The sequence below is a fragment of the Solanum lycopersicum genome, chromosome 5, assembly GCF_036512215.1.
Source record: "Solanum lycopersicum chromosome 5, SLM_r2.1".
Taxonomy (NCBI): domain Eukaryota; kingdom Viridiplantae; phylum Streptophyta; class Magnoliopsida; order Solanales; family Solanaceae; genus Solanum; species Solanum lycopersicum.
In genome coordinates, this window is record NC_090804.1 from 48547066 (window position 1) to 48691244 (window position 144179).

At 35.5% G+C, this 144179-nt stretch overlaps 3 protein-coding genes and 1 long non-coding RNA gene across 8 annotated transcripts; 1 reads left to right on the top strand and 3 right to left on the bottom strand.

Moving 5' to 3' along the window:
- Positions 1–15645: 15645 nt before the first annotated feature.
- LOC112941462 (uncharacterized) lies at positions 15646–16128 on the bottom strand. Its single transcript, XM_026030951.2, has 2 exons — positions 15903–16128; positions 15646–15797 (listed from the first exon to the last, which is right to left on the bottom strand). The coding sequence occupies exons 1-2, from the start codon at positions 16126–16128 to the stop codon at positions 15646–15648; spliced, it is 378 nt and encodes a 125-aa protein (XP_025886736.2).
- Positions 16129–16826: 698 nt separating this feature from the next.
- On the bottom strand, positions 16827–17549 carry LOC138348861 (uncharacterized). Its single transcript, XM_069298455.1, has one exon. It carries the CDS (start codon positions 17547–17549, stop codon positions 16827–16829), a length of 723 nt encoding a protein of 240 aa, XP_069154556.1.
- Positions 17550–36893: 19344 nt separating this feature from the next.
- On the top strand, positions 36894–110615 carry LOC101251091 (probable 3-hydroxyisobutyryl-CoA hydrolase 3). 4 transcript variants are annotated; one of them, XR_003246946.2, is made up of 15 exons: positions 36894–37046; positions 37145–37187; positions 64692–64772; positions 64945–65013; positions 74897–74960; positions 80761–80840; positions 80918–81001; positions 81082–81166; positions 81244–81329; positions 108716–108858; positions 109051–109111; positions 109736–109794; positions 109908–110012; positions 110098–110139; positions 110286–110615. XR_003246946.2 is itself a non-coding variant. In XM_010322971.4 (15 exons), exons 2-15 carry the CDS (start codon positions 37164–37166, stop codon positions 110412–110414), a joined length of 1152 nt encoding a protein of 383 aa, XP_010321273.2. In that variant the 5' UTR covers positions 36894–37046; positions 37145–37163; the 3' UTR covers positions 110415–110615. The 4 variants fall into 4 exon arrangements, 3 of the variants coding, with proteins under 3 accessions (XP_010321273.2, XP_025886979.2, XP_025886980.2); XM_010322971.4 differs by having other exon boundaries at positions 109736–109834; XM_026031194.2 differs by lacking the exon at positions 109736–109794.
- On the bottom strand, positions 66169–69779 carry LOC104647544 (uncharacterized). 2 transcript variants are annotated; one of them, XR_003246947.2, is made up of 2 exons: positions 69206–69779; positions 66169–66496 (listed from the first exon to the last, which is right to left on the bottom strand). It is a non-coding gene; the product is annotated as an uncharacterized lncRNA (long non-coding RNA). The 2 variants fall into 2 exon arrangements; XR_011221347.1 differs by having other exon boundaries at positions 66169–66839.
- Positions 110616–144179: the final 33564 nt, after the last annotated feature.

A 144179-nucleotide genomic window follows, 5' to 3' on the forward strand; every position in this document is an offset into this window, starting at 1 on the left:
ATGGTTAAGGAATATCATGGTCTTTTATGCATTTTTGGTCTCCTTCTCAAGTAGATATACATTGCACTCTATTCTCCTTCTAAAGTAGAGCTACAACCAATAACATATTTACTCGGTGCTAACCTTTATTCTCATAGAGTAAGTTTATTAAGAAGGGGCATATGAAAAGTTACAATATAGAAAGTTAACCTTCTTTCTATATAGAAAGTTCCACTTATTAGTCATGCTTAGAAGATCACCATCTTAGGTCTACCGATCCTAGACATTCATTCAATATTCATCTTCATATCACATATTCAATAGTGTTCAGATATCATATAGGAATAACAAAGTCAACCTATGAAGATATAGTAGTAACACAACTAGAGACATCACCATTGTATATCATGATCACATATAGTCGATTTGAAGAGTTCAATCTCATACACACACACACCTATCAAATAGTCCTTCACATTTCTCATATTTAAGTCTTAACATGATAATATCACCATTCATAAAATAGTGTCGTAAAGGTCATGTTCAATATAATTCATAAAGTATTGATGACGAGGCCACATCATCTCAAGTATAACACATAAGTAGTGCCACCATAAGTGGACCATATACAAGACCTACATTACATAAAATAAAGAGAATTAGGGCAGCGTACCACCAATCCATTCTCACCTCTTCAATCCATAACTAAATCATCCAATACAACCCATGGACATGATCATCAAAACAATACAAAAATCATAATACTCAATGAATCTAAATAAATTCAATGCATATTTATCAATCTAAGACACCCTATTCATCAATCACATACAATTCTTACATCATTCTATAGCCCAAAAAAAACTACACTAGAATTCATAAGCATTGAGACATGATCACTTAACCTATAAAATAGTAAAAACTAAGATTGCATGGTTTTGATGGGTTCATAGAGTTTTTAGGTTAAAATCATCAAATTAACATTAGTTCAATCATGATAAAAAAATTGTCTTATGCAAGAACCCGTGGCTAGATCACAAAATTAGAGAATTCATCTTTTTGGTGATCTTTGAAAAATCATTGGAATTGACTCCTTGAAGAAAATAGATTCAAGGGTGACAAACCATAAATTATTATAGAAGATTAACCCACGAAATTGATGGAGAAAAGAGTCTTCTTCCTTGGAGCTTCAAAGCTTCGAGAATGGAGTTTTGGAGACAAGAATGGAGAGCTTTTATTTTGAGTTGAGGGTTCTTTATTTGATTGGTGACTTTAGGGGTATAAAAAATCTCAATAACCATCAATAACTCATCCCCAAATTATCCATCTCTGCACTTATTAGACATTTTAACCAACTAAAATTTCACTTAAAAAAGATGTGAGTTTAGTGCACATCACGGAGGCATTTTCAAATCTTGTTTCAGGAAAATTTCAAAACATAATGGATAGTAACCTCCCCGCATCATAGGTTAAAAATTTTGCCCATTTTTGGGCCATCTGCACGACGCGCAGACACTTCTAGATTCTAGCTAGTGCGGCAGCTTGCTTGGACAACTTAGGGTCGTCCTCGGAGACCCTTAGGCAGGTCCCCGAGGCATCATTCTCATATGTTTCGACCATTTACATGTTATTTTACTCGTAGGAACCATCGGTACTCAATTTTACCCCAAACTATCCCCCAAAACTTCACTACAAAACATTACGACACACTAGTTAAGCTTCGACTATTTTCCGGACTAAATTTACATGATTAAATTTAATCATATGATACCTTTTTTTGGAGGTTGAAATTTTTAATTATTTTTTTTCTTTTTTCTAATGTTATAAAAATGTGTCATTACTTCTTTCTAATTCTTTGAAGTAATATATGAAAGAATATATAATATATAATGCATAAAAGAATAATATACAAACGTAAAATATTTTTATTAAATTTATTATATAATAATAATAATAATAATAATATGATAATGAAATTTAACCAAATTTATGAAATATGAAAATTTTTAATTAATTTGAAATATAGTACTAAATATGTATGTATGAAATGATAATTTAGTCTTTGTGAAAACAACTTTTTGCTTAGACTTTTCTCTAAAAACATCTCTTAAATAAAGTGTGCTATCCGTCAAATTTAGCATTTTGGACTCAATAAAATTATCAAAACTTTTATATGAGGTCATTTCAATGAAAAGTCAGTCTCAAACGTAAGTTCAATTTTTGGCCAAATTCTACAATAAGGCTTAAAATTAGACCGAAAGACTAGGAAACCGCATGAAAGGTCATTCTAAATCAAATTTGACATTTTGGAGTGAGCTAACCCCACTAAAAAAAATTCATCAAGCATGTTAACCAAAAATATAGACTAAAGTCAAACCTTGTCTTAAGTTTTCAAGTTAAAATATCTAATGATATAAACTCACACAAGTCTTGGAGCCTGGACCAACCATGTCCCTAGCATGAAATGGCCCTTCCGGAGTTATTGAAACAATTAAAATTGCATTCTGGGGCCATCTTCATGAACGTTTGACTGAAGTCAACTTTTCAAGTTTCAAAGGCTCCAAAATACAAAAATTTGCACCAAATTCAAATGAATGACCCGATGACTGAATAGTCAATCAGAGGAAGTCATAATTGACTTGGGTAGCTACAGAAAACTCAACTATTAAAAAATTGAAAAACAAAGAAAATGACTTGAAGCGTCATTACACATATACATGAAATCAATAAGATGAATATTCTTATTTTGGGCATTTCATTTTTTCTATATTAAATAGGTTAAAAACAAAATTTGATGAAAATGTGTGTCTATATATATATATATATATATATATATATATATATATATATATATATATATATATATATATATATATATATATATATATATATATATATATATATATATATATATATATATTATAATAATAATAATAATAATAATAATTAGGGGTGTAGCTACACTAGGTTGAGGGTGTACAATTGTCTACCTTCATCGACAAATTATATTATATATTTAAGTAAAATTATATTTTAAATGCTTAAAGTAGATGTTTTAGACATCCTTGAAGCAATAACTTTTCAATTTCCTTTGGCTGCACTTTGTTTTACATTTTCAATAGAACTCCTAATTAAGATCTTAATGGTATTTAATAAATAGTATATTATTTTTTAAAATAAGTCAAAAAGATTAACTTAAATCTATCATATTGGGTCAAAATAGGTAATTTTGATATAAACTATTGGACTATTGTCCATCTAGTATATAATCACATGTAATGACCCAAAAGCTCCTTTTTAGAATTTTGAATATTTGTTTAACTTAAGTTAATTAATCGATAGTTTATGGGCTAAAGTGATAATTTATTTAAGATCCTATACCCTTTAGCCTATATTTAATAAAATATGTGGGTAAAATCTATCACTTTTAGTACTTAATTAATTCAGAAAAAAAAGGGAACAAGAAGAAAGGGCGAAGGTTTTTGACACCTGCGGCTTACGAACTGCTACGAGTAAGTTTGTTTTGCCTTTAGGTTTCTGCACACATATGTATGTATATAGCAATAATATAGGCAAGTTTGTGCATATTGACTCATTACTATTATTATTATGATGATGATGATTATTATATTATAATTAAATGTGAAACGTGTTGATTGTAAATTAACTTCTGCCACTTTATGTACATATGTTTGGAAAAGGAATAAATCAGTGACAAATCATTATGTAATGATGGCCACGTGATTGCTAATTAATTAAGATAATCAATTGATGGTTTTGGGTTTTGAATTTTATGTCGTATGTTGTATTAAAGGTTAGAGTTTATGACTAATTTTTGGTTTAACAATTTTCTTATAGTATATGTTAACCATAGTATTGTAGTGTTTGGAGAAATTATGACTTAACCCCACATTTGATATTTAGGAAATATGAGATTTAACCTTAGCCTTGAAACTTGAAAAATATGATAGTTGAAATGTTAATTGACATCAAGAATTACAAACTTGATTAAAAATTTGGGGTGAATTCTTAGGTCAAGGTTAAACACGTAAAAGTGTGAGGGTTGTTAGTTCTGAAACCTTATTGTGAATATATACTTGAATAGATTCCATTGGTTTGAAACCTCAACGGAAAGGGAAGGCTCAAGTCCAAAAGTAATTATCCGATTGGCTAAGGCAAGTGCATTTCTAAACTCTTGTTACGCGTATGAAATTCGTGTATTTTCTTGTGCGATGTTGAGAATGATTTTGAGACTTGTTGCTTATTTGTTGGTGTTGTATTCCTTGTTGTAAATTGCGCTTTGTTTATCTCCTCATTTTCATTTGAGCATGTCATTTGCATTGTATCTGAGACATGATTGTGGTAAAAGGATATACCATTTCAAAGGTCGAATCGCGCGTCGCGATGGATATTATATTTCGAGGAACGTATCGCGTGCCGCGAAAGTTACTATTATCGAGGGTCATGTTATGCGCCGCGACAGATGCATAGATAGATATGTCCCCCATGGGTCCCGGACTGAGAGACAGCGGGTGTGTATCGTTAAGAAAGACATGCATCACTGTATTTGACGTTGCATCTCATGGCATTTGTCACGATCCAAAATGAGTCGTGAATGGCACCAACACTTACCTCCTTAAGTGGGCGAACCAACACATCTAAACCCCAACATATACCAATAGTTCAACTATAAATAATATCAATAATGCGGAAGCTTCAAAAGATACTAAGCAACCAATTTAAATAAGTTTCTAAAGTTTAATACTTATCATCCCAAAATCTGATAGTCATCACATCAAGGACATCTAATCTCCAATACTAAGTCTAAGAATATCAAATACACAAAAATAAAGAATAAAATGGTATGTGTCCGAAAGTATAGGACATCATGTCATAACCGAGAGAATCCAACACGAGCTTGAAGGATAGCTCACCCTGTAACTTGATATGCGGGAGGCTGGCTAGAGCTGAGGGAAATCAGAATACATAGGTACAATCGCTGCATTTCATAAAAGGAAAACAAAGAAGAAAACAAGTAGGGCTCAGTACGAGGCAACATGTACTGAGTAAGTATTATCGGTCAACCAAAAATAGTAACTAATATACAATAAATAATAGTATGAACTCAACTATAGCACTTAACATGTGATAAACAACAAACAACATGAACAAGTATCAACAACATTAAAGTAAACTCATAATAAGTCAATGATATCAAGATCACACATGAGGACTCATGCCTCCAAACCAAACCATTTTGGGAGTTGAGTTCTTTGAGATTGAGTACCTTCCATTAATTCAACATGTTTTTCCTTTAATATTATCGTGTCAGAACGTGACACTCCGATCCAAGAATACCGTGTCGGAACGTGACACTCCGATCCAAGAATACCGTGTCGGAATGTGACACTCCGATCCAAGAATACCGTGTCGGAACTTGACACTCCGATCCAAGAATACCGTGTCGGAATGTGACACTCCGATCCAAGAATACCGTGTCGGAACGTGACACTCCGATCCAAGAATACCGTGTCGGAACGTGACACTTTGATTCAAGAATACCGTGTCGGAACGTGATACTCCGATCTAAGAATACCGTGTCGGAACGTGACACTCCGATCCAATTATACTTTTAATTTATCCTTTATTATCACCGCTTTCAATTCATTGTTATATTATTTTCATCAAGCCTTCTTTATCCAAGGCATCACTTCGATAGAGAGGGTTAGAGAATATAAATTCTACGGTCTCAGGATTTCAGACCAATTACAAACCACACAACCAAATCACACAATCACACAGCCAAGTACATAGAGAACTTCACAATATCATTCAAGGCATATCAATGACTATTAAGAGTTTACTATCAAATAGCATAAACCATAACCTACCTCCCACCCAAGAATCGAAGTCAAGTAAGCAACTTCTTCAATGCTTTTTCTTTCCTCAATGACTCTGAATATTCCCAATCTATAAAGTATATGATATTTGTAAGTAGACACACTCAATTGTATATCAAGTTTCAACATTGATTTCAATTAATAGGTCAAATTCTATATATCTTGAATTTAAAACTAAGCTTAAGTCTCAATTTCTTTAATATTATAAATGTAATAAAACACACATTAGGTTTAATTACCCATCTCAATATATCATAATTCCATTCATAATGTGATATACAAATCCATAATATTGTTAAAATAAATTCCACTGGTTACGGACCAGCGACAACTAACACCTTAATTAATCATTAATCCAAAGTCAATTCATTAACTAACCAATCATTATTCTTCACTATTTATCCACCAATTCTTATCTTTTCCAAGTCCAAGAACGTTAACAACATTTACCATTTGCAATTTAACTCACCACTCCATTCTCTTCTTTCCATTCACAAACTAATTCAATGTAATAATAATAATTATATAATCTCTACATGCATGACACTCCAACTCCACCAATGGCCTTAACGATAGCCATACAACATCACATTTAATAGACTAATAATAATTTTCCTTAATTATCAAACCAACATCTACGTTGCCAAGAAAACTTTTTCATTCAACCTATTTTCAACCAAACACACTAAATATAATAATATTATCCATCAACTAAAAATTAATAACATTATTATATTATTACTAAGCAACACCAACAATTATGTCTATATATTCTCTCATATAGTTACTTAATAATTTATATTCTTCTTTTCAATCATCAACCTAAATTCTTTTCCAAATTTCAAGGCACTTTAGTGGGTATTAAATCCACTCAAATTACACACACTAATATTAACAATTTACCTTGTCAAATCAATATTTACCTATGTATACAAGTATTAAAATATGATTAAAATCTCTATACCCGAAGTCGTCCGTCAAACTTGTCGGCAGTGCCAAGAACCGAGAGAATGGGCGCATGATATCTGTCCTTTGATAACTAAACAATAAAACCCTTCTTTCTTTTATTTAATTAATTTATATATGGGTATAAATTATGGATTAATAAAATATTATATCCTATTAATTTTAGTATTATCTTCTTTAACCATCAACTAATTTAATTATTAAAGCTACCCTATTAATTTTATAATTATAATTATGAATAGTCCAAAACACCCACTTAAATCTATCAAAAAGTATTTTCTAACATAATAATTTCTAGTGCCCAAACCGACTACACAGGTTGTTACAGCATTGCACATTTTATAATTGATGAACTTGAACACGTGTTTTGCTGATCTTGTGAGTGTTTCTCTGTGAAGCTTGTGACTGTTGAATATTGAGTGGTTATTGAGAATGTGTAAACTGATAGAGTGTGGTTATTGAGTTGTGTGTTTGGTAAACTGTAAACTGTTAGGTTGTAGCGTGGAGGTTTAGATAGAGTGTAAAGAGTACTCGGATTTTGTTCAGTTAACTTGTGTTTAGAGGTATGCTTGTTGGTTACCGCGTGGTTTGGTACTCACCCCTTGCTTCTATAAATTTTAGTAGGTTACGAGCCCGGTTTTTTGTGATACCTTCCATTCTCTTCGTTTCCGAGGCATCTTGTGGAGGATTGGGAGGTAGCTGCTTGTCATCTCAGCGAACTTTGCTACTCTAGTTTATGACATTGTTTTTACATGGAAGACAACTTCATTTTAGACTTCTGTTTTATTTCAATTCTAATATTTACAGAGGCTTGTGCACGTGACAACCTAGTTTTGGGGATTGAATTAATTTGACTTTGTTTCATAATAGAAATTGTTGTTGGATTGTCATTTACTTCGACACTTTGTTAGATATTAGGTTTTAGGCTGACTTGTCTTGGTGGTATAAGACGAGTGCCATCACACCCATTTTTGGATCGTGACAAAATGGTATCAGAGCCCCAGGTTCATAGGTCTCACGTGTATACAAGCCGAGTTTACGTAGAGTCTCAAGGATCAATACAGAGACATCTGTACTTATCTCTGAGAGGCTATAAGTATTACTATGAAACTTCCTTTTATTCATTCTTTCTCATCGTGCGTAGTCACATTCTTTGATACCGAGTTTTTGTATACTCTTTTGATAGATGACGAGGATTAAAACTAATGTTACTGGTGGTAGAGGGGAGGCACTTCCCAAGGCAGTTGTTGAGGACCCAAATAGGGGTAGGGGTAGATCTCGAGCTAGAGGTCGTGCTAGTAGTACGACAATAACTAGAGGTTGTGGACATGGAGCAGCACCAGTGAGAGGTCATGCTAGAGAGGTCTCTATAGAACCTTAGATTGATGGCAGAGAGGACCAGGTTCCTCCAGATCCTGTAGTCACACCTTTGCTTCAGGATACACTATAGAGGGTGTTAAGTGTGCTAGAGGGCTTTTCTCAGGGTGGTGGATACCACACCACATGACTTTTGTACTAGAGAGGGGGCTCAGACCCAAGAGCAGCAACAAGCTCCAGTTGTTCAGGATGCGGTAGGGCAACTACCAGTAGATCCCGCTGTTCAGAATGATGTTGCACCAGCAGTTGGGGGTCAAGTTGCACTGGTGGTTATTCTGATAGAGGATGAGCAGCGTAGGTATGAGAGATTTTGAAAGATGGACCCACCTCAGTTTCAGGGTGGGACGAGTCAGGATGCTCATGAGTTAGTAACTACCTGTCGAGAGTTACTAGAGGTGGTTGGATTAGCTGAGTCACATGGGGTTCGATATGCTATACTCCAGCTTTGTGGACCAGCGAGAGACTGGTGGAGGACTTATTCGGGAGTTTTGCCAGTTTGATCTCCTCCAGTGTCTTGGGAGCAGTTAGCTAGTGCATTCCAAGATTGTTTTATCCCATGGAGCGTGAGAGAGGAGAGTCGCTTGAGGTTTGAGAGTCTGAGACAGCATGATTTATCGGTTATAGAGGCGTGTTTTTGCCAATTGTCTAGGCATGTGTTGTCCATTATTCCGAATGAGACAGAGAGGATCCGCAGATTTTTGAGGGGATTGACTTTCTCTATCAGGTCAATTGTGTTTCAGACATCTAGGGAGGGGGCTTCTTTCAAGTCCATTGTGAGCGCCGCAAAAGAGGCGGAATTGATGGAGAGAGAGGAGTTTGGGTACCCTAAAAGGGCCCGTATATCAGGTCAGTTTCATGGTGCCTCATCTGGAGGTAGGGGATCACAGAGAGTGAGTGGTTCTTTTCAGCAGTGGGAACCTATTCATGCATCTATGCCGACATTTGAGGGTGTCCAGAGATCTAGGGGTTCTTATAGCCCGGGTCAGGGCTCCTACTCTTCACAACAGCGACCTATAGGGTGAGGCAATTGTAGTGGGTTTTTAGGGTCTACACAGAAGGTTCCAGGTCAGAGATTTTATTTTACTTGTGGAGATCCCGATCACTTAATGCGACAATGTACTTTTCAAAGGGTTGTTTTATCAAAAAAAAAAAAAGGAAAAACTTTTTTTTGTAAGAGTTTTCGACTTTTTAGAGAGTTGCCACTTAATTTTTAAGAAAATTAAGAAAACTTGTTTTCAAAAAGACTTAAACAGGAAAAATCTTTTTTAAAACTCTAAGGTGTTCGGGAATTCCTATTAACGTCTTAGAAAGGTTTTGAAAGCACCTAAGACGTTTCGCTTAATTACGGCTATCCGACAACTAACTTTATATTTGGCTAAGACTTACAATTGCGATAAATATACTCTTTAGAGTTATTTCTAAATGAATGCAAAATCGGTTAAGATTGTTTTGAAAGTTAAAAATTATTCATCTAAGTGAATTTTAATTTGTAAAATCTTTTAAGTCATTTACTTGATTTGATCGAGTCGTTAAAACTAAAGTGATGTTTTGCGGGGAATCGGATTCTCTAACCTTTATAACTAACGGCGAGTAGGCAACTAAAGAGAAAGAGGGAGAGAGATTTGGGTCTAAATCCGGGTTTCTGTTTGCCTTGACTGATATTTGGACCCACCTGTCGTTGGGTTTTTGACCCATTTTCTTTTTTTGGATTTCTACTCCATTTTGTACCTGTCCTAAACTAAACAAATAATTACACAAAATAAATGCGGTAAAGTAAAAGACGACAAAAGCTTATGCCCAAAAATAAATACAATCCAAAATGCAAAAAATAAAATGGGTCTTCTAGTCTATCTTCTCCGACTATCTTTAATTCTTCGGATCTGTACGTTGGTTTGGAACTGCTTAGACTCGATGAAATGAATAAGTTAGGCCTCCATGTCCTAAGGAAATTGAGAGGGTGGATTCCACAGGATTCGGACCAATTTTACATGCAAATGAAGAGAGTTAAAATTAGTATTTGATAGTAATTAGATCTTTCAAACTTGAACTCTAACGATAACATGATTCATCCATTACGAAAAATAATGCATTCAAGGGGCTTATGCACAAACATTATTTCAACTAAAACAGTACGAATAAATTAAAGTCGAATAACATGGCTATCGATTGATAGAGAATTAATTATGAGGACACAATATATTTTTTTTAACTTAAGAAGGAAACAAGGGATCAGTTACAGCATACACCCTATTATTATTCCATTATACGAGATGGTTAAAAGACTATGTCTATCGATTATTAAAAATAAATCTAACTAACAAACTGATAGATACATGCACACATATATGTCCATTTCCAGAATGTCCTCAACCTCAGTTTTAAAAAAAAAGGAAAAAAAAAAGAAAAAAAAAGATAGACAAATCTTGCCATGTTCTATATAATCTCAAAACATACTAGTACCAAATAATTAGAAGTGATAAGAGTTGAACATTTCCTGCCAAAGAGAAGGTAGCAACAGTGGAATAAATATTTAGCGATATCTTATAACTTTTTATAGTTCGAAACGGAGGAACTCACAAAAAAAAAGAGGCAATTAAGACCATTTATAACAACACACTATCGAAAGATCGGTTTATCTATCCATTTTACTTGCTCCAAACAAACCAAACCAAATCCCGACAAGGCATGATTAATGACCATCCTTTGACTTTATGCTAAAAAAATATATACCCAGTAATCAATGCCAAATAAAATTCATGCTTCAAGCATTTTAAAGAAAAATAAGGCTTAAACATTAGCGAGGCACGAATACGAAATGTATGATAAGAATTTTAATTTGTGCATTAACTCGATCTAGTAGGCAATAAATCTACAAATGTCAATTGTTAAACTAAGAAAACGGAAAGGGCATCATCCCTCAGGCAACAAAAGACAAACTCCAAAACAACAGAAAAGGGGGAAATGAAATAACCTCGATATTATTCTCGACCATGAGTTAAACACATACATTAAACCCATTTTAAGCATGCTTCCCGATAAAATAGAATGAAATGAAAAAAAATGTAACAAAACATCAATGAAATGATATTAACAGAAGTATTAGGCAGGTGAAACCCACCATAAAGTACTGGACATAAAGAAAGTGAAGGAATAAAAGCTAACCGACCATCGAGTGAAGGGCGAAATGGCATACAAATTTGCTATTAAGTTTGAACACATTTCTCCTACCTTTAAGGGTGCATCGAAATGAAACTCAGACGAGAAGATATGGGCGACTTTCACCAACGACGAGAACTTCGAACGTAAATAAGAATGCAAACTTTGATAACAGCTTATGCCAAACAGAAGAGCTATAAAAAAAAATCTTTCGGAATATTTTTCTATGTTAAAACAATGTTCTCCCTCAAGCTTTCTTTGTGCTTTTCATGCTGAAATAATGAATGACTAAATTTCTTAACAAATTTTTTTTCCTAATTTTCTCTGTAACTCTTTCTATTTTGCTCTGAAAATTTTCAAAAGAAAAAAAAACCTCCTCCTTTTGCAGTGAATCAAAAGATTATATAGAGGTCCAGAATGAGGGCCATGAATTTAGGGGGGGAGGGCAAACTCGGGATCAAGGATCTTCCGAAATTCAAAAACACCACAAAAAACTTTCACCAAAACGGATAGACAACCTTTTCCTAAAGTTTCAACTCCATTACGAAAAAGTAAAGAGGCATCGACGCTCAAGATCGAATTACCCCTCCTTGTAAGGCGACGTGGAGTCCTCTCGTCGGAAGGACGATGCTCGCGTTCCTTGCTCGACTGCAGGTTCGTACGAACGGAAAGAGACGTTGAGAAAGCCGACAAAATCGTAACACTCTTTTTCACTTGCTACTTTCGCATAAAGGAGAAGGAGGGAAATTGGGTCGGGTCAGGAAGGGAATTGGGTTGGCTGAAGTATGGAGTGAGCCATTGGAAACGAGTAAAAGGGCCCAAATTTTGGTCTTTCGATTGAAGGAAATGGCCTGTCCAAAAGAATTCAAGGTAAAAGACCCAAATGGCTTCACAGTGGGTAGCAAGAAAATAATATTTTGAATTAAGGATTTGTCCAATAGATTGCAGTTTTTGCCAAATGAATTTTAAAAATTAACCAAATTGAGTTGACTAGCAATTTCGATTAAACTTTAAATAGATAAAATTGACGTTTATTAATTTACGAGCCTCTTAATTCTACACAAAATAACATAATTATTCTAACTATAAACTAAGGGATCGAAATATAGGATATTAATTGGACAAAATGAAATTAAAAGAGCGTTAAGTAAAACTAAATAAACAAATATTTTTTATAAAAATAAACTAAATATATAAAAATACATAAAAGTATATATCACTTAAAAATTATAAAAATTGACTAAAACTACTTTAAAAGGACTTGAAAAACGTTTGGAATTTTATAAAGTCAACTATTTAAAACTTGTTGGAATTTGAGAAGCTCGCGGATTAATTTATCGGAGAGAGTCAAAATTGGTTGTCAACAACTGTCCCTCATTTTACTAGGATTGATGCAAGAAATTCGAGGAAAATGAAATATGACCAATCCAATTTTGTCCGAGCACAAATTCATCTTTTCAACAAGATTTGGTACGGAATTTAGGAATTATGGTAGAATCTCGAAAATGAATTTTCTAGATATCTCAGGCTATATGAGAATTTAGGCCACTTGTAGTTCGATAATCTTGATTTAACTCATGATTTTGAAAAAATTCAAAGTCATCTCAATACCAGATCATGAAGGTACCAAAATTCTCGAGAAAAAGATTCAAGAGCGAATGTTGGAATACAGCCGAGTTTCAACATTGGGCCCGCCTACATATACTTGCACTTAGAAATCAGACTGCTTCTGATTCGGCTCGATTGATTGAAAAGGAAATCTATTATGCTAGATGACCTTTGGTTGGGGATGAGTAACAAATTAAGTCGAATATGAAAAAGAGACTTGTAACCTCTTAGTTATGAATGTGGTGAACTTCACACCTATAATTAAGAACTCACACAGTCGTAATTTCCAAAACTCTTGTTGCACTGTCACTCAGATTGGAAACCTGCTTCCGGATGATATCAAAATTTTTGGATGCGAGACCGAAACTGATAAAAACCAAAGAAAAACCCACATTCCTTCTAATAGGGATGCGGTTTGATTGTGGTGGAAGTCGCTCCTCTGCTCGCGTCCTAAGAGTTTGACAATCCTCTTTGGACTATGTCCCAGTTCGCTGCCAAGAAAAATTTCCACGTTGTGTCGTATCCCTTTTGACGTCGCCCGCCCCTGTGTTTTTTGGAGAATTCATTCTTTTGGATGCTCTCGACAAAGACTGAGATAAAAACTCATCAGCTTAAAAATGCAATTAGGATGGGAGACAGTGTCTTTTACCATGTCGACACTCTGTTGTTCTCCTCGATATTCGACGTCAATTCGATCGGTCTGACGTAAAGCAAATAAAGCTTATGCCTGGTGTTTGCAATGTAATCTTCAATGCACTCTTCACTTAATATCGAAACAAATAAATGCTGATGCGATGCTTATATTTGTTTTGATGTCAACGTACTTTTCATGTTGTTTACTTTAATCAGAATGTGGTTGATGCCAACGGATAAATATTTCCTGTGGTGCGTAAATTTCTGCGAGGTATGAAATCTTCTCGTGATGCATATTTTCTTACATGACATGAATATCTTCTTGTGATGCGTAAATTTTTGCGAGGTATGAAATCTTCTCGCTATGCATAATTTCAGTGAGTTATGAAATCTTCTCACGATGCATGATTTCTGCGAGGTATAATATTTTCTCACAATGCATGATTTTTGCGAGGTATGAAATCTTCCCGTGATGCATAATTTCTATGAAGTATGAAATCTTCTCACGATGCATAATTTCTGTGAGGTATGAAGTCTTCCCGCGACGCATAATTTTCTACGGGGTATGAAATCTTCCCACGACGCATAATATTGACTCGCGATGCATGGTTTTCTGCAATTCACGAGTATTGACTCACGATGCATGAATATTGACTCGCGATGCATGCTTATTCATATCGTCTCCGATGATGATAACGATAAAACGTCCTCCAGATATTACATTGTCTTAATCGACAATAAAATAACTATCCCCTCTGGGTAATGCATCGTCTTGATTGATAATAAAATAAATGACCTCTCCGGGTAACGACACTGTCATGTTTGATAATGTGATGCAGATAGCGTCCTTCACGAAAACCATAAACTCTCCCTTGAGATTTTTGCTTGATTCACCTTTGAATTAGCCAGACGTTTCTTTATAAATCTCATGTCGTTGGAAATGGATTGAAATAAACAATTAATATTACCAAGTATTCGACATAAGTAATGTAAAATGCTTCTTGTTTCTAGGAAAAACTATTGATTTTGGGATAGTTTTCTCCTCTTTTGACTTCTCCATATTCATCCATCGGAAGAATTTGTTGATTTCAAAGCAAACTATAAACCTGCGTCCATAGAAACATTGTTAGTTTTATAAACGGGCTGATCTGTGTCGATTTCTTCAATTGTTTGCTCTTTGTCTTTCTATCTCCGGTTGATTTCCCGACCTTCCCACTCTTGATGGATAAGACAATATTTTATGTCAAAAGAAATGAAAAATAAAAGGGAAAATTTATGAGAAATAAATTTTCGAGAAATAGTATCTAAAGAGGGTCTCTGCCAAGTCATGTCATATCAGGCTTAACAAACTTCTTTGAGTCTAATGCTCGAAGGCCTATCTGATCATTCGCTGGGGAGTTTTTCAGAGTTGCCCAGGACTTGCAGATAAATCTGTGTTGAAATTTTGAGGTCATCCTCAAAATTTCTGTCCCAGTTAACATCTTGCTTATTTTTCCATTGTAACTGAGCAGATCGCGGAATTTTTGAGATCTTCTCAAAAATTATGTCCCAGTTGCAAATCTCAAAATATCTTCTGTCTTGACTTGCTGAGGAAGAATTTTCTTCTCGAGAATTTTTTAGTCCCTCTCAAAAATTTTATCCCAATTGTAAAGAGGGGTAGAAATCTTACGGAGGGTATGACCGAACCCTTGTGGCGCCTACGTATCCTGTTGATGCAGGAATCAGGTCAAACGTAGTTCTCATAAAATTTTAACATGAATAAAAATTACAAAGAAACCAACCGAGACCGACATAGGCCGCCTAAGTATCTCGTTCTTGAGAATTCAGGTCGAACATAGTTCTAAATACAAAGAAATAATTACAGGGTATAAAAGGGGGTGACCGAAGCCGACATAGGCCGCCTACGTATCTCATCCTTGATAAATCAGGTAAGACGTAGTTCATTACAAGAAGGGTAGAATTTAAGCAAGACAAATACAAACAAACAAAATGATTACAAGTAAACAATAAAATGCAAACCGAAGCTTCACATGTAGTATCTCTTGACAACATCTAAGTTTATAGTTTTAGGCCATACAGTGCCATCCATCTCCGATAGGACCAAAGCACCTCCAGATAATACTTTGGGAACCATGTAAGGTCCTTGCCAGTTTGGTGCGAACTTTCCTTTGTACTCGTCTTGATGAGGAAAAATACGCTTAATAACCAACTGACCAACTTCAAAATTTCAGGCTCTTACTCTCTTGTGAAAGGCACGAACCATTCTTTGCCTATATAATTGACCATGACAGATGGCCACCATTCTCTTCTCATCAATCAAAGTTAGTTGGTCAATCCGCTTGCTAACCCATTTAGCGTTACTCAACTCAGCTTCTTGGATGATTCTCAAAGACAGCATCTTGACTTCAACAGGTATAATTGCTTTTGTTCCATATACTAACAAATATGGAGTGGCTCCAATTGATGTCCTGACAGTCGTGCGGTATCCCAATAAAGCATATGGTAACATCTCATTCCAACCTCGATGCTAGTCGATCATTTTCCTCAAAATCATTTTGATATTCTTATTGGCGGCCTCTACAGCTCCGTTCATTGGGGACGATAACTAGTTGAATTTCAATTAGTAATCTTAAATTGCTCACATATCTCTCTCATCAAGTGACTGTTGAGATTTGCCCCATTATCAGTAATGATGGATTCTGGCACTCCAAATCTACATATCAGATTGTTGCGAACAAAATCAGCCACCACTTTCTTGGTTATTGACTTGTAAGAAGCTGCTTCCACCCACTTAGTGAAATAATCAACGGCGACCAAAATGAATCTGTGTCCATTAGAAGTGGCTGGCTCTATCAGACCGATGTCATACATGCCCCAAGCTACAAATGGCCAAGGTGAACTCATAGCATTAAGCTCGTGAGGTGGCACTCGGATCAAGTCACCGTGCACCTGACATTTATGACATTTTCTGCACAAACATGCAACAATCATTCTCCATAGTCATCAAGAAATATCTGGATTGTAGGATCATTCTTTCCAAAGTGAGTCCATTCATATGCGTGCACAAACTCTGGCATGTATCTGTTCAATAAGCTTCACAGCTTCAACAGCATCCACACATCTAAGAAGACCTAAGTCTGGAGTCCTCCTATACAGGACTTCTCTACTTAGAAAGAAATTGAGAGTCATACGGTGTATCGACTTCTTCTAATTGGACATAGCATCTTTGGGATAAGTTCCAGACTCAAAATACTTCTTTATATCAAAATACCAAGGCAAACCGTCTGGTTCTGCTTCAACATGGGAACAATGGATTGGATGTTCTTTCAACTCTATATCCAGAGAATCAATATAATTTGTATCCGGATGTTTAATCATCGAAGCAATGGTGGTAAGAGCATCGGCCAATTCATTATGTATTTTGGGAGTATGTCTGAACACGATTTTACAGAATCTTTTGCACAATTTCTGCACATACTGTACGTAAGGTATAATCTTCGGGTTCTTCACAGCAAATTCTCCTTGAACTTGATGAATCAAAAGATCTGAGTTTCCAATAACCAATAACTCATAAACATTCATGTAGATGGCAATTTTCAAACCAAGAATACAAGCTTCGTATTCAGCCATGTTGTTTGTGCAAATAAATCGAAGCTTAGCCGCCATGGGATAGTGCTGACCAGATTCTGACACTAAGACTGCTCCAATACGTTTACCTTGATGATTCGCCGCTCCATCAAAGAATAATCTCCAACCTGGATATGCCTCAGAAATATCTTCACCCACAAACGACACTTTTTCATCGTGAAAATAAGTCTTAACTGGTTCATACTCTTCATCAATGGGATTTTCTGCAAGATGATCAGCCAAAGCCTGTCCCTTTATCGCTTTCTGAGTCACATACACAATGTCAAATTCACTCAACAACATTTTCCATTTATCTAACTATCCGGTCGGCATCGCTTTCTGGAAAATATATTTCAATGGATCCATTCTGGAAATGAGGTATGTAGTATTTGAAGACAAATAGTGTCTCAACTTTTGGGCAAGTGATGTCAATGCACAACACGTTCTTTCCAACAAAGTGTAACAATACTCGTATGGAGTAAACTTCTTGCTTATATAATAATAGCCCTTTCCTTCTTTCCTGTCTCGTCGTGTTGACCAAGTACGCATCCAAATGCACTATCTGAGGCAGACAAATACAGCAACAAAGGACTCCCTTCTCACGGAGGAACCAATATTGGCGGATTGGACAAATAGTTCTTGATAGCATCAAAAGTAGTCTGACACTCTTCAGTCCACTTTGTCGTGGCGTCTTTCTTTAGCAGCTTGAAAAGAGGCTCGCATACCACAGTTGATTGAGTTATAAATCGACTGATGTACTTTAACCTCCCTAAGAAAATCGTCACCTCTTTTCTCATCTTCGGCGGAGGTAACTCTTGAATTGCTTTAATTTTAGAGGGGTCGAGTTCAATACCCCTTCTGCTGACTATAAATCCCAACAACTTCCCCGCTGGAACTCCAAAAGCGCATTTGGCGGGATTTAACTTCAAGTTGTACCGACGCAAACGATCAAAAAATTTCCTTAGATGTGTCAAGTGATTCGAACACTCACGATATTTGATTATGACATTGTCCACGTACACTTCAATCTCCTTATGAATCATGTCGTGAAAAATAATTGTCATGGCTCTCATGTAGGCGGCACCGGCGTTCTTGAGGCCGAACGGCATCACCCTGTAGTGATTTACACCCCAAGGTCTAATGAAAGTCATTTTTTCCGCATCTTCTTCATCCATCATAATTTGGTGATAACCTGCGTAATAGTCCACAAATGACTATATCTCATATTTGGCTCAGTTGTCATTCAAAATATGAATATTCGGCAACGGAAAATTATCCTTCAGACTAGCTTTGTTGAGATCTCTATAGTCAACACAAATCCTTATTTTCCAGTCTTTATTGGCGACAGAAAGAACGTTGGCCAGCCAGGTTGGATATTGTGTTACTTCCACCAATTGGGAATCTATTTGCTTGGTGATCTCTTCTTTAATATTCAAACTTAGTTCAGGCTTGAATTTTTGAGTTTTTTGCTTCACCAGATCGAACCCTGGGTTGATCAGTAGCTTATGAGATACGACATCGGTACTCAACCCTTGCATGTCACCAACTTCCCAAACAAACACATCACTATATTCGAAAAGCAAATGAACTAGTACCTCCTTCTGAACCTCATTTAGGTGGATGCTGATCTTAACCTCTTTAAGACATTCCGAATCTCCAAAATTCACTGTTTTCGTTTCCTCTAGATTTGGTTTATGCTGATTCTCGAACTGCCGGAATTCCTCGACGGCATAGTCTGGTTCCTCACTTTCTTCTCAAGAATTGTCAACCCCGTTGTCACCTACCTCATTTTATTCATTTAGCTCGTGACATGACATGACATTGGCGGGTCTATAACTTATGTTACTGAAATCATAAACAGACAAAATTAGGAAAGTAAGGCATAACAAACAACTAAATAAATAAGGTTAAAACAAAGAGGCTTTCATTTAAAAACAAAGCAAACTTTGGCCATGGCATGGGGACATGTTTCCTTTTTGAACATCACAATGAAAATTAAAAATTTGAACAACTAAGAAATTGCAAAATGGTGGGTCTCGGGCCTTTTCCGAACTACCACCGATTTTAATGTGCATGAAATGACGCCTTTCTACCGAAGAGTTCGGGGTATCAGGATCAGCTTGGAGTTTCAATTTTGCAGCACGTCCCCTTTTTCAGCATCGCGAATACCAGCTAGATCGACCTTCTCTTCGGCAACAACATCGATATCCTCGAAGAGGTCACAGATTCCTTCCCTAACGTATTCATGCTCGGCATACTCCCGTATTGCAAATAATTGATACAGATGTGGAATTGGCTTATTCAAAGCTTGATCATTTTTCTTCTTCACCTTCATGTCATCATCTGTGGGGATGTAAGCAAAGCCATATCTTGATCCCTTAACAAGGACCGGAACAGGCTCAATAATTCCTTGGGAATATCTTCCCAATCCGAACCCTGGCTCGAAACCATTTTGCAGCATTAAAGTGTCTATCATTTTGTATACAGCATGCATGGGGGTCTGCGGGGCCAAGCCGTCACCGGTGGCATTCACTAGCTCCACCATATAAAAGTCTGTACCTCGCGGTATCTCATCAATGATCGGCACCTGCCTTCCAAGGTGACTCCCCTCGCCGTGAATAACCAACTCTTCATTCTTTCACACAAGCTTCATCATTTGATGGAGAGAAGAAGGGACGACTCCAGCCATATGGATGAACAACCTTCCCAAAAGAAGGTTGTAAGTGGTATCTATATCTAATACTTGAAATTGCGCGCTAAACTCTGCGGGTCCCATTTGAAGGGTCCAATTCACTACCCCCAATGTGTCTCTTTGAACACCATCAAAAGCTCTCACGTTGACCTGATTTTGCTCCAGTTTCCCAAGGTCAAACCTTAGCTGCCTCAACGTCTACAATGGGCAGATATTCAAAGCGGACCCGTCATGTAATAAGATGTGGTTGACAACCTTTTCACGCATATCATGGTAATGTGCAACTCTTTGATATGTGATCTTGCTTCGAGTGGCAGCTCATCGTCACAAAAGTTGATCCGGTGCCCTCGAGTAACCTGATGAATCATGGTAGCCACGTTATCACTACTTGTACCAGAGGGTATGTATGTATCATCGAGAGCTTTCATTAAGGTCTGCCTATGGGACTTAGAGCTCATCAGCAGGGCCCATACAGAGATTTGAGCCATAGTCTTCTCTAAATGTTTGACGATGGAATAATCCTTTGGTTGCATCCTTCTCCAGAACTCTTTCGCTTCTCCTTCATTTATCGGTCTCTTAGCCTTGTCCTTCTTCTGTCCTCCGAGAGCAAGCTCATCAGGAGCGTAACACCTTCCAGACCAGGTCATGCGTTGAGTTGCCGCATTTTTAATGACAAATTTAGGATTGGCGAGAGTTTCTGACGGCACCAAGGCAACAGCCTTTATAGGTGTCAAAATAACAAACTCTCTCTTTTCTTTGATGCTTAAAAAAGCGATAGCCCTCTCCAAATCGCCGTGAATGATCGGGGTAATCATCTTCGTTCCACAGCAGTCTTCATCCGTTTCGATCATATTAACATTGCCACCTCCATTATTCGGCAACGGGTTTGTGTTGACATTTAGCACCTCCGGTTGGAGACAGACTAGATCCTAATCGACCAGATCCTGAATTTTGTGCTTGAGGTTGATACAATGTTCCGTATCATGTCCAACATTGTTGTAATGATAAGCACATCTCTGATCGGGCTTGTATAACTTTGAATTAACATCCACTGGCTTGGGCCTCACAGGGTGGATGTATCCAGCCGCAGCCAGTCTCTCATACAGTTTGGTCCGGCTTTCAGCAACTGCAGTAAAGTTCCTTGAAGGACTCTTTTCAAATCTGGATCTGGAAGGGTCATAACCGCTTTGTTGAGGGGGAGGCACCTGCTCATTATTTTGGGTATTCGGACGGGGAGCTTGGTTTCTAAGGTATGGGTTTGTTTGGTAATTTGGCAATGGAGCTTGGTAATTCGAAAGGGGATTTTTGTATAATGGATCCTGGACTTGATAAATGGGCGGGGGTGCTCGGTAGCTCGACTGTACATTGGCACAGTTTGAAGCAATATTCTAATAGGGAGATGGAATTTTGTAAGATTGAGGGTAATTTGGGTACATGGGAGAAAATTTTTGAAGATTAAGGGGTGGACTCTGGTACAACAGAACTTGGGCATTCGGATAAGTGGGGGTAGTATTATGATTGTTGGGATGACTGGATTGCGGGTAGTAAGCTTGGTGGGACTTTGGGGAAGGACTATAACGACCTTGGGAATACGACGAGCTTCTGGGGTTTTTTCTTCCCCCATACGAGACAGCGACAACTTCTTCACTTTTCTTCTTGAGCTATCCTGAAGATCCAGGTAACACGGATACACGACTATCTTCCCCGATTTCAAAGCGTCTTCGATAGTCTCACCAATTTTTACTATCTCGGCAAATTTTGCTCCAACGAGCAACATGATTCTGTCGTAGTATTCTGGCTCTTGCACCGGCACAAATACTTCGACGATCTCTTTCTCAGTTATGGGCGGCCTTACTCTTGTTGCTTCCTTCCTCCACCTATAGGCGAACTCCGTATAGCTTTAAGTTGGCTTTTGCTTTATCTTCTCTAGAGAATATCGATCGGGAACTATTTCGACATTATAGGCAACTCGGTCGATGAAGTCTTTGGCCAACGCATTCCAACTGGGCCACTGCCTGGTTTCATGTGAAGTAAACCATTAAAGGGCCTCCCCGCACAGGCTTCGGCTAAAAAGCCGCATCAACAAGGCCTCATCCCTGCCAACTTCCATGAGCTGGTCACAATAGGCTCTCAAATGATCCATGGGGTTGCCCACTCCTCCAAAGGTGTCAAACTTCTGAATCTTGAACCCTTTGGGAAGGTTCAAATCTGGGTGGATGCACAAATCCTCGTAACTGAGTCCAGTAATGTCTGGGATGCACTGTATCTCTTTCATGGCCTTTTTTATTTACCCTTTTATATCGATCTTTGCGTCCTCCTTTTCCCTCCATTCCTTTTCCTGTTCTTTATATTGGTCCAACTCAGAACCGTGCACCTCATGCTCGGTAGGAACGGGAAATTGGAAGGTGGCTCTCTTTGGTAGGGGTGGAGCTATGAAGGGACTTGGAACATTTTGGGCGGTTTAGTGATTTTGTGGGTAGGCCTGAGGAGTAGTGTTCTGATTTAAGTGGTTGTGGGGTGTTTGGGGATTGAAAGCATTTAGGTTTTGATCTTTGTTTTGGTTTTGGTTTTGTGGGGGTGGAGCGGTCTAATGGTGAGTATTTTGGGGATGGGGTGACATTTGAGGATGGTTGTTTTGAAGAGGAGATTGAGTTTGGTAGGATGCTGAAGCATATTGGGGATTTTTGGTAATTAGATCTATAATTGACGGATTATGAACAGGTGTAGAAGGCTGGTTCTGAGTTGGATCCATATTTGAGAAAGGGAAGTATATTGGAGGCCTCCCATCAATAGCGTTAGAAGAAAATCCAGGTTGAGGCAGATCCTGTCTCCGTTGCATTTGCACTCTCATCTCTACAATCTGTTGCATCAGCTGCATAATCAGCTCATTCATTTTTGCTACGGTGGGCTGAGCCGCCACAACGTCAATAAGACTCACTTCTTCATTGTTATCTCCCATGAATGCCTTTCCTCTGTCTGAGCTTTGTCTAGGGAAGGAATCTGTGGGACCTTTTGATCTTGTGAAATAAGGATGATTTTCCAGCTTTTGATCGACACAGATCAGTTTCAAAGTACCTGAGAAGGAAAACATCTCAAAAGCAGATTTGTCAGTGCAGATTGAGAGTACAAAAATGCATAATATCACACAGAGAGCAGATAAACACACAAGTTTCTTTGTTTGAGGATATCTTCAACCCACGAGTGAGGACAGAAACACACACATTTTTATAACAAGCAGGAGTTTGCTTGTTTTAGCTTTGACACAGTCTCGGGAAGGCTAAATCACGTTGAGCTGCGGTCTTCTTGCAGCTGCTTTTGGACGTCTGTTGATCCAGTCTTCGTATCTTCTCGTAACATGGAGGAGGGGGATGAAAATTTTTAAAGATAGGGTTCGGGCCTAGGGAAGCTGCCTACGTATCTCACAAGGAGAATTCAGGACCAACGTAGTTCGAGTACAAGGTAAAACATTTTCATTCATCCATTCATTATGATTACAAGAAAATTGAAATGAAACAGTAGAGTCTCCTTTTTTTAAAAGATGAAAGGATGGTGACACGTTAGTCATTTCTCTTCTTGTTACAACATTAGTCTCCTCCTTTCAGACGACCTAGGAATGGAGGCTTATAGACACTTTCCTCGTCGTCGTCTTCCTCAGTCGCTTCAGGGTGAGCGTTGTAGGGACCATTATTGGCTCCTTGCTAATAGGCGGGGTATTTTTCGTCCATTTTCCAAAGTTTAGCTAACAGAGTGTATGTCTCCAATTCTATCCTCGCTTCTCTTTCTTGCACTTTCAATCAAAGCATGTCCAACCTTTCTCGCAAATCCTCTGTCTCCATCTCAACATCTTTCTTTCTTTACATCTGTGATGCTAGATCTTCATCCAACGTCACGGTTGCAGCTTTGTAGATTACGGTGGCCATGTCGACTCTGAGCCCCTAATCCGTGGCTTCTTGAATTTCCTGAGTGATCCGTTCAATCTTTCGTTGTAGTTCTACTTCAGTATGCTCCATCTGGATGTTCTTACCTTTGTCCATAGCATTGATTTTGCCTTTCCTAAGACGGTAGAGTAATGTTTTAGGATTTGTGGTATAGGAGGTAGTCTTTTGAGTGAGAAACTTGAGACTTGGGAATTTTTGTCAGACATTTTATAATAGTGGCTTCTATATATTCTTTAGAAATTTCTGGATAGGAGTGGGTTTACGATATCCTCATCCATAGCAACATAACACTTAAGTAGTTAAACATACGTATATTGCGTCCTAAAACATACAGGGGGACCCTTTTGCTCAAAGGGTAGGCCTAGCGCATTTGAATGATGTACGTGTGAATTTGAACGAAATAAACAATTCCCCCAAAATAAAATTTACTATTGAATAATAATGTTCACAAAGGGGAAATAAGTATTAAAAACAAACCCACGCAGGGGCCATTTGAAAGTGCAATAAAGGCAGGCCCACGCGGGGGCTAAAACAATGTAAATACATATAAAAACCCACGTAGGGGTGAGGTCCACTATGTCGCTCCAGATGATCATGCTCCGTCACCGTCCCTCTGAGCCTTGTGTTGCTGAAACATATATCTTAGAATCAACAAGAAACCTTCACCAAGGCATCCTTTGTGTTCCAAGCTTTCGTATCGCATCCTCTCGATTTTCTCCTTGATCCAGTTATCAAAATCATCATAACCACGCCTCATTCTTTCAACCTCTTGAGTCACCCTCTCAAGAGTATATTGGTTCTCGACAATCTTAGCGTACACCTTGTTGGCCTCTTCCTTTCCCCCTTGTAGCTCGGCCACTGCTTTGGCTTCTCTGTCCGTTACGCTGTGAAAGCTACGCGGGGTTTGAAAGGAGATATTTTGTATGTCCTTCTTCAGCCATTCTTTGTAACCCTTTTCGTACCCAACATTGAATCGGTCAAGGGCGATGGTGTCTTTATCCATACGCTTGGCGCTTTTCCATTCTCTAAACATTTCAGACGCGTTGTGCACTCTATCATCTCCAATATCGTATACGTAAGTGCCATAGTACGCTTCTTTGGGTACAGTTTGTCTCCTCCCGAACTGTCGCAAGACTCAAAATGGTGCATAAGGTCAAATTTCCTGAATGCCTGGTAGAGGAAGCACAACTGTCTACGGCTCTCCACGATGAATTCTTTGGTGATAAAATGGTCGAGCATCCATTGGAGGTCTTCTTCTCTTAATTCGGAGAAAATTTGAGTCCATCTCCCCCGTGTTATCTGATTATTCATATTTTCCCAGTACAACAGGTCATTCAAATCCTTGAGGGTATTCTTGTTGTCAAGAGTATGCAGCTTCCGAGTCCCAACACCCTTTGCTAAATTGCTGAGGATCCACCACTGAAGGAGTAGGTTGCATCCTTGGAACTATCGATGTCCCTCTTTACACATTCCCAAGGCTCGATACATGTCGGACAGGATGACCGGAGCTATAGGGTGGTATTTTGTTGTCCATTGGTTCTCATACCCTTTGAACAAGGTGTGCACGAGTGTTATAACTATGGTATTGATACTCAAACTTTGACCATGAGGGATGACCATTGTTCCCAATAATGTAAGAGATCTTGAACTCTCGGTTGTAAGTGACGTAGAAGCTTGCATGTCCAAATCGGATATAAAGGTCCCTGAATGCTACATGGGATTCTTGGCACAAGTAGGCAAAGTCCTTTCCCAACCCAAACCAGTCTGCAATATCCTCTACGGAAGGCTTATTTAGGATGAAGATGTCTTCTTGTTTTCTTGCTCTCCTTTCTATCCCAGTTCCTACACTGTCTATACAGTCTCTTATTTCCTCCAAAGTCAGGGTAATTTTGGTGGTTTTGAATCGAAACATCATCCTCTGGCTATCCCAATATCCCATAAGTACCTCAACCAGTTCTTGTCAACCGTTCATGTTGATCAGTTCTTTTAATGCACCCACGTATTTTTTGAGGTTTCTTCTATGATTCTCATCCAAATTATCATACCACATCGTGAGTTGAGGTGGCGTTGAGACAACCATGTTGAACTTTGGGAAACGGTCCATATCTGCAAAACAGAAACTACTTAGATTTTTCCCTACCCCCAAATTGGTTTTCACATGCACATCATTCAAATGTCAAATAATATGATGTATCGTGGGGTTTTTATTTCGCTCTATCTTAGGTTTACTAGAATAGTTTTCAAGTTGACGGTTATCCGAGTCGGACAAACATCGGGGTGAAGCTACCAAACAACGTCGGATGACCGCATTCCAACTATTTGTTTGATACTTTCAAATGAATTCTTGTGTATTTTTGAAAAAAGCCATGGAAAGTCACGTAACTTTCGTTTTTCCTAATGGATACTATTTACCGTTTGGCAGAAGAATGCCATGGAAATGCAACAAATTTAAAACTAAGGTAAACTAAACAAATAAATAATTTATCACAAATAGCCAAATAACGTTAGTTTTAACGTTAGAATCCTCCTGCTCTCCAGCAGAGTGGCCATTTCTGTTTTATAAAAAAAAAGGAAAAATGTTTTTTTTGTAAGAGTTTTCCACTTTTTAGAGAGTCGCCACTTAATTTTTAAGAAAATTAAGAAAACTTGTTTTCAAAAATACTTAAACAGGAAAAATCTTTTTTGAAACTCTAAGGGGTTCGAGAATTCCTATTAACATCTTAGAATGATTTTGAAAGCACCTAAGACGTTCCGCTTAATTACGGCTATTCGACAACTAACTTTATATTTGGCTAAGACTTGCAACTGTGATAAAAATACTTTTTAGAGATATTTGTAAATGAATGCAAAATCAGTTAAGATTGTTTTAAAAGTGAAAAATTATTCATCTAAGTGAATTTTAATTTGTAAAATCTTGTAAGTCATTTACTTGATTTGATTGAGTCGTTAAAACTAAAGTGGCGTTTTGCGGGGAATCGGATTCTCTAACCTTTAGAACTAACGATGATAAAAATAGATAAGTAATAAAAGGCAACTAAAGAGAGAGGGAGAGAGATTTGGGTCCAAATTTGGGTTTTCTGTTCGCCTTGACCAATATTTAGACCCACCTGTCTTTGGGTTTTTGACCCATTTTTTTTTTGGATTTCGACTCCATTTTGTACCTGTCCTAAACTAAAAAAGTAATTGCACAAAATAAATATGGTAAAGTAAAAGACGACAAGGGCTTCTGCCCAAAAATAAATACAATATGAAATGCAAAAAATAAAATGGGTCTTCTAGTCTATCTTCTCCGATTATCTTTAATTCTTCGGATCTGTATGTCGGTTTGGAACTGCCTAGACTCGAAGAAATGAATAAGTTAGGCTTCCATGTCCGAAAGAAATTGAGAGGGTGGATTCCATAGCATTCGAACCGATTTTACATGCAAATGAAGAGAGTTAAAATTAGTATTTGATAGTAATTAGATCTTTCAAACCTGAACTCTGACGATGACATGATTCATCAATTACGAAAAATAATGCATCCAAGGGGCTCATGCACAAACATTATTTCAACTAAAACAGTACGAATAAATTAAAGTCGAATAGCATGGCTATCAATTGATAGAGAATTAATTACGAGGATACAAATTTTTATTTTTATTTTACTTAAGAAGGAAACAAGGGAGAAATTATACCATACACCCTATTATTATTCCATTATACGGATGGTTAAAAGACTATGTCTATCCATAATTAAAAATAAATCTAACTAACAAACTCATAGATGCATTCACACATATATTTCCATTTGCAGAATGTCCTCAACCTCAGTTTTAAAAAAAAACAGGAAAAAAAAAGATATACAAATCTTGTCATGTGTTATATAATCTCAAAACATACTAGTACCAAATAATTAGAAGTGATAAGAGTTGAACATTTCCAGCCAAAGAGATTGTAGCAACAGTGGAATAGATATTTAGCGATATCTTATAAGTTTTTATAGTTCCAGACGGAGGAACTCACAAAAAAAATGAGGCAATAAAGATCATTTATAACAACACACTATCGAAAGATCCGTTTATCTATTCATTTTACTTTCTCCAAACAAACCAAACCAAATCCCGACAATGCATGATTAAGTACCATCCTTTGACCTTATGCTAAAAAAAATATATACCCAGTAATCAATGCCAAATAAAATTCATGCTTCAAGTATTTTAAAGAAAATAAGGCTTAAACATTAGCGAGGCACGAATATGAAATGTATGATAAGAATATTAATTTGTGCATTAACTCGATCTAACAGACAATAAATCTACAAATATCAATTGTTAAATCAAGAAAACGGAAAGGGCATCATCCCTTAGGAAACAAACGACAAACTCCAAAACAACGAAAATGAGGGAAATGAAATAACCTCGGTATTATTCTCGACCATGACTTAAACACATACATTAAACCCATTTTTATCATGCTTCCCGGTAAAATAGAATGAAATGAAAAAACATGTAGCAAAAAATCAATGAAAACGATATTAACACAAGTATTAGGCAGGTGAAACCCACCATAAGGTACTGGACATAAAAAAATGAAGGAATAAAAGCTTACCGACTATCGAGTAAAAGGCGAAACGACATACAAATTTACTATTAGGTTTGAACATGTTTCTCCTACCTTTAAGGGTGCAGCGAAATGAAACTCAGACGAGCAGATATGGGTGACTTTCACCGACGACGAGAACTTCAAACCTAAATAAGAATGGAAACTTTGACAACAGCTTATCCCAAACAAAAGAGCTATCAAAAAAAATCTTTTGGAATATTTTTCTATATTAAAACAATGTTCTCCCTCAAGCTTTCTTTGTACTTTTCATGCTGAAATAATGAATGACTAAATTTCTTAACAAAATTTTTTTTCCTAATTTTCTCTGTAACTTTCTATTTTGCTCTAAAAATTTTCAAAAGAAAAAAAACCCTCCTCCTTTTGCAGTGAATCAAAAGATTATATAGAGGTCCAGAATGAGGGCCATGAATTTGGGGGGGGGGGGGGGCAACCTCGGAATCAAGGATCTTTCGAAATACAAAAACACCACCTAAGACTGTCACCAAAACGGACAGACAACCTTTTCTTGAAGTTTCAACTCCATTACAAAAAAGGGAAGAGGCATTGACGCTCAAGATCGAATTACTCGTCCTTGCAAGGCAACGTGGAGTCATCTCATCGGATGAACGATGCTCGCATGCCTTGCTCGACTGTAGGTTCGTACGAACGGAAAAAGACGTTGTGAAAGCCGACAAAATTGTAACACCCCCTTTTAGCTGCTGCTTTTGCATAAAGGAGAAGGAGGGAAATTGGGTCGGGTCAAGAAGGGAATTGGGCTGGCTGAAATCTGGAGTGGGCCATTGGAAAGGAGTAAAAGGGCCCAAATTTTGGTCTTTCGATTGAGGAAATGGGCTGTCCAAAAGAATTCAAGGTAAAAGTCCCAAATGGATTCACAGTGGATAAAAAGAAAATAATATTTTGAATTAAGGATTTGGCCAATGGATTGCAGTTTTGGCCGAATGAATATTAAAAATTAACCAAATTGAGTTGACTAGCAATTTTGACTTAACTTTAAATAGATGGAATTGACGTTAATTAATTGACAAGCCTCTTAATTCTACCAAAATAAGATGATTAATCTAACTATAAACTAAGGGCTCAAAATATAGGATATTAAATTGGACAAAATAAAATTAAAGAGCGTTGAATAAAACTAAAAACCAAATATTTTTTATAAAAATAAACTAAATATATGAAAAAACATAAAAGTATATATCACTTAAAAATTGACTAAAACTACTTTAAAGGGACTTGAAAAACTTTTGGATTTTTATAAAGTCAACTATTTCAAACTTGTTGGAATTTGAGAAGCTCGCGGATTAAATTATCGGAGAGAGTCAAAATTGGTTGTCAACAAGGGGTTGTGATGGGCCTCGACCTAATTCTTCATTCCAGACTAGACCACCAGCACCAAAGGGTAGAGGTCGTGGCAGAGTTCAGTCAGGTAGAGGTAATAGAGTTTCTAGTAGTGGAGTTGCAACTCAGCACTGTGGGGGTAATGGTACCACCCAGGCTGGAGGTGAACGAGAAGCCCACTGCTATGCTTTCCCCGGGAGACCTGAGGCGGAGACCTCTGATGCTGTTATTACAGGTATCATCCCAGTAAGCCATCAACCTGCGTCTTCGTTGTTTGATATAGGTTGTACATTCTCTTATGTGTCTACGTATTTTGCTGCTGAATTTGATATAATATGTGATAGCATGACTGTACCTATTCATGTTTCTACACCCGTGAGTAAGCCCTTACTGGTGGAGCGAGTGTATCGATTCTGTCTTGTTTCTTTGGCTAGGTATGACACTTGGGTAGACTTAATCATTCTGGTTATGGTAGACTTTGATGTTATCTTGGGTATGGATTGTCTTTATCCTTATCACGATGTCCTTGATTGTAAGGCTAAGACTGTGACTTTAGCAATGCCTGGTGTTCTGAGGGTTGGGTGGAAGAGTGTTAGTGGTTCTTATCCTAGAAAGGTTATCTCTTTTATTCATTCTTAGAGAATGGTGGAGAGGGGGTGTTTGTCTCACTTAGCGTTTATTCGGGATACTAGTGTTGAATCACCTCCCATGGACTTTATTTCTGTGGTTCAGGAGTTTCTCGATGTATTTCCTTCTGATCTTCCAGATGTAACTCCCGATAGGGATATCGATTTTGCTATTAATTTTGAGCCAGGAACTAAGCCTATTTCTATACCTCCATATCGTATGGCCTCAGCAGAGTTGATAGAATTGAAGGATCAGTTGCAAGATTTATTGAGTAAGAGTTTTATTCGCCCTAGTGTATCACCTTGGGGTGCCCCTTTATTGTTTGTGAAGAAGAAGGATGGGACTATGAGAATGTGTATTGATTACAGACAGTTGAACAAGGTTACAGTGAAGAATAAGTATCCTCTTCCGCGTATTGATGCCTTATTTGATCAGTTACAGGGAGCATCATTGTTCTCTAAGATTGATTTGAGGTCTTGGTATCATCAGTTGAAGATTAGGGCATCAGATATCCCTAAGACAACTTTTCAGACTCGATATGGACATTTTGAGTTCCTAGTGATGTCCTTTGGATTGACTCATGCCCTGCAACATTCATGGATTTTATGAATGGGGTGTTTCGACCATACCTTGATTCTTTTCTTATTGTTTTCATCGATGACATCTTGGTTTACTCCAAGACTGAGGAGGTCCATGTCCGACACTTGAGGATTGTACTTCAGAGGTGAGGGAAGAGAATTTGTATGCCAAGTTCTCAAAGTGTGAGTTCTGGCTTAATTCCGTGACAATCTTGGGACACGTGGTGTCCAAAGAGGGTATTAGAGTAGATCCGTCCAAAATTGAGGCAGTTAGAGGATGGACGCGACCTACTTCACCTACTGAGATTCGGAGTTTTGTGGGATTGGCAGGCTATTATTGACGATTTGTTCAGAGTTTCTCTAATATTGCAGCTCCATTAACTAGATTGACTCGACAAGATGTGTGTTTTCAGCAATCTGATGAGTGTGAGCAGAGCTTTCAAAAACTCAAGATTTTGTTGACTTCAACTCCTGTGTTGACTCTACCTAAGGAGGGTGTAGACTTTACATTGTGATGCTTCAGGAGTTGTATTGGGTGGTGTGTTGATGCAGAAGGGGAAGGTGATTGCTTATGCTTCTAGGCAATTGAAGTCCCATGAGAAGAATTACCCTACTCATGATCTAGAGTTGGCGGTTGTGGTATTTGTACTTACGTTATGGCGTCATTATTTGTATGGAGTGCATTGTGAGATATTCACTGATTATCGAAGTCTTCAGTATATCTTTAGTCAAAGAGATTTGAACTTGAGGCAGCGGAGATGGCTTGAGTTGCTGAAAGACTATGATGTGACCATTTTATATCATCCAGGGAAGGCCAATGTTGTGGCCGATTCTTTGAGTAGGAAGATTCATAGCATGGGGAGTCTTGCATCTATAAGTATTGAGGAAGGACCAGTAGCTAGAGATGTTCAATTGTTAGCTAACAGTCTTGTCCGATTGCAGATCTCAGAGGAGAGTGATGGGATGATTGCTTTTATTGAGGCTCGATCTTCTTTAGTCAAGAAGATTTGTGCACACCAGTTTAATGATGAAAAGTTATGTGTCATTCGAGACAAAGTATTGAGAGGGGAAGCTAAGGAGGTTGTCCTTGATTCTAATAGTGTCTTGAGGACCGGAGGTAGGATTTGTGTGCCCAAGACAGGCGATTTGATTAGATTGATCCTTGAGGAGGTCCATTGTTCTCGATATTCCATCCATCCGGGAGAGGCAAAGATGTATCATGATATAAGTCAGCATTAGTGGTGGTGTGGGATGAAGAGAGATATTACAGACTTTGTTTCGAGGTGTTTGACTTGCCAGCAGGTCAAGTGTGAGCACCAGCGGCCCGGGGGTGTATCTCAGAGGATGCCTATTCCTACTTGGAAGTGGGAGCGGATTTCTATGGACTTTGTTGTGGGTTTACCTACCACAATGGGTGGTTATGAATCTATTTGGGTTGTTGTTGATAGGCTGACCAAGTCTGTCCACTTCATTCGGGTTCGGGTGAAATATACGGCAGAAAAGTTAGTCGAGCTATATATCAATCAGATTGTGCGACTACATGGAGTTCCTATTTCTATCATATCAGATCCAAGCTCACTATTTACTTCTCACTTCTGGAAGGCATTACAGCATGGTCTGGGTACTCAGTTAGATATGAGCACAACATTTCACCCTCAGACTGATGGTCAGTCTGAGAGGACAATTCAGGTGTTGGAAGATATGCTTCGAGCGTGAGTAATCAATTTTGGAGATAGATGGGATTGACATTTACCCTTAGCGGAGGTTGCCTATAATAACAGTTATCACTCTAGCATCCAGATAGCCCCATTTGAGGCGTTGTATGGAAGACGGTCTTATTGGTTTGTTTGATTCGTCGGAGATGGAATCTTTGGATACAGACTTGCATAGAGATGCTATGGAGCAAGTCCGTATGATTCAGTATAGATTATTGACAGCTCACAGTCGATAGCAGATTTATGCAGACCGTAGAGTTAGAGCCTTAGTGTTTATGGAGAGTGATCATGTTTGGATCCGAGCATGACCCATGAAGGGTGTGATGAGGTTTGGAAAGAAGGGCAAGCTTAGCCCTAGGTTCATTGTACCTTTTGAGATTTTGAGCCGAGTGGGAGAGGTGGACTATAAGTTGGCCTTGCCACCTAGTTTGTCGGCAGTTCATCCTGTTTTCCATGTGTTTATGCTTCGGAAGTATATTCTGGATGAATCTCATGTGATTTCACTCGATTCTGTGGAGCTGGGTCCAGACTTGACATATGAGGAGGAGCCTATAGCTATATTGGATAGGCAAATCCGAAAGCTAAGGACCAAGGAGCTTGTTTCAGTGAAGGTGCAATGGAAGCACCGTTAAGTAAGAGAAGCAACTTGGGAGGCAGAGTCTGACATGCTTGCCAGATATCCTCAACTTTTTGAAGCTTCAGGTGATTACTTTTACTCTATATTCGAGGACGAACATGATTTTTAATGGTGGATAATGTAATGACCCAAAAGATCCTCTTTAGAATTTTTAATATTTGTTTAACTTAAGTTGATAAATCGATAGTTTATGGGCTAAAGTGATAATTTATGTAAGACCCTATACCCTTTAGCCTATATTTAATAAAATATGTGGGTAAAACCTATCACTCTTAGTACTTAATTAATTCAAAAAAAAAGGAACAAGAAGAAAGGGCGAAGGGTTTTGACAGTTGCGGCTTACGAACTGCTCCGAGTAAGTTTCTTTTGCCTTTAGGTGCTCGTTAGTTTCTGCACACATATGTATGTATATAGCAATAATATAGGCAAGTTTGTGCATACTGACTCATTACTATTACTATTATTATTATAATTAAATGTGAAACGTGTTGATTGTAAATTAACTTCTGTCACTTTATGTACATTTGTTTGGAATTGGAAAAGGAATACATCAGTGGCCAATCATTATGTAATGATGGCCACGTGATTGCTAATTAAATATGATAATCAATTGATGGTTTTGGGTTGTGAATTTTATGTTGTATGATGTAGTAAAGGTTAGTGTTTATGACATTAATTTTTGGTTTCACAATTTTCTTATAGTATATGTTAACCATAGTATTGTAGTGTTTGGAGAAATTATGACTTAACCCCACACTTGAAATTTAGGAAATATGAGATTTAACCTTAGCCTTGAAACATGAAAAATATGATAGTTGAAATATTAATTGACATCAAGAATTACAAACTTGATTATAAATTTGGGGCGAATTCTTAGGTCAAGGTTAAACACATAAAAGCGTGAGTGTTGTTACTTCTGAAACCTTATTGTGCGTATATACTTGAATAGATTCCATTGGTTTGGAAGCTCAATGAAAAGGGAAGGCTCAAGTCCAAGAGTAATTATTCGATTGGCTAAGACAAGTAGATTTATAAACTCTTGTTAAGCGTATGAAATTCATGTATTTTCTTGTGTGACGTTTAGAATGATTTGGAGACTTGTTGCTGATTTGTTGGTGTTGTATTCCTTGTTGTAAATTGCGCTTTGTTATCAAAATGGTTATCTCCTCATTTTCATTTGAGCATGTCATTTGTATTGTATCTGAGACATGGTTGTGGTAAGAGGATGTACCATTTCGAAGGTCATATCGCGCGTCGCGATGTATATCATATTTTGAGGGAAGTATCGCGCGCCGTGAAGGTTACTATTCTCGAGGGTCATGTCGCGCGCCGCGACAGATGCATGGACAGATATGTCCCCATGGGTCTCGGACTGAGAGATAGCGGGTGTGTATCTTTAAGAAAGACATGCATCACTATATTTAACAATGCATCTCATGGCATTGCACATTTTATTATTGATGAACTTGAACACGTGTTTTTCTGATCTTGTGAGTGTTTCTCTGCGAAGCTTGTGACTGTTGAATATTGAGTTGTTATTGAGAATGTGTAAACTGATAGAATGTGATTATTGAGTTGTGTGTTTGGTAAATTATAAACTATTAGGCTGTAGTGTGGAGGTTTACATAGGGTGTAAGGAGTACCCGTATTTTGTTCACTTAACTTGTGTTTAGAGGTTCGCTTGTTGGCTACTACGTGGTTTGGTACTCACCCCTAGTTTCTACAAATTTTTGTAGGTTACGAGCCCGGATTTTTGTGATACCTTCCATTCTCTTTGTTTCGGAGGCATCTTGTGGAGGATTGGGAGGTAGCTGCTTGTCATCTCAGCGAACTTTCCTACTCCAGTTTATGACTTTGTTTTTACTTGAAAGACAACTTCATTTTAGACTTTTATTTTATTTCAATTCTAATATTTACATTAGAGGCTTGTGCACGTGACAACCAGGTTTTGGGGATTGAATTATATGACTTGGTTTCATAATAGAAATTGTTGTTGGATTGTAATTACTTCCGCACTTTGTTAGATATTGGATTTTAGGCTGACTTGTGATAAATCTATTATATTGGGGAAAATTAGGTAATTTTGATTACTGAATATGTTAAATGTGACTGTTTCATGCATGCACCTTTCCTTCTATGGGAATAGTAACTTTTTTGTACGTGGTCCCACATTTCTTTCAGGATTTTTAGTTTTTTTAATTCACAAGTCCCCCACATGGCTATTTTACGACAGTGCATTTTATTTTGTTAGCTATTATAACAAAAAAATGACAGTATATTCTAAATTTTAAATATTTATATTATTCTTAATAAAAAAATTTATATTTATATAATATTTTGTTGCTTCATTCTGAGCTAAGGTTTTAAGGTTTTTAAAAATTTCGTGTCAAATTAAATTATATCACATAAATTGAAACTAAAATATATTAAGTAGTAAAAACTAGTACCCTTAATTCCCATTTTATACAAACTTTTCTTTTTAGTTCGTCCCAAAAAAAATTGATCTTTCTATAATAAAAGTAATAATTTAACTTTAAAATATCAAAGCAACATCTTAAATCACAAATTATAAAATTTTCTTATTTTTTATTTTAATATTATATCAAATCAAATGATGTTACGTAAAATTAAATGGAAGGAGTAATATTTTGGATCTATAATACTCCTATATCTTTAGTTTAAATGGAAGGAGTAATATTCTGGATCTATTATACTCCTATATCTTTAGTTTTGTTTCCTCACATGTATTTACTTGTTCCTAATTCTATATAAATGGAAGTCTTCAGCAACACTAGAAATTACATACAAGAAAGAAAATGATGAATAATGCACTGGTCTCATATCTTTTCATACTTTCTGTCCTTTTCAATTTACAACAAACCCACACGTGGCTATTTTACTGAAAATGTATCTTGTTTTGTTAGCTACTATAGCACAAAAAATTAAAAATATTTATTGAACTTTGAATAAATTTAATTTAATTTCTTAATGATGATTAATTAATAGTATAGACCCTGAAAGAGGTTCACGAATACCATCATTATTTTCTAAAATAATTCAAAAAAATTAACTTAAAAATTTAGGGGATAGTAATTTCACTAGCCAATTGAATTTTTAATCACTTTTTTTTCTTTTTATTAAATAATTAAATAAAATATAAAAGTAATTGTTTGATTTCGAATTAATAAGCAATTTTTTTTCTATAAAGCTATTAAAATTGAAAGGGCTCCGTACAAAGTTTCTTTTGATATAATTTATTTTCTACTCTTTATACTTTTATGTGTCATCGTTATATCAGAGGTTCGTAAAATGTTAAAGTATAATAAAAGTAATTTTATTCTAGATTGATTTTTTTTTTCGTTTTTGATTTACTTTATATTAAATAAGTATAAATATTAAAGCTAAATATAATGTAGTTTGATTTTAATAGATTTTTATACCTAAAGAGCCCACGTGGTAAGTAAATTAAATGGTTGAAAAAGAATTACATATCAACAACTTCAACCGACTTTTCTGATGGCAGTAAATGCATTAAAAGGGTGGGTTGTGGAATAAAAAAAAGATGATATAACCCACCCACCCCCCCTTCCCCCACTGCATTGCTATATATATATATATATATGCAGTGGATCCATCGTCAAATCTTTCTCTGCTCATCACCTTTCCTATTTCAGGTTCCTATACTCCTTAACTTTTCTTTATATTTCTGTTAGTTGCCAAAATTTGTAAAAATATTCAGCCTTCACCATTATATAATTTGTATATTTAACAGATTCAGAAGAACCAAAAACATGTCTTCTAGGCTTACTAATGAGGTATATATCAACTTTCAACTTTATGTATTACTATTAATTTATTATTCTCGCGTTACAACATAACTTGCTTTATAAGATGAAATTAGTATATATGTTTTGGGTGTGTGTGAAAGAGCTTTCTAGCTAAATTATTATCTTTATATACAAAGTTTAACAACAAACACTTTTTTTATTTTATTTTTTAAAAGATATTCATCATAGCATATTAATTGTGGAGTTGCTCGAAATTAATAAATATTTAGATCTCAAGTACTGTTTTAGTTATTTAACTTGACAGATCCAATAATTTTCATAAAGGAAAAAAAACAATACAGTATGTGATCTACAATCTTAAATTAGATTATTATAATTAGGGAAAATACATCAAATTCCTCAACAAAATTCACTTTAGTACTTTAACAATACGAGCGTTTAAATATCCCTTTACTAATTCTGAACTAATTAAATATCACCCTAAGAGCTGACGTGACAAAGTGGGTGTAGTCATTCTCCTCAAAACGCGTGAACTGATAAAAAAAATAAAAGTTGAAAGGTAAAATCATACACGTAACATTTTTATTAGCCAATATCTAACTAATATTTTTTTAAAAAAATTTTACAAGTTAAATTTAAAAGAATGTGAAATTTATTTTTAGAAGTAAATAAAATTTGTGGGTTCAATTATTTTTTACAAAATATTTAATATTTTTGTTCTCTCTTTATTTTGTTATCTTCCCAAAATGTCTTCTTCACCATGAAAGAATAAGGGGGAGAGGGGAGGGGGGAGGGGGGAGGGGGGGGGGGGTTAAAGCGAAGGGGTTGAAGAAGATGTGGCAATTTTGATTTTAGAATGTTAATTAATTAATGTAATGAGGTTAAGAAAACAAAAGGTGAATAAGTAAAACAAAATAAAAATTAATGACATTGTGCTGACGTGGTGCTTACATGATTATGATGTGGCATGTGAGAATGGTATTCTACTCTCAGGGTTGTATTTAATGCAATTCAAAGATGGTAAGGGGTATTTAAATGCCCGTATAGTGAAAGTACTAAAGTGAGTTTTGCTTCCAATTTCAAGTTGGATTTGATTTATTTTCCCTTATAATTAAGCTAGCGTTTGGCCATAGATTTCCAAATATTCTTGGCAAATATTATTTGAGTGAAAATTTGGGTAAAATTTCACCATGTGTTTGGCCATAAAATTTGGAAAATATATTTCATCTTTTTAGAAAAATATGATTTGTACACACAAGTTTTAAAAACTATCAAAACTAACTAAAAGTTTGTATTACAAGTCAATTGAATGTTGGTTACAACAACAACAAATAATGTCCATGACACTGAAGCAATGTGGTAATTTGGAGTGAGTGCAACAAGAATTATTCCATACATTGTGAAGTAGATAAAGTACATGACTTTGTTACCTAAAGCCAATTTTTAATAATTTTTATCAACAATCATATCATTATTTAATATTCACTAAATATTTCATCACTATTTTGGTGTTCACGTAAAAAATGATATAATACAACGCAAGCAAATACTAGAGAGGGTGTTTTTGTAAAAGATAAAAGATTGGGGTAAAATTTTAATTTTTAAAATATCCCAAATAATGATATTTGGCCCAAATACTAGAAAAAACTAGTATTTGGAAATTTGGGATATTTGCCAAATAATATGACAAATTGTATGGACAAACATTATTTGCCAAATTTTTCCCAAATATTATTTGGAAAATTTATGGCCAAACGGGCCCTAAGTACTCTCCCTTCAAAATATAATACCAACATCCCCCATTCTTTTTTACTTTAACCTGAGCCATCTGATATATTTATTAAAGGATCATATAGAGGATTTTTTTTTTCCATTTTTTGGTAAATAACGATATTATATATATTACTGCATCATACAGGGAGCCATAGGCTCAATGCTACCCAAAGATTGCATATTACACAAAAAGGTAGAGATTGATGAATACAAAACAGTAGTGTTACCGACATTACTACTATCTAAATTACTATGATTATAAGATATAGTTAAGATGACCCTTTTCCTTTGCTTCCCTGTCTGATCATCAGCAAGTATGGAGTTGACAAAATTTGGTGGCGCGTTCAACACAACAATCTCTTCCAAATGTTTTTGTGGAGATGCTTCTTTAGCTAAACTATTTGCTACTTACTTGTTTTCCCTATATGTGTGCCTTAGCTTAGTGTTATTCAGTAGGTGAAAAGCCACCTGCAGTCAAACAAGAGATTAGATTCATTAGCATGAGGATTACAAAGTAGTTGTATGACTGCCAGAGCATCCATTTCAATTTGTAACGGTTGTATGTTGTGAAGTTGAGCAATGCAGAGACCGTGAAATAGCGCAAGCATTTCAGTAGCTAGAGGAGATGTGTTTTGTACTGATCCCATGAATCCAATAATCCACAATCCGGAAAAGTTGCGAATGACTCCACCAAAACCTCCTTTTTGAGTAGTCTGGAGCATGCCCCATCAGTGTTTAATATAAAATAGTTAAGAGGAGGGGGTGACCAAGATAAGTTGAAGGAAATTGACTTTCAGATCGAGTGCTTTGTCCCAAAGAGTGAAACTCAATAGATTTTTGAATTGCTTGTCTGTAATCTGGATAATTCTTGGTATGATTAAAGTGGTTAGTATTTCGATTAATCCAAAGAGTCTGAATACCAAAGAAAACAAGAGTGGATGAAAGGATGGGATAGATAGGAGTTTCCTTAGATTGTTTGATTATTGTAGGGATCCAGTCTAGACGACGTGCAATGATCAAATCTTGACGATTTAGTAGATGTAAAAGTTTAATATTAGACCATAAAAATTGTGCATGGGGGCAGAAAATTAGAATGTGGTTGATGTCTTCGACTAAGTTGTGACATTGAGGACAAATATCTTCTGGTGAAATGCCAATGTTCGCGAGAATGATTTAGTGTGGAGTTTTTGATGAGAACATTGCCTAACAAAAAAAACAAATTTTAGGTGGAATAAAAAGTTTCCTGATCCAGCTAAAGGAGGTGGTGTTTATGTCGTTGATGGCTGGACAAATTGCTTTGTAAAGAGACTAAGTGGTGAAAATCCAACTAGATGTCAATCCCCAAGTGCCAGTGTCCTTAGCTTGAGTGTAAATTGGGATATAGGTTGATTTAATGTTATGAATTGTGGTGTCATCCAAACTGTGAATGACCTAGTCTAGATTCCATCGATGACTAAGAATGTAGTCTGCTACTCGCTGTGTTAGGCAATTCCGAGGTAGAGAGCCTATAAATTTCTGTTTAAGAGTCTCATTTGGATTTAACCAAACGTCTTCCCAAAATATAATGTCTTTTCCATTACCAATTTCCCACTGAATGCCTTGTTGATAGGTTAGCCAACCTCTAAGGAGGTTCACCATAAGGGAGTAGTGGTCTTTTTGGGGCAGCCGTTGGCAGGAATGTAATGACTTATCAGTATTTTAGACCAGAGAGCCGAGGCCACGAAAGATTTGCTATAAGGGCTTTGCTTTTGAGGAAAAGGTCTTGGATCCCAAGACCTCGTGAATATCGGTTCCTAGTGATGATTCTCCATTTAAAAAGGTGTAGTTTGCGAGCTTGGGTAGTAGAACCCCAAAGAAAAGCACATTGAAACTTGTTAAGAGTAGAGATTACCTGTTTTGGAAGTTCAGTAAATTGCATGACATGGTTTGCGAGGCTATTAAGAGTGGATCGGATAAGAGTAGTGCGTCCTGCCATGGTTAGGAATTTTGTTTTCCATCCTGCCAGACACTCATTAAAGTTGTCGATGAGCAATTGGAAATCCCTACTTTGATAACTAGTATGGGTAAGAGGATATCCAAGATATTTTCCCATTACAGTTCCTTCTTTCATATGTAGGGAACTAGTAACATACTCATTATCTTCCTGAGATGAATTTCTCGATAGGAAGACGTGAGATTTGTTGTAGTTTATTTTTTGCCCTGAAAAGGATGAGAATGTATTGAGGGTGTCGATGATGGTGTTACAGCTTAGGTGGGTTATTTTGGAGACAAAAATAATATCATGCGCAGAAAGAACATGGGAGATAGGAATACCTTGTCGTCCAAACATAATTGGAATCCATCTGTTATAATGTACACTTTGGTGAATAGATTGTGATAAAATATCTATACACATGATAAATAAATAAGGTGAAAGAGGATCACCTTGTTGAATACCACGCGTGGGTTGGAAGAAATCCGTTCTAGTACCATTAATGAGAATAGAGATGGAGGAAGATGTAACACAAGACATAATCAGGGTCGATAGGTGTTGAGTATTATCAAAATAAATTAGGGCTTGGTATATCCAATGGAACTGGTGTGTGTGTATTTATATATATATATATATATATAAATTTTAGAAGATTAGAAATGTTAAGTTTGCCATATATACAAGTACATAATAAATGAATATTGTTCGAAGTATTTAAAAGTACATTGCCTATGTACATGTAATTGTAAGTTGCAAAACACATGTTAAATGTTGAATTATTTATTTGAAGTTGAAAGAAATGTAGAGGTGGAAAGAAGAAGAAGTTAGTAAAACTAGACCTCCCATGTTTGGAAAAGTTTAACATGGTAGAGGCCCGAGGAATAAAAGGTGGGTGAGATTCCATTAACTTTTTTGACACATGAATAATTGAGACATTTATCTACTTTAAAGCAAAAATGTTACCAATAACAAGAGAGAAAATATATTTACACAATAAATTTATAATATATGTGCATTTGCTGCTTTTATTTTTTAATTGATAATATTATATTAATTTTGAGATTACATTGGATATGTTATTATTATTGTAGTTTATGTTAGTTTGAAGAATTTTTATAAACCTCGAACAAAAATAACAAAAGTAAAGTAAATTTTATAATTAATCTCAATCCCATTAGAAATAATAAATTTCATTAAATATATAATAATAAAATAAAAAATGATATTGGATGCACATTTTATACTTGTTGACAAATTAAATTTTTAATTTTCTTTCCTAATATTTTTATAAAATCAAAGGATGGTAAATCAAAATTCCATATTTCGACGTTTAAACTGAATTTGTAATTTTTTTATCTTTTTATAAAAACGTTTTTGCTTATGTTAGAAAAAAAGTAACACCAATGTTGAAAAGAAATAAGAGATTTTCTCTCTAAATGTAGTCAACTTTAATTTATATTAATTATTATTTTACAAAAATTAACAATAAAATATATTAAACCTGTCCTAGAAAATTTTAAGTACTACTTTATAACAAAAATAATTAAAAATAAAAAAGTAATACAAATTATATTATGCAAAAAAAAGATGACATATCAAAATAAAATTTTCAAACCAATATATGAATACGTAACATATTCAATATAATCTCAAAATATTAAAATAAAAAAGAAATAGATTCATGTTTTAATTTTTCTCGCATTTTTTATGTATGTTCAACCCAATTTATTGTGTAAGTATATTTTCTCTTTCTTGTTAGTGGTAACATTATAGCTTTAAAGTAGATCAATGACCCGCCTATATATGTGTCAAAAAATTAATGGAGCCTCACCGAACTTTAATTGATTGGACCTCTATTATGTTAAAAGTTTCGCCATATTTAGTCAGTGATTGTACTAAGAAAATGAAAACAAGATTTTGAATGTTTCCAAATTATAAATACAACTTAAAGTTGTATTTGGAACTTTTGAAATTAAATTAAATAATTTTCATAGAAAAAAGTAAAAATTTCTGATGTTTAATATGTATTATTTTAATACTACTCATAATCAAATGTCCTTTCAACCATGTTAAGACTACTATGTATAGGTTATAACTTAACACTTCAATAAATAATTTTTTTTTACTCGGACTATAAAATATTAAGATTAATCATTGGAGACCTCATGAAAATAAAAATGATTGTGCCAATTAATATTTTTGTGGCAAACATGCATATATTAGTTGATCATATATAATGTACTTGTCTTGTTGGCCTTTTTGCCATGTCACTGCGACACAAGTCTTTCACTAACTCCGTGCCATAAATTTTCACCTTTTTATTTTAATTTTAATGATAAATTATTTTGTGATTTCCAAGACTAATTGACTCCAGATCAATCTATCCTAACATAACTTGTACACATATCATCTTCAACTCACCTTTATTTTACTCTGCATTCTCTATATTTAGAGAGTAAAATAAAAATTATTCTCTCCAATTCTTTTCCATATTGCTCTCTACATTCCATTTATAGAAAATATTCTCTCCAATCCTTTTCCATATTACTCTCTATATTACATTTATAGAGAAAAGAATAGTAGTTCTCCAAATTTACTATTCATACTCTCTATTTTACTTTTTTAATGTTTTATTGTTATTTTCATTACTTTTCAATTGACATATTATTTTACATATAATTTCATTAATAAATATCGAATATTCATGATTCATTTTAAATGCAATATACTATTTTTAAAAATATATTATTGTCACGACCCAAATCGAGCCGCGACTGGCACCCACACTTACCCTCCTATGTGAGCGAACCAATCAATACAAAACCCAACATTTCGAATATAATAACACAATATAATGCGGAAGACTTAAACTCATTAATGAAAATCAATTAAGTAACTTCTAAAAACTCGACAACTATTATTATCCCCAAAATCTGGAAGTCATCATCACAAGAACATTTATCTCAAATTACTAAATCTAAGAGTATCTAGAAAGCTAGAATAAATAAAAAGCTAGTCCATGCCGGAACTTCAAGGCATCGAGACATGAAGAAGAAGATCCAGTCCAAGCTAGAAGCGTTAGCTCACCCTGAAATCCGGTGTAATGAAGACTGGCTAGAGTTGCGGTTGAGTTGAAGATGACGGCACGTTTGCTGCACTCCACAAGTAACAAGGAAAGAAACATACAAGTAGGGGTCAATACAAAACACGGGTACTGAGTAGATATCATCGGCCAACTCAAAATAGAAAATAGTATAAATCAGATAATATCATAAATCAACTACAATACTCAATCTGTAGCAACAACATGCACAAGAATCTTTGATAAATAACATCAAGTACACTCATGAGGACTCAAGCCTCCATATCGTACTTATTTGGGAAATAGGTTCTTTTCATTCGAATTTATTAACATAATTCCAAGATTCATTATCTTTATTCCTCTTGTGTCGGCACGTGACACTCCGCTCCCCTACTACTATGTGTCGGAACGTGACACTCCGATTCCCTAATTCTACGTGTCGGTTCGTGACACCCGATCCCCTAATTCTACGTGTCGGTTCGTGACACCCGATCCCCTAGTTCTACGTGTCGGTTCGTGACACCCGATCCCCTAATTCTACGTATCGGTTCGTGACACCCGATCCCCTAATTCTACGTGTCGGTTCGTGACACCCGCTCCACTAATCTTATTCTTTCAATCCATCAAGCCTTCTTTTATACCAAGGCATATCAATTTCATTACTTTAGTTCATCAAGCCTTCTTTTATACCAAGGCATATCAATCTCATTACTTTAGTTCATCAAGCCTTCTTTTATACCAAGGCATATCAATCTCATTACTTTAGTTCATCAAGCCTTCTTTTATACCAAGGCATCATCATTAACAAGGGGTTTTCAAGATTGGAGTTTTCAAGATTTGGGATTCAATAGTTTCATCATGCTTATTTCATCATAATTATATAATCATATTCATGCAAGCATACAATTAAGCATGTAGAAGACTTTACAATACAACCCAATACATATCATTTGCTATTAAGAGTTTACTATGAAAAGCATAAAAACCATAACCTACCTCCACCGAAGAATTGTGATCAAGCAAGCTAATCCTCAAAAACTTTGCTTTCTTCTTCTTTTCTCCTCTCTCTCTCGATCGTTTTTCCCTCTCTTTCTGTTCTTTTCTTTTTCTTATTCAAACCCTCTTTCTTTTACCCTAATTAGCATATAATTAAGTATAAAAGGTGGTGAATTAACCCATTAGTTAATTCAAGGTTATCTCTTTTAACCCTCAAGTAGTTAAATTATTAACATTAACCCACTAAATTTATAATTATAGCAGGAATAGTCCAAAACGTCCCTTAAAACATTTAAAGAAATCTGACCCCGCCTGGGATTACGTAGCCTGTGACGCGCCGTCGTGCCTGTGACGGTCGGTCCTGCTGCTCCGTCACAGAGTTCAGAGACTCCATTCCATTAAAGGGTCTGTGACGGTCCGTCGTGCCCACGACGGTCCGTCCTGCCATTCCATTACGAAGTTCAGAGAGTCGATTTCAGTACCCAATTTTCAGAATTCTAAGTATTTTGGAACGAGACACCCTCGACGGTCCATCGTGGGTTCTGTCGTTTCAGCCAGTTTTTCCAGAAATAAAATCTGCTGCTCAAAACGACTAAACAGGTCGTTACAATAGATACCAATTTACCCATCGTTCGTCCCCGAACAATCACAAGAAGAAAAAACAAGGGCGAACAAGAGTACCTGAATCTGTAAACAGATGTGGGTATCTTTCTTGCATGTCAGTCTCTTTCTCCCAAGTGGCTTCTTCGACTGGTCGATTCTTCCATTGAACTTTGATGGATGCAATCTCCCTTGACCTCAGCTTGCGGACTTCTCTATCTAAAATAGCAACAGGCTCCTCCTCATAAGACAAATTCTCATCAAGCAAAACTGAATCCCAACGGATAATGTAGTTTCCATCCCCATGGTATCTTTTCAACATAGACACATGGAATACCGGATGCACTCCGGATAGCCCTGGAGGCAAGGCTAACTCATAAGCCACCTCCCCTACTCGCTTAAGTACTTCAAAGGGACCAATATACCTTGGGCTTAGTTTACCTCTTTTACCAAACCGCATCACCCCTTTCATGGGCGAAACCTTCAATAAGACTTGTTCACCCTCCATAAATTCCAAGTCTCTAACCTTTCGATGTGCATATTCCTTTTGCCTACTTTGTGCCGCTAAAAGCTTTTCTTGAATAGATTTCACTTTCTTCAATGAATCCCTCAAAAGGTCAGTACCCCAAGGTCTAACCTCAAATGCATCAAACCAACCAATGGGAGACCTACATCTCCTCCCATACAATGCTTCAAATGGGGCCATATCAATAGTTGAGTGATAGCTATTGTTGTAGGAGAACTCTGCTAAGGGTAAGAAGCTATCCCAATGACCACCAAATTCTATCACACATTCGCGAAGCATATCCTCCAACACTTGGATCGTTCTCTCAGACTGACCATCGGTCTGAATATGGAACGCAGTACTAAGGTCCAACCTAGTACCTAATTCCGCATGCAATGTTTTCCAAAACTTAGAAGTAAACTGCGTACCTCTATCTGATATAATGGAGAGTGGAACCCCATGCAATCGCACCACTTTCGAGATGTAAAGTTTGGCTAACTTCTCTGCATTGTAAGTCACCTTGACCGGAATGAAGTGAGCAGACTTAATTAACCTATCAACAATTACCCAAATGGAGTCATACTTACCCATTGTCTTGGGAAGACCAACCACGAAGTCCATTGCAATCCTTTCCCACTTCCATTTAGGAATGGGCATTCTCTGAAGTGTTCCTCCGGGCCTCTGGTGTTCATACTTTACTTGCTGACAATTTGGACATTTGGCAACAAAATCAACAATGTCGCGCTTTATTCTACTCCACCAAAAGTGTTGCTTTAGGTCACGGTACATCTTGGTTGCACCAGGATGTATAGAGTACCTTGAACTATGAGCCTCTGTCAGAATAGTGTTGATCAAATCATCAAGGGGGGTACACATACCCTTCCCTTGATTCTCAAAACACCTTTCTCATCAATTTGCGCTTCCTTAGCCTCTCCTCGCAATACTTTATCTTGGATTCTGCTTAGTTTCTCATCATCAAACTGTTTTCCCTTAATCTTGTCAAGAAAAGAAGATCTTGCCTCCACACAAGCCAACAATCCTCCCTTCTCATTTACTTCTAACCTCATCAAGTCGTTGGCTAGAGTCTGAACCTCTCTAGCCAATGGACGTCTAGAAACTTGCAAGTGAGCTAGACTTTCCATGCTCCCTGCCTTTCTACTTAAGGCGTCTGCCACAACATTAGCCTTTCCCGGATGATACAAGATAGTGATATCGTAGTCCTTCAGTAGTTCCATCCATCTCCTCTGTCTCAAATTCAAATCTTTTTGAGTAAAGACATATTGTAGGCTACGATGATCCGTGTATACTTCACACTTAACCCCATATAGATAGTGTCTCCATTGCTTTAAGGCAAACACTACCGCAGCCAATTCCAAATCATGGGTCGGATAATTACGTTCGTTCACCTTTAACTGCCTTGAAGCATAAGCAATTACGTTCTTCTCTTGCATTAGCACTGCACCTAAACCCGAATAGGATGCATCACAATAGACAATGAAATTCTTACCTTCCACTGGCAGGGTAAGGATTGGTGCAGTAGTCAACAAGGTCTTGAGCTTCTGAAAGCTTTCTTCACATTCATCCGACCATACAAATGGATCATTCTGCTTAGTCAAGTTCGTCAATTGGGAAGCAATGGAAGAGAATCCCCTGACAAATCGACGGTAGTAGCTAGCTAAACCAACAAAGCTCCTTATTTCTGACACATTAGTAGGTCTTACCCAATTATTCACGGTCTCAATCTTAGAAGGATCCACCATCACCCCATCCTTAGAAACCACATGCCCCAAGAAGGACACTGCATCTAGCCAAAACTCACAACTGGAGAATTTGGCATAAAGCTTTTTCTCCCTCAACATTTCCAATACAATTCTCAAGTGCTCCTCATGTTCCTTCTTGCTCTTTGAGTATACCAATATATCATCAATAAATACGATCACAAAGAAATCCAGATATGGCTTAAAAATCCTGTTCATCAAGCTCATGAAAGCAGCAGGGGCATTCGTAAGACCAAAAGACATCACTACAAATTCGTAATGCCCATACCTAGTCCGAAAAGCAGTCTTTGGCACATCCGTTGCCCGTATTTTCAATTGATGATAAACGGACCTCAAGTCAATCTTAGAGAAGACACAAGCACCTTGTAACTGATTGAACAAGTCATCAATGCGAGGAATGGGATACTTTTTCTTAATAGTTACCTTGTTCAACTGCCGGTAGTCTATGCACATCCGAAAACTCCCATCCTTCTTCTTCACAAATAACACCGGAGCACCCCAAGGAGATGCACTTGGTCTAATGAAGCCTTTGCTCAACAACTCTTGAAGTTGGGCCTTTAACTCTCTTAACTCCGCGGGAGCCATTCTATAAGGGGGTATATAAATGGTGCGAGTACCCGGTTCCAGATCGATGCAAAAATCAATATCTCTATCCGGTGGCATACCAGGAAGGTCTGCGGGAAACACATCTAAAAACTCGCGAACTATCGAAACCGACTCAATTGGAGGTACTTGGGTAGTATCATCCCTGAGATGTGCCAAGAACGCTAAACAACCCTTACTAACCATTTTCTTAGCACGAAGAAAGGAGATGATACGAACCGGATTGGAAATGTAGTCACCCTCCCACACTAACGGATATGTCCCAGGCTTGGCTAACGTTACAGTTTTAGCATTACAATCCAAGATCGCAAAATTCGAAGAAAGCCAAGTCATACCCAGAATTACATCAAAATCAACCATTTCTAAGATAACCAAGTCTACATAAGTATTGCTCCCCACAAAAGTCACCAAACCAGACCTATATACTTTTTCAACTATCACAAACTCACCCACCGGAGTAGAAACACGAATAGGCATGTCAAGCAATTCACAATGTAAATTAAGACCATTAGCAAATGAGGAAGATACATAAGAAAATGTGGATCCAGGATCAAACAATACAGAAGCCATGCAATCACAAACCAAAAGATTACCTGTGATGACAGCATCAGATGTCTCCGCTTCAGATCTCCCAGGGAAAGCATAACAATGCGCCCTATCACCTGTCTGCCCGGTGCCCCTACCATGTTGCGCTGCAGTAGTTCCCATTTGTCCGTCACCCCGGCCGTTTTGGTGACCACCATTACCTCGGCCACCACGTCCTCCAGAATAGCGGCCTCTACCATGACCACCTCTACTTTTAGCTATTGGGGGTCTATAACTCTGTTTTGGACAATTCCTCCTAATATGTCCAGTCTCCCCACATCCATAATACTCCCTGGAGTCAAGCATAGGTCTCTCAGAGAAGTTTTGACCAGTCTGAGGTGGACCCCCAACTACAGTCTGTAGTGAAGACTGAGTTGGTCGGACTGAGTAACCTCCTGAACCCTGTCCTCTAGAGTAAGAACCATTAAACTCACCTCCCTTTCGAAACCTTTTTGATGTCGTTGCCATGGTGAAGTCATCAGGCTTCACTCCCTCTACCTCTATCACGAAGTCTACCACTTCTTGAAAAGATTTCGTTGTAGCCGATACCTGTAAGGCTGAAATTCGCAACTCTGATCTCAACCCCTTCACAAAACGGCGGATCCGCTCTTGCGGACTGAAACATAGTTGGGTGGCATACCGGGATAATGCACGAAACTTAGCCTCATATGCAGTAACCGACATCCTACCTTGTTCTAGGCTCAAAAACTCATCTCTTTTCCTATCCCTCAAAGTGCGGGGTATATACTTCTCCATAAACAAACTAGAGAATGATGCCCAAGTCATAGGTGGTGCCTCTGTTGGTTGACACTCAACGTGTGACCGCCACCATATTTTGGCTTTCCCTTGAAACTGATAAGTCACAAACTCAACACCAAACCGTTCTACTATACCCATCTTGTGTAGTAGCTCATGACAGTCAACCAGAAAATCGTAGGCATCCTCAGATTCAGCACCTTTGAAGACTGGAGGTTTCAATTTCAAGAACTTACTGAAAAGTTCATGCTGATCATTTGTCATTATAGGCCCTGTAGTCAGACGAGGAAGTGCCTATTTCCAATGAGGCATCCATGCAGGGAGCCACAGTAGCCGCATGTTGTACCTTCGGAGCCTGAGGTGCTGGTGCAGAAAACACTGGAGGCGCTTGGCCTTGATCAGATAACCCGCTAAGATAAGCAAGAACCTGATTGATCATCTCTGGGGTAGGTTGGGGTGGTAATTCCTCATTCTGTACTTGTTCATTTTCCCCATCCTCCCCTTCTCTTACTACTTCCTCAGTCGGTGGAGGAGTCACCGCCCTAGTACCAGATGGGCCAGGCGTTCGTCCTCTTCCTCTAAAGGACGTCCTCTCGCGACCTCTACCGCGGTCTCTTGCTACTGCTCCTCTTTGAGCTATAGTCTCAGTGGCTGGCTCAGATGCATCTTGTCTTGCCGATGTTGATGTTGGCGCGGTTGTTGCTCTAGTTCTAACCATCTGCGAAATAGAGTGAAGATGGTCAGATACCAATTTGTATCACCTAGATACCAATTGGATCCCAGTAATAGCACAAAAGAAAGAAAGAATGGAATTTTCCTAAAGTCTTATAGCCTCTCAAAGAAAAGTAAAGGTGTCCCCCTACCGTTCCTTAAGACTCTACTAGACTCGTTCTTGTGTTATGAGACTAACGAACCTAATGCTCTGATACCAAGTTTGTCACGACCCAAATCGAGCCGCGACTGGCACCCACACTTACCCTCCTATGTGAGCGAACCAATCAATACAAAACCCAACATTTCGAATATAATAACACAATATAATGCGGAAGACTTAAACTCATTAATGAAAATCAATTAAATAACTTCTAAAAACTCAACAACTATTATTATCCCCAAAATCTGGAAGTCATTATCATAAGAACATCTATCTCAAATTACTAAATCTAAGAGTATCTAGAAAGCTAGAATAAATAAAAAGCTAGTCCATGCCGGAACTTCAAGGCATCGAGACATGAAGAAGAAGATCCAGTCCAAGCTAGAAGCGTTAGCTCACCCTGAAATCCGGTGTAATGAAAACTGGCTAGAGTTGCGGTTGAGTTGAAGATGACGACACGTTTGCTGCACTCCACAAGTAACAAGGAAAGAAACATACAAGTAGGGGTCAGTACAAAACACGGGTACTGAGTAGATATCATCGGCCAACTCAAAATAGAAAACAGTATATATCAGATAATATCATAAATCAACTACAATACTCAATCTATAGCAACAACATGCACAAGAATCTTTGATAAATAACGTCAAGTACACTCATGAGGACTCAAGCCTCCATATCGTACTCATTTGGGAAATAGGTTCTTTTAATTCGAATTTATTAACATAATTCCAAGATTCATTATCTTTATTCCTCCTGTGTCGGCACGTGACACTCCGCTCCCCTACTACTATGTGTCGGAACGTGACACTCTGATCCCCTAATTCTACGTGTCAGTTCGTGACACCCGATCCCCTAATTCTACGTGTCGGTTCGTGACACCGATCCCTGATACGCTCAAACTTACTTCTCAAATGAGAAGTAAAGCGGTCGCGTCAAGTAAATAACCCAACTAGTGAGGTTGGGATCGTTCCCACGAGGAAAATAGTCTAGACTTAACTCCAACTTGTATTTACTATTGTTTGGTTGATGACTTTCTTAAAAAGTAAAAGCATAAAAGGGGGGTTTTGTACTTCCTAATAAAATAAAAAATAACTAACGAACTTGATAGAGACACTTAACAGCTTTTAATGTTGAGTTTTAATCAAGTAATCAAAGTAACTAGGGTTTACGTGTTCCCCACAGGTTCATAACTTGATAATTCTAGCTATAACAATTCTTTCCTAGTATCTTGCATGCAAAGTGATAAGTTATGTATTTCTAAATCCTTGGTCCGGCATCTAGAAAATCTCACTCCGCACCTTGGTCCGGCTACGTGTGTTGCTTTCCTAACCCTTATCCTTACCTCATATTAAGCATCATATTCGATATTTGACTCAGTTATTACCTCGTACCAATCAATACTAGCCTATTAGATAGTATACACTAAATCTATGTTAATAATTCTTTTCCTATTATCTACCTCCTTGGTCCGGCAAGTAGCATTAAGGCGAGTTCTAATGTTGATCATCCGTTAAAAATATTTCTAAGCGAAAAAATTATTAATACATGCAAGACACTATTCTAGAATTGTTATTTTAGCTAGGGTTTATCTCATTATTTGCCTATGGTTCCCACAACCCTAGTTATAGAGTTTAGTTCCTCATATCCATAAACACAATATTCAAATATATTAAACAAGAAGTCATGTACTTACTTTGATGAGAAAGAATAAAGTCTGAAAATTTGCTTGATTAATCAACAAGAGTTACTTGTAAGAATCTCCAACTATCAAAAGCTTAGAAAAACAAAGTCTAATAATATGATGTTTAATCTCCAAGAGTCTAACCTCAAAAACGAGGTTTTTCGAACTATTTATAAAAAAATAAAAAAATAAAAACCTAATTAAACAAGGATTCTAATTACTGGAAATCTGCCAAAACGCGGCTGGGTCGACGGACCACGCGACAGAACGTCGTGGTCATGACAGACCGTCATGGGCTCCGTCGCCCCATACTTGGGTGCAATTCTTCTGCTGCTTTCTTCATTCCCCTCGACGGCAAGTGTGACGGACCGTCACAGGCACGACGGTCCGTCGAGGGTCTTCGAACAAAATACTTCAACTTTTGGAATTTGGGTACTGGGATCACTTCTCTGATCTTCGCGACGAACCTGCAGGACGGACCGTCATATCCATGACGGACCGTCACAAGCTTCGTAATCCCACACTTGGTCAGACTTCCCCATCTTCCTTCAGCAGCTTCTCTACGCTGCCACCTACGGACCGTCACAAGCACGACGGACCGTCATAAGCTCCGTAGGTGGTCTCTTCTGCATTTTTCGCTCAAAATCTCCGCATTCAGCTTTAGACAGATTTCCTGCAAAACAAAGAAAAACTTATATCAAAATTAGCACAAAAAGGGCTTTCGGACACACTAAACTTAAGGAAAAAGTATTAATTATACCGTGAAACCACGGTATATCAACACCCTCAACTTAAATTCGTTGTTTGTCCTCAAGCGACGCACTATGACTCACTACACAATCTTTGTACAATAGTATCCATGTTTTATCCTTTGCAATCATTTGGCTATCAATCCCGACTAATCCCATCAAATCTATGCATGCTATCACTATTAGGCTTGACTTTTGTGGGATTCGAACATGACACAGACTCAGTATGCACTAACGCCTATCCTCTTCAATTGCTCACCGAGGTGCTAACAATTTCGGTATTGCAACTAGTGTCCTCGCTTTAGAACAAAATCCTCATTTTTCACACAATGATTTCAGTTTGAGTATAAGGATTACATTTCAACACTCGCTCTCAGAACAAAGTCACACTCATTCATACCTATTGCCATAAGCTTGCCCTTATTTTCACTGCCTTAAGTTCGCTATACAACCCTTAGGATCACGATAGGACTTTGTTAGCTTGTAACGTAGGCTCAGAGTCAGGTAGGGTATATTTAGGTATACTTTAGTGACTTTTTGCCCTCCTTGACATGTCGGCTAAACCTTCCGCTCTATATCAATTTATCTCGCCCAGCTTCTCCTATTCTTTAACCTTGCTGTTTCCCTTCTTTCTTCATTTGTGTAAGTGACTCGTTTCTTTTCTTGTTTATAATTCTTGAATATTTCCCTCTTTTTTTTTCAACGTGTTCTTGAGTCACTTTACTTTTGTTCTTTCTCTCTCTTTGTTCTTTCAACCCCACTTTCCAGAGCATTCCTCAAAACAGCCACCCTCAACTCATGGCTTTGCCATGAGTCAAGGTACACAATACCCAAAATCGGGTCAGGGCCATAACGAAGGTAGTTTATACATTAGCCACCCTCAACTTATGCTTTTGGCATAAGCTGAGGTGCACATGTCCAAGGAGGGACCAGGGCCAACATATTGTTCCCAGAAAAGATCAGTTGGGGTGAAAAAGAAAGGTCTAATTTTAAGCTCAAATTCTTTGGATCAACGAAGGATAACTTTCATTTGGTTTCTTTTATTTAGGCTAGAAATGGGCTATATTGAATAAGGGCCTATGATCCTTTCCTAATTGTATGTTACAGCTTACTTTTAGCAGGACTAACCAGGCAAGTTCTAGCTCAGTATCAGTAGTGGACTATTCAACTTTCCTCACACTCACTTGACATCTCATCGCTATACCAGATTATCAGACACCTAGTTCGACTTGAAGGTTTAGGGTGGTGCAATGGTGTAAATCTATTTCGTGTTTAGATCCACACAATTATCAGTTACTACGCCTTTTCATGCAACCTTTTCCAGTTTTATCGGGATATCATTTCATCCATCATGCTTCAGAGTTAAACTATGTACAAAAGATATAACGTGCCGGTTCAACAGAAAAAGTAATCAGTCTTTTGGGGAAAAAGAACACAGGCAAGAAAACCCCAAAAGAGGATAGTGAGTTGGGCTACTCAGACTTCACCCTAACACTCACTTTCCATTTACCCCACCCCCAACAAAAAAGCATGCAATTGTCCCCAATACATAAAAAATCTAAAGATTAGATGGGTAGGTCAAGCAAACCTGTGGCGCATAGCGCCGTCGATCAACAAGCTGGTGGGTCTGGTTAACCCACATCCTCTGCAATCTGGACACCCTCAGTGATGTCCTCAGCAACAACTGCACCCTCAGTAGTGCCTCCTGCTGTCTCTACAGTGCGGGAGCTAGACGCCCCAGCCGCTATCTGTGATGCTCTGATCTGGTGGGCCTCCGCCTTAGCAAGTGAGGCTCTCCTCGCGTCCTCCATCTCTCGGCGCTCCTTCTTTCTTGCTCGCGCCTCATCCTCTGATCGACCCCTCCGCCTCTTGGCACTCTCTCTCAGGGAAGATGGGGGAACGTGTGGAGTAGAAAACAGAGCCGCCAATACCGTATCCTCAGCAGGCTCGACAGACTCTGACACTCTTGTCGCTAGGATCGTGTCGATGTCTGCACGAAGACTGGCGACTTCAGCCTGGAGAGTCGACACATCTACCGGAGGGGCTGGTCAAGCTAATACTCTCAATTCAAAGGCATCGAGGCGCTGGTTAACCTCAGCAATCTTCCGCTGCGTCTGCCTCTCCATACGCGCCTCAGACTCAGCAATAGACTTCTGCATCCACGGCTGGATATGATGCAGAAGAGTGGCCATTTGTGCCTCCTTGGTTTCCAACTCGACTGCTCCATGAGGGAATAGTTGGGTAACCGTGTAAGGACCAGTCCATTTGGACTTGAGTTCGCCTGGAAACAAGCGCAATCTGGAATTGAATAGAAGCACTAAATCCCCGACCATAAACTCTCGTTTTTCAATTTTGTTGTCATGATACTTCTTCATCTTTTCTTTATATAGGGCTGAGCTTTCATAGGCTTTTAAGCGAAATTCATCAAGTTCATTCAACCCATTTAACCGTTGCTCTGCAGCTTCGCTCCAATCCAATTTCAACTTCTTCATAGCCCACATGGCTTTATGCTCTAACTCAACCGGAAGATGACAAGCTTTCCCATATACAAGTTTGTATGGAGACATACCTATGGGAGTCTTATAAGCTGTCCGGTAGGCCCAAAGAGCATCATCAAGCCTCCTTGACCAATCTGTTCTACTAGCATTCACTGTTTTGGACAATATCTGTTTGATCTCCCGATTCGATACCTCAACTTGCCCACTAGTTTGAGGGTGGTAAGGCGTGGCCACATTATGGCGAACACCGTATTTCTCCAATAACCCCTTGAACAATCTGTTGCAGAAGTGGGAACCCCCATCACTAATAATGGCCCTTGGAGTGCCAAAACGGGAGAATATATTCTTTTTCAAGAATGCAGTGACACTCTTCCCTTCATTGTTTGCGAGAGCTATGGCTTCGACCCATTTAGATACATAATCAACTGCTACAAGAATGTACTTCATCCCATGAGAACTCACGAAAGGGCCCATAAAGTCAATACCCCACACATCAAATAACTCAATCACAAGAATGGGGTTTAGAGGGAGCTCTTGCTTTCTTGAAATACCACCATCTCGTTGACATTTGTCACATGATTTAGCAAACCCATGAGCATCTTGATGAAGAGTTGGCCAATAGTAGCCACATTGCAATATCTTGTGAGCGGTTCGAATACCACTGCGATGTCCGCCAACAGGTGAAGAATGGCATGCCTCCAATACACTCAACATTTCACATTCGGGCACACAACGCCGAATAAGCCCGTCGGCACAACTCCTATACAAGTATGGTTCATCCCAAAAGAACTTCTTCACATCGTACATGAACTTTTTCCTTTGATGAAAGGACAAGTCTGATGGAACAATATCACTAGCCAGATAGTTCGCAAAATCTTCGAACCATGGAATCAAGTCTTGTGAAGCAGCCAATACATGTTCATCGGGGAAAGTATCATCAATGTCAGTCTTATCCCCTAACTCTCTCATAGCTTCATCCTCTAGACGGGATAAATGATCAGCAACTTGATTTTCAGTCCCTATTCTATCCAACACTTCAAAGTCAAATTCTTGCAGCAGTAATACCCAACGAATCAGCCTTGGTTTCGCATCCTTTTTCGCCATCAAATATCTCAGTGCTGAATGGTCAGTATGCACTTATGACTCTAGTACCTAGCAAATAGGAGCGAAATTTCTCAAAAGCAAAGACTACTGCGAGGAGTTCTTGCTCAGTCACTGTGTAGTTCTTCTGGGCTTCTTTTAGGGCTTTACTAGCATAGTAAATTGGGTGAAGGATTTTGTTTCTTCTCTGTCCCAATACTACACCAAGAGCCACCCCACTAGCATCGCACATTACCTCAAATGGACTGTTCCAATCCGGAGAAATAATGATAGGTGCAGACGCTAACTTCTCTTTTAGCTCACTGAATGCTTTAAGACAGGACTCATCAAAACAAAATTTACATTCTTTCTCCAGTAATTTGCACAATGGATGTGCAATCTTTGAGAAGTCTTTGATGAATCTCCGATAAAAACCTGCATGCCCAAGAAAGCTTCTCACACCTTTCACAGAGATCGGCGGGGGAAGTCTCTCTATTACCTCAACTTTAGCTCGATCAACCTCTATACCCTTTTCTGAAATGCGATGACCCAACACAATACCCTCTTTCACCATGAAATGACACTTTTCCCAGTTTAGTACTAGATTGCAGTCTTCACATCTCTTAAGAACCTCAGATAAATTATTCAAGCATCGCTCAAATGAATCACCAACCACAGAAAAATCATCCATAAAAACCTCTATAGTATCCTCCACCATATCAGAAAATATTGACATCATATGTCTCTGAAAGGTTGCGGGTGCATTGCACAACCCAAACGGCATTCTTCTGAACGCAAAAGTTCCATATGGACAAGTGAAAGTTGTTTTCTCTTGATCTTCTGGTGCGATAGAAATCTGATTATACCCCGAATACCCATCAAGAAAACAATACCACCCTTTTCCGGCAAGTCTATCCAACATCTGATCCATGAAGGGCATAGGAAAATGGTCTTTTTCAGTCCATGAGTTCAGTTTACGGTAATCCATGCACACCCTCCATCCAGTAACCGGTCTCATCGGAACAAGTTCATTCTTTTCGTTGGGGACCACAGTCATTCCCCCTTTATTAGGTACACACTAACCGGGCATACCCAACTACTATCGGCGATTGGATAGATTACTCCAGCATCCAACCACTTGATAATTTCCTTCTTCACAACCTCTTGCATAGGAGGATTCAAGCGTCTCTGGTGCTCAATACTCGGCTTATGATCAGGCATGAGTTGGATTTTATGAGAGAAAATACCAGGAGGGATCCCAATAATGTCCGCAACGGTCCACCCAATAGCTCTTTTGAACCTTTTTAGTACCTTCACCAAACTCTGAACCTGTTGTTCATCTAGGTCTGATGCAATGATTACCGGCAAAGTGTCACCATTTCCTAAGAATTCATACCTAAGATGAGGTGGGAGAGCTTTTAATTCAATTTTTGGAGCTTCCTCTATAGATGGTTTAGCGGGTGGGGACTCGCGATTCTTCATATCAAGCTCAAATTTCTTCGGTTTAAACTGAACATCACCTCGGTCAAGAGCCGCTACTAATGACTCATACTCTTCAATGCAATCGCTATCAAAGTTCATTATCACTGCCGCTAATGCTTCGACACCTAGACGTTCTTCTATTTGTGTCTCAAAGGTCTCACCTATGTTGTAGGATATAGCAGATGCCGATTGGAGCTCACCACTCTGCTTCATGGACCTACAAATATTAAAGGTCACTTCCTCACTGTTCAACCGAAATTTCGTCTGCCCCTTTTCCATGTCTACTAAGGCTCTTCCCGTAGCTAGGAATGGCCTCCCAAGGATAATAGGCACTTCAAAATCAACTTCACAATCAAGAATAACAAAATCGGCTGGAAAGATGAATGACTCCACTTTTACTAGCACATCGTGGAGTATTCCTATAGGTCGTTTTACTGTTCGATCAGCCATCAGTAGCCGCATCGCCGTGGGTTTTGGGTCTTCCAAACCCAACTTCTTGTAAATCGAGAGGGGCATGAGATTTATGCTTGCCCCCAGATCACATAATGCTTTCGCAAAATGTAACAGCCCGATTGTACAAGGAATAGTAAATGCGCCCGGATCTTCTTTCTTTTGGACTAGAGATCTTGTAGCAATAGCACTACAATGCTGCATCCTATCATCATCCTCAAAAGTGACCGATCTTTTCTTTATAACCAGATCTTTCATAAATTTGGCGTAACCGGGCATTTGTTCCAAAACCTCTACCAAAGGGACATTGATAGAGAGTTGCTTCAACATTGTTATAAAACGCCGGTATTTACCATCCTCGGTCTTTTTCACTAATCTCTGAGGAAATGGGGGTGGTGGCCTAGGCATAGGAGTTACCTTTTTAGGCACTTCAGCATCTTTTGCAGTGTTATCCTCTAATTCAGCATCAACTTCTACCACTTTATCAGATTCTGTTGTCACCTTATTCTCATCAGATGTCATAGGTGGATCAATGGTTTGCTTGCCACCGCGAGTAATAATTGCCATACAATGTCTATCATTTTTTGGATTTTGGATAGTGTTGCTAGGAAGAGTGCCCGGTTGCCGTGTGTTCACAGTTGCAGATAGTTGGGCCAATTGTAGCTCAAGTTGCTTAATTGATATTGCATGTGTATCAACTTTTTGCCCAATACCCGCTAGATCATTCCTCAACTCTTTATTTTGCTCATCACTAGAATCGAACCTCCTCATCATTTTGTGCAACATATCCTCAACTCGCGCCATACTATCTCCACCATCCCTAGGAGTAACTTCACGATTTTGAGGAGGAACATAGGGTCCACTCCTGTCGTTTCTATTACCATAGTTACTCCTGTTGAAGTTGTTGTCGCGGTTGTAGTTACCATCTCGGACATAATGACCCTCACGATTGTAGTTACCATAGTTCCGACCTTGGTTCCCTTGACCTTGGCGCCAATTATCCTGATTTGAGCCTTGGGCGCTTGGTCGGAAACCCGCCATTTGTTCATTGACTGCATAGGAATCCTCCTCATAGTAACATTCACCGTTAGGGGGTGGTGGTTTAGCCAGGTAATTGACTGCATTTATCTTCTCTGCACCCCCAGTGACATGTTTTAGTACCAACCCAAGCTCAGTTCTCATCTGAGCCATTTCCTCACGAATGTCATCTGTGGCTGGGTTGTGAGTGGACTGCACTGCGAAGGTGTTTCTTTCTGTATCGGACTTCCTAGTACTCCAAGCTTTGTTGTTACGGGAGATTTTCTCTAATTTCTCAGCAATCTCAGCATAAGGGCATTCTCCATAAGATCCACCTGCTATAGTGTCCAACACCGCTTTATTATTATCATCTTGTCCCCTATAGAAGTATTCCTTTAGTGACTCATCATCAATACGGTGATTTGGGACACTTCTCAAGAATGAGGTGAATCTATCCCATGAACTACTAACTGACTCTCCTGGTAGTGCCACAAAGTTATTCACCCTGTCTTTGTGGTTTAATTTCTTGGAGACCGGATAGTAGCGTGCTAAGAAGACATCCCGTAATTGGTTCCAGGTGAAAATAGAGTTGTATGGGAGCTCAGTAAACCACATAGCAGCCTCTCCCGTCAGTGAGAGAGGAAACACTCTGAGACCTATTACATCTAGATCCAAATCAGGCCTCCCCACACAACTCTTACACACTGCCCTTACCTTAGCTATATGGGCATGTGGATCCTCAGAAGGTAGCCCTGAAAACAAACCTCTGGCAGTGAGCATTTGCATCAGACTACTAGTTACCACAAAAGTGTGGCCTGTAGGTAGAGGAGGCAAAACCAGTGGCCCGTCCGAATCTGCTATGTTATCATAGCCTCTGTAGTATGCTTGGGGCCGTGGAGCGGGATTCTGTCCCCTCTGTTGATGTTCACCCGGAGCATCGGGTAACATCTGACCATGAACATCAGCCGGAGCTGGGATGTTCTGGTTTGGATCCCCATCATTGATTCCCAAGTTACGATTCATGTTTCGCAGTGTACGTTCTAGCTCGTGATCGTAGGGGAACAACGGTTCTCTTCCTCTCCGTGTATTTGGCATACAAGGAGGATAATTTTGAAAAGGAATCAAAAACAATAAAACAAAGTAAAATCCAGAAAATATCAACTAAACTATAGTAAGAAGTTAAAGTTAATCTAAAAGCTAAATTCCCCGGCAACGGCGCCAAAATTTGATACGCTCAAACTTACTTCTCAAATGAGAAGTAAAGCGGTCGCGTCAAGTAAATAACCCAACTAGTGAGGTTGGGATCGTTCCCACGAGGAAAATAGTCTAGACTTAACTCCAACTTGTATTTACTATTGTTTGGTTGATGACTTTCTTAAAAAGTAAAAGCATAAAAGGGGGGTTTTGTACTTCCTAATAAAATAAAAAATAACTAACGAACTTGACACAGACACTTAACAGCTTTTAATGTTGAGTTTTAATCAAGTAATCAAAGTAACTAGGGTTTACGTGTTCCCCACAGGTTCATAACTTGATAATTCTAGCTATAACAATTCTTTCCTAGTATCTTGCATGCAAAGTGATAAGTTATGTATTTCTAAATCCTTGGTCCGGCATCTAGAAAATCTCACTCCGCACCTTGGTCCGGCTACGTGTGTTGCTTTCCTAACCCTTATCCTTACCTCATATTAAGCATCATATTCGATATTTGACTCAGTTATTACCTCGTACCAATCAATACTAGCCTATTAGATAGTATACACTAAATCTATGTTAATAATTCTTTTCATATTATCTACCTCCTTGGTCCGGCAAGTAGCATTAAGGCGAGTTCTAACGTTGATCATCCGTTAAAAATATTTCTAAGCGAAAAAATTATTAATACATGCAAGACACTATTCTAGAATTGTTATTTTAGCTAGGGTTTATCTCATTATTTGCCTATGGTTCCCACAACCCTAGTTATAGAGTTTAGTTCCTCATATCCATAAACACAATATTGAAATATATTAAACAAGAAGTCATGTACTTACTTTGATGAGAAAGAATAAAGTCTGAAAATTTGCTTGATTAATCAACAAGAGTTACTTGTAAGAATCTCCAACAATCAAAAGCTTAGAAAAACAAAGTCTAATAATATGATGTTTAATCTCCAAGAGTCTAACCTCAAAAACGAGGTTTTTCGAACTATTTATAAAAAAATAAAAAAATAAAAACCTAATTAAACAAGGATTCTAATTACTGGAAATCTGCCAAAACGCGGCTGGGTCGACGGACCACGCGACAGAACGTCGTGGTCATGACGGACCGTCATGGGCTCCGTCGCCCCATACTTGGGTGCAATTCTTCTGCTGCTTTCTTCATTCCCCTCGACGGCAAGTGTGACGGACCGTCACAGGCACGACGGTCCGTCGAGGGTCTTCGTTACAAAATACTTCAACTTTTGGAATTTGGGTACTGGGATCACTTCTCTGATCTTCGCGACGAACCTGCAGGACGGACCGTCATATCCATGACGGACCGTCACAAGCTTCGTAATCCCACACTTGGTCAGACTTCCCCATCTTCCTTCAGCAGCTTCTCTACGCTGCCACCTACGGACCGTCACAAGCACGACGGACCGTCATAAGCTCCGTAGGTGGTCTCTTCTGCATTTATCGCTCAAAATCTCCGCATTCAGCTTTAGACAGATTTCCTGCAAAACAAAGAAAAACTTATATCAAAATTAGCACAAAAAGGGCTTTCGGACACACTAAACTTAAGGAAAAAGTATTAATTATACCGTGAAACCACGGTATATCAATCCCCTAGTTCTACGTGTCAGTTCGTGATACCCGATCCCCTAATTCTACGTGTCGGTTCATGACACCCGCTCCACTAATCTTATTCTGTCAATCGATCAAGCCTTCTTTTATACCAAGGCATATCAATCTCATTACTTTAGTTCATCAAGCCTTCTTTTATACCAAGGCATATCAATCTCATTACTTTAGTTCATCAAGTCTTCTTTTATACCAAGGCATCATCATTAACAAGGGGTTTTCAAGATTGGAGTTTTCAAGATTTGGGATTCAATAGCTTCATCATGCTTATTTCATCATAATTATATAATCATATTCATGCAAGCATACAATTAAGCATGTAGAAGACTTTACAATACAACACAATACATATCATTCGCTATTAAGAGTTTACTATGAAAAGCATAAAAACCATAACCTACCTCCACCGAAGAATTGTGATCAAGCAAGCTAATCCTCAAAAACTTTGCTTTCTTCTTCGTTTCTCCTCTCTCTCTCTCTCGAGATCGTTTTTCCCTCTCTTTCTGTTCTTTTCTTTTTCTTATTCAAACCCTCTTTCTTTTACCCTAATTAGCATATAATTAAGTATAAAAGGTGGTGAATTAACCCATTAGTTAATTCAAGGTTATCTCTTTTAACCCTCAAGTAGTTAAATTATTAACATTAACCCACTAAATTTATAATTATAGCAGGAATAGTCCAAAACGTCCCTTAAAACATTTAAAGAAATCCGACCCCGCCTGGGATTACGCAGTCTGTGACGGGCCGTCGTGCCTGCGACGGTCCGTCCTGCTGCTCCGTCACAGAGTTTAGAGACTCCATTCCATTAAAGGGTCTGTGACGGTCCGTCGTGCCCACGACGATCCGTCCTGCCATTCCGTTACGAAGTTCAGAGAGTCGATTTCAGTACCCAATTTTCAGAATTCTAAGAATTTTGGAACGAGACACCCTCGACGGTCCGTCGTGCCCATGACGGTCCGTCGTGGGTTCCGTCGTCTCAGCCAATTTTTCCAGAAATAAAATCTGCTGCTCAAAACGACTAAACAGGTCGTTACAATTATCTAATATATACTACTTTAATTTCATTTAATATTATTTTAATAATTTTCACCAATAATAAAAAAATTATTTTATTATTAATTTTCCTTATAAAGAATACACAAAATTAAAACGGTAAGATCAAAAAATTAATTTAAATACAAATAACAATACAATAGATAACATAATAACTTAAATACAAGATAAAATACAATACATAACAAAATAATTAATTCGCAATGAAACAAGAATTATGTCGAAAAGATGTGGAACACGCATTCGGAGTAATGCAAGACCGTCATGTTTTTGGAGAAAGGAAGTGCTACATGATATCATGACTACATGTATTATGCTAAAAAAAGTGATAATTGAGGACGTGATCTTGATGCACCAATTCAAGTTTTCGTAAAGACTGCAATTTCAACGACAAAAATGGTGGTTGATGAAATATGCAATTTGAACAATTTTTTGCTAAAAATAATAAAATTAAGGACAAAAATGCTCATTTTGAACTCCGTAATGCATTAATTGAGCACTCATTGGAGCAGCGTAATAATTTCAAAAAATGAGTTTTATTTAATCATATTTTACTTTTATTTGACTTTGTTCATTAATTTATATATTATATAATATTTTCTTGCAATTTATGGTATTTAAAAATTTAGAATAAAATATAATTTATATTAAATAAAAATTTTTAGAAAATAAAATTTTCATCACATGAGAATTATATAAAGTAATCATGGAAAAAGAAATAAATAATTTATATGAAATAAGAAAATAAGAATAAAATAGAAATAATAATATAATGTTAAGGAGAAAGTAAAATAGAGAATTGAGTTAGAGTTGACTGTGTGAAAAAATAAAAAACTCCATATTTAGAATGTAATATAGAGTGTAAGGTTGTAGATGCCTTTAATAAAGAGATAATTTTAAGCATGAATATATCTTTAGAGACAAATTTGATGTAATAGGCGAAAGAAAAACATTTTTGAATTATTTTAAATAGTTAGAGAATATTTTTTATTTCATAATACGGGTTATGGAAAAAATGGATACAGTAGACAAAAAGAGGGTAATATCGAATCATTTTTACCATGTTAATTTTTTCTTTTTTTAACCCTTTATCGTACACCTCTATATTTATAGTTTTTAATACTTAATAATATATGACTTATTTTTGAATTTTCCTTTCATTGTCCTTTCAGATACTATTTGAAGCTACCTCATGTGTGCAGAAGGTCACTCTAAATAGACCTACAAAATTGAATTGTTTGACTTTCGAAATGGTATGTTGAACTTCATTATTTTGCTTTCTTTTTTTTTATTTTTATTTTAAATTTATTGGGAGAGAGAATGACAACAATAACTCATACATTATCTTAAAAAAATAAATTAAATATATACATTCTTGTTTTATATGTTTTTTCATGTCGCCAAATTTATTTTTGAATTTTGCAGATTGGTGAATTGTTAAGAACTTTCGAAGAGTATGAAAAAGATCCACAAGTAAGGGCTGTAATAGTTAAGGTAATGAAGAAGCAAACATAGTGATTTCTCAATACATTTACATTGTATAAATCCCCTATTTTGTTATGAAATAGGGATTAATATAAAAATATTACAATCAAAATAAATGAAATAAAATGGAAAAATAATGACACTAAGGGTGTGTTTGGTATGAAGGAAAATATTTTTCAAAAACTGATTTCTAATTTTTTCATGTTTGATTTAATTGGGTCAAATGTTTTCCAAATCAACTTATTTTCCTCAAATTTAAGAAAAATGATTTTCCTTCAAAATTTAAGGAAAAATTTTCAAAATTCTCTTTCAACCTCCTCATACCCACCTCTACCAGCCTCTCCACCCACCTATCCTACTAGCCCCCAAACCACCCCTTAACCCTAAAAAATATTAAGTTTATTTTTTAATAAGTTATCTACTTCAAATTTTTATTTTTTTCACCCCCACCCTCGACCTCCCCCCCCCCCCCCCCACTAACCCTATCCAAAGAAAAATAATTTAAGTTTTTTTTAAAAAATATTTTCAACTTTAAAGATTCATTTTTTCACCCCTAACCTCGAACCCCCACCAACCCCACCGAACCCACCCAACCCCTACCAGCCCTTCCTCCCCCCAAAAACACATTTATGTTTGTTTTTAAAAAATATTTTAGACTTCAATTTTTCATTTTACCCTACCCTCGATCCCGCCCCCCACCCCCTACCTGCCCCTCCCCTCCACCCACAGACACAAAAGAAAAACATTTAATTTTGTTTTAAAAAACTGTTTTAAACTTTTAACTTTTATTTTTTCACCCTTATCCTCGACCCCCCACCCCACTAGCCCCCTACCAACCAACCCTTACCCCCCATCCCCAACCCCACCCTGAAATTTTTTGTAAGTTTGTTTTTTAAAAAACTTTTAACTTCAAAAATTATTTTCTACTCCAGTAAAAAATAAAAGATATTTCTCAAAAAATATTTTTCATTCAAAAATCAAACACTTAAACATTTTTCCGGAAAATATTTTCTAGTCACCAATAAAACATGAGAAAATAAGTCAAATATCTACTTGTTTATCATGAAATATATTTTCATTCATACCAAACACACGCTAAGAATTTTATGTGAAAATTCTATTTTAATAAGGAAAATACCATAGGCAGGAGAGAGGCACCTGATGTTACTATGCTAAAATATTTTGTGCAGTGACAAGTACAATACTCAAAATGTTCATAGCATACTCAAAATAAATAATTTCTTTTTAATTTTCATCTTTTAAAATGTCGCTTACACTCTAATTTTCCGCAATCGATAAAATACTCACCACTCTCTCTCTATATATCCTTTCTCAATGGTGTGTTTTGAATGAGGAGCTGAAGAGCTCATTTGTACATTGCAATATGCTACGAAGACTTTCTTCCCTTAATTCTGGTCCGGACCCCACAAATCTTTCCCTCTAGTCATATGCATCCCAAGAAGGTTATTTTTGTCTTTTCAAATAGAGCCTCCTGCGCCAACAAGTTCTTTGCATAACTTGAACTTGTCTTTCGGTATTACTTTGATTAACATATCAATAAGATGTTTACTTATGCGAAATTATTTTAAATAAAATAATTCACTCTCCATTTTGTTCACATATTTTATGATATCTCACGTTGATGTATATTGTCCTTGCATAGCACATCAAATTCTTTCTTAAGTTTATTGCACTCTTATAATCACAATAAACAACATACTCCATCTATCACAATCTAAGTTCGTGAAGGTATATCTCGAGTCATATCATTTTTTTGCCAGCTTAAGTAGTTGCAATATACTCAACCCATCTTCTTTGATTATGGTGATATAGCCCTTGAAAGAGTAAATAGGTATCAATAGCCGTTTAAGATTGAATTTGATCCTAAAAAACACAAGCATTCATCTAAGCTTTCTCTCAAATATGGAAGTATCCACTTAACCGTTTATCAATGCTCTTTATTAGGATTGTCATTAGACGTTTTAACAACACAAATTACGTGAGAAATATCAGCTAGTATAAACCATTACATACACTAAAAATTAAATGAATAGAAGCATACGCAACAATATTTTTGCTTTGGGGTCATTCCTCCTCGAATGCTGGTCAACCTTATTTGAACACTGAGAAAGGAGCTAACTCTTACTATATGCCTGAACTTACCTTCTAACATAGATGAAGTTGGTTCATACTATTAATTTGAAACTCACTACAACACACAAGGCATTAACGTTCACAACAGGTTACAAGGTGAAATGGTGTTTTGCATAATCACCATAGGAAGAAAGCTACTACATCAAATGTTTTCATTACATTCTTTGAAAAAAAGTCATGGTACGATATATGTGAGACATCATAGTATGAAAAAGTAATAGGGCATAGGTATCTTTGTAAGATGATGCCGCGCCCCTATTTTTCATTAAGAACGAGTTTTGTGCACGACCTAACAACTCTTTTGAGATTTTGAGTTTGGAGTCGCCACCTAACGAATTGAGGCGTGTTAGGGCACCTATCTAACTTAACTATGTCTAGCTAAGGTAAACGACCCAGAGATCAGGGTAAGAGTTCAAATTACCTCAAGGGGAAGGTGTTAGGCATCCCTCAAGGTACAGAAATATTGGTAACAACTGTATCTCATGCAATCTATGTGGGGGTTACAAGTAGCAATCAAGGTAACTTCATTATTATTTATTGATATGCTTGCTAAGTGATGACATAATATTAATCAATTAATTTTTTTAGTTAATTTAAACGTAGAAGACTAGGTGATAACAATAAATAAAAAATTAAACTCATTTTTATTCAATTTAGCATACGAGATATACGAGCAAGTAATAACACATAAAATATGATAGCAAGAATAACACTTATCACATGGTACATATATAAAGCTAACAATGCAAAAATTAAACTAATAGAAGGTACTAACCGGTTATGCAAAATTATATGTCCGCAATGAAGGATTTTAGTAAGGTTTTCAATTCACAACAATAATACAACAAGAAAGAATGATCCAAAGCCTAACTAGAGTTGTTATTTCTTTTCAAGAATAGAGAGCAATATCTAAAGTATGAACAAGGTGGGAGATGAGAGTATAGAGTAATGAGAGAATTTGTATTAAAAAGTGAATATCAATATGTGAGAGTGTGAAATAATGAAGGAAGGAGTCTTATTTATATAGTAAAAAAGGGGAGAACACATAAGGAAAAGAATATTTTGAGGAATTAAATAAATATACTATTTTCCTTACTCAAAAGGAGATTCAAATCAACTAAATAAAAAAATACCACCTCCAAATATAAGCAGGTAGGAATAAATTAGAAAGAGAAATATTATTTTCCCCTTAAATAAAGAAGAGTCAAATCATATATTTTATCACTTTTTATTTTATGTATTTATTTTACCAAGTGTAAGGTTATTTTTTACCAAATAAGAGCAAGCAAGAGTTGGGCTACCATAATTAAACACTATTAGCCACAAGGAAATAAAATAATTATATCTTTTAAAAAGGAAAAGGGAAACAATTTATATACTATCAATCAATATTATAATTAACAAATAGGAAAATATAAGGAAAGAAGTAGCACACTCTTCCATCAAACTAACCATAACCAAGAGGGTTCAATAAATTAAACTAAATTAATTATGGGTAAGCAAAGAAAATACGCATAAATCTAAATCAAAGCAAAAGCGCAATTTGACCAAGCAATTAGCTAAATTATTATATTTATGGGATCCTGATAGATATGGAGGAACAATTATCAAGCCGAATTAACAATGTAAAAATGTCAAGAAAGAATAAAAAAGATTTTTATCATAAACATGAAGTAGTAAAAATTGACCAATTTTCCTTAAAGCATGAAGCAAAAATAGACCAACTTTTGTGAATATCAATCAGATTTCTATCCCTGCATAGTTAGAAAATATCGGTCACGACAAACAGTCACGCCTAAATTACATTTAATTTACAGAAAAGTTGTTTGAATTTATCAATTATGGGTCAATGATTTAGTGCATCACATTTCTACAGATAAAGACAAATCATAGAAAACATTTGAAGTTCTAAAGAATATTTTAGACCAATTCCATTACAATTGATAGGATAAAACACATATATTGGTTCTTTTTTTTTCCATAGGACATCCATGAACGTCAAAGTAATGCTAAGAATTTAAATAATCAGACGAAAGAGGGAGCAAACCTGAACGGAACTGTAACAGACCAGTTTTAAATAACTTCGAAATCTTATAGAGGAGGCTCCGTCGGAGCTCGTTGTTTTTTTGCTGGTGGTGTTTCTGTCTCTCTCGTAGGCTGCTGCTGTATCACTGCTACAGTTGCTGGCACCTGCAAAAAAAAAAGAGAAAGGAGAAGTGGAAGGGGAAGAGAAGAGACGGGAGGGGAGAGAGGAGGGAAAGAGGGGGAGTTTAGAAGAGGGAGGCAGAGAGAGGAGAAGAACGGAGGGATAAAGACGGGAAGAAGAGGGAAAGGGAGAGAAGAGCAAAACGAGAGGGAGAAGAGGAGAGAAGGAGGGGGTCACCGAGGAGAGCGAAGGGAGGAGCGACGGCTGCTCAAGAGAGAGGGGAAGAGCGGAAAAAGAGTAAGAGGCGGGCAGAGGAGAAGAATGGAGGGAGAAAGAGGGGAAGCAGAGGAGAGAAGGAGGGGGGTCGCCGAGGAGAGAGAGAGAGGGGAGAAGGAGCGACGGGAGAGGGGAGGCGGCTACCGGGAAAGGGAGAGAGAAGATGTAGGCAGATAAAGGGTGAGGAGAAGAGAGGGAGAAAATTTTTAGGTTTTGGATCTTTTGGTGTTAAAGAGAGAGATAGGAAAAGTTGATCCCAACCGTTAGATTAGATAGAGATATAGGGTTAGGATTCGATTAGAATTTAAATATTTAAATGAACGGATGAGATTAGTAGCTGAAGTCTTGAAATCAGATGGAAAAATATATGGAAAGGCTAAAATTGCAATTAAAATGGCTAGAATTGAATGAAAGAGTGGCTATGATTGAAATAAAATTTGAAGTGGAGTGGCTAGAATTGAAAGAAATTAGAATAAAATATGTTAAGATTTAAATAATTTTGAGGAAAATTCAGGAATTACTATTTAATTGAAAATTAGTTAAATTAATTCATTAATGATTTAAAATCTTTTAATAACATTTACAATAATTTTATTAAGTGAACTTATTAAAATATATGATTTTCAAGGGAAATCGATTAAAATTTTAAACTTTAAATAAAATATTAAAATACGTATTTAATCGAATAGTAATCCTAAAAAAAGGTTAAAGATCAGTCAAAATTAGGTGCCAACAGATGACATGGGTTCATAAAGCATGGATGATATAGTTTAGAACATGGCATTCTATATGTGAAGTAATTCAACATAGAACATGGGTACCTTGGGTATTAAGTAAGTATAGAACTAAGATTACTTGGGAGACATGACTGATAGCTTTTAAGAATAACAACACTTCCTAGCTATGCTCTTAATTCTGAACACTACACTTTACTGGCTGCAACTTCATAGTTCCCACAAGAGTATGTATGGATAATACTCTTACCATGGTCTAAATCTAATTGCATGCATTTACTATGTTTAAGTCTAACTAGGAGTTGTAATGTGCTACACATATATAAGATAATCATACTAATATACTATCTTGGGTACACATCTTAAGGTTTTTCTTCATCTAGTGACTAAGCCACAATATATTGTTCTAATCTAAGGGTCAATGAACTATGCTAGTACCATCACATTTATTGTAGGTTAACATTAATTTATCATATACGATATGTCAAGCATATTAGACCCAATCGCAAAAATAACATCATCACCCTTATAATGTCATCATTTTTCATTACCATGATGCTCATCTATAATTCAAGCTTAGTATATAGAGAACATGGATAGTACCGCAATTTTCAAAATACTATACTAACTAACAAATACTAGATTAAATTGAGAAACACTAATCTAGTTAGACATCATGACAATAATTGATCATACAATTATCATCATGTAAACTCATTTCTTGGTGCAAGTATACGATGAATCATCCTAACCAACAACTCTTTCTTTATATTCTATCATGAAAATTAGACGATATTTACTACTCTCTAGTAAAAACAAAGGGGCTTATCAAACCATCACTTACCCTACAAATCCATGACTTTAGCTACATGCCTCAATCAACCTTAAATGATTTCTCATTGTCCCAATCACATTTTTACCGCGAAACGCCTATGCAAAATTGTTCAACGCAGGCGAAATGCATGTACAAATGATATGATTCTAAAATTTTCCTCAACTGGTGTTTCGCCATTTCATAATTTTATTCAACACTAACCAAATGCATATGCAATATAGAATGTCTCACAAAACTAAACTGATCATTACTTTTGACCAAGATCTCAGAGTGATGTGAGGTTGACAGAGTTGGAAAAGAAGGCTCAAAGACATTTAATTTGATGGACAATGAGACACATAACTCTTCATATTCTAAGAGATATGCTCATTTAAACATGAACAAATTAAAATCTTGTACCGAAAATTAATTTATAAGAAGCTTTCACCTCAATGTTATACTAGAGGATTTTTATGACCTTAATTCTATCAACAAAATATCTTTTACACTTGGCAATTTATTTTAACAACTATGCATAATTAGGGCTCACTCCGTACAGATCATCTATATGCATATGTAGAGTGGTTCGGAACTTAACTTTAAAAAAATATGGATTGTTATATAAATCAAGAGGAGATGCAAGAAATTATTCTAAAGGACAAATATGAGTAGCAAGAAAGGACAGACGAAAGAAAGAACTCATTTTGGAAAAATGAATGCTTGATGTAGAACGTAACTCTTAGAAGTTTAATTAAAATCGAGATGGAAGATAATCTAGGGGAGGATAAGGACAAAGAAAGTGTTTTGACGATAAAACTTGAACAACATTTTAGGTACTTTCTCAACACTTGGAAAAAGTTGTTAGATAAAGTATTGATACACCAACAATCCCCTTATAGTTCTTTTGGGTCGGGTCTAACTTAGTCCACTCCACTCTTTGTTGCTATTTTATCTTTTGAAGTGTATTTTTTATTCGAAAAAGGGCCTAAAATACCCCTAAAGTATTAGAAATGGTATAAAATTATCCTCCACCCACCTTTTGGCTTCAAAATACCCTTCCCACCCGCCTATTGGGTCCAAAATACCCTTCCCACCCACCTATTGGGTCCAAAATACCCTTCAAGGGTATTTTAGGCCCCTTGATACAGCTGAATTATGTTTTGTATTTTATCAAAAAATAAAATGATCTACCGTCTAACATTCACTTAAAATATTTGTAAGTAATATGATACATGATAAATGGGTATTCTAGCTAGTATTTAGTTTTCACGCCCCGAGCGTACACCTTGGATGTAGACGTCACTCGAGAATCTTCGCTGGTCCCTAAGCGAACCCTTGACTTGGATCACTACTCAGAGTAAGAATTACTCAAAAAAAAACTTCACTTGTAAAGATAAACTCGAGAATCATCACTGGTCCCCAAGCGAACCCTTGTCCTGACTCACTACTAAGAGAAATACTTGCTCAACAAAATAAGAACTTCAGTTGTAAAGATCAACTCAAAAGTTTAAAAAATAACTCAACTCAACAAATGTTTGAAAGTACTTGAAATAAACATGAGTAATAATCTTCAAAGTCTCAAAACATCAACAAAAAATGAAATACTCCTAAAGTACTATTGTCTATGAAACTTGTAAATACTACGATAGATGTTGGTACAAGACCAACGACATCTTAACAAAGCTAAAAATGTAAATGTGGAACCCTATGAATAGCAAGGAGGCTCATCAAAGCTAACTGGAATGCAAATGGTATTAATAGAGCGCCTGTTGATGACCCTGAACAATTTTATTTGCATCATAAAAAGATGCAGGTTGAATAACATCAGTATATTGTATGTACGAGCATGTAAGGGTAAAACTAAAAGCAATAGATAATTGATCTGACTAGGTTGAAAGGAATACTCACGTCAACTCAACTCAATATGAAATCAACAATAGAGATGTAATACTTTAAGCATTTAAAATAGTAATTATCACCTCAAAATGTATTAAAAACACAATAACAAACTCTACTCTTATTTGGGAGATTCTCTAATTGACAACCATCAATATGAGCTATACAACATTTTGTCCACACTGTCAGAACTATACTATACCTTGGCGGGATATTGAATACCTCAACTAAGTGGATCCATTAAGCTATGTTTAAAAGCAATAAGAAATCATCCAAAAAGAATGATCTTTTACCAATGTTGGCATACATGGTTTATGATAATTTTGAGTTGGATAAACTTATCCCCATATTGATGCTCAATACCACTCCTAAAAATATAACTCATACTCAAATGTGTAAAAATATATCTCTTTCTCAGTTTGAGGTAATTACTCAAAAGATCCTCTTAAAAAAGATAATACTCTAGAACTTCTTCGAACTTGTAAAGTAATTTAGGAATTGATGTTTCTTTCTTTTAACTATAAAAGTATTACATACTTGGGAATATTTAGTTCCTTTTTACTCATTCTGAAACATGAACGCAACTGTCCTCCTCCTCATACTCAATTACTCTAGATTTAGTTCAAAACTTTAGTTAATTGCAAAAGAGTTCTCAAATTTGACTCAAAGGGACCTCTTGAACTTTCCTCTAAACTTTACTTTAATTTGAAGTTCAAATAAAGAGATTTGATTTAGGATCTATATGATCTCTCAAGGACTAATGATGACTTTAAGAGTTAATAATATCAAGAAGAGACCGAAGGCAGGATTTTAAATGATTCACATGGGATGAAGAGTAGAGAAGAAATGGGTTTGGCGATTCTGGCGCATCAATGATGCATCACGCTAGGCCGAAAAGTACTTGGAGTACTTTGGGGTGCACTGTCGGTGCAGGGTGTCGGCCCTCCTGCCGCTATGGGAGTGCATTGCCCCAGCCTGAATCCAAAAATCTAACGAATTTTCTTGTTTAACTTCGGGTCCTAATTCATCTAGAATCGATGGGTTTCTTCCAAACATTCTTTGATTCATTAACCCAACATAAATTCAATGAAATATCACTCAAATTATGTCAAGAAATACCACTCATTTGCAAGACCCTCACCTCAAGAACTCAAAACTCTACTGTTAAAGAATAAAAGTTAAAACTTAAGAACTTCTCAAGAATCTCAATACAAACAATTTCAAGAAGGAATTCACGAATGAAATTTCATGATTTGTGTGAGGGAGAACAAACCCAACACTATGAGAAACTTACATATCTTGAAAGAACCCTAGTTCTTGGTGAAATTCTTTAATTCTTGGAAGAACGCTTGAAACTCCTCTTTTCCTCTTTGAAACTTAGCCCTAAAACTCTAAGAATATTAGGATGTGAAAAATAATTTAGCGTCTGATTAGAACCTTAACCAGGGTGAGGAAAATATGGTCAAGTTGTGTCAGGCATGGAAAATTCTAAAATATCCCTTTCTCAAATGGATGAAATGCCTTAACTAGAGATGTTCAATCAAATGACCATAACTTCTCATTCTGAGCTCTAAATTTGGTACACTTGGCAATTTTATACAAAGACTCTGAGACCTTCAGTTTGATAGCTCATGGACCCTCTAATTCTTTTTGTGCTAAAATATATGATCGTTTAAAATTTACACGAGATTAAGAACTGACCAAAGTTCGAGGTGTTGCATTAGTCATTGTTAGTTTCATCTTTTTTACTGAACTTATGACATAAATGCATTCTATAGATTTAATATAAACATTTTAAAACTAATATCATGTCTATAAGTATTTAGAGTTCCTACCTTTAGACACTAATTGTTATTTTATTTTTCAATATAGGGAAAAGGAAAAGCATTTTGTGCTGGGGGAGACGTAGTTCGAGTGATACAGTTCATGCTACACGGTAATAACATAAGGATTATTTTCTTTTTTTGTGTGATGAGTTATGTGATCATGTCTTCTTTTTAGATTTTAATCTTAATTAATTAGATATTTGCAAGTCATTTCATTATTTTATAACTGAATTTTATCATTCAAATTTAAGCCATCAAGTATTTTTTTAATGTTACAGTCATTGACCCAAGGGTACCCTCTAGATGTAACATGCTGTATAGACCCTCGAAGGACTCCATACAAATCACTCAACATATGATAACAAAAGAAATAGAACAATAAGAGTAAAAAGGCATTTGAAGTCTAAATTTTCATTTAAAGAAAAGGATATCTAGACTCTAAGTCTTAATAGAGTCATCTATTACAACATGCGAATGAGAAAACGGACACCCACCATACAACATAGTCTAAAAAGGAAATACAAGAAATGAACTACAATGAGATAACAACCGTCCTCAAATCATGAGGACTCACCAGCAAGCTAGGAGAATAAGCAAATCCAAGCTTTTAGTCACAACGGTGATCACCTTGAGAACCGGACCCTACACTTGGAGAAAATGTAGGATAAGTAGGCGTGAGTACAGAAGTACAACAAGTATGCTAGTCATGCATAAAAACATTGAAAACATGCTTACAGAGACATTTTAGTTGAATGCATGAAAATTTACTAAGTTTGAACATCAACATGAAAATAGTGGAAAAGCATAAGTCATAAGCATACTCAATGTATATATCATCATAACTTTTGAGGAACATATCATAAATACCCTCAAAGCATACTAGGGTAATTACAGTCATCCACAAATCCACATTACAAAATCATAATTGGAAAATATGAGGATTTCAACATAAAATCCATAATAAATCATCAGTTGAATTTTAATGTACAGTAATTCAAGCATTAGAATAGTTTTTGAAAGGAACCTATGACTTTGGAATCAAACCCTACCTTTTGGGAATTTCTATCTTTGAATTCAGAATTTTGAAGGGGATCAATGGTTGAATGCTATCCATGGATGAAAACTTAACATACCTTATCAATGACACCCAATAAATTTGATAAGAAAACCTTGTTCCTCGAACCTTAGCTCAAACTTTCTTCTTTTTCTTCCTGAAGTTCTAGAGAGAATTTTCTTTGGTCAGGATGAAATTTTGGTACTAGTTTTGGGTTTTAGAAATAATGGGGTAATTGACTTAATTTAGTGAAATAACATCCTTATATAGGTAATCTAATTTAGGCTAAAACGACCTCACTTAATTATTAAGCAAAACCGAAAAACCCGAAAATGCCCCTAAATTAATTCCTTAAAACAGTCCCCAGGTCACCACCCACAGAAGCCGTGGTTGGACCCACGTGACATGCTGGTGAACCGTGGTTGGGTCATTGGGACTTCATTTTTGGGACCCTGACCCATGACTCCCCACTGACAGACCGTGGTTAGACTAATGACCCGTGCTGGTGAAACGTGGGTTGGGGTTTAAGGACCTGGTCTCATGGTCTTTACCCATGACCCTTCACCCATAGGTGTGGTCTGACCCATGAGGCATGGGTCCCCTCCGTTTTCTGTGGGTCCTCCTCAAGGACCTATGGTTTGTCCTTGGGGGCCGTACCTTGACCTTCCAACACAAAATCCTTTATTTTGAAGTACGGTAGTTATGTTTATGACTTTAACCCTCATGTTAAGCTCTAGTTTAGCCTTCTAGTTTCCACGATGTTACGGTTAGAACAACTTGATGAGTTTGAATATAGGAGAAAAATAAAAAATCCAACTAGAGAAAATTATCTCTAGAAAATCGATGATACGAAAACCTAAAAGCCTAGTTACACCCATGATTCATGGTAACATAGCCGTTGGACAAACTTTTATGAAGGTCATTCAACCATTTCAATATTCACGTATCAACTTTATAACTACAAAGACTACTCTATAACACACATATCAATAATACAACCCACATATGTAATAAAACCCAAAATTCCCCTTGAGTGTAAGACAAAAATGCATATTCATGGATGCAATGATTGTATGGGAAGAAGAAGATGAAAGATGATCTTAAGAAATATTCTTAAATATGAAGTTGTTGAAAAAATCTGATATGGTTGGCAAAATATAAAAAATTGTATAATCTTATACAATGTATACCAAAGGCAGAATGCACTATAGGTTTGTTGCATCACATATATGTGCTAATTTGAATTGCCCTACCAGAAGATTATGTGAATCAATTATTTAAACAAACACTTTATCCTATATGAATTGATTTTACCCTTTGCGTACATTAAAGTAGAACCTCATGTTCAAAACATAGTAAGAAAGGACAATTGTAATTGCGTGGATCTATCTCTTACCTACATCCAAATTACCAAGTGAAGTAGACAACATCTACAATGGCATCATTTTGTGGGAAATCCTCTTCAAATGAACATGAGTGCTGTAATCTAAATTACCCATGTTCATTTGAAGAGGATCTCTCATCAAAATTCTCTACAAATACACATAGGCACGAGAAATAAGAACAAGAGGCATATAGTTGTGAAGATGATACAAATTCAATATGATTATGCTCAAAAAACATAAAAAAATTCAAGTTGCAAGGAGATAATGAGAAGGAATTTGTGTTATTCCACTTGATTTATATCCTAAGGAACGTGAAACAAACATATACAAAAAAACAAAGAATCATTAGAGGAGAAGTAGATAATACCAAATTAAGGGGAGGGAATGATCAAGGATGAAAATGAAAACCTTCATAGGGACATCAATATGATCTTGGAGTGCACAACAACAATAAATTTATAGCACTATAGGAAATACAACAACATGATAGAGGAATCCAAGTTAGCTATTACCATGAAAACAATGGGAACAATAGTTACAGAAAACCTTAGAAAATAGTGGGAACAATTGTAACAGAGAATAATAAAAAAATACTGACAGAAGTATCGAAAAAGAATAGAGAAAATCGAGGGGAAAAATTCATAGGGTATAGAAAATATATATGTTAAATATGGGTTGAAATAGATCTCTGTTAAAAAATGGGTTAAAAACACTTATGGCAAACAACCTTACTAAAGCAGAGCTCAAACTACTGGACAAGGTAATATCATTGGTACAACAACCAAAACTAATAGTGGACAATGTACTGGCCCAGACACAAATGATAGAACAATCACAAAGGACATAAATAATACACATATCAACAACTCACATGACTTAGAAATAGTCACTTGGGATATGGGAACAAAAAGTAAATAACATAATGTTCTTAGTTTGTAAGATCATGATGAGATGATGATGAGAATAAAGAGGTGGATAATATGAATGAAGAGATCAGCTCAGATGAGATTCACAAGGTCCTACAAAAATAGTAAAACTATTAAAACAATAAGCAAACTAAACACCTGAGTATTATGAAAAGTAACAGTGAATCTAAAGATAGGGTTATGAATTGTCCACGCCTAAAAGAGGATATAGAATTGATACCAGTTGCAAATCATAATGAATTCATAAAAGGATGAATCAGAACAAAACATTGACTAGATCATCAAATATGAATATTTATAATCAAAACATGCAAACATCTTAAGAAGTAACCATAAAAAAAGGTAAAAATTATGCTTTATTTCCACTTCAAGTCACAACAATGATTGATAAATCAAGAAGCACAAAGTGTTTCCAATGATAGAAAAAACATCATTATTCAGAGTAGAGAAAATAGCCAAAAGCCCCCTAATCTACTGTCGAATTTCAACTACACACTTATACTTCATGAGGGTCCTATACTACCTGAAAATTTTAAAAGTATAATATATACCCCTTAAAAAATCACACCCAGATTTGTATAAAAAACTAAGTGGCATGCGCGTACAACGTAATTTACCTTTTTAAAAACTAAAAAACAATTATTTTCCTTTATTCTACTTTTCCTTTGATATTATCCTTCTTCTCTTTCTCTTCTCGTTCCTTTCCTGCTCTTTTTTTTCTTTACTCTGATCAAATGATTTTTCAAACTAACAAAGCATACTTCAAGTTTGAAACTATTGAGTGAAATTTTCTTCATAAACATTCTTAACATCAACTAAAAATTCATAATGGTTCTTGCTTACAAAAATAAATTTTTTTTGAAAAGGATCGATTAATGGTAAAGATATTTACCCTTTGATGCTATTTGGTAGTATATGTAATGAATGGGTTGCATGGAAAATTAGTATTGAACACAAAAAAAAGTGTCAGAATTCAATATTTCGAGATTTTAAAATTTGAATTTTCAAAGTGAGTTGTAAATTTTGGTTAAAATTATTGAGAGCTTAGCAACTTTAAAAATGAACGCATTGAATGACGATTGGCATCTTGATTATTATATATGGTGGTTGAGTCATAATAATAGAACTAAGGAAACTTATAAATTTTATTCAAGGGTTACAAAAATTCTCCATTAAAGACACTAAATTTTGATCCTCTTGATTTTAGATTTTAAGCTAATGTCAGTTTTTCACACTAATGAGAAATTGATCTAACATGAAATTTTTTTGATTTGAAGATGAAAATTAGATAAATGGTGGGAAGTTGATGAGAGAGGAGACTTGGTGGTAGAGATGAGTTGCCACTGGTGAAGAGAAAACAAAAAGGAAAAAAAGGTAAAGAGAAAAAATAAAACAAAAAAAACTAAACTTAAAAATTTTAAAAAGAAAAAGTGAAAAAGGTAAAAAAAATTATGATGTTGAACTTCCTTATTTCTATTATGGTGGAAACAACTGAGCAACAATATCTTAAAATTTTCCCATTCTAAGGCAAGACTTCGCTTTTTCTTTGTCGGAAATTCAAAATATTATTTGTTAGTTTAGTTGTCTTTCCTAATGGAACGAACATTGTGATTAATCTATGAGCGAAGTCAACTTGTAAAGTTATATAGTTCGGTAGTTCCACTTTAATCCATGATTTAGCTTTCCCTAAAAGTGAGAACAAAAACAATATGAGTCTCACATAGACAATTAGTGATAAAAGTGTCTAGAGATAAGCATGTGAGTTATTTTCATGTGAAGTGCCTACTAGAGTGGAACAATTTTCACAATATTTTTTATTAGCTCCCATCTTTAAGTAATGTTAGGCTTCACAATACTGGAGTTAACATTCATTGCGATTGGGATTACCATTTCATGAACTGCTAATGGGATTGGTGGTGTGCTTTCCATCATCAGTTACTGTTATTAATGATTGGTTTACTTTGTACTTAAAAGAAGTCTTTGTTCCTCAGTTTCCAATGAAAGAACCTTTCAAGATCAAGATGCTATCAATGGTGGGTAGGATGTAAATGAAAAAAAATAATCTGATTTTTAAGTAGCACTCATTCAGTGAATGAAAAGTGAAAAAACTATAGATAAATGCTTTATACAAATGACGTTCATAGATAGGATCGGATTGTCCCTATGTTCTCTACAAAATGAGTTGATTGGAACTATACCAAAAAACTGATGCACATGTAGTTTTGTTTTTATAAAAAAAAATAACGTGAAATCTATTTTTGAAAAATTATTATCAAATTTGATAAAAATATATTATCAAACCCAACCCTGTCTATCAGTTAACCTAATTTGATGTTAGAAAATTGACGGGCTACGTTGGTTTTCCCTATGTTTCTTGATGGACCAATACAAATAAATAAGGCTAGATAAAATGTTATTTAGAAGCAGAGATGCAAGGTTGTGTAGTTTTTATTTGATTTATATATATATATATACACATATATATATATATATATATATTTGATTTCAAACTAAAATTGTTTGTGTTGATGATGTTTTATATTAGGAGACTTGTATTGTGTTAAGGAATTTTACAAAAACCAGCTAACTTTGGATAATTTGGTGGCGACATACAAAAAACCAGTTGTAAGTTTTATGCATTGGTAGTATCCTATATATTAATAAATTATTTTCAATTATTAACGATGTATGCATGCATGAAGGTTTTCCTTATCAATGGAGCTGTCATGGGAGGAGGTGCCGGTCTTTCCATGAATGCGAAATTCCGTATTGTAACTGAAAATACGGTAAGATTAATGTTTGAATATTTAGTGATAAGAAGATCCTTTTGTTTTAAAAATTTATTTATTTATTTGTGTATGAGTAGGTATTTGCCATGCCAGAAGCATCATTTGGACATTATCCAGATGTTGGGGCATCTTATTTTCTTTCAAGATTACCTGGTCATTTTGGTAATGGATCATTTTCACCTTTTTATTAATGTGAATGAATTATTTGTAATCACTCAATAAATCTTACATATATACAGGAGAATACTTAGGATTAACAGGGAAAAAAATAAATGGCTCTGAAATGATTGCATCAGGCCTTGCAACTCATTTTGTTTATTCAAAGGTATGTATCATCCAATTTTACTAGATATTTTTGTATTTTCTCACACAACCCAACAAATCAATAAACACTTTACATAAATACACTATATATGTGTGCCTCACATGCATTCATCTATTATCTCCTTTATACATTCCTAAAGAACATCAAACTTTATGTTAAGATCAATGTTTTCCTTACTAGTATATATACTTCCAAGTGTGAGAGTTTGAGGGACAGTGACAAGGTGATTATTCTAACAGTATTTATAATTCCAAACCGCTACAAATTTTTATAGGCCATCACTATTTAGTTGTGATGGAAAGCTTTAAAAATATGTTGCCAAAGCCCTTAAATCAATACCGCCTTCTTAATAAGAATTTTTTTATTCAAAGAGGCCCAACGAAATTTTTCTAAGCTATATTAATCATATTTGACAATGAAATCTTCTATCAAGTCTAAGGTAAAATTAAGAAGGGTAACAACAACTAATATATGGAAAGGGAGAACCAACAAAACGTGTCTGACTGTTATAGCCTTGCCATTAGAAAATAAGATCTTGGTATGCCATCATTTGATCCCTTTTTACATATGATGAGAATAATACCAAGATATTTGATATAGATTTGTTAGTGGAAATACGAGTAGTTTAGAGCTCATGGCAAAGCAAATTTTGATATTGATAATCAATTGATCAAAAATTTTCTCCTAGTTATATCAAGACTCATAGTCCTTTTCTTATCATTATGGTATCAGCAACAAAAGAAAGATGGTTAACCTTGATGTTAAAATTCATGTAGAATCTAATATAATTGGTAGATATTAACAAATTATTCTTTATTTATGCGAGTACCTCTATACTAATGATGAACAAAGATGGCGATAGAGGATCCCCTTGAATGAGACACTTTTTAGAGTTGATAATAAATTCATACTAATTAATGGACATGTAGTTATAAACATGTTGCTCCAGTGATAAAGTTCTTCTTAACTAGGCAAAACATTCACACGAAACTCTATCATACACTTTTGTTAGGTGTAGTTTCATAACCATACTTCCCCTTCAATTAGGTTTATTGGTATCGTTGATGATTTTTTGGGCTAGACATATGTTTTTTCTATGAATATCCCTTTAATATTGAGAGTTTAATTTTTGTTCAAAGAACATTGGAAAATTTAGAGTTAAATATTTTGTGCAATGACTTTAGTGATGACATTTTTTATACTGATAGGTCTAAGGTATGAAAAAGTCTTTGAGTAATCAATCTCATAATTCATGAGAATATTGCTGTACATATAACATTTGGTAAGATTGCATCTATTTATCAATTTTCTCCAGGATAATAATGGTGGTTCTTTTGTTTCTCCTAGACTTTAAGTTGTGTTGATGTTTTTCTTTAGTTTCCCTAGAATTATGCTGTGTTGTTTCTCCAATATAATTAAATCATCATGATCTGACTTTGAGGAAACTCTTATTTTTGATTGCTTTTCTTGTTGTCATGTGGGTTGCTGATTTCCATTGCCTTATTTCTTTCTAGTTATTTGTACATTTTTCTACTTTATAGGCTTCCATAACCCTCTTCGTGGTCTTATTTTGGAATAGGTTGCTAATTCCAGTTTTGTTTTAATTTTTTGTTGAAAGAGGATATTCTTATCCTTACCCTTGCTTTAATTTTATCTATATGTTTTCATTAATGCCTTATGAGTGTCTTCCATTGTCATTGACATCCCAATATCAAACTCATGAGTTAATAGGTTTCTCTAATTCGTAGAGAAGCCTTGCTTCCTTTTCTTATTGTTGTTGCTATTATATTGGGTAAAACATTATTCCCTTATTTTCCATGATTCCTGAAGCATTCAGTTGGCCTAATCTACATTTTCTGAAAGACGATATTTCATTTTGCGATTTATACTCAACCTTCTAATCAAGGTTTCTAGCATGACTTCTCAATTGATATTCAACAATAAACTTTATATATAGAGATTTAACTAAGTCAACCTCGATTCACATCTTTGTTGTGGTGGATATCGTCGTAGACATGGTAGATTTAAGTATCACAATAAGGGTGTCAATGAGTACAACTATTCTACATAACACATCCCATTTGTTATAGGGCAAATTTAAATTCAGTAAAGTATTTTATATGAGAGAAAGAATGGTGTCTGTATTTCACTTAAAATTAGGCATCCATTTCAGAGTTTTCATACTACAGGTTTTTAAAGTATGGTGTATGTATTTCACTTGAAATTAGGCACCACTTTTAGAATTTTCATACCATAGGTGTTCTCAAGAATGTTCTTTTTTATTCCACATGGGAAACCGATTCTTGAGAAAGTATCTACAATCACCAATATGCTGTTTCAACCTTTTTAGGTCCACATGGAGTAATTTAAAAGGCCTGGTAGTAAAGACTTGCTTTTTTTTATTTGAATGAAGAATTTCTTTGTTTGTCTTTTTCACGTCCATCAAAAAATTATATGTCTACAAATTTAATCGTTGGTACCCCACATGTATGGTCCTTTGATACAAGTTTGTTGAGTAGAAAGTTATTGGCATGTTCGGTGCCACAAATTTGCATTCCCACTTTGTGATATACAAATGTGATACATATTGAGTAGACTATACTTCAATACACTCACACAGTATACATATTCTATAGAATGCTCAGAGACCTTTCTAACACTCCCTTCTTTCCATTTTCAAAATAGACAGCTCCCCCCGAAGTTCATTCAAGTAGTTTTGCGTGTCATGTGCTTAGAATATTCACTGTCTAATAAAGCTTAGATTAATCGTACATTAATTGAATCAGTAGACAATTATTAGGAATATAATTACACAATATATGAGGTGGGTATCGAGTCCTACAGGGAGTGGTGTATATAAGTATTTAATTACAAAGATAAATTTTGTTCTAACGTATTATAGTGAGATAGTAATAAGTGTTCAACATAGACAAAGTTCTATAGCTTTAAATGTCAAATTAAGATGATTTAGTAACCAATTTTGACAAGAGTAAATTAAACCGAGTGTTTTGCAAGTGGATAGACAGTCGAAGAGTGTGTGGAAGTGAGTGTGGGTTTCAAATAATGGATTGATACGATTTCTCAATAATATTAGCTATCCATGGATAATATAGGTTATTCTCAAACACAACCTATTTTTCTAAATAACAACATGCTTATCATAAAAGTTCTATTCGAAGACTCTCGTGTAAAGTCTACTAAACAATCCATTGGCTTAACATGTATATTATCTTTTAAAAATATCTAGCCATTAGAAGTGAAACCCCAGATTTCTTTTTTCAAGCAAACAAGGAATGCAAATCTAATATAGAAGCATCCAAAGTACCATCCACTTCATGTAATCTATTTCAAGCAATACATGAAGATCTAATGTAGAACAGAGTTTACAACCTCAATTCATCTAACACATGATGATCAGTTTGAATCCATCTAAACAAGTGTAAAAAAGAGCAATACACATAATTCTACCTAATTAAACAATACACGACTTCAACGGCACACCCCTAAGATTGGGGATTTAGCTAAATCATATTGGAAGTAACATAAATTATACCAAAACCTGTGTCAGCCATTTGAATTGTTAAATTAAAACGTTGAAATATAAGAAACCCAACTCCAAATTCAAATAAAATAGACTACAAGATTTCTTAACATACAAAATTGTAGAATGTTCAAACGGTAAGATGAATTTTCTATTTCCTCTTTGTTATTAAAACTTTCCCCAATCTCAAACAAAATTTTATTTCGTGACCCAGTCGGCGATATTAGTCTAGGTCACCGACTCACTTGGTGAGTCGTCGACTAATACTTCTTCTCGCCTTTTGTTCCTTGATTTCAAGCTTCAAGCTTCAAGATTCAAGTATTTGTACCACAGTTAGCGAATATGATGGACTTCACTGTTCATGTTCAGCGAGTTGCTGATTATACCTGCATCACCTTTTTAATCTAAATTTTAGCTCAATTTTTCAGTTACTTTTGGTGCGTACTTTACTTATCGCCGATAGAGTTTGGTGAGTCGATGTTTTCTCCTTATCGCCGAACTACCTCTATATTTTCACTAGAATAATTTTCATATTTGGCAAGGTCACATTTTTGATGAGTCACCAAGTGCCATAAGGGAGTACCAACTTCCCACTTTATATATTTTCTATGTTTTGTTGGCTTCTTTTTACATGTATTTATTCTTTCCATGTCCTTAAGCCTTCACAGATACAAAACAATTGCTAACCATTAGATATGGACATTAAATGATATTAAGGACACTAATTATTGAATGAAAAAACATCAAACGAGTCCAAGTTTTCTGACTTATCAACAACCCGACTTATCTTTTGTTTTTTCTTAACTAACTCAAGAATTTAATCAATTCAACATGGTATCTACCAACAATTCTTCTAGTGAGCCAACATGCAAGTGTTATCACAAAACTAAATTCAAGTATATGCAATTTGGAATTATGCACAAAAAGGCTCAAATGATGATTAGCTGGAATCAATCTATTTTCAAGTTCATGAATGATCACTCACATTGAAAAGCTATGCTTCAACAAAAGCATTTAATTTAATTAACAATAAAAGACTATTCCATGTTCTCACAAAGAACAACAATAATAAAGTTAGGAATCAACATAAACTCTCGCACTGTCAAAGAGAAATACACGAATGTCTCAACTCATAGATTTCCCCATATTTTTCAATCATAACATCATCTAGATTTAAAAAAAACCATAAAGGTCTTTATAAAGCTTGTAATAGGGCAGAGCGTAAAACTTAAAACTATGATTAATTTGGTTAAGTGACTTCTTCTTGTAGAAACATTGTTGTTCTAACTTCATCTCTTATCATTTTCTTTCTTCCTTTTGATATAAAAACTCAAAGTCATTTTCACAATAATAGTTTCTTATTTGACTCATTTGAAACAGTTTCTATTCAATCACACACTATAAAAATCAAAACTTCAATTGGTGACACATTTTTTCATTTAATTTTCTTTTTTTCTTTCTTTTTGTATGGAGGGGTTCCATCTTTTTGCCACAAGAACCAAATATGAGTCTCAGACTTATCTTTCAATAGGATTCTTTCCTTCTTTCTTAACGCACGCCAACTTAGGAATCCACACACATGCCTTTCAAGTAATCTTCACCACACAAGGCACTTCAAACACAATTATTGTGCATAATTATACAAACTTAAGCTTGCATGGAATGACCATTGAAAGTTTCACAATCGATACACAATTAGTCATAAGGAGATGCTAGAAACTTAAAAAGAGTCATGGAATTTGAGTTTCCTCATAGAACCAACACAAAATTACTTTTCATCAAAAACACTATCCGAAATATCAATGTTGATCATGATCAATTCTCAAATGATCAGAATAAGTGTGCAAGGTTTATAATCAGTTAAACCAATCACAACCATTTTGGTGTAAAAAGAAGGAAAAGAAGCATCATAAAATTTCAAAACCAACAACCAACAAAAACTTATATTTAAACAACTAATCAAATATAATAAAATAATATTTTATACCACCTAAATGAAAATCAAAGCAATATATAGAAACAAAAGGGGTAGGAACTAGCTAGTGTGCTCACCCCACCAGATAGAAAACAACAGTGTCCTTAATGTGAGATAAACAAGCATAAAATAAGGATAAGGTGAGGAACCAATCAGGTTATCTAAAGAGGCATCATCAACTTAGGTATTAGTTCCCTAAGAATAAAAAAGAGGAGTGGAGTCTGAAGAATAGGTTCCACTGGGACCAATGGTGGAGGTCTCCTGAGAGAATGCTCCAAAGAAAGCTGCATGAATGTATCCTCCAAGTCCTAAAAAACTCCATAAGTGTCCTCTCTCCTCTACTTATCTCTCATAAACTCTTCCTCATCCACCTTAGGAGTTTTGTAATCCTCATCAAACTCACCAATAACCTTGTCATATCAAGCAACCTCACATATATTTGGACAGAAGGAGGCCTAGTCACCTGAACGTTGGGAAGGGCACCTTGCCCCATATCATAGTATATCCATATACTTAAGCTCGTAAGAATATTTCCTAAAAGTCACTATATCAAATTTCAAGGATATGACCTCCGTATAAGCACACTTAACTCTCTCATGCTCCTCTACCGAAAGATAAAAAAAACAGTCTCCAAACTCAGTCAACAGGTGTGCTGATTGGACAAATTTTGCCATTTGATGACTTTTTACCCTTAAGAACGACGTCACCCACTCTATAACTGGAAAAATTACTCCATTTGGCACAATTACGAGTTACTTAAACTTCACCAAACTATACCCAAAAACATGCAAGCACAACCCCACAAAATATATATCATTTTGAGGCACAATAATTGTGGGAATTCAACATTAAAATCATTAGGTGTAAGATTATCAAATTGAAATAGAAATTCAAAAAACTTATATGCTGATTAATAAAGAATGAAATTCTAGGCAGTAACATAATCCAACCCTAAGCACAAGTCAACGACTAAAATACTACAAGAATGCAAAAATCATGAAAAAAAAATACTAAATAGGTGCATAATTTGGAAGACTATAAGTGAACGAAAATAAAAGATTTGGAAGTTTAAACCTTTCGCCTTTTAAAAAACCGTCTAATTCTCTCCCATTTGGCGGCATTAGTCGTGCTTGCCGACCTAATTGGTGACACACAGAGTGGTCACTTGCCTCACCAAGTTTTACAGGACTTCCAATAAAGTTGAGGGTCCAAATAAAAGACTAGATTGTGAGCACCGACCTGGTTGGCGATTCACCAAGTTACTCTTGGGCTTGTCGAGTCTTACAGACCCCAATTTCAAATTGTCTTGGGTAAAATGGCGGTTCCACTGGGGCACACCAACTTCAACGATATGTCGATGGGACCTTTAGCTCGCCAAGCTACACTTTTTAAACACTTTCCACACTTTAACTTACGCAATCAACACACAATAATTTCAAATTTAAAAAATAAGCAAATAAAAACTTGGTTTTCCTCCTAAGAAGCGCTTTAGTTAACATCGTGGCATAAACCAAGTGCACACTCAAACCTCATTCTCGGGATTTACTATAGTATCACTAGGCAGCCCCTCTTGTTGTTCTGGGAAGAGATGAGGCAATACTTGACCCATGAGGGTTTCAATTAGCTGGATAGATCTGGAGTGAGAGACAATCATCTGATTTATCATTTCGAACATTCTCTTTCACCTCTTCCAGCACCATATCTTGCTGATTTACCTTTTGGAGAATGAGTGTGAGCATTGCTTCGACTTGTCCCTCCTCATTGTTCTTAATCTTTGTTCACTTATGTGGAGGACTATGTCAATTCTTCTTTTTGTCCTTGACTCCAAACTCCACAACCTTTTTGGTTAACTCGTTTAGCTGAGTTAACAAATTGGCTAAGTTAAAATCCCTTTATGGTTCTTCGTTGGCCTAAGTCAAGTGATCAAGGAGTTGGGCTACTACAACATATGGTTGTGGTAAACTACAACCCGACATAAGTTGATAAACCAATATTTCCTTCCCAGGACCAAGACTCCTATAGAAGTATTCCAGTAAAACTAGCTTGGTAATCCCATGATGTGGGCATTACATTAGTAATGCTTTATACCTCATCCACGACTCTTGAATTTTCTCATCTACTAATTTTTTGTAGGTTAGGATGCCATTCCTGAGCCTCATCACTTCTAACGGAAGGTCATCCATTTGTTCACAATTACTATTTACACTCATTCTTCCTATTTCAAAACACAAACAATTATAAAAAATCTACAAATTAATTAAATGGCACTATAACTACCAAGGGAAAAATTTAACTTGACTAAAATTTTCAAATAACATCATAATGTCCAAAGGTGATGTTTTAAGTGCCGGGGAATGGTGTTATAGTTCCCTTTTTTTGTTCTTTCATCTTCCTTAATATTATAGTGTTATAGGCCTTAGGCCTTCTTTACTTTGTTTTTTCAGCTGCCTTGTTCCTTTTTACTCATTAATGTCCATGCTTTGTTCCTCAATCCAAATACCTGAAATTCAAGGATTTACATTAGTTATTGGCACAAAATATGCATTTGAGGAAACTAAATCTATCAAAATAAAGCCCTAAATGAATCCAAAACAAGGACTCATCCCCAAGAGGGGGAAAACATCCTCAATGGTTGTGACGATCATATCATGTAACCCTTTGTCTCTCCCTCTCTCAAAACAAGAGGCTCTAAAATCAGCAGAATAATCAAGGTTACTCATTCGATAAACTAAGGCATCTGTCAAAGGTGGGCAAGAAGAAGATATAGGTGCATTAGAAGTGTAGGTGTAGGGCCTCTCTAAACTAGAGGTTGTAGTGGGAAATAAAGTGAAGGATCAACCTCCAAGGTAGTAGGACCCACCTTCGGAGTAGTATTAACTGGTTGTGGATTCCTCTAAGCCGCATAATCTTTCAAATAATCCAACTCTTTCTGTCAGAGTTCACTAGACAAGGCAAGGGTAATACTCATATCAGTAGCCTCACAAATGGCACCCAAGCTAACTCACACAAATGTGTAACAAAAATTGGAACAAAAAGAGGTTTAATGCTGACATTCTCTCAACAAAATCTCCTCAATGATTATAGAATTGAGGCACATACCCTTTCCAGAAATAATGCATCCAAACAATATAGCATTGGGATGTTGGAGGATTGAATCATTTTGGGAAGGCATTGATTTTTTACTAATAAAGCTGAACCTATATGAGGCCACCGCATAATTTTTTTTCTCAATTTGAACTGCATCCGCAATCCAAGGAGGGGTAGCTTCCACTAACAATGGGGTAAGACACCATCTTAACTCATCAATAGGATTATTAATCTACCCATTGTATGTACTAGAGTCCCTTGATCCATAGTTAAGCACACCATTAATCACTTTGGCCGAATAATGGACTTTCTTTTTACAAACTTCAACTTCATAAATAAGTTTGTAAACAACCCCCTTTATCTTCTTTAGGAGTACCTGATCATAATCCTGAAAGAATTATCAGACCCAAGTGAGCACATACAATGTCCTAGCTTGTGTGAACTTCTCAAACCCATTGTAACAATTAGGATCCCAAACAACTGAATATCTATCCATGACTCCATCAATAGACAACCTTATATGCACTAATATAGTTCTCCTCCATTGGATTTCAATCTGTTCATATACTGGGAAACAATTGGAGCTACCCGAGGTAAGATATTCGTTTATAGGTCATGAATTTTCTTGGAGTGCATTTCAAAAAAATTCCTTAGGGTAGGCCGAGAGTCCACTTTAGGCCCATAGATAGGATTTAGAACCCTTTCAACCGCCTATTCCCTCTCAATAAATGTGAAGTTAATAGAATCATTACCAGAGCTATTCTTTTCAATTGTAGGCTCCCAAACCTTTTGCTTTCCCCTCATAGTGGCTTTGCAAAAACCTTTTTCTAGCCTTTTCACTGACACCCCGAGAAGTATGTGGAGTGGGATGTGGTAAGCCACTAGGATATAAGATCTGAATTCCCTATTATATTTTTAGGGTGGATGTGAATATTCTTGAGAAGCCTCTAGGTAACTTGTAGCTTTGGTTGGGAAATACCTGCATTGCACGACATCCCAAATCATAGATCGGGTAAAGTATTTTTGAAAATAATAATATAAAAAATCTTAGAACTGAGCCTATCTTGACGCTCACCAACTTGGTCGGCAAGCAGCCAAACAAGTTTAGCCATCTAGTGTAGGCTCGCTGTAAGGGGTAGGGTCATTTGATCACATTACAACTACTTATCAGATTGGCGAGTTCCCAAGGGCATTCAACGAGCTAAAGGGAACTTATAGAAAGTGAAAATAAGAACATCAACAGTTCTGAAATATAGGGCGAGGTAAGACTAACGTGGTGATTTTCCACATAACTTTGCCGAGCTCGACTATGCTTTTCGAATAGGTATTTCACAGCCCGTCAACCTATTTATCAAAATTCTATTGCAACAACCAATAAATGATCAATTGTCAAAAACATACCACAATTTCTAAGTAAATAACAACCCTTAATCACCTTGGTTACTTAGATTTTCTCCTAGTTTCAATAATTACAAAAAATAATTATTTACTCTTAAGTTTATCGTCACCTAATCTATCCATTGAAAAATTCAAGCTATCTTGATGAATTAATGATACTCAGGCTTCACCCACAAAAAAAATATTAAATAACCACAAGAAATCTCAAATTTATCTAACCCAACACCCAAAAAATTAACCTACTACCAACATTGACCATATTCACCTATTGAATTCACCCGCATGACATGATTTGATGACAAGGCAAGTTGAGTCATCATTTTGCCACGTTCTCATCAGGATCTTGGTTCTTCTTTAGTTGCTCGTCATTCAAATTCACATTGAGAGGAGACACTTGACCTTCTCTTGTATGACATGCACAATTAATCTTATTCATCTCATTATGCAAAACTAAAGCTACCTCAAATTGTTGTCGCATGTATCCCCTTGTTCACGATATCAAGACTCTGGTAAAAGTATTACAATAGCACTTTATCTGGAAACTCGTGATTAAAACAATGTAACACCATTTTTGGAATCTCAAACATGTCTCATGGATAGGTTCAACATCAATCCGCTTCGAATTTTGAATGATATCATGAAGCATCAACGTTCTCGAAGGAGGAATGATTCTCTCAAGGAACGCCTCAGTTAGCTCTAACCATGAAGTAATTGAGTCCTTTGATAATTCAACCAACCATTTTAATATTTCCCCATTAGATATAGAGGAAACAACCTCATCCAAATGGAATCTTAAGTGATATTATTTAAAGTAAATAGGCCACATACATCCACAAAGTTGTGAATGTTGTCATGGGGATCTTTAAGAGCTACACCCCAAATGTTTCCTTCATTTGGATTAGTTTGATCATGGTTCCAGTCACATGAAATATAGAATTACCAATAGGTGGGGGTAACCGATGGCTCCTGTGTCATGACCCAAACGTATACCCTAGAAGATATGGTATGCCCTCGAATCATGGCACAACGTACCTCTCAGAGTTCTTGTACAAGCCCTTGGACATCATTGAATGCATATATGTCTAAAAAGTAGTGCGTAATTAAAATTGCTTACACGAAATAATAATACTTCAAAATATCCCTTTTATAGAAAATCATAAGGAAAGGCTAACTCTCAAAGTCACCATCTTAGACACACGAATATCTTGGGACACGACCCATTTATAAACATATGGATTTATCTATGTCTATTACAATACTTTCAATAAGAAAACTAAACATAATGATGTCCTCGAATATATTGAGGACATACCCCAAATTTTATTGAATGGATACTTATCCAAGCGTCCAGTTCAATACTCCTCTCAAATTTAACCTATACCTTTAGAGATAGAAAAAATATATGGTATTAGTACTTTAGAATGCACTAAGTATGTTGAAATGCAATTAAACCATGCTAAAAGGACATTTGTATAAAACATGCTCTTTTTGAGTAGAACTTCATAAGACAAGTATAAAGTCACTTACAAGTCAACAAAAACACATATAGTCACATCACACCACATATCATATCATCAATTCAGATCACATAAACATTGGCCCTCGTAAGGCTCACTTGAGTGAGACATGAAGCGGCCACCGATACAAATCATTCACACATATCTAAGACATTCTCAATTATTTATAAGATAAGATTATTCATTATATTCAATTAAAGCCCTACCTAAAGTTATTCTAAGACTTACATAAGTAATACATGAAGAGACCACCCATACACCCTCTCCAAGCCTACCTAAGCAATCCTCCAAGCCACTCAAGGTAAGTACTTTTCCATTTACAGACATTTAACCTTAAGTCATTATATTCATTAAGTCATTAATAAGATATTCAACAATCAAGGACTTTCACATAATGGTCTTGGAGAAGAACTAGGGAAACTACACACTAACATCTTCAAAGCGTACTTGTTCAATGTGTAAATAGCGTCACATTCCACTACCTAATTTTTGTAGTACTCATCCAACACTAGAGTGTATCCCACATGATGAGAATAAACAACAACCGACATATAACATACTAGCTAGTCATTGAATCCAGAGTCTTCCCTACTCCGATGGAGGGTTTTCTACTTGCAAATGATAGAACTAGGACACATACCTTGTAGGAACATGGTTAAGGAATATCAAATATTTCTTATTACTCTAGTCTCATCTAAAGAAGAGCCACTCCCGAAGCATATTCTGTTGGTGCTAAACTTTTTTCTCATAAGAGTAATTCAATAGAGGAGCCTATGAAGAGGTACCACATCTCAGTCATAAACAAATCATAATACACCTTACCAAAGAGGGTCTATTAAGGTTGCCTTACAATAGTTTCTAGGATAGCATAATGACTTTCCTAAAGATGATTCCATGCCATTTCATCCAACCATCCCTAAGTCCATCATTCACACAACAAGGATACCATTATGACTTTCACTTCAAGGATATCATAACCTTCTTTCTAGAAGGTTCCTCATAAATGACCCTCTTAACTATGTTCAAGTTGACATTTCAATCATATATACACATTCATGATAAAGGTGCTTTAGCAAAATAATTCAAGGATTCGTATTCACATTCTTCATTGTAATGATCCACAAGTACACCCTAGAAGTTAGGGCAACCGTTAGGTCGGAACAAGGCTTACTTGACCTTTCAGAGGTCCTGTTCTAGCATCTTATCTATCATTCATTACATAAGATATGAAAAGAAGTGTGGAATTAAAAAAATTTCACAATAAATAATAATAAGGAAAACATCTTTTATAAATACTAAGGATAGTCCATCGTCTCAAGACAATTTAAGACACGACATAAATATCTTAGGGACACTGCCCTTTGCATTGAAAGAAAATACATAACAAGTCTTAAGGAAGAACTAAAGAAATAAAGACTATGCCCTCGAATATATGATAACATACTTAGTCTTGAGAGAGTAGATTCCCAAGCTTGACTTCAAAACATCCACTTGCTTCCAACCTATAATTATAGAGCAGTGAAAAGTATGGGGTTAGTACAAACATTGTACTAAGTATGGCATTATACAAAATCATGAAAAATTGAGAAATTTAGAAGAAACATACACGTCATGCTATTTTGGTAAAAACCTTCATGAATTATGGTACAAAACATCATATAGTATTATGATTTAGCACATTAGGTAAAACTTCAATTTTTCTTAAAATAGGAACATGCTTACAGTAAGCCAAAAATTTCACGTGAACCACTCTTATCTTAAATTTTCCAAAGGTTACCAAAGGTAAGACATAAGGAGATCTCCCATACAACCTCCTCAATACCTACTACAGAGATCCTCAAGACTACGAGGATAAGCATACTTCATTTAATTTATACAAGTCACCATTCAATATCAAAGACAGTATGGAAACATACATATACATAGGAACTTCACATAAGAACCATCCCCTAAGACAACTCCCAAGTTCACACTTAGTGCAATGTGAAAGTAGCATCCCATACTACTACTTTAACCTAGTGTTTATTGGGAATTATCTTGACTAGGAGCAACAGATTTATCACATAAATAAATTTTATTATGCAAAACATAATCTCAACATGCTTCCTTAACTTTATATCAACATGCATACTTTCATTTGCATCATATCATGACCTATTCATACATTTCATAGAAGGACACACCAAAGACTCCCTCCAAATGTCTACTTGTGCAATGTATATGTAGTGTCCCATTAACCACCTACCCTAAGTATTACACCCTTAAGAAGACTTAGTTCATTTACATACATTTGTGGGGGCTAGCTTTAAGTGATATAGACTATGAGAGCTTGATATGGAATCCCGGTACTACCCTTATCAGATGAGGGATCCCTACTTGCCTAAGGTAGGGTCATATTCTTTAGCCTTTACAAGATTCTCCAATAGCTTTACCTACACGGGAACATAGTTAAGGGATAAGGAGATTTCTATTAAGTAACTCAGTCTCTACTAACGAGGAGCACCCATCTACTAACGAGGAGCACCCATCTACTAACGAGGAGCACCCCTATCAAGAGTTATATTGGATACAACATCTCGACTCATGAACTGTACCCAACCCTTCTTCAAATCCTCTCGGTGCTAAGCATAACTCCCCTACGGATTTTTAAACATTTAGTGACTATAGGTTAAGAGATAACTATTGAACCACCCTTCTCAACTCACGGAAGGTATCAAACCTCCAACCTATCTTTGGAAAGCTCATAGGAAATAGTAAGGTTGCTACTAAACACTTCATCTCAACTCACGAAGAGTCTCCACCCCCAAATCCCCCTTTTTCATACTTAGGAATAGCAGGGATGGTCTGGACACTTCATCTCTACTCATGAAGAGTGTCAATCCTACAATACCCCATTTTCATTTATTCACTTCATTCATGCATCAAAGTGTGTGTGTGTGAGTACATGTGAGTATACCTTTCACATAATGATCATCATGTATAACATTGATTTCTAGACATGCTCATACCCACATTTATCACAATTTCAACATCAAACACATACTTTATTTAGACGTAAATTTTTCCAGATACTCATTTCAACTTTCTAACACACATCTTGCATATACATATCAAAATCATGTCCTAACATATTACATCATGCCTTCAAGGCCATTTCCACAATACACATATAAGTTCATATACTTCAACTAAACACCGCCACCAACGGTCCATAATACAACTCAAGAGTTACTTCAGCATAACTTAACAATGATAGAACAACTTGCCCTTCATTCAAGCCTTTAGCACTTCTTAAATTTTATACAATAATCCATCATAAAATAGCCCCTAAGGAAGTAACTAAAACTCAATAACACCACCAAATCTAGGACTTGGTGCATGTCGCGAGGTCATTTCCTGATCTTGGTTCTTGAAATTAATTTGGGACAGTAGAGCCTGTTGGCCCTGTGTCGCAGGGCCAAAATTTCACAAAAGTGTTGGCTGTGCATCGTGCAGCAGCTTCCAATTCTAGGCTGCCAGGCAGCTTCGATGGCCCATGTTTGTGTCCTCCTCGATGGCCTTAAGTTGGTCCCTAGGGCGTCGTTCTTGGACGTTTCGACCCTTAACATGTCAGTCTATGCATAGTAACAATTGACACTAAAATTAACCCTCAAACTTTCCCCCAAAACTTCACTACAAAACACTACGACACACTAGTTCAACTTCAACTAATTTCAGGACATCTTGGACGTTTGACTTCCAAATACTCCCAAACATCACAAACTGACTTCTAATTCTAAAATACAGTATTTTAATACATTATTAACTCATGAAACACACGTGAAGATCTAGTTCAACCTATTTTTTTTAGGGTCGTTACAATGTATCAAGGAAGGGATATAGGTCTACCAAAACATGACACACTTTATTATCATCTTAACACATGTACAATATCATTCAAGTAGCATATAGGGTCAACTAAGCAATCTACAAGTCACCCTACACATTCCTATATAAATATCATCCTAGTTCATAATAAGAGTCATACAGTTAACTAGGAAGATTCACACTTTAATTGCAAGTATACACACATGAAGACATCACTATAGCCTATCACGATCACATATAATCACTTAGAAGAACACATACTTTGGCTTCACATATACAACTAAGACAAATAGACCTTCATAATGATCACGTATCCAAGTTCTGACATAATAACATCATATTTCATAAAGTAATATCGACTAGGCCACATGGTTTCACAATTTATAAAGTAATGCCGACGAGACCACATTATTCACAAGTATAAAACATAAGCACCACCACCATAAGTGGACCATACCAAGAATCATAATTGAAATACCTATACTGCACAATGTAGAGAAATTTTAGTCAATATACCACCATTCCAGTTTCAAAAACTCCAATCCGTAGCCAAATCAACCAATCCAATACACAAATGCTCTTACCAATATACAATGATCAAAGATAATACAATATGAATTAATCAATTTAGGACTGTCTACATACAATTATAACATGCTTCTTATATAATTCAATAGCCTAAATCAAACAACAAAAGAATCAAATACAATTAAGGCATGATAAAATCACCAATAATATGACCAAAATAATGAATTCATGATTTTCATGGGTTCATGGAGTTTTTATTCTAAAATAATCAAATAAAAATCAATTCAATCATAACAAATTGATTCAACATGTTTTATGCAAGAACCTATGGCTAGATTTCAATTTTAAAATTCATACTTTGAGAAAGTCTTGGAAAATCACCTTTGAAGTTTGGATCCTTGAAGAAAAAAGATTAAAGGATCAAAAAATACCTTAATCTATTCTAAGCCACAAAATTTAATAAAAATTGATGGAGAAATCAAGATCCATTCTCCAATCTCCCTTCAAGCCTCAATGGTGTTCTAGAGAGTTCTTTTTTTGTTTTGGGGTTTTGATTTTGAATAATGACTTTGTTAGGGATTATAGACTTATAAATTTCTTAAAATATCAATTATAACTTTAATAAACCTACAAAATAATATTTAGAATATTAATTAAATTCCCAAATTGCCCAAGCTTGGTCGAGACAGATGTAGAAAACCTGCAGGTGTCAATCGACGGTTCCAGTCGACATGGTGTAGATTCATCGACGGGTCGTGCTTAAAAGTCATTGATTGGATAAAAGACTCCACACTTGTTATCTTAAGCTCCAAAATCTAAGTTTCAACCTATGACTTGCATCAACGGGGTGTCGACTGACCTACTGGGTGTTGATTGCCTCTCGTTGGTTGGGCTGGTTTTGACAGCTTTTGCTCACAAGTTGGGTCCTCCTCAAGGACCCTTAGGTTGGTCCATGGGGAGTAGTTATAGGACGTTTCCAACTCAAAAAAAGTCTTATACATGTTAGGAACATCTCACATCAATTTCAACAAAAATGAACACGTAAAACATGCATAGGCACACCTAAACATACAAGCACGTCTCAAGGCAAATCTATCGAACGTCGTGGTCATTTGACCTCCAAATATCACAGAACTTTTGACACTACCTCAAAACATAATTATAAAAATTTTTAGGAGTATAAAAACTCATGGAACACATGTTTTGATCTAGCTTCACCTAAGTCATTTTAGAGGTATTACATCCCCCACTCCCTAGTGTGTTAAGATTTACATCATTTTGATTCGCAAGATCATCATTCTGCCGATTCAGTCTAGCACTATTGCTCCCAATGACACACATATTGTAACCTATCAAGAGAACTCCAAAGAAAAAGGGTAAGAGTGTTCCACTACAACTAAATTGGTAAATTTTTTTATGCACCACTCCTCGACAATGGCGTCATTTTGAAAACACTGATATTACTCGTATAACAATTTAACAAGTAGGTGATATTTAGTAATATAATTGCCTAAGATTTGATATGCAATTGAGATATAATATATTGTTATGTGATAGTAACAAGTGTTCAACATAAACAAAGTTGGATAACTCCAAATATCAATTCAAGATGATTTAGTGACCAATTTTGTCTAAGGTAGATTAAATTGAGTGTTTTTGTAGTGGAGTTTCAATCTAAGAGTATGTGGAAGTGGGTATTGATGTCAAATAATAGATCGATATGATTGGCGAATAACATTAGCTACCCATGGATAGGATTATATAATATTCAAAAACACGACATTACATTTCTCAATAAAAATATGCTTATCATCGGAGCTCTTTTCAAAGCCTCTCATGTAGAATGTACTCGACAATCCAATGCCAATAACATAAATTACGTTCTCTTTCAACCAAATCAAACATTTACATGTGAAACGCTAAATTCCTTTTTCAAGCCAAAAAGGAATTAAAATCATAAATGCAAGAATCAAACTAATCATCCATTTAATGTAACATTGTTTATGAAATACATGAATATCTAAAGTACAACCAAGTTTGCAACCTTAATTCATGAATTAACCTATAAAAATTTGTTTGAATCCATGAAAACTAATGTAAAATAGAGCAATAAACAAAATTCTACTAAATTAACAAGTATGGAAATTTAATTACATACCCCTAGAAGAGGGATTTTAGTTAATCATATTGGAATTGACAGAAATTATACCAAAACACCGTCAACAAAAAAATCTTAGATTGTTCTTTTGTACTATAATTTCAGAGAGAGTAAGATAGAGTTTTTTCTTTCCTCTTAGCTATTTATACTTTCCCTAATCTCAACCAAAATTTCATTTCCTGACCCAGTCGGTGATAGATTGAGCTCGACAAGTTGCAAAATCACTTGGTGAGTCACCGACTCACTCGGCGATTCGTGGGCTTACTCTACGAGTCACCGCCTAGTACTTCTTCTTGCCTTTTCTTCTTTTTGTTTAATGCTTTAGGTTTTTGAGATACAGTTTGTGGACCTGATGATCGTCATTGTTCATGTTTGATGAGTCACCAACTGCTATCTTTTCTCGCCTTTCTTTTCTCTATTATAGCTCATTTGTTTTGTCACTTTCGGCGAGTACTTTTCACCTTGCTGACAAAGTTTGGCGAATCATTTTTAGCTCCTTCTTCTCACTGCCCTTCCCTGAGCTTTTCCGTAGAAGACTTTTTCATTTTTGGCGAGGTCTAAAACATTTGTTGAGTCACCACATGCCTCTAGAGAGCATCAACATCACACTTCATTTGATTTTTTAAATTATTTTTGGCTTCTTTTTGCATGTATCTGTCCTTGCATTTTCCTTAAGAAAAAAAATAAATAAATTAACCATTGGATTTAAAATTACATTGAGGACACTAATTAATGATCTGAAAACCCCAGATGAGTTCTAATTCTCAGACTCATAACTATCCATAAACCAACAATGACTACTACCCTGTACTCTCTTTTACAATAAGATCATTTGTTAGTTTTGGGAACCAACTTAAGTTTGAGTTCCAAAAATGAAGATAAGGGTGCAATCAGAGATTTCTCTTAGTTCAACCCGACAATCTGACTTTCTTAACATTAGAAGCAGTTCCAAACCCCCTTCTAAATTCTCTTCTATTTATCATAGTTTGAAATTTTTCCTTAGTCTTTGTTCAGGATTGACACTCTTTCTTAAAGTGTCCAGTTCATCTATACTGAGTACATAACATATTGTCAGATACAAACACATATTTACTCTAAGAATTATATGGGGGATTTGACATTTTATACCCTAGACCTTAGTAAATGATATCTTCACTCGGATAAAGTTCTTTTATAACTAAACATTTCTTTCTAAATATATAGCTAGGTTCAATTTATACTTAGTTAGAGTATTCTTGAAGTTCTAGTTGCTGTGTAGTTTCCTCACTATTTCCCTTTTGTTAAGGCTCAAGAGTTTTGTTTAATTTCTCCTTGAGGGTTGTGTTTAAAAAACATAATAAAATCAATTTTTCCCAATTCTGAGATTTGAGAAGTTAATGATCTTTTTCATTTTCTAAGATGCCAAGAGTGTCTCATAAGAAATTGATTGTAGTAATAAGCCCACTGTGTTAGTCAATCAAAATATTTACTAAGCCTTTTAGTTTCTTGAGAGAATAATAATAATATTTTGCTTAATGTCAAGAAGTGTTACCTCTTCACCCTCTTTTTTTTTAATTTTCCATGAGAACAAAGAGTGAATTGAAGGAATATTCGTCATCCTCCATAGCCACCATTGAAGCATCTTTTAGGTGCTCCAGTTAATCCAATTCACTTGAAGAGTCTCCCCGAGTAGAAAAAGCCTTTTTTGACAATATAATGAAAAAAACCTCTCTTCTTTTGGACTTGTATGGGACCCATCTCTCTATTTATCCTCACCATCACAAATTTTGATGTTGACCATGTACTAAATATTTTTCATAGGATAATTTCTGATGAAGTGACCGGGATTCCATATTTGTGACGAAGATGATTTAAATTTGCGGATCTACTTTCCCTTTACCTTTTCATAAACCATCAATTTCTTATTACAACCTTATGAAACCATCGATAAGGTAGACCTTATCCTCATCTCCTTCAATTAACTCTCCATGAGCAGCTTAGAGGGCCATGATTTTTCCCTTTACTTCCTTCTTAGGTTTGCTATGTTTCTTGTTGAGTTCACTGGTATTCAAATTCCCAATCAACTTATCCATAGAGAGAGTTTCAAGATATCTAGCTTAAGTGATAGCATAACACTTGATCTCCCAAGAATTGGGGGGTATCTTGATAATTTTTTATCATTTGTTTAATTGAATTAATCATTTCTCCAAAACAGTGCAATTTATCTTTTTGATGGAGGTGAACTTGGTGTGCATTTCTTGAATGGTTTCACTTTCCTTAAATGTATAGTTTTTGTACTCAGTTGCGAGCATGTCCACTTAGTACCTTTTGATTTGAATCATTACTTCATGAGCTGTCCTCAATCTTTCCCAGACTTGTTTAGCAGATTCACATGTAGTGATTTTGTTGCATTCATAATGTCCTATTCCATAGATGAGCAACTTATTTGCTTTGTATCTCTTTTCAATCATATTGCAATAAACTTCATTGTATTCCCTTCATGTACTAGGAAAATATACGGTAATTTGGTCTTTCTTGAATTCCTTAATGGCTACATGTGTCCATCCAAAATGATGTCCCATAGTTCACTATCCTCAACCATAATGAAGTCATGCATATGATTCCTTCTCCGCCCATTGTATTGTCCATGGAATCAGGGATAATGGTGGTTGAATGACTTTATTTGATATTTAGTGGAGCAACCATCTAAGCAGGATCCTCTCTAAGTGTTAACCTTAAAAAAGTAAAAGTTATGATAGCAAATGTTGGATTGTAAAAGTTCATCACAAGTCATAGGACCAGGTCCCTTAACTAAATCAATTAAAGAGTATTGAAATTAGAATTCTAAATGAAGTAAGAAGAAATATGTTTACATGGAAACCTCCTTACTCAAGAAAAGATAAACCATGACCTGTCACACATAATTTTTCAAAGCTCCACTAATTTCAAGAAAAAAATGTAAATACAAACTTGAGTACTTACAAAGGATTAATGTCTTAATGCAACACACCCTATAAAAAACTATTAAAAAACACAAAAATAATAACACTATTGCCCACTATGTAATTCAACCCTAGCAAATATAGACTTCAAAATTACACCTCAACTAACTCTAACCGCACAATCAAATCTCAAGACAATGAGACAAGAAACAATTTACCATCCTTTATATCAGAGTAGTAGATATGCAATGTAAGAGCACAAAACACTAGACTCACTAACATAATTAAAGACATTGTAACATCAATCAGGTCCCTTGTTGAATATGAATAATATTATTCCTTCAAAATAGATTTTGCTGTTGTGTGTAAAATCTTAATACAAAAATTAGGTTTTCATCTTGTCAACATGTTCTTTTTATTAGAGATACAAAAATCTATGAGCATGCCATTGGTCGAGGATTACTAGTGCCTGTGCTGCATTTCCCACCAATTATTGTTCCTACTAGAGATCTAAAATTTCACTCAATGGACCTATCCTATATGTTGAAAAATATGAGGACCAGATGCTTTTTCACTATTGTTTATGTTACGTCATCAAAAATCAATATACAAATAAAATCTCATAAAGCATGTTGCAAGATTGACATTTAATTTTCTCATGTGACGTACAGAAAGAAGCTTCTATGATGTGCATGGCAAAGGTAGATCATTACTAAACATATAAAAGTAAATTCTTAAAGAATTAAGTGGACTAGAACATATTGATACTTCTGTTTTTATCACGACCCGAAAGTAACCTCTTGAAGAAGGGAGCACCCATGGGTTGGAACAGTTGCGTACTTGACCTTTCGGAGGTCTTCTACAAGCCTTAGCTATCATTCATTACATAAGACATGAAAAGTAAAATGAAATTTAAAACTTTTCAGGAATGAAATAGAAGGAACATCTTTCATAAAAGCTAAGGAATCATCTTGTCTTCACAAGCCAACATAAATATATGACATAAATAATCTTAGGTACACGAGCCTTTACATTTAAAAGAAATACACATTAAGTATTAAAAGTAGAAAATAAGAAATAGGACTATGCCCTCGGATATATGAGGACATATTTTGTCTTGAGAGAGTAGATTCTCAATCTTCGCCTTCTAGTATTCAAAAGCCTCCAACCTATACTTATTTAGTATAGAAAAGTATGGGGTTAGTACAAACAATGTACTAAGTATGTTATATGAAAAAACATGCAAAAAGGGATTTTTTTGTATAAGTACACTTTCATGCCAAATAAGTAAAACCTTAATGAATTTAGAAGTAAAACAACATAACAATGATCATTTAACTTAGATAAGGATTTCCAAGATTTTCACAAAAGGACCATTTATAGTAAGCTTTCCAAAATTACAGTGAACCATCTTTGACTTTACAGTTAACTACTCTAATCCCAAAATAGTGAACTCCCAAAGTTTTGCCAAGAGGAAGTGAACTCATTTTTGTTGGAGTTTCCCTAGCTAAGGTTATCCTAGGACTCACCAAGGTAAGATATGAAGGAAACACCCATACACCTCCTTCAATACAAACCTAGGTGATCCCCAAGACTACCCCGTATAGGCTTACTCGCCTCGGGAGAACAAGTCACCACTCAATGACAAGACATTAGAAGGACACTCAACAACACACCAAGACTTCCCTTTCGGAAGGCCTACTTAGTGAAATGATTAGATGGCGTCCCATTCCACCACCTACCCTAAGTAGTACACTCTTTCAGAAGACTTAGCTCATTCAATTCATATAAGACACACCAAGACTTCCTTTTTGGAATGCCTACCTAGTGCAATGGATAGATAGCCTCTCATTCCACTACCTACCCTAAGTAGTACACTCTTTTAGAAGATTTAGTACTTTCATTACTTTTGTGGGGGTTATCTTAACCGACATAGACCATGATAGCTAAACGTGGAATTCCGGTACTTCCCTTATCAGAGGAGGGTCTCCTTACTTGCCTAAAGTGAGGTCTTACTTTTAGCTTTTACATGGATTTCCCAATAGCTAAACCTATGTGGGCGCATAGTTAAGGGATAAGGAGATTGCTACTAAGTAAATCATTCTTTACTAACGAGGAGTACTCATCTAAAAAAGTACATTGGACTACAACTTCTCAACCCACGAAGTGTAACCACCCCTTCTTCATATCCTCACGGTGCTAAGCTAACTCCCCACAGATTCTCAACATTAACTAAAGGTCAAGGATAATTCTAGATACCACATCTCAACTCACTAAGGGTATCCATCCTCCAGCTAACATTAGAAATCTCTTGGGAATAGTGAGGTATGGTAGTCATCCTTGAACTCTTTTCCATTCAAGGAACCCCTTTCAAAGAGATTTTAAAAATCTTCTATCTTTGACTCTGAGTATGCGTCTTGCATGAAAACGTTTCTAATGATTCAAATATGATGTTTCTAATGTTAGTTGGTTATTTTAATGCCAAAACTTTAACTAAATCATGTTAAAACTTTTTATCATATTTTCGCTTAAGAAATGGGTTGAATGAGCATGATATTGTAGTCTTTGAGCTTTGGTTTCCTTTTATTGATATTGCTTATAGCTACTGCCCTAAAGTCTATATTATGATTAATTGTTGAAGGAATTATAATAGGTGATGAAAGATTGGATTAAAGAATAAGTCGTGTATCTTGTTTAGCTTTTACTATGAAATGCTGTTGAGTGGTATGTACCACCTTTGGTGACTTGTTTACTTAAATTGTATGAATGTGTAGTTACTTGTGGATTGTGAATTAGGCCATGAAGGCATATTATGTGAAGAAAGATGGAAATGAAGTTACTCTTGTTTATGTGTTTTATGAAGCTTGTTATAAAAAGTATTCTAAGGATTATGTTAAAATGACTTATATGATTATGTGGAACACGTTAAAGCGTGTGATGTGATGAAAGAAGGTCTAAGCATGTATAGAACTCAATGTAAATAAAATGATGATTATGTTCAAGGTGTGTTCACATGTACACACACTCACACTTGAATGAATGAATTAAGCTAAGTTAAGTCCAAAGGGGAGTTTTGGGGTGAACACTATTCGTGACTTAGCTCATTCAATTCATACAAGACACACCAACTAACATTAGAAACATCATATTTGAATCATTAGAAATGTTTTCATGCAAGACGCATACTCAGAGTCAAAGATAGAAGATTTTGAAAATCTCTTTGAAAGGGGTTCCTTGAATGGAAAAGAGTTCAAGGATGACTACCATACCTCAAAATAGAAGAATCACATTGATTTTGATGAAGCACACGACCACCAACATCCCTCCTAGCTCTTCTTGATTTGTAGCTTCCATGGTGACTTGAGATAGTCTTTTAAGAGAGAGGGGTTTTGGATTTTAGGAAATGATGTCTAAAATTAGGTCTTAGGGTTTGGAACTCCTTAATATACATAAAAAAACCAAAAATAAACGTCCATGGTTCATAAAATAATTGGGGTGAATTTACCAAACAATCCAAGCCTTGGCAGACAAACAACTTTCACAGGCACCATTAAGGCTGACAGTGGTACCGGTACCGGGAAAATCGGATCGGTAATTACCTGAACCTGTACGATACCGAAACTGTGTGGACCGGTAACGTTCCGAAACCGTACTGACCGGTCCGGGAAACCGGTAATAATAGGACTGTTCCGTCCCGGTTAGGAAGAGTACCGGTAGTATACCAGACCGGACCGGTAACAAGGACGAACCGGTAATTAAAAAAAAATTAATTTTTTTAATTTAATATAATTTTTATTAAAATAATTAATCAATTAAAAATTTAAATTTCAAACTTTAAAGTTATAAAATTTAAATTTCAAACTATTAAATTTTGAAAATTTTAAATTCAAACTTTAAAGTTTTAATTTAAAATTTTCAAAATTTTAAAGTTTCAAATTTAAATTTTCAAACTTTAAATTCAAACTTTTAATGTTTGAAAATTTTAAATTGAAATTTTAAAGTTATAAAATTTAAATTTCAAACTCTTAAAGTTTGAAATTTTTTAATTTAAACTTTAAAGATATAAAATTTAAAATTGACTATATTAAAAATTAAATTTAATACAACAATATTAAAAAACAAATTAAGGCGAATATCCTATATTTTTATTAATATTTTTGATATTTACAATTACATTTAGAAAAATATAAGTTTGAATTAAATCTCGAATTATCATACTTTTACGAATAATTGGTGCCACCATATAAATCCCTTCGTAAATCATTCAGCATTTCTTTAGTAACATGTTCGGGAATAGGTTGAATAGAAAGATCTTCCATTGCTTCAATCCCGTCATCGCTATAAATCCTGCATTACTTCATCAACGTCATCTTGAAATTTGGTCGGTAGTGGTTCACGATTTAAATTTCTTCTCTCGATATTAATCCAATCTCGAAATAATACCGATATCTCCGAGCTGTCGGCTGCTAGTGAATGCCTATGTTCTCCAAGTTGAAACCTTGCTGCACTAAAGACGCCTTCCTATGCTACCGACGACGGTTGCATTGCTAATATATCTCGAACCATCGGCACTAGTTTTGGAAATCCTATGGTGCAATCTCTCCACCATTTGAGAATATCTTCAGTAGGTTCTGTATTTTGATTAATATAGGCATCAAAATCACTTCTATTACCGTGAGAAAGTTCAAGATAATCCTCTAAATAATTATCAATATTATTTTCATCAAATCTAACCCTAGATCTTTCAGGTTCATTTTCACTTGATAAATTTATATTAGCATTATATAAATCATACAATTTTCTAGCTTCAATTTTTATGTTATCTTTAACTTGTTGATAACTAGGAATTTCTTCTAATACATCATTAATATCTAAGTTAAAATTTATATTTTCAACCATTCTTGATGAACCGAAATCTTTATACATAGGGTGTAACAAACATGCAGTTAAATAAATTTGAGGAATAGGAAAATAATATTTTTTAAATTTTATAATCATTTTTTCAATGGTTTGTTGAAATCTTAGTTTATTTTTAAATTTATATAATTTATAAGAAATTATACAAATATCAGGAAAAACAGTACAAATTGATGCACTATAAAGTACAGAAATTCTTTTTTGTAGTTAAGTAAAAAACTTTTAGGAAATCTATAAGTTCATTTATTTCACGCCAATCATTATCATCTAGTCTATATAACATATCAGAATTATGAGCATTCCAAACCATTTATAAGGGTATTCAATATTCATAAGCGACTACAAGCATTTCACATAAAGTATTTCATGTAGTAGCCACTATTTTTGGAATTTTTCTAGGTGGAAGATTATTTTCAAAAAAGCGATTTTGAAAATCTTTACGCCGAGACTTAACTTGACATTTAAATATAAAATGACATGCATTTTCAACTTTCGTACATCCGTTATCATACATATTTACACCATCTATAACCATAAAATTATATATATGTGCACTACACCTAATATGATAATTATCACCATTAACGAATCCACACAGACGGACCGTCTAACCATCGATGCCACATTGGTGGGGGTACGTTGATGGGAACTTAGCTTCTTCTTGGTGCAGGATTGTAAAGTTTGCAGGTCCAATCGACGCCCTAGGTCGATGGGCCATCGTTTGGCCAACGGTCCGTCCCTTGTAGCCGTCGTTTGTCACTGCTTGGCAGCTTCTTGTGAAGAGATGGGGTCCTCTTCAAGGGACCATCGTGTGTCCTAGGTGGGTCTGTACCATGAAGTTAAACCCATAAACATAGTCTTCTAGGTCTTAGGAACATCCCACACCAATTTCAAATAAAACGAACGCGTAAGACTCACTCTAACACATGAGAACACATAAGCACTTTCTAACGCATATCTTTTGAACGTCAGGGACGTTCTTGGAAGTTTGACCTCCAAACATAGCCAAACTTCACGCACTTTACTAGGACATGAATATAACTCACTTTAACACAAAATTAACTCAAGAATCATTCACGTATCTCTAGTTCACCTTAGTTCATTTTAGGGTGTTATAGTTTCAATCTTGACTTAGCTGCATTTCTTACTGCATACTAGTATTAGATACCAAAACAAATAGGAACAAATACAATCAAGAACAAGTGAATAAGTAAATATCAGTAGAGAATTTTTCCTTTCTTTCATCACTTAAAGGTAGTTTAATGTAAATTAACTATTTGCATTATATTCATGTAAAGTTTTAACTCTTTATGTATAAATAGTACTTAAATATATTCAGAGTTCCTACTTTTACGGCATCTAATTACTCAAAACAAATATAAGTGTACAAAAAAGTTAGCATGTTCCCCATTCATGCTTGTATGATGAGGTATTTTTTTTCTTATACTCTAAACAGAACTACTTTAAGCTTGTGCAGGATATTGAGTCGATGGAAAATGAATTATGCCAAGTATTATCACTAAACGCATCATCGAAATCTGTTCATGAATCGGACATTTTAAGAATCATAAATGAATTCGTTCGTAATCCAGTGTTGAAGGAAGGAAGTATATTGAAAAGGTAATATTCTTTATTTTTTTTGTATTCAAATATTTCTAGGTTTATACATGACTTGTGAGATTAGGTCATAAACGAAATCTAATTGAAAATTTTGTCTTATTTTTCAAAAGAGTGAAGTGTATTGATAAAATTTTGTGTAATATTTCCTAAAAGTATCTTTTTTTTGTCATTTATCAATCATCAATCGAATAGACTTGATGCTATCAATCGTTGCTTTGGAAAGGACACAGTTGAAGAAATATTATTTGCACTTGTAAGTTCATCTCTTATCTCCTTTAAATTATGTTAGTAAAACATATTGACCTATAGGTGATTTACTTCTCAAATTTTGACTCTATTTGTTTTATCAAAGAAACGTCAAGTTTAAACTGAATGTTTGTCCACAGAACAAAAAGGAATATTAAAAAAAGCAAATCACTCATTTTTTTAGTATAATTTCTTGAATCATTCTTTTAGATACTCCTTAAATTTGTTCAATTTGTCCTATTATGCTAAATAGTAATAAAAGGAAATGGTCATGTTAACCTCTTTACCATGTGAAATCAAATTTGGTTGCCAACAGGAGAAGGGGAAAAACATCAAATTTACTCTCTCAAGTAGGCAAATTTTTGATTAAATCCTCCGTCATACAAATTAAAATATGTTTTTCATTATCTAAATATACCCCCTTTATTCCTTTCTTAAGGATTTCTACTAATAGTTTGTTGAGGGGTATATTTGTGTGTGTAATATAATATAATAGAGGATAAAATTGAACAATCTCACAGGTTTACCAATAGAAAAATTAATTTATGCAGCTATATATCTTTAAGGTAAAATTAAGTGATGTTTTATGAAAAAATTTATACATAACATACTAATATAGTATCTTGGATAGGAAAAGGAAGCCATAACAACCGATGATAAGTGGATGAGCAATGCAATCAAGTCTATGAAGTTAGCATCACCAACAAGCCTTAAGATTACTCTCAGATCTGTAATAATAAATTTTATCTTATATTTAATAAGATAAAATTTAATTTATTGACAATATTTATCTTGTTTTATAGATTAGAGAAGGACGCAAGCAAACACTTAGACAATGTTTGATTCGTGAATTTAACATCAGTGGACACATTCTACTAAGATCATTCAATTACAACGATTTCTATGAGGTACACTTATTATGTCATGTATTTTTAGTAAATTACACTTTTTATTAATTAATACTTACAAATGTTGGTTCAACTTGCATTGTAGGGTGGTAAAGCAATCTTTTTTACAAAGGACAGAAAGTTTAAGGTATCATGCATCAATCTTCATTATTTAACAAGAAGATCGATACTCAAGTTTTAGAAAAAAATTATCAAATTTTATATTAAATTAAAATGAAAAAACAAATGGTTATAATTAATGAATGTGTGTTTATTGTCTATATGTATGTATAGTGGGAACCATCAAACTTGGAGAAAGTACATGATGCAATTGTAATGCAGTTTTCTGAAGTGGTCCATGACGATCGTTGGGGCTACTTGGAACTTCCACAAAGACAAGTATTCAAAACATCTAAACTTTGAATTTACATAATAAAATGTTTGGAAAGGTCTAAACTTCGAATTCATTTTGGTCCTACTGCAACTCATACGCTATTAAACCCTATAAATGATCCTCTTTGAAAGCATTACTTCAAGTCGTGAAACTACTATAATGTATTCATTAGTATTGTAAAAATATTTGATCTAAAATTTTTTAGTATATCCTCGTTACTTGTTATGAAATTATGTTTCTAGAATCTAATTTTTTAAATTCATTTTGGTTGTCTCTTTTATTTGTTCAATTTAGATTTGGTTGTTGTGCGCAACAAATTTCCGTAAGTGCTGAAAATTAACTGCAAGCAAACCAAATAAAAGAAAAATGTAATTTTAATTGATGATTTAGTGAGTATAATTATATTATTCTCTTGATTCTTCTCTTCTAAACTTCTTCGTGATTCGAGGGTCTTCAGTAGCGTATTTATCGAATGTAGAATGACATAGACCTCCTTTAGATGTATTTGATATCGGAGAACGTCCGGAAGCACTTCATCTTTGAAATTTGATCTTTGAGAGGAACTCTGTTGACCATTCCTTTTAAGATCTATGTAATTGTTATGTATCTTTCTCCAATTGCATAATGCTTGTTGAAGAGTTTTCTGAGTTCCCTTAGAATCATGTACAACCGTTGTTTATCGTCATGATCCAGGGGTACCTCCAAGATTTGACATGGAATATAGAACCTCGAAAGACCCCATACAAGCCACTTAACTTTCATCACATAATAAATAGAACATAAAAGTAAAACAATAATCCAAGTCCAATAGTTTAATAAAAGAAAAGCATAAGTCTAAACAATTGTTTCAATATAGCCATTCAGTTCAATAGAATTAAGATTGGTCCTAACCCATACATCATGTCCAAAAGTGAAATACATGAAAGAAAGTGAAACAATGAACATCCATCCTCAAAGCATGATTACTCACCAAAGTTTAGGAAATCTCAAACTCAACCACTAGCCACGAAAAATAGAAACCTGACTGTCGGAACCTACATTTAGGGAAATATAAGCAAGATTCTGTTAAGTATAAAATAATGTAACTAGTATGATAACTATGAATAAAATATTTAAATCATGCTAAAAATTGATATTTCATTTCACGAAATGCATTGATCAAATTGAAAATATATGGTATAAAAGTGTTAGAAAATATAAGTCATAGACCATTGTCAATTTACGCTAATCACGATCTCTACTTCCTATCTTTAGTTAATATATGACATTCACTGTAACAATTCCTTTATAATGCATAAATGTGGGATTTACTTATGTAAAGATAATTGTAGATACCGCCTTACTTATATGTTACTGATGAATTGTGGGTATGAATTCTTAATGATAAAAACAAAGGAGTGTTGGCAAGGATTGATTTACATTCTTTTAGCCTATATTTTACAATTCTATGTACATGATGTGATCCAAGATCTAGGATAGGTGAATCATGATTTAGACTTGGATATTATGTCTTTAGGTACTGTCCTACATTGGTATTGTTTACATATTATGAATGTTGATCATGATGATCAAAGCAAGGAATAATAGTAAGTGATCTACGTCTCTCTATTTTCTAGTATATTGGTGATGTGTTGTACTAGGTTGTAGCATGATCATGTAGAGACTTGTACATGTTTTTTTATGATTAAAGTACATTTAGCTACTGCCCTATACATTAATTTTTGATGAAAAAGGTGTATTCATCAGTGATGATCAAAGGTTGATGAATTGGTAAGAATGGCTCTTCCCTTCTACTTATTGTATAATTGTTAGTTGATGAAGCCTTGTATGGAATTGTCTGGTATGGTCCACTTATGGTGGCAGTGTTTACCTTATTTCCAATATATAGATCTCTTTATTATGTCCTTTAAGGAAACTTGATGATATTATGGATGTGTGTTGGTGATGATCACCCAATATGAAGATCATGCTTAATTTCCTATTCTAGTTATGATCTAGGTTGTATGGCTATTGCGTATGCATGTGTATTACTATGTTAAGGATAGGTTTAGGTGCTGCCATTGATGATTTATTAGGTTGATGTTCCCTTACTTATGTACCCCTATGAAAATGTTTGAATAGACAAATTAGGAGTTTTAAGTGTAATGTGAAGTTACATTGTTTCCTATGCTAAGATGTGTTGTGTGGTCTATGCTTTAAGGTGAATTATCGTACCAAGAGGGTTGATGACTCATTGTGTTCTGTATATCCATTATGTGATCATGTTGACTAATGTACACACGCTCACACATTATGTATGCCTATAAGTAGTATAAGATTTTAGTGTCTAATGAAAGGTAATTCTCATATGCACTAATGTCTACTACTATGCATATAAGGTATATTTATGTGAAGTATGTTATGTATGAATTAACTAGGATGACTTGATAGGTGTACTAGTATGGGCAAGGGTATGGGATCTTGTCTATTCATTGCACATGTGTACCTTCACAGGATAGTTCCTAGGTTTGGTTTCCAATCTACATGAATATGAATGCATGAATATGTGTAGTTTAAAGATGTTATGTTAAAGGATTAATCATATGTATATACACTCATGAATGATGATTTAGTCAATAGAGGGGCACTTGAATGGTGTTTCTTAAGAGTACCTTAAACTAGATAGGTGCTTGAATATGCTATTAGAAAAGCATATGAGGAGTCAATAGCCTGAGTCTATGTCTAATCAAATAAGGTAAGAAATGCTTTTCACTAAAGCGAACTTAGCTTAGCACCGAGTGAAATTTACAATGAGAGGTGTTGGCTTCCCTTGGAGGAAGATTCACCATTGGGTTGTCATAAGGTGTTGACTTCCCTTGGATGAAAAATTCACCTATGGTTCCTCCTGAGGTGTTGACTTTCCTTTGAGGAAGATTCACCCAGGGTTTCTCATAAGATAAGGCTCGTAGAGGGTTATATATATCTCTTAGTTCCATATAATATGCTGGCCACATAGGATCTAGCAAGTGAATTCACATAGTATGCTAGCATGTGTTAATGTTCTACCTTGGATAGGTAAGAACATCTTCCTTTAGTGTGATACTCTACAAAATCAAATTCCATGTTTAGAAACCATGGTCTTTGTGTCGGTTGAGACTATAGTTTCCCTAAAGTAAAGTAGACAATGGAAGTAAAGTAAAGTAAAGGACCCTAACTAGGATAACCTAAGGGAAGGTACTTAGGATAGATGGAAGTAATGAACCCACCTAGACATTGCAGAAGTAGCTATCTAAGGGAGTCCTAGGAATGTGGTCTAATGTATGTGCATATGTTTATGGTTATTTTGCATGACATTATACTAGTGTCTTCATGATGTGATGATATGCATTATATGAAGTTCTAATATGACTATGTGACTAAGGTCCTACATTGAAGTGTATGTGGTTGACTATAGTATTGTGTTTTATATATGAAAGATATGTTAAATCTTGTGGTATCATGATAGGTTTACTAAGTATGTGTGAGGTTATGGGGCTTCATATCTGTATTGAACTAGTAGACTTAGATTAGGATTGTGAGTAAGGTTTTATAATGTTCTATGTGAAGTAAAATAGGTACATGTGCATAATGAGTACAACTTACTGTAATGTCCTTATGGTCTTGGCTTAAATGTGTCTATGATGAATTATAATTCCATGATGGTATATGTTGGCTTATGTTAATTGTATGTATTGTTTTCTTTGTGACCTTAAGGTAAATGTATTGCACTAAGTATCACTATAGGGTTATTTGGGGGGGTTAATGAGTTACAAGAAGAAGTTCACTGTAAAGAGGAAAGCACTTGTTGTAAAGGGAAACTAGGTTACTGTAATGTGACATCAAATGTGCCTTAAATGCATTGCATGATTTATATGTTTTATGACTAATGAATATTCCTATATGAAGTATGTGAATTGTATAAATTCTATGGTATCAAGTCTTATAAAGATTTCACAAAAAGGCATATTGCATGATTTCAACTAAAATGTCCCTTTTTTGTATGGTTGACACACTTAGTGCATTTTTTTTACAAACTCCAATCTTCTCTACCATTTTACATAAAGTTTAGGTTATGGATTCTTAAAGGATGCCTTTAGGTAATGAGGAGCTTGATATGTGATTCCCAAGCTAAAGGAAAGGAATCTTGAAGTCTAAGGATCTCCTACTTATGGTTTACTGTAAAGTCTTATAAATTATATGTTATGAATTATGTGGTAAGGGTTGTGTTCCTAACGTACTAAAATGATGTTGAGTCTAAGATGACAAAGAGACTTTGAGTCTAACTATGTAGATATGATATTTTATCTATATATTGAAAGTGATCTTCTAGTGGAAGGGAGGAAACTCCAATCCTAGGGGTAAGATCATTTCATGTCTAACAGCTTACAAGTTGATTGCAAAGGGTTGTCTCTACCACATAGTAATATTAATGGATCTTGAATCCGAGGTCCCTTCTATAGAGTCGATACCCGTAGTAAGGGAATTTTTGGAGGTCTTTCATGATGAACTTCCCGAAATTCCTCCCGAATAAGAGATTGACTTCGACATAGATTTATTGCTGGATACACAACCTATTTCAATCCCTCCTTATAAGATGACCCTGACCAAGTTGAAATAACTAAAGGCTCCGCTAAAATATTTGCTAGATAAGGGTTTTATTCAACTAAGCATACCTACATGGGGCACCCGGTATTGTTTGTGAAGAAGAAGGATGGGTCTTTGATAATATATATATCGACTATCGTCAATTGAACAAAGTCACTATTAAGAATAAGTACCCGCTCCCTAGGATTGATGACTTCTTATAACAACTTCAAGCAGCGAGTTACTTTTCAAAAATTGACTTGAGGTCGGGTTTTCACCAATTTAGAGTGAGGGAGGTTGATATTCCAAAAATGGCATTTTCACAAGATATCGCCACTTTGAATTCCTAGTGATGTAATTTTGTCTAAAAAAATGTCCCGACGACTTTCATGGACCTTACGAATTGAGTTTTCAGAAATAACCTTAACTTGTTTGTTATTATCTTCATAAATGACGTCTTGATATACTCTAGGAGTGATAATGATCATATCAGTCACTTGAGGAAATTTTTGCAAGTTCTCAAGGATAACCAACTTTTTGCTAAGTAAAATAAATGTGAAATTTGGTTGAGATAGATTGAGTTTCTTGATCCCATTGTTTCTAGTGAAGGGGTAGAAGTTGATCCAAGAAAGACGAAAGTGGTCAAATGTTGGACAAGAACTTTTGAGTCCTACCGACATCCAAAGTTTTCTAGGGTTGGCGGATTACAATAGGATGTTTGTCGGGGAATTTTCATCTATCGCATATCCATTAACGATCTTAACCCAAAAGAAGTCTAAGTTCAAATGGTCGGGCTCTTGTGAAAAGAGCTTCCAATTATTGATAGATAGACTCACCTCTTCTTTGGTATTGACCTTGCCAGAAGGTTAAAAACGGTTTGTGATTTATTGTGATGCCTCCCGACTGTGTCTAGGATGTGTGCTCATGCAACACCGGAAAGTCATAGCGTATGCCTCTAAGAAACTCAAACCTCATGATAAGAATTACCCAACTCACGACCTTGAGCTTGCGGCCATTGTTTTTGCTTTGAAAATTTGGGGGCATTAGATCCCCGGGGTAGATGTTGCTGTGTTTATCGATCACTATAGTCAACAATATGTAGTCACTCAAAGGAACTTGAATCTACGATATATAAGATGGTTAAAACTTTTAAAGGATTATGACATGAGTTTCATTTACCATTACGGCAGAGCTAATGTTGTAGCGGATGCGCTAAGCCGAGTCTCCGTGAGTTGTATGGCTCATGTGATTGATGATAAGCAAGAATCAGTGAAAGAGGTTCATAGGTTGTCCCATTTGGGTGTCCGACTAGAAGAATATCCAAAGGGTGGTTTCATTGTCCGTCATAACTAGGAGTCATCTCTAGTGGTTGATGTGAAGTCCAAGGAACAACTTGATCCTCTATTGATGAACTTTAATGAATCCATCGTTAATAAGAATATTTAATCTATCTCCCATAGAGGAGGATGGGGTACTTAGGTACCAAGAGAGGTCATGTGTGCCCAGATGAATCGTTTAAGAGAGAAAATCATGGATGAGGCTCATGATTCCCGATACTCTATCCATCCGGGGGACACCAAGATGTATCATAACTTACATGATATTTATTGGTGGAATGGAATGAAAAAGGATGTAGCTAAATTTGTATTGAGGTTACCGAATTACCAACAACTCAAAGCCAAGCATCAAGGCCCGGGTGGTCTAACCCAATATATTGATATCCTCACTTGGAAGTGGGAAGATGTCAACATGGACTTTGTGGTAGGATTTCCTCGAACGCGTAGGAAATTGACTCCATTCGGGTAATAGCGGATAGGTTGACTTAGTCATCCCACTTCCTTCCCGTAAAAATTTCTTACTTGGTGGAGGAGTATCCTAAATTGTATGTTAAGGAGATTATGAAATTACATGATCCCCCTTGTCGATCATTTTTAATAGACGAGCCAAATTCACTTCACATTTTTGGAGGTCTTTTAAAAGTGGTCTTGGTACTCAAGTAAATATTAGCACCGCTTTGCACATTCAAACGGATAGACAAGCGTAGCATACTATACAAAGTATAGAAGACATATTGAGGGCTTGTTGATTGATGTCAAAGAGACTTGGGATGATCACCTACTGTATAGAGAGTTCTCATATAACAATAGCTACCATGAGAGTATTGGTTTGACACCTTTTGAATCACTTTATGGTAGGAGGTGCCGGTCATGATTGGGTGGTTTAAGTGGGTGAGTTTGATCTTCTTGGCCACGAGATGGTGTATGAAGCCACAGAGAAGGTTCGGTTCAGAAGAGAGAAGTTTAAAATGGATTATAGTCGGAAAGCTCTAATGTCGACAGTAGAAAAAGGGACCTTGAAAAATCAACCCTAATTTCATTAAAAACATGAATCGATATGGTGAATCGTGAAGATTATGAACATGTAGATTGACTACATTGTTGTTTATTATGTAATTGCTTCTTAAATTTCCCTTGTATATGTATTGATTATATATTCTTGGTAATGAAGTATGAAGGTTCTTGAAAGTGGAAATGAGGTATGTGGATTGGTTCTACTTTGATTTAGTTATGAAGTATGACTTACTTAGATTAGAATGCTTCTATTAATGCGTGGTTTTGATGATGATGCTAAGTATTCCTTATACTCAACCTAAGATAGTGAATTGGACATGAATTATGTATGCATGTTATAATACTATTATTATATGATTAAAAGTAGTTTCTCATGATTATAGTAAAGTGTTAAGTGAAAGGTTTATTCATTTATGAAGTGGTGTCTAAAGTGAAAGGATTGTTCTCACTTATGATGACCTATGAGCTAGATATGAAAAGATGTTTACGTAGGGGTCTAGAAGATACTAATGTGAACTTGTATGTTGAAATAGTAATATCACTTAAGGGAATAATGTCTTAGCACCAAAAGGGCATGCAAATAAGATGAAAGTCTCACGTTTAGTAAGTATGGCCTCCGACATAGGTTTCCTCCTGTTAGTAAGTCCGGATTCCCAAGTTATGTGTTGTCTCATGAGATGGAAATCTCCATGTTTAGTAAGTCAAGGTTTCCAATAGTAATCTCCTTGACCCTTAACTATGTGACCACATAGGTTTCTAGCTAAGTGGATCCACCTAGATAACTTATACGACTGGTTACACCTTAGGCAAGTGTTAACCCTCTCTTCTCGGTATGGGAGTAGAACACCAGATTCCATGTAGCTTACATGGCATTATTTTGGTTATTGCACTTCTTTCCATAACGTAAAAAGTAAATGAAAAAGTTAAGTATGTGAACTCTTATTAGGCTACTATATAGGCCGAGGGAGTGTATGAGACTTTTCTTACTTATTGCACTCTTGGGATCCTAAGGGATGGTTCTAGTAGTGTTCTTTTATGATTATGATTATGATTATGTTGATATGATATGAGCAGTATTGATGTATTAAGCATGTTATGATAAAGTATGAGAATATGTTGTAAGTATGAAGTAGGTGGCTTTATATGATACTTAGCTTGGGATGGGATTATGGGGTTCTATTCTTGGCATTGCAGAAAAGTTGCATGAGTTGCTTACATGTTGGGTTGACATTATGTTAAATTGACTTAATATTATTTTTATAATTGCATGTTGATTTAAGTTGATAGAAAGCATGATTTTGATTAAATTGTTCTTGTCTCATGCATTGATGATTTTGTTAAATCAAGCCATACTTAGTACATGTGGATTGTACTAACCCATATTTCTCCCCTTTTACCCAAACATTTTAGGTTCAGGCCGTTGATAAGTCGTGATCTGTTTCAAGGAAGACTTGGATCTTTTCCCAAGTTGTTGGTGAGTCCTCATGTCCGTGGACATTGCCAAGTTCCACTCTGCTATTATGTTTTTATCATTTAGAAACATTATTCTTTCTCTTATCATTGAGACCATTATTGTAATCCTATAATGTCATATTTTTTGTATTGTCTATGTCCAATTGTTTGTAATTTTATAGATGGTTCAATGTGAGACAAAGTATTAGACTAAATTTCCGTGTGTTTGTTATGTTGTCAATATGAGAAACCTATGTAAGCTTCATATGCGAGAACTCTAAGTAAACTCCATATTTAGTGTGTTAGAGATCTATGTAAACCTTAATATATAAAAAGTCTACATTTATCCACATTTTTTACCTGTGATGTGCTAGGACGTATGCTAAGGGATTTTCTTAGTCCTTTTCGAGGATGGCAACTTGGGTAATGACTAGGGTGTACTTTGGATTGTTACAATGCTAGCAGGGTTAGCTTGGGATCATTTGTGGTACTAGGCCCTGTGTCCGCGTCGTGGGGGCAGATCGGGACGTGATAGTTACCTTTCTAGGCGAAAACCCACTTTCAACCTTTAATACTTAGAAGCCAAGGGTTAGATATGGATTTCATCAAAATTCATGTAAAGCTAGCAAAACATGATTAATTTCATAAAAATGTTCCTTTAAAATCAAATTCCACATCATATGATTATAACTTGAGAACATGGGGATTACATGGGTTTATTGGAGAAATCATCACAAGCTCATAAAACTTAATCAATTCATGCATAAGATATCATAATTCAATCATTTAAGAAAATAATGAAAAGAACATATGATAATTGAATAAAACCCTAACTCAATTGGGGAATTCTGACTTTGAAATAGAAGATTTTGGGAACTCCATAAATGGAAGGAATCCATAAATGAAAACTATCATACCTCCACACCAAAATTTTAACGTCAATGGTGAAAATAGAGGCTTGCCTTGAAACCGTAGATTGAACCTTCTTCATGTTTCCAGAGAGTGAAATATTTTAGAGATTATTATTTTGGAATAAAAACTTGAATGGGTTAATTTTGTGGTTGAAAATACTTATATAGGAGTCTTAGTAAGGGGTAAAACTATGTGTATAGGAGTTAATAATTAGGAAACTCCCAACTACCCCTAAGCTTAACTGCCTTCTCACCACCTATTGACCTAGTCGACGGACCATGAGACCATCAATGTTGGTAAGAAATGGTGCTTAGGCATCGAACAATCGCCCCCAACCACGAACCTGATCTGACCAATGGTTCGTTGGTCAGGCCGTGGTCTTAGACTTTGGGGAACTTTAGGATTACCAGTCTACCGACCCCACCCACGATCTATGGTCCCTTCAATAGGTGGTAGTTGGACCCTTGTGTATGACACCTTTAATTCCTAAATATGACTATGTTGACATTATTTGGATCTGGGGGTTTACAATATCTCCCCTTTGGAATCATTCGTTTTTGAATGAGATTAAAGCTGATACAAAAAGAGTAGGAGAGGAACTAACAACCCAACCTACAATGAAATGTATACAACCAAGGGGGAACTATTGACTTCAAGCTAACACATTACCAAAAAATTAAAAGAGGGGTTAAACTAAATCAACAACCCAATATGCATTAAATGCAAAAATTCGAGGAAACATCAACTCCAAGTTAACATCATGCTCATAATATCATATCAAGTCTACATGAAATTTATACTCATGTGAACATAAACATGTAGAAATCAATCAAATTGACTCATTTTCTCAAAATTTAAAATTTTTCAAAGCATTCTTAATAAAAGAAATCATTGAAACACCTCAAAACACATGACTCCAACACAAGGAACAAACCATGAGAAACTCATAACCTCAAGCTAGAGTAGGAGTACAAGGAAATACATCAGGATATTGGGACATCAAATTGGCCTAGACCTCCCAACTAGCACCCTAAACTAACTAATTTCTCCAAAACACTTCCACAAAAAATATTTTTTTATTACTCAACCTCTTTACTTGTCGGTCCAAGATATCATGCGGAATTTCCTCATAAGAAAGATGCTACTTTACTCCTAAACCTTCTAATAGAACTAAGTATGTCTGATCACCAACACATTTCTTCAACATAGAGAAATGGAAAATTGGATGCACTGATGCCAACTCATTTTTCAATTCTAGCTAATAAGAAACCTTACCAACACATCTCAAAATCTGATATCGGCCTACATATCGGGGACTAAGATTAATTTTTTCCAAAACCTGATTACACCCTTCATGGTTGAGATTTTCAAGTAAACCCAATCATGACCATTAAACTCAAGATCTCTTTTTCTCACTTCAACATATGACTTTTGCTGACTTTGAGCCGTTTTCAACCTTTCCTTTACAAGTTGACTTTATCTATAGCCTCATGTTCCATATAAGTACTTATTAGGCCGAATTTACCAACTTCAAATCCTCCTATAGGAGATCTACACCTCCTACCATATAAGTCCTCAAATGGAGCCATATCAACACTCGAGTGATAGGTATTGTTATAAGCAAACTCAATCAATGGAAAATATCCATCCCAATAATTTTTAAAATTGATTAAAATACACTTAAGTATCTTCCAATAAGATTTCAAGATCGACAACTTTACCTGAACAAACACCAAACCAAAAGGTTGATTCACTAGACTCGATGGAGTCCACATAGTGCACTTTAGGGAGTTTCCTATTGGAGCTCTGATAGTACACTTCTACACATGTTCAAGATCATAAGGCGTACAAGAATGATTGTGCAAAACACTATCGATGTATCACTATAGAGGCGTTTGTATCACCAATCAGTTCCCTTTTTAACCTTTGAACATCTTCTCAACCTAAACTCGCAACACATGTTATTGAAAGCAATAAAAAGCAAAGTAAAGAGTTGGGTTGCCTCCAAGGCACTGCCTTATTTAATGTAGTGGTATGACATATTTATGAACTTCTCAACATTCTTTATGAATATTTAGGATGTGTCACTAGGCAACATTCATTTTTGTGTTGGATTGAAATGAGGGGAAATTTGGCACAATTGAGTCTTTAGTTGCTTGATAGACACCTAGTAAGAAGTCACTATTTGGGATAAAGTGTTAAAGTCATTTTTCAATTCCTTCAATGTCCTCCTTTTGACTTCCTTCTAGCCTTGCTAGATCTTTTTGTCATGGATAGTCATGGGGACGCACAATCCTATCTTTCTTCATCTCCCTCTATCTTTAGTTTCTATCTCACCAGTTATTCCAAACACTATATCAATCCTTGTTCCATCCTTGGTTCATGTCGTTATTAATTTCTGTAATAATCCCAATTTGGATTCGTACATATTGAAATTCCACTTTGTATATTGCCTCAAACTTGGCATCATTCAAGCAATATCCACTATCTGTTCCAACCAAATTTACCAACTTGAGTCCACCACCAATGACATGTTTAGAAAACAAATCGAGTTGGATCATCCTTTTGACCATGCTTTCATCTTGTTCAATTTCCTTCTCAATTTACTGTTAACATAAACTCAAGTTTATATTAGATACTTGGTATTTTATCATCTGCCATGCTCAGTTAAATTTGGTCATGTCATCCAGCAACAAAGCACCAACACCATATGATTGTCTCATTAACAAATCTTGGACTAAGTGATAAATCATGCCTCCATTGATTGAACCAAGGCTATAATAAAAGTATTACAGGAACAAATGTGTTTGACGTTGCAAAAGTAGCTTCTTGAACCTCAGTCACGTCCCATGTAGAGTTTCACCTTAAATACGCTTGAAATATTGGATCTAGGTTTGAATTTTAAAAACCTTTAGGGTTGAAAAAGAAATCTCCAAGAAGGCATCATTTAGCTCCTCCAAAAAAGTGATAGAATCATTTGGAAATTTTCCCAACCATCTAGTAGCCTCTCCCATTAAAGAGAACGGGAATAACCTCAACCTTACAAACACTTGAAAGATATTTCTTAACACAAATGGTCCATAAACCTCTATGAGGTTACTAAGGTGTACATAGGGATCCTTATGCGCTAGGCCCAAAAATTTCTTTTTAGTTGGAGCAATTGTAGCATTGTTCTGGTAATATAAAACATAACCCATCTTACTGTGGGAGGTATTCGAATGGATCATGTGGTTTGAAAAAATATCCACATGCATCTCATTCAAATCACCAATATTTTTCCTTTAACCATAATAACAATCATTGTAACTACTATAAGACCCCCAAAATGAGTTAGGGTTTCTAGAGCCTAACATGTTTGTCCTAAGGTTATAAGGTCCTAAAATGTTTCACAATATGGTTTAGAGGTAGTGTGTAAAGTTTGAGGTGATTTAGAAGTCAAACATCAAGGGACGACCAAGACGTTAGAGGACTAGTCACTTATGTGCCTCATGTGTCTATGCATGCTTATATTTATATGTAATGAGATTATGAAGTCTAAAAATGATTTATAATGATGTTTATGGTAGTATATGGAGTTTCGTGAAGTTTGGCGGCTAAACATCCAAGAACGTCGAAGATGTTCAAAAGTTTGCCCTTGCGACGTCCAAATATGTCTTTTAGATGGGGCCTAGCCTGTTTGGACCAGTTTTACATGTGCATTTTTTGTGAAACTTGTATGTAACGTTATTTAAATGTCAATGTATATATTTACGTTGGAAACATCCAGTTATGACTTCTATAGGGACCCGCAAAAGGGCCAACAAGAAGGACCAAAGGCTGGTCGAGACACTACCATGGCAATGTCAATCGACTTAACCAAACGACTTCTAGTTGGTTGACCAACGGCCCGTTGGTGAGGTATCTTTGATGGATACTTATACTGGGTAAGTATCAACCTAAAAACAGGACAAGGTCCAATCGACGGAATCCAAAGGATGGTCAGTCAATTAACGAACGGCCCGTCAATGGTGATCTGTAGATGGTGGCCTGCAACACTGCCTGCACACTGTTTCATTAAAGAGGTGAATGGGAAATTCACCCCACATCCTAAACTGAATCTAAAATATTTATTTATCTATTTTTGGGTGTATATAATTCATCTAAGACGTGAACATCCCATTCATAATCCCCTCTACATGAATTAAGCCTTTCCATCAAAAAATAATCTCCCTAGAAACCACCAATGTTGGTGAAGCTCAAGAACAACTTCTAGATTGTATTATTATATATTATTCACCAATTTTAATAGTTTTTTAACTAGATAAAGGTATGGTGATCCTTCATCTCTAATTAACCTTTCACTTGGAGAGTTCTTCTCAATGTTTTCAAAGAGATTTCATGACCAAACTTTCAATCTTTCGATCTAGCCATGGCTTCTTTCTAAAAACATTTTAAATGTCTAAATCATGATGAATTGATGTTAATTTATCGGTTTTATCATGATTTTAATCCAATTGCATGATGAACCCATATTCCTTCCCTAAATAGATTTAGTCCTTGCATGGGCTTTGTGATAAAGTCTTGTTATTGGTTATATTGTGATTCTCTTACGTTAAATTTCATAAACCTAATGTTATTTACGTGAATTTATGATGAATTGATGATGAAGTATCCATGTGGTTCAATGTATGAAGGTTTGAACATGCCTAGACTAGTTATAAATGTGTTCACTGTAATGTGGGCCTTTTTATGAATAAAAGTTGATTTTGATTATGGTGTGGTTCATGTATCTACTGCCTTACGTTAATAAGTTTGCTGAATTTTTAATATAAACATGATATGATAAAAATAAAGAAAGGTTGGTATTAATCGATCTAGGTGCTTCTAAGCTATCAAATAGTAACTTGTAATCTTGACGTTAGGTTGGTTGTCTTTTGACTCAATGATGGTTAATTGTACTTAGGTACAGCCTATATGTATAATGTGATGATAATAAGTTATAATTGATCTAATATGAATAGATAACAATTTTATTTGTAAACATTTATTTGGATTCTTCTAGCATTAAAGTGACTATTGTAATGTATATGACATGATCTAAATTTTAGGGTAGATAAAGCATAATTTCGTTTGAGTAATGATATCTTTAGCTGCTACCCTACATGTGTATTGATGATAAATTGCTATTGTTGATCTATGCAAGCAAATTGGGTTAAAGATCCACGTTCTACTACTTTCTATTTTATATGTGATGTATTGTATAAGATTGTAATATGATCTTGTAGTTCCTTGTAAATGGTTTCTTTTATGATTTTGGTATTTTATCTACTGCCCTATTCCTATTTCTTAGTTCCATAAACTATGCTTTCCACATAGGATCTAGAAAAGTGAATTCACTTAGGATGCTCGGATGTATGTTAATGTTCTACCTTGTCTAGGTAGGAAAAACCTTCCATTGGTGTAAGGATCTACATCACCAAATTCCATCTTTAGCACCCATGGTCTTAGTGTCGGTTAAGACTATAGTTTCCCTAAAGTAAAATGGATAATGAGAGTAAATAACTAGGATCCTAACTAGGATTACTTAAGGGAGGTTACATAGGATAGGTGGAAGTAATAAACCCATCTAGTCATTGCACAAGTATCTCCTTAGGAAATCCTACAAAGGTGACCTAATGTATATGATTATGTTTATGTCCTTATGCATGAAATTGTAGTAATTCTCTACTTATAATGAAGATGTGCATGGTTTGAGTCTATATGATGTGATCTTATCCTTATATGCACTATGTTAGTCTAAATGACAATATGATGAAGGTCTTGTATTTACATGAATAGAGTTACCTTCACTCACTTGTTGATATATAAATTGGATGGGAAGACTTGTGGTCTTATGATAGGTTTGCTAAGTATGTGTGAGGTTATAGGGCTTCACATATTCATTGTACTAGTAGACTTACAGTAGGATTATGAGTAAGGTATTATAATGCATTAATGTGAAGCGAACTTAGTACGTGTGCAAGTTGAATGTAGCTTACTGTAATTGTCCTATGATATTGGCTTAAGTATGTCTAAGTTGTACTATACTTCTATGATGGTATGTGTTGACTTGTGTAGAAAATATGTATGTTTGCTTATGTCCTCAAGGTGATGCATTGCACCAAGTATTGCTAGAGGGTTTCTTGGGAGATTAATGAATAATAGGGAAGATAGTTGGGAAGATAGTTCACTGTTAAAGGAAAACTAGTTCATTGTAATGTGACTTGATATTGTAATAAATTCTATATGTGATCTTATGAAATGTTTGGACTTTGAATATGTTTATATGAAGTATGTGAATGATATAAATTCTATTGGATAATGCTTTTATGAAGATTTACTCGAAATGTCATGAAGTATCATTCAAGAAAATGTCCCTTTTAAATGCATGTTTTGCATGGTTGCCATACTTTATGCATTCTTGTACTAATCCCATTCTTCTATACTTTTTATACAAAGTGTAGGTTATGGATGCTTAAAGGATGTCTTGAATAGTGAAAAGCTTGATGGATGCTTCCCAAACACAATGAATGAAATCCTTAAGATTAAGGATATCCTACTTATGTCTTTACTGTAAAGTTTTTAAATATTGTATAGATATGTACTATTTTTTATAGGTCGTTTCCCTTATGTACTCTAACATTGTTGAGTCTTATATGACAATGATAATAAAGTTCTAAGTAAATAATATGATATTTTTATATATTTATGAAGTACAGTTTCTAGCGTATGATGTGCTAAGAAAAATTTTAAAATTTTCTGCTAAATTTACTATGTCAATGCAATGAATGATAACTATGGGATTGTTTAAGAGCTCCAAGAGGTAGAGTATGCCATGTTAATTCTATGGGTTCCTCCCAGATGTGCCAAACATGGTATGAGAGCACGAGGCTAATAAAGTCATTTTAGGTTCTAAAAGTATCATATTTCCACATCTAATAGAGTCTCATAGCATTGGTGGTGAGTCACAACACATCAAATGGTACGAGAGGCTATAAGATGATATAGTTTCCCTTTTTCATTATTCTTATATCGTGCCATAGAACTTAAATATATAAGATCTCTCTTTTATGTTTTCTTGTCTGGTGGTCTTTAGATGTGATTGCTTCGATGAGATTGTATATCTATGCTTGAGGAAGAAAAAGTGAGTAAACACTTAACTTGGTTTTATGGTTGAATAAGTCTGTGTGAAGGTGAATCTTTGCGTGTTTTGATGATTTGATGCCATTTATGGCTATGTATAAGACTTAAGTGAAATAGCATGTTATGTTGAATAATGTGTGTCATGATATAGTTAAAGGATATTAGAAGTTATTATGGTTGACATGAGTTTCTTTGGGAATGATGTGTTACATATGGTTTAACATGTTGGCAGCTTATTATTTTGATTTGAGCTTGAAATGTGTAGTGACTACCTATGAAAGCATGATATGCTTAAAAGTTTACAATGTTTCCCTTTTTATATAGGTGGTCCTTGATAAGCTGCCTAATATGGATTGGAGTCCTTTGTATAGACTTTATCCTAGGAGTGAAGTCAGTATGTTTGTCATGGTAGGGTGATAATGTGGGTTTTAGTGACCTAGAAGTAACCATACAGTAATGTCTAAAGAAAGAGATGAAATTTTATGGCTTAGTCACCATGTTGTTTTCCCTAAAATTGTATGAATTTGGTGTTTATTCCATTGTATGCAAACATTGTGTGGTAAAATTGTATGACCTAACTTGATGATTGGGGATAAATTACCTAGGAGATGAAGTCTAGAATGCCTTGGTTGACTTACTTAATATTCCTTCTAAATGGTAATCTCTTTTAAGTGGTCAAAATGAAGGTAGTTAAGTTAAAATCCTCTTAAGGTTGGGTTAATTTTCTCTTAATTCGGTTTACCGTAAGTGGGGGATGGTGATGGCGTAGTAAAATTATAGATACTTTTTACCTTTTCCTTCTATTTTTGCTTGAACTTAAAACTAATGAATTCTTAATAAGCTTGTTCATTAATATAGTTTTGCATAAAGTATGAATTGCATGAACTGTATATGTTTTGTATGTATTGATTGACATTACCTTAAAGATATTATGAATATTCCGAAGTGTACGAATGGAAAATTTGATAAAATCCATGTTTTCTCATGTTTATAGTGCATGTTAGCATGCTAATTGCGAATTTGACTTCATAAGGTAAGATAAGAAACTTGATTTTAGTCACTTCTGAGGTGTAATGTTTAGCCTTATAATGAAAAGTTGAGTCTGTTTAAAATAAAATATGTTGAGTCTCTTGAAAACTATATGACTTGTATGGTTTGGAAATGCATGATTGTATGCCCACTCTTGAAAGGTGAAAGTATGTTTATCTAAGTGTTCATATGTGCCTATAATTTGTATTTTTTCCCAATGTGTCTTACTATGAAGGTGAGTACTATATTAGAATTTAAATTTTGTGAAATGACTTCTATTCGATGTGATGTATTAGGTGTGACTTACCATTTAGATTTCACTAGGAAGAAAACATGAGCATGTTTTGGTTTAAAAGTGGAGAATTTCTCATTTTAAAAGGAAATAGACCTTGTACTTTTGCTTGGGTGTGAGCTCATGATACATGTAAGTGTGTTGAGCAGAAGGAAATTCCTCTATGGACACCACTAAGCATGGTATGGTTGAGTATGACCTTAATGGCACTAGTTCTAACTAACTAAGATGTTTGTTCATTCAATTAATTCAAATCTATGTTCATTGAAGTATGAGTGCTTAAATGGATTTTGAGTATTGTTGTAATCTGCCTATATGTGTCCTCACATGATGAGCTCTTGATAAAAATAAGTGCAACGACATGATAAGAGCTTTTGTATTTGATGAATTAAAGAGTGAGTGAGTAAACGTTTTGCTTGCTTGGGTGCATTGAGCGCTAATATAATTTGAAGTTGTGTTCCTTGTAATTTTTGTGCATTAACTTCTATGTTATGATGATATTAATGTGATGAACTACTCTATGATGCATTGAAGCCCTTGTGATAGAAATGTTCTAAGTGTCATTCGAGGACAAATGTTTCCAAGTGGGGGATATTGTAATAACCCCCAAATGAGTTAGGGTGTCTAGAGCATAAAATGTTTTTACTAAGGTTCTAAGGTCCTAAAATTTCTTATAATATGTTTAAGAGGCAATGTGTAAAGTTTTAGGTGATTTAGAAGCCAAACTTCAAGGGACCACCAAGACGTTCGACGACTAGTCACCTATGTGCCTCATATGTCTATGCATGCTTATATTTGTATATAATGAGCTCCTGAAGTTTGAAATGATTTATAATAATGTTTAATAGTATTCTATGGAGTTTTGTCAAGTTTGGAGGTCAAAGGTCCAACAACGTATAAGACGTTCGATAGTTAGCCCTTGAGACGTCCAAATATTTCTTGATGGGCCCTAACATATTTGGACGAGTTTTACGTTTCCATTTTTGGTTAAAATTTCATGGAAGGTTCTTGAATCGTCAATGTGCATATTTGCTTTTGAAATTTCCGGGTATGACTTCAAAAGGGCCCCATAAAAGGGCCCACAAGAAGGACCCAAGGCTGGTAGAGACATTGCCTTTGCAGTGTCAATCGACTGAACCAAACGACTGCTAGTTGGTTGACCAACTGCCCATTGGTGAGGTCTCATCGATGGACATTTAGCCTGGGCAGGTCTCAACCGAATAATAGGCCAAGGTCTAATCAACGTAATCCAAAGGACGGCCAGTCGATTGGCTAACGACCCGTCGATGGTGATCTGTCAATGGTGTCCAGCAACACTGCATGCACACTATTTCATTAAAGAGGTGAATGGGAAATTCGATCTGTCAGTGGTGTCCAGCAACACTGCATGCACACTGTTTCATTAAAGAGGTGAATGGGAAATTCACCTCCTAACCTGACTATAATTGGTTTATTTAGTTATTTTAGGGTGTATATAATTCATATAAAATGTGAACATCCCATTCGCAATCCCTTCTACACGAATTAATCCTTTCCCATAAAAAATATTCTCCCTAGAAACCACCATTGTTGGTGAAGCTCAAGAACAGCTTGTAGATTGGATTATCATGAATTATTCACCAATTTTTAGAGGTTTTTCAACTAGAAAAAGATACGGTGATACTTCATCTCTAAGTAATCTTTCACTTGGAGAGTTCTTCTCAAAGTTTTCAAAGAGATTTCATGATCAAACTTTCAATCTTTTGATCTAGACATGGGTTCATTCTAAAAACATTTTATATAGTTAAGTCATGATGAATTGATGTTAATGTATTTTTTTTAACGTGATTTATTAAAATTTTATGATTAACCCATGTTCCTTCCCTAAATCGATCTAGTCCTTGCATGGGCTTTGTTATCATGGCTGGTTATTGGTTAAATTGTTGTTCTCTTACGTTGAATTGCTTATACCTAATGTTATTTACGTTAATTGATCATGAATTTATAATGAAGGATCCATGTGGGCTCAATGTATGATGGTTTGAACATGCCTAGCCTAGTTATCAATAAGTTCATTGTAATGTTGGCCTTTTTATGAATAAAAGTAGATTTTGATTATGTTGTCGTTCATGTAGATATTGACTTAGGTTAATAATTTGGCTGAATTGTGAGTATAAACATGATGTGATCAAAACAAAGAAGGTTTGGTATTAATCGATATAGGTGCTTCTAAGCTATCGAATAGTAACTTGTGATCTTGATGTTAGGTTGGCCGTCTTGTGACTCTATTATAGTTAATTTTCCTTAGATACTGCCTATACATATAACGTGATGATAATTAGGTATAATTGATATAATATGAATAGATAACCATGGTATTAATAATGATTGATTTAGATTCTTCTAGCCTATAAAATGACTATTGTAATTTATATGAAATGATCTAAATGTTAGGGTAGATAAAACATGATTTCTTTTGAGTGTTGATCTTTTTAGATATTGCCCTACATGTGTATTTATGGTCAATGCAAGCGAATTGGGTTAAATATCTATTTTCTTCTACTCTCAGTATATATGCGATGTGTTGTATTAGATTACAATATGATCTTGTAATGACTTGTACATGGTTTCATTTATGATTATGGTACTTTATCTACTTCCCTATACTTGAATTATTGATTAAACAGTAGTAATAGTAAATGATGACCAAAGTCTAAAGGATAAGTAAGAATTGCTATACTCTTCTACTTCTCTACTTCTATATAATAATGTTGATGTAGCCTTGTATGGCATTGTGTGGTATGATCCACTTATGATGAAGGTGTTTACTTTATTATCATTATATATTTGTGTTGACCGTGGCCTTGAAGGGAAATTGATGAATATATGATTATGTGGTGATGATGATCACACTATGTGAAGCTTATGCCTACTTTTCCTATTCTAGTTGTGAGTTAGATTGTATTGCTATTGTATAGCATGTGTATATCCATGTTATGGTAAAGTGTAGGTTATGTTATTGATGAGCTAAAATGATTAATAAATCCTTACCTATGTACAACTATGTGAATGCATGGATAGCCAAAGTTAGAAGTCTTGTGAAGATGACTTGTCTACTATGCTATTAAGTGTTAAGTGGTTTATACTTGAAAGTATAAATATGTTCTTAAGAGGGTGTCAACCTCAAGGTATTGTTGATATCCATTATGTGATCATGTTGACCAATATACACACACACTCACACTTCATGCATGCTTAAAAGTAGTAAAGGGTCATGGTGTCTAATTGAAAGGTAGTTCTCATATTCACTAGTATCTACTACTATGCATGTTAAGATTGTGTGTATGACTTGGTGGGTGTACTACTGTGGGCAAGGGTATGATACATTGTCTATGCATTGCTCATGTGTACCTTGATAGGATAGTTCCTAGGTTTTGTTTCTATATATATGAAAACGAATGAGTGGACATGTTATGAATATGACGAAATATGATATAATGAAATATGAATATGCATAGTGCCTTAGTAGGTTTATATGAAAGGGTTGATCATACAGTTAATCCTATGGACATATGCCTTGATATATGAACATATGTGACCCTTATGTGTTATGTGAATGGTTTTCTCTCATACATGAATACACACACACACACAACTGATGATCTAGTAAATATAGGGGCCTTGAGGTGTGCCCAAGAATACTCTAAAATTAAATGGGTGCATGAGTATTCAATAAGCATGTGAGGAGTATATATTGTAAGCCTATGTTCTATGGAAAATGTAAAATGGATTTTCAATAAAGGGAACTTAACTTAGTACCGAGTGTACTTGATAATGAGAGGTGTTGACTTCCCTTGGAGGAAGATTCACCATTTTTCCCTTATAGAGTGTTGACTTCCTTTAGAGGAATACTAACCTATAGACCCATATGAGGTGTTGAATTCCCTTTGAGGAAGGTTCACCCATGTTTTTTCATTAGAGGAGGACCCAATTGCCAATGGCAGTAGAGGGATTATACCTATCTCTTAGTTCCATAAACTATGCTTGCCACATAGGATCTTGCAAAGTGAATTCACTTAGGATGATAGGATGTATGTTAATGTTTTACCTTGTCTAGGTAGGAATAAATTCCATCGGTGTAAGGATCTACAACACCAAATTCCATGTTTACCACCCATGGTCTTAGTGTTGGTTAACGCTATAATTTCCCCAAAGTAAAATGGACAATGACAATAAATGACTAGGATCATAACAAGGATGACTTCAGGGAGGTTACTTAGGATAGATGGAAGTAATGAACCCATCTAGACATTGCACAAGTAGCTCCTTAGAAATCCTAGAAAGGTTACCTAATGTATATGATTACGTTTATGTCCTTATGCATGACATTGTAGTAATTATCTACTTGATATCAAGATGTGCATGGTATAAGTCTATACAATGTGATCTTATCCTTATATACATTATGTTGGTCTAAATGACTATATGATGAAGGTCTTCTATTGACATGAATAGAGTTGTTCTCACTTACTTGTTGATATATGAATTGGATGGTAAGGATTGTGGTCTTATGATAGGTTTACTTAGTATGTGTGAGGTTATGGGGCTTCACATATGCATTGCACTAGAAGACATAAAGTTGGATTATTAGTAAGGTCTTATAATGAATTGATGTGAAATGAAGTTACTATATGTACAAGTTTAATGTAGGTTACTATAATTGTCCTATGGTATTGGCTTAAATATGTCTAAGTTGTACTATACTTCTATGACAGTATGTTTTTCCTTGTGTAGATGATATGTACCTTTCCATGTAGCCTTAAGGTGATGAATTTCAGCAAGTATCGCTAGAGGGTTACTTGGGAGGTTAATTAATAAAAAGGAAGATAGTTCATTGTTAAGGGAAAACTAGTTCACTGTAATGTGACTAGAAAATGTGATAAAATCTATATGTTATCTTATGAAATGTTTGGCCTTTGAATATGTTTATATGAAGTATGTGGATGATATAAATTCTATTGGATAAAGGTTTTATTAAGATTTAGTCAAAAAAGCATGAAGTATGATTTCAAGAAAATGTCCTTTTAAATGCATATTTTTCCATGGTTGCCATACTTAGAAATATTGTACTAATCCCATTCTTCTCTACTTTTTACACAAAGTGTAGGTTATGTATGCTTAAAGGATGTCTTGAATAGTGAAGTTCTTGATAGATGATTTCCAAGCACAATGAAAGGAATTCTTAAGTTCAAGGATCTCCTACATATGTCTTTACTGTAAAATGTTTAAATATTGTGTAGTTATGCACTATTTTTTAAGGGTCGTGTCCTTAATGTACTGTAATGTTGTTGAGTCTAAGATGACAAAGAGAATTAACCTCCGAGAGGTCAAGTACGACTTGTAACTTCAAGGGGTGCTCCCCGGATGTGACAACTACCATGGCCATTCATTGTATAAGACCTGTAAATCATCCAAAAACATCACAAAATAACAATCTAATACAACTAAAAAAGATTAAAATCTTGTTCTCAATTATAATTCTCAACCACCATTTCCTAACATTTGGTTCCATTTTTTATAATGCCCAATTGTCCTCATTAAAACCAAGTAAAAGGGACACTATTCGTTGTCAATAAAAACCTAACAAAGAGTGGGAGTCTAATCTTATAGAGAATGGTATATAAAGAGATTTCCTATAAAAAAAATTAGATTATAAAATTGATCATTTGTAATAGTAAGAACGAGAGCGCGGATGATTCCACCAATTTAGTAAAATTATTTCCTTATCAATTATCACAATTAAACTTTAACTTCAAAGAATTCGAGAGTTTACAAGCAATCTATAGGATCGGGGACTGGAAATAGATGTCACATAGGGGTAATTGTGTGGCTCTATAGTGGTGAAGCATCTATGCATATAATATCCCTTCTATCAAATCAAAATTCCTAACTAAATAACCCAATTCCATACTTTATTCTCTCTTTTGATACAATAAAAGGGAAAGTAGATCCAACGCATAACCTATTTCAAATAAGTTACATACATAAAACTAAAATTGTTAGTATTTGACTAGTTACCTGCTCCAATCAATATCTTTTTAGCATCAGCCGAAGATCACAAGTAGAACTAATTTTGCAACTTTAACCCATGAATTAACCCTATTCTAATGAGCCCAAACTCATGTATGAATAGCACAAAAATGAAACATAACATAATACCCACTATGTTAAATCAAAACACTATGCCATAATTGCAGAACTAGATCTTAAGTTTTAGCCACCCATCATAAAAGGAAAAGAAAATATACCTTTTATGTAAGATGCTTTGAGTAACATGAATTAAGCAATACAAGTAAACCCACTTCGAATTCAACTTTGATTTATTGAATTCAAGATCAAAGTTGAACCCCTTATCGAAAGCTAGAAAGTGTTCTTCACAAGGGTCAAGTGTTCTCTCTCAAAACTTAATTTCAGACCTAACTTTGAGGACTTCCATTTCTCTCTCCTTGATGCTATTTCTAATTTCCCAAAATTATTCCCAAAACCCAATGTGAACCTCGTTCAGTGACATTAGTCAGTATATCCAACAATGCTTGGAGAATTGCTTCTCGCTCTCCAACTCGAATTTTCATGGTCTAAGACTCAAGTTGTTAAACTTTAGTCGGCGAACTTGTCTAAGTCTGTCTTTAACATTCAGTAAATTGTCGATAACAACCTTTGTTATCCTTTTGAGCATTTAATGTTTATTCTTACAATATTATTTTCAGTGATGATTAATAAGTTCATATTTCTCATTCGATGCATCCAATTATTTAAAAGAGTTCACCAATTTAGTTTGACAGACACAAGTATTATGCGTTGTCATTTTGGGTGATATCATGCTCCGATCCACCTATCGTGTTGTACGATTAAAAATGTATAATTTGAACTTTTTTTATAGTTTTGGTCATTCTTTCAACAACAATCATTGTCTTGTCCATTTTTGCTTCATAGCTACAAATCATCCATATTTTATCAAATAAGACAAAATTGGGAATTGAGGACACAAATTATTGAGTTAAATGGACCTCAAATGAGTGCAAATTAATCACTTATCTAGAAATAATTCATATCTCAGTCCCAACTACACCTTTCACTACTACCCCTACAACATCTACTACACCTACCCCTACTCTTGTCTTCCGACCCCCTTGACCCATGCTATGATCTACCAAATGGGAAACCCTACCTAGTCTGCGGATGTAACGGTTGAGAAGGATATGACCTCGTTAATTGATAGAATTATTTAGAGGATTATATTCCCATTAGCAGATACATTGATTTAATATGAGGATACTATTGATTCACATGGTGTGATGTTGGACAACCTCACTACTATATTAGAGGTTTGAGAGAAGGCTAAGGATAGTTTGGATGTGATAGCTTCTATGCAGGTTGAGATGGGTTCATTAAAGGCTGATGTATACCATCTAAGGTATATAAACATTTCCATACTTTGGGGAAAGGTTCCCCTATGTGATGTGTATATTTTAGTGCCATCAACTATTCGCTGTAGTGATCCATCTTATAATGTAAATCAAAATGATGAGACTAAAAGAGTTGTCGATGCAAATGTTAATAACGTTTATATGGAGGACGAAAGGGTCGACAAGGATTTTACCCAAGAGTTATGAGGAATAGTTGATGAGAGATGAGGATGATAAAAGGATTTCTTTGTCATTGACTGAGTTGCAGGACACATCAGAGATGATAGTCTTTCCTACATTAGAAAAATTCCTTCAGGAGACGTCTATAGTGGCCATTAGTGAATTCTTTTCAGACTCCGCCATTTCTCCCACTATTGCGCTATAAATTGATGCCCCAGATGATGCCACTCCTTTAGATCCATCTCATGAGAGCACTCCACATGCATAAACATTGAGGTGAGCCTTTTAACCTTTCCTCTCATACTCGTTTATTTTATTTTTCATATTAAGGACACTATTATTAATATTTTGGTGGGGGTGAGGTCACTTGTGCCCACATTCTCCTTTTGATTTTGGTATTTTGTTACTTTCAACTTTTGGATGGTTGTAGCATTTTGTTTTTTGTTTTTTTATAGTATTTCGTTTGGTTTTTACCTTTCTTTGAATATTTCTCTTTTCCTGTGAGTTTTACAAATCATGAAATGGTTGAGTTTTCATTGATAATAATTCAAAGATCGATTATGTACAATATCTATGTCTTGAATATTATTTATGATGATCATGGTTGTGTTACTGGAAATAAATTTACGTGATTTAACTTTTGAGTGAACTTGTAATGACCTGAGAGAACCCCTAGTGATTACATTCATATCGACCTCGAATAGGTCTTATACAAGCCCTTAGCATTCGCCATAGCAAGGAAAAATTTAGAACTTTTTTCTTGGAAGTTCAACTTCACTTCATATATGAAAAATAGAATCTAACTTAATCAGAATATAACATTTAAACATAGAAGTTTAGAAATTTGGGACTTATCCGTTACATCCAGGAGGAATCTAGAAATAGGGAATAAAACAATGTCTTCCAATATAATTAAAAGAACTAAAAAGCTAGAACATAGGATCTTGTCGTCTGACTTGAGGACTCACAAACTTGGAGAAGCAAATCTGTGTCTTGAGAAATAGCCTTGAAATCTCCTCAAAGGACAAAATCTACAATGTTTGGTAAAAGGGAAGAATATATGAGTTAGTACATTACACGTACTAAGTATGACTTCTATCCATAAAAATCATCAATGTATGTAGAAAAGGACTTTTTTGTCAAAACATGATATTTACCAAGTAAATCCAATAGACACATAAAGTAATCATTATAAGCCAACCTAACATGATATCATTCCAACATGCAGACAATCCAAGCAATACTTGTGCAATGAAAAGAATAGAATCCCATAACCCTACCCAAAGCTAAATATAACATTCAGTAACCCATTTCATGCATAAATTCAGAATCTTAAATCTCATAATATCTTTCCATGTACAAAATAATCATACATAGGTCATAGTCAACATAGTCATAAGAGAACACTACTACGACCATCTCTTAGGATTACGCAAGTTCAATTTGTAATATAAGTCCCATACCCTTCCTCACACTAATGTTGAAACCTCTCAAGAAAGCCCTAGTAAGAGTTCATACAATTCCTATATTCATTTACTATTACAATAAGGAGAGAGGTTGCAAGAACAAACATTAGACCATATGAGCTACATGGAATCGAGTGTTCTACTTTCACTCCTAAAAAAGAGGGTTAGCACTTGCCTAAGGTGTATCTTTTCGCACATAACTATCTAGGTGGATCCACTAAGCTAGAGTCCTATGTAGGCACATAATTAAGGGTCAAGGAGATTGCTAGTAGAAACCCTAACTTGCTAAACATGAGAGTTTCCATCTCATGATACAACAGATATATTGGGAGTCCGTACTTGCAAAATGTGAGGAAACCTATGTGGGGAGTCAGACTTACTAAACATGGGACCCCCAATCTCATTTAGAAGCCCTATCAGTGTTAAGTGTTACACCCTCAAAATAAACTAAGGTATATAGGACCTCACATGTTCCTATAAAGTTTAATAACATGTTAATAAACTGTTTTGCATATTGTATAATTAATTTGAAAAGGTTTGGAGGTCAAACCTCCTAGAATATCCTAGACTTTCGAAAGTTACTAGTCTGTCCTTATATGTTTGCCTTGTTATATGTTTTGTTTGGAGTCTAAAAACAGTAGAGGTGACCCTAGTGTTTTAATATACATGTTAAGGGTTAAAACGTTCTGATACGATTCCCCGAGGACCATCTAAATGTCCCCCAAGGAGGGCCAAAACGTTGGACAAGGAGGCTGCCCAAGGCAGCGTGCACAAGCAAGATTGGGAATCAGGATCGTGTCACGCGTATGGAACATAGTGTGCATGTTCTACGCGCGGCTTATACGAGGCTCAGTGCCTCAAAAATTATTTGGGTAAGAATGAGTGGTTGCGTCATTTCAAAGTCAATTTTGACATGCCTAAAAGTCTCAATATGTTTGGAGGTGTTTTGGTAACTTTGGGAGACTGTTAGAAAATGTTATTAGGAACTATTTAACCCATTTATCAAGTCAAAACCCCAACACCCACTAAGAAATCAAAATCACCGAAACTCTCTTCTCTTCCATGAACCCCAAAGCCTCATTGAAGACAAAACTCAAGAACAAGCTATGGAGGTGGTTTATTGGAGCTTTTTTCTTAGATTTTCTTGGGATTTCTTACGTAGAAGGTATAATTATACTTCATCCCTAGATAACCATTCATCTATTAAGTCCTTTGAAAGCTTCTTCCAAACAAGATTCTTTAACACTGCGAAAGTGTAGACGTGTTCTAGATCCTAACATAAGTGTGTAAGGGTTGTGTTGTTGTTTTAAGGTCCAAAATAGTGCATATAAGTAATTTAAGAAGTTTTTGAATTAAAACATCAAAGAATGTCCATGACATCCGAAAACTAGTTCAATTGCTAGTGTGCCTTAGCCTATTTGACTAATTTTTAATTGTCGTAAAATGATGAAATTTGGTGGAAAGGTGTATAACACATAATAGAGTTAGTTTATAAGAAAAATTTCTGGGTATGACTCCCCAAGAACAAACCAAGGGCCCTCGGGAGGACCCTTGCAAAAGTGGCTAAAAGCTGTCAAGAGATAGTGTCACCAACGAATTCCGTCGACGAGGCGTGGTCCAATCGACGGAGCGTCAATAGACGCCGTCTATGGAAACATATACAATTTCGTGGGAGGACTTTTATGACAAGTCTCTGAAAAAAATGACGGACCAATAGGATGGTTGGTCCCATGGCCATCGTTTAACAAACGGGTCGTCGATCGTGGTCTCGTCTATGAGTCCACTATTTTTCTGCATGTTATAGGATTAGTTAAATAAAATAACTAGGTCGTTATTCAATTAGTTAGAGGTTTAGGGAGGTCTTATTCATTTTCTTAATGACCTATATAATACCCTATGCTAATTTAACTTATATAAGCACTCATAATTTCCCAAACCCAAATTGCTCTTCCTTCTCTCTTCCTTCTCTCTCCTAAAGAAAAACAACATAGAATACCAAATTCAAGGGTTCTATGGATGATAAATTTCAAATTTTCTCCATAAAACTTCATCAATCAACAAGGTTTGGTAATTATTTTCGCATTTGGATCTCTTTCCCAAAGTGTTCCTTCAAATTCAATTCAAAAAGAGGAAATTCACGTGGATTTTCTTCCAATGCGATATTGAACTTGTGAATTGATTTTCTTATTATTTCTTTTGGATATTATGAGTATATTAACATTAATTATAATACTTCTTGATATATTAGTCTAAATTGGAGAAGATGACCTATTCCTCTTGTCACGACCCAAAAGTTCCACTTGAAGTTAGGGAGAACCCTTGGGTCATGACAGATGTACTTGACCATTTGTGGTCTTGTTCAAGCCTTTTAACTATCGTTCATTACATAATACATAAAAAGTAGTGAGGAATTTTAAACTTTTCGTGCTATTTAATATAAAAAGGAAGTCTTTCATAAATACTAAGAAAATCTCATCGTCACAAGCCAAACATAAAGACATGACATAATATCTTAGGGACACGACCCTTTACATTAAAAGTAATACATAATAATTCTTTAAATAAAGAAAACTAGGAAATAGAACTATTCCCTCGAATATATGAGGACATACTTAGTTTTGATAGAATCTTTCCCAAAGTTTGCCTTCTAGCCTTCAACCTTGTTTCCAAAACCTATACTTATAGAGTATATACAGGAATGGTGTTAGTAAAAATAATGTACTAATTACACAACATGCAAAAACATGCAAAAAAGGGAAATTTTAATGAAATAATCTTTCATGCAAAATAATTAAAGCATTCACGATTTTAGAAGTAAAACAATATAAGAATCATCATTTAAATCTTAGACAAAGATTTCCATATTTTTTACAAAATGGAACAACTTACAGTAAGCTTCTCAAAATTACAGTGAATTCTTTTTAACATTAAAGTGAACTAACTAACTCCAAAACAGTGAACACCCAAGGTATTGCCAGGAGGAAGTAAACTCATTTTCATAGGAGTTTCCCTAACCGAGGTTATTCTAAGAATATCCAAGGTAATACTTGAAGGAAACACCCATACACCTCCTTCAATGCACACCAAGGAGATACTTAAGACTACCCACCATAAGCTTACTCAACTCGGGAGAATAAGTCTTCACTCAATCACAAGACATTAGAAGAACCCTCAAAACAACACACCCAGACTTCCCTTTCGGAATGCCTACTTAGTGCAATGAGTAGATGGCGTCCCATTCCACTACCTAGCCTAAGTAGTACATTCTGTTTGAAGGCTTGGCACAAAGAATCCCCTTTCTGAAGGTTTACTTAGTGCAATGGATAGGTAGGGTCCCATACCACCACCTACCCTAAGTAGTACGTTCTTTTAGAAGACTTAATTCATTCAATTCATATAAGACTTTTCAAGATTCCCCTTTAAGAATGCCTACCTAGTGCAATGGATGAATAGTGTCACATTCCATAACGTACCCTAAGTAGTGCACTCTTTTAAAAGACTTATCACTTTTATTAATTTTGTGGGGGTTATGTTAACCGACATAGACCATGATAGCTAGACATGGAATCCAAATATACACACTATCGTATGAGGGATCCTCACTTTCCTAGACTAATGTCATTCTCATAGCTTTTACATGGCTTTCCCAATAGCTATACCTATGCGAGCGCATAATTAAGGGATAAGGATATTGCTACGAAGTAACTTATTTTATTCTAACAAGGAGGACTAATCTGAAGAGGTACATTGGAATATAACATCTGAACTCACGAAGTGTAACCACCACTTCTTCATATCCTCTCGGTGCTAAGCATAATTCTCCACGGATTCTCAACATTTTATAATATAGGTTAAGGATAACAAGTTAACACCGCATCTAAAAACATGAAGGGTATTCATACTTCGACCTATCTTAGAAAGCTCTTAAGATAAAGTGAGGTTGCTACTAAACACTTCATCTCAACTGACGAAGAGTGTTCACCCTAAAACTCCCCTTTTTACTAAACTTAGCTTCATTCATTTATTTATGTGTGTGCTTGCATGTGAAAACACCTTGAATATAATAATCATTTCATTTACATTTCATTCCAACATGCTTAGACCTTCTTTAATTACATCACACACTTTGTCATTCTTTACATAATCGTATAAGTCATTGAGATATAATCCTTAGCATACTTTTCGTAACAAGCATCATGGAACACATTAACAAAAATAACTTCATTTCCTTCTTACTTGAAATAATATTTCTTCATGGCCTCACCCAAAATACCTAACTTACTACACATTCATACAAATAAACACCACCAACAAGGTGGACTATACCACTCAAGAGCATTTCATTATTGAAACTAAACAACATAACCAACTTACCCTATAATCCAAGCTTCCATAACCTATAAAATTTTACTCAATATTTCATCAATATAGCCTTTAGGGTAGTAGCTAAACAACAATATCAACCATAAGGAACCATTCTACTTTCACTCCTAAAAAAGAGGGTTAACACTTGCCTAAGGTGTATCTTTTCGCACATACCTATCTAGGTGGATCCACGAAGCTAGAGTTCTATGTAGGCACATAATTAAGGGTCAAGGAGATTGCTAGTAGAAACCCTAACTTGCTAAACATGAGAGTTTCCATCTAATGATACAATAGATATATTGGCAGTCCGTACTTGAAAATTGTGAGGAAACCTATGTGGGGAGTCAGACTTACTAAACATAAGACCCCCAATCTCATTTACAAGCCCTATCAGTGTTAAGTGTTACACCCTTAAAATGAACTAAGGTATATAGAGCCTCACATGATCCTATAAAGTTTAATAACATATTAATAAACTGTTTTGCATATTGTATGATTAATTTGAAAAGGTTTGGAGGTCAAACCTCCTAGAACGTCCTAGACGTTCGAAAGTTACTAGTCTGTCCTTATATGTTTGCCTTGTTTTATGTTTTGTTTGGAGTCTAAAAACAGTAGAGGTGACCCTAGTGTTTTAATATACATGTTAAGGGTTAAAACGTTCGGATACGATTCCCTAAGGACCATCCAAAGGTCCCCCAAGGAGGACCATAACGTTGGACAAGGAGGCTGCTCAAGGCAGCATGCACCAGCAAGATTGGGAATCAGGATCGTGTCACGCGTATGGAACATAGTGTGCATGTGCTACGCGCGACTTATACGAGGATCAGTGCCTCAAAAATTATTTGGGGAAGAATGAGAGGTTGCGTAGTTTCAAAGTCAATTTTGACATGCCTAAAAGTCTCAATAAGTTTGGAGGTGTTTTGGTAACTTTGGGAGACTATTAGAAAATGTTATTAGGAACTATTCAACCCATTTATCAAGTCAAAACCCCAACACCCACTATGAAATCAAAATCACCAAAACTCTCTTCTCTTCCAAGAACCCCAAAACCTCATTGAACACAAAACTCAAGAACAAGCTATGGAGGTGGTTTATTGGAGCTTTCTTCTTAGATTTTCGTGGGCTTTCTTACGTATAAGGTATAATAATACTTCATCCCTAGATAACCATTCATCTATTAAGTCCTTTGAAAGCTTTTTCCAAACAAGATTCTTTAACACTGCGAAGGTGTAGACGTGTTCTAGATCCTAACATAAGTGTGTAAGGGTTGTGTTGCTGTTTTAACGTCCAAAATAGTGTATATAAATAATTTAAGAAGTTTTAGAATTAAAACATCAAAGAATGTCCATGACATCCGAAAACTAGTTCAATTGCTAGTGTGCCTTAGCCTATTTGACTAATTTTTAATTGTCGTAAAATGATGAAATTTGGTGGAAAGGTGTATAACACATAATAGAGTTAGTTTATAAGCAAAATTTCTGGGTATGACTCCCCAAGAACAAACCAAAGGCCCTCGGGAGGACCCTTGCAAAAGTGGCTAAAAGCTGTCAAGAGATAGTGTCACCAACGAATTCCGTCGACGAGGCGTGGTCCAATCGACGGAGCGTCAATAGACACCGTCTATGGAAACATATCCAGTTTCGTGGGAGGAATTTTATGACAAGTCTCTGAAAAAAATGACGGACCAATAGGATGGTTGGTCCCATGGCCATCGTTTAACAAACGGGTCGTCGATCGTGGTCTCGTCTATGAGTCCACTATTTTTCTGCATGTTATAGGATTAGTTAAATTAAATAACTAGGTCGTTATTCAATTAGTTAGAGGTTTAGGGAGGTCTTATTCATTTTCTTAATGACCTATATAATACCCTATGCTAATTTAACTTATATAAGCACTCATAATTTCCCAAACCCAAATTGCTCTTCCTTCTCTCTTCCTTCTCTCTCCTAAAGAAAAACAACATAGAATACCAAATTCAAGGGTTCTAGGGATGATAAATTTCAAATTTTCTCCATAAAACTTCATCAATCAACAAGGAATGGTATTTCTTTTCGCATTTGGATCTCTTTCCCAAAGTGTTCCTTCAAATTCAATTCAAAAAGAGGAAATTCACGTGGATTTTCTTCCAATGCGAAATTGATCTTGTGAATTGATTTTCTTATTATTTCCTTTGGATATTATGAGTATATTAACATTAATTATAATAATTCTTGGTGTATTAGTCTAAATTGTAGAAGATGACCTCTTATTCCTCTTGTCACGACCCAAAAGTTCCACTTGAAGTTAGGGAGAACCCTTGGGTCATGACAGGGTGTACTTGACCATTTGTGGTCTTGTACAAGCCATTTAAATATCGTTCATTACATAATACATGAAAAGTAGTGCGGAATTTAAAAGTTTTCACGATATTTAATATATAAAGGAAGTCTTTCATAAATACTAAGAAAATATCATCGTCACAAGCCAAACATAAAGACATGACATAATATCTTAGGGACACGACCCTTTACATTAAAAGTAATACATAATAATTTTTTAA

Coding starts and splice junctions, on each gene's coding strand:
- LOC101251091 (XM_010322971.4), top strand. CDS start 37,164: ATGTCTTCTAGGCTTACTAATGAG. Junction 37,188..64,691: donor CTTCTAGGCTTACTAATGAG/GTATATATCAAC, acceptor TTGTCCTTTCAG/ATACTATTTGAAGCTACCTC. Junction 81,002..81,081: donor GTATTGTAACTGAAAATACG/GTAAGATTAATG, acceptor GTGTATGAGTAG/GTATTTGCCATGCCAGAAGC.
- LOC138348861 (XM_069298455.1), bottom strand. CDS start 17,549: ATGTTGTTGAGTGAATTTGACATTGTGTATGTGACTCAGAAAGCGATA.
- LOC112941462 (XM_026030951.2), bottom strand. CDS start 16,128: ATGTTACCATATGCTTTATTGGGATACCGCACGACTGTCAGGACATCA. Junction 15,798..15,902: donor AATGGTGGCCATCTGTCATG/GTCAATTATATA, acceptor TTCCTCATCAAG/ACGAGTACAAAGGAAAGTTC.